The 132,984-nt window shown below is 42.7% G+C and overlaps 1 protein-coding gene across 2 annotated transcripts; it reads right to left on the reverse strand.

The window, feature by feature from the left end:
* Positions 1-1,930: 1,930 nt before the first annotated feature.
* On the reverse strand, positions 1,931-119,431 carry zzz3 (zinc finger, ZZ-type containing 3). Of its 2 annotated transcripts, XM_072574757.1 has the most exons (13): positions 119,222-119,431; positions 116,628-116,700; positions 81,878-83,426; positions 48,125-48,263; positions 46,454-46,601; positions 45,383-45,510; positions 37,658-37,729; positions 32,029-32,130; positions 29,695-29,790; positions 15,967-16,122; positions 8,276-8,410; positions 5,763-5,863; positions 1,931-3,478 (listed from the first exon to the last, which is right to left on the reverse strand). In XM_072574757.1, exons 3-13 carry the CDS (start codon positions 83,362-83,364, stop codon positions 3,334-3,336), a joined length of 2,709 nt encoding a protein of 902 aa, XP_072430858.1. In that variant the 5' UTR covers positions 83,365-83,426; positions 116,628-116,700; positions 119,222-119,431; the 3' UTR covers positions 1,931-3,333. The 2 variants fall into 2 exon arrangements, with proteins under 2 accessions (XP_072430858.1, XP_072430857.1); XM_072574756.1 differs by lacking the exon at positions 116,628-116,700.
* Positions 119,432-132,984: the final 13,553 nt, after the last annotated feature.

Below are 132,984 nucleotides of genomic sequence, written 5' to 3' on the forward strand. Positions count from 1 at the left end.
ATTAGGGCCAATCAAGGATAGTAGTGGGAAGTTGCGTGTGGAGTCCAAGGAGAAAGGGGAGGTGCCATATGAATTTTTTCGTCAGTATTCACAATGGAAAAACATAATGTTGTCGAGAAGACGCTGAGCCTTTGATTTTTATGTTGTCATTGTCTACAGGAATAGTGCCAAAAGACTGGAGGATAGCAAATGTTGTTACCTCGTTCAAGAAGGGTAGTAGCAACAACCCTAGTAATTATTGACCAGTGAGCCTTACTTTGGTTGTGGGAAAAAGTTATAAGAGGTAGGATTTATAATAATCTGGAGAGGAATAAGTTGATTAGGGTTAGTCAACACAATTTTGTAAAGGGTAGGTCATCCCTCACAAACCTTAAGAGTTCTTGGAGATGGTGACCAAACAGATGTAGGAGGGCAAAGTGGTTGATGTGGTGTATATGGATTTCAGTAAGGCATTTGATAAGGTTCCCCATTGTAGGCTATTTCATAAAATACAGAGGCATGGGATTGAGGGTGATATAGCGGTTTGGATCAGAAATTGGCTAGCTGAAAGATGACAGACGGTGGTGGTTGATGGGAAATGTTCATCCTGGATTTCAGTTACTCGTGGGGTACCGCAAGGATCTGTTTCGGGTCCACTGTTGTTTGTCATTTCTATGAATGACCTGGATGAGGGTGTAGAAGGATAGGTAGTCAATTTGCAGATGACATTAAGTTATTGCAGGTAACAGAAGGACATAAATAAGCTGCAGAGCTGGGCTGAGAGATGGCAAATGGAGTTTAATGCAAAACAGTGTGAGGTGATTCACTTTAGAAGGAACAACACGAATAAAGAGCACTGGGCTAAAGGTAAGATTCTTGGTACTGTAGATGAGCAGAGAGATCTCAGTGTTCATGTACCAAGATCCCTGAAAGTTGCCACCCACGCTGACAGGGTTGTTAAGAAGGCATTTGTTGTGTTAGCTTTTATTGGTAGAGGGATTGCGTTTCGGAGCCATGAGGTCATGCTGCAGTTGTACAAAACTCAGTGCGGCAGCACATGGAGTCTTGTGTACAGTTCTGGTCACCACGTTATAGGAAGGGTATGGAAGCTTCGGGAAAGGTGCAGAGGAGATTTACTAGGATGTTGCCTGGTATGGAGGGAAGGTCAGATGAGGAAAAGCTGAGGGACTTGAGGTTGTTTTTGTTAAGACAGAAGGTGGTTGAGAAGTGACTTAACTGAGACATACAAGATAATCAGAGGGTTAAATAGGATGGACAGCAAGAGCCTTTTTCCTCTGATGATGATGGCTAGCACGAGGGGACATAGCTTTAAATTGAGGGGTGATAGATATAGGACAGTTATCAGAGGTAGTTTCTTTACTCAAAGTAATAGGGGCAGGAATGCACTGCCTGCAACAGTAGTAGACTCGTCATCTTTAAGGGCATTTAAATGGTCATTGGATAAACAAATGGACGAGAATGGAATAGTGTAGGGCAGATAGGCTTCAGATTGGTTCCACAGGTCGATCAACTTCGAGGGCCGAAGGGCATGTACTGCACTGCAATGTTCTATTTTCTAGTGCAAATTCCATGAACAAATGAAACAACACTGGAGTGGGATCTGAATTGTCAGCCTTCAGACTCGGGCTACAGTGCTGCTTGCTGGCTCAAGTGGCTGCTCCAGTTACATTCAGAGCCACAGTATTCAAATTTCAAAGTATTGCTTCGTACGGGAGTGCGCTGGAGTGTGACAGGCCACTCGTATAAAAGCATTTTCTCCTCACGGTTAAAGCAAATTGAAGCTAATTTTTCCATTCAATTCAGAGCATGAAAACCATGAGTGAATTTTATTGCAGTGGACACCCAGCCAATATAAATCTGCTTCACAATAGGTTATCTAATTAGGTGTTAAGTCCGTGAGCTGAAGAGAGGGACTGTAATACAAAAGGAGACTAGTTTCACATGTTTTTTTTTATTTCTCACAGCTCTCCTGACAGTTGTACAGATCTGTATAAGAACATATTGTATACACACAGATATGAGGCCAGAAACTGAAACCGTACAAAAATGTTCTAATCAATGCACAACTACTAGTATAAAAGTTTGCAGCTGAACCCAGTGCTCACCGCTGACTAGTATCAATCAATCATTTAAATACATCGTAAAAATACAATCTTTCAGCAATTGGAGCTTTTGTGCAGACTACAAAAAAGGGAATTTATTATAATACTTGATTATCTTTAACAGGCAGTTTTATTAATGAGTTGTGGGGACAATTCCCATTTTAAAGGGGTAGTGAGAGGGAGGGGTCTATTTGATTCTGAAGTTGGTGGAGGTGTGTTTATATAAAGTGATGTACACTGTTGCTACCACTGTACTTTTTTCACCATATTTTAGTACACATTACATAGTCGTTTTATATCACATTACATCTAAAAACACTTTCACTGACGACTCACTTGTATTCAAACTTCTTCCGTGCAGTTTTGTTTTGTTGGGCAGGAGAGAAGGCGGAGGCTGGTTGGAAGAGACGTGACATTGGGTGTGAAGGGACAACACATCCACATTTCTTCATTATTGCCCTGGCATTCTTTGCCTCACGTAGTGCTTCGCGGTTGCTCGGGGGAAGGGCTGAGAAGGCATGAGGCCTTTCGGGAGTAAGCAGCTGATTGTGTTAGGCAAGTTCAATGCTCAGGATCTTAACCTGCATCGCTACAGTCAATTTTACTAGTTTGTTAAATTCAACTTTCTCTTGTGTAAAACCTAGAACTTTCATTCCAACAACAAAAGGTAGCTCCCTTTCGTGGCACTAGGACTACACACTACACAACATAATAGGAAACTTTAACGTATCGTGGTTCCATAAATACTCGCCTACACAGACATTTATCTACATCATATTATGGTTAAGAGTACAGTCTTTGTCATAGAAACTGATCTTGCCTTTGGAATTAAATAATTGGGCCTGCGCAGTTTGCAACTGCTTTGCCTTCCCTTCCTCCTCCATTTCCATCAACAGATGTGAACAGAACTTTGAGCAAGAGAGAGCATGAGACAGACAGAGGAGAGTGCGTGGAAGGCAACTCAAGGAAACCCACTGTACGTTAGGAATGTTCACCTGCTGTTGAATGACTTGTAAAGGGCCACGGGCAGCTCAGGGTCATAGTCAATGAGGGGACCCACTGAAGCTCACCTGCGGACACTGACTTTATTTTTTTGGAACAGCAGCAGGACGCTTTCGATCTGTGCAAGGAATCAACGAATGAAGCCTGACTTTGCAATGCACTGAAGAACAGAGAGTCAACTCCCTCCGGGAGTCTGTTTCTTTCTTCCTCCCCAACTTTGCCCTTTGTGTCATCTGTTTGCTGGGAAGTAGTTTGGATCAAGGTAGTTGTAACTGGTGTCCTGAGACATGCAGTAATCTCTGTCCAGAAATGTCTCAGCCTTATAGACAGGGTCCAGTTGGTGGTCAGCTTTGTGAGTCTCCGTTTCATACAGGCTAAAGAAATAGAGGAACAAACAAAATAAAGACAATGAAACAACTTGGTGAGATTTGAAATTGCCTTTTAGACACGTTAACCCCAACTGCTTGTAAAGTACATACGATAACTACAAAGGTGAGGACATGCTTCAGGGGAGGTGCCCAGAATCGAACACACTACTCCAGCATGTAGCCTAACGAGAGCTTTTCACAATCCCTGGAGATAAATATTTACATCTGCTCGCTAGTTTTCATTCATTTCTGCACACAGCTTTCGAAATCTCACTGCTATTCCACAGTTCCTTCCTCTGTAACACATGGTACTCTAGCCTATCAAAAGATCACACTCAATTTTGGAAGTGCTAACTGACCACAAGCATCAGTATCCTTTTGAGCAATGACGATTTAAAATGTCCAATTCCCTTTTGTGGAAGTAGTTCCAAGTGATCCTTCCTCTGCATCAATCCTATTGAATCTTTAACATTTTAAACAGCTTGATCACATTGCCTTCAATCTTCTTATTCAAGTGAATAGGATTTGAATTTATGGAACCAATCCTTGGCCTAATCTCTCAAAAGGGCCCAAATGGAATCTGGGATTGGAGACAACGATAGCTGCCAGTGACTGACCATGTCTTTCGTTCAGTCTAATGTGGCTTCAGAGACTAGCAGTTGCTTCCCTGACTACTCAGTGCCCCCTGTGAAGAGTTAGTGTGATTCAAGAGATCAACCCCTCTTCTGGAAGTTACCGGCAAAACGTTGCACCCATCTTTAGAAGACAGGATGTAAAATTATTGATCCATTATGCTATACTTGTGAATCCTGGAATCGTTTTGTCCAAATTCACTCAACATTACCACTAGAATTGCAAGCTTTGAAGGTGTATCTTGGAGTGTTCACTGAAGTATGCAATGCAAATAACTGAAAGCCATTTCAAACAGGTAACTCAATAAGTATAGATAACAGAAAATAAGTATGTAAATGCTGGGAACAAGAGAAAAATAAGTGGTAAAAGCAGGAGGCAGCTCTGCCTGGAGAGGAGACAGATTGATATTTCACAGACATTTTATCAAAAATCTCTTACAAAAGATCATCTACCCAAAACCTGTTATTAAGTTCACAGACATTCATGGAAAAGGGCAAAGTAATCGCAGAAAGTGACATTCAAAATTCTAGCAACACTTCAACCAGGTAGTAAAGAAATACATTTGGTAGCTCAGTCCTCATCCTCTTTGTCAGATAGTGGATCTCTACGCACATTACTCTCTCACAGTGTAATGCCCAACAGTCCGCTCAACATTCAATGAGTCCACCTTTATCAAACTCCTGGGGGCTACAATGGACTAGGAACTGAATCGGATGTGCCACATAAATACAGCGATTGAAAGAGCTGCTCAGAAGCTGAAATTTCCTAAGCAAATCCCCCAAACCTGTCTACCATAGAGTCCTACAATCTCTACAGTGTGGAAACAGGCCCTTTCTACCCAACCAGTCCACACCGACCCGCCGAAGACTAACCCACCCAGACCCATTCCCTTATCCTATTACTCTACATTTACCCCGACTATTGCACCTAACCTATGCATCTCTGAGCACTATGGGCAACTAACCTGCACACCTTTGGATTCTGGGAGGAAATTGGAGCACCCGAAGAAACCAACAAAGACACAGGGACATTGAACAAACTCCACACAGACAGTCGCCCAAGACTGGAATTGAACCCAGGTCCCTGGTGCTGTGAGGCAGCAGTGCTAACCACTGAGCTACTGTGCCACCCTAGAGGTCTTCAACACAAGCAATTTTGATCCAATTTTCCAGCACTTGGCCCATAGCCTTTAATAAGTATGGACTGTAAGAGAGATTCACCACAATCCTGGATGAGTGCAGCTCCAAATAAAAACTCAGCAATGTCAACACCACCTCAGACAAAACAGCCCCCTTGACTGGCACTCCATCCACCACCTTGAACATTCATGTCCTGCACCACATATACCACCTTCAAAATGCACTGCAACCAAAGCTCCTTTAACAGCACCTTGCTGATCCATCACCATGATCATCCACTCCTAGCCATACACAATCTTGACTTGAGAGACATACCACTGTTTCTTCACTGTCACTTGGTCAAATTCCTGCAGCACCCTTCCAAACAGCACCGTCGGTGGACCTAGGCTTCATCACCACCCTCCCAAGGCCAAATAGGACTCAGCTTGTTGTCTTATCCATAAATTTTTTTTACAACAAATTATGTAACTAGGAGCATTCACATAGAACACCAATGTCTTGCAATCACAGTAACTTACCAGTCTGAACAACTGTCGCAGAAATCAACCGAACTCTCTGGTGGGCAGTCCTGACAATGCCAACGTAATCCAAGAATTGGTTCTGTGCCACAGTTGTCACACTATCAATTAAAAAGACGGGAGTAGAGGTCAATAGAACTGCCTTCTTTCTCAATTATTTTAACAAACAACTTAAATGTTTGCTTCTGACCTGTATCTGAAATTCACCAACACTTTCCACTCTGCAAAAATATTTTAAACTAAATTAAATCAGCTAAGGTAATACTATTGCATAGTATTGAATTTACATAGAAAAAGTCATTCTGACAAGACCAGAAAGCATCATGTGATCAATCTGTTGCTGCTAGAGTTAAGACGATAAGATGTTAGAGCAGAAAATAGACCATTCGTTCCATTGAGTCTGCCCTGTCGTTCAATGAGATCATGGCCGATAACCCTCAACCCCACTTTCCTGACTTTTCTCTACATTCGCCGACTCCCTTACTGATTAAAAATGTGTGTGTTGTAAATTCTTGTACATTCACTTACAATATATAATAGTGAATTGGATGAGGTAAGTAACGTAGTAAGTAAGTGGCCTGTGGCCACTGATCCCCATGGCACTCCATTAGTTACAGGTTACCATCTTGAAAATGCTATCCTTATTCAAATCTTCTAATAATTACCAATCTTCTATCCTTGCCAATATATTACCCAGAAAACCCTGGGTTTTTATATTTTTAAGTAGCCTTATCAAACATCTTCTGGAAATCCAAATACATTACAACTCCACGGTCCCCTTCATCTGACCTGCTTGTTACCTCCTCAAAGAATTTGAATAAATTTGTCAGGAATGATGACTCTGCTTGATTAAGTATTTCAAAATGCACCAATATTACATCCTTTCATAGACTCTCCAATATTTTCCCAATCTCAGGTGTTAAGCTAACTGGCATATGGTTACTTTTTTTTGTCTCCTTCCCTTTTTTAATAACAGTGTTATTTTCAATGTTTTCCTAATCATCTAGGATTTTTTTTTCTCCCAGAGTCTAACGACACTTGGAAAATTATCACCAATGCCTCCACTATCTCTTTATATCTATTTGCTTTAATATCCCAGGATGCAACCCATCACACCTTTTAGCCCCATGAGTTCCTATTAATTTTTTTCTGCTAATAGTTATAGAAAATAGAAGCAGGAGGAGGCCATTCAACCTATCAAGCCTGCTGCACCATTTGATATGACCATGGCTGGACCCTGCTCCTGCTTTCTGCCTGTACCCTTTATTCTCATTCGCCCTTTACTTCCTTCCCACTTTTTGCTTCTGTGCTTGGCATTTTCAGAATCCTATTAATCTATTGTGAAGACTTATGTGAAATACTCAGCTCCTCTACAATTTCCTGGCTCCCCAGCCTCACTTTCTAAGGAACCTCTGATCACATTGGCCCTTTCCCCCCCTCCTTTCTCATATACTTAAAGAAACAGTTATACCACAGAGTTTTATAATACTTGCTGGCTTACTCTCAAGTTTAAAAGGGACCACTTCTTCACGCAGAGGGTGGTGCATGTATGGGACGTGCTGCCAGAGGAAGTAATGGAGGTGGATATAATTATGGCATTTGAAAGGCATCTGGATGTGAAAGGGATATGGGCCAAATTCTGGCATATGGGATTAGATTACGATATCTGTTTAGCACGGACAAATGGATCAACAGGTCTGTTTCTGTGTTGTATATTGCGATGACTCCAAGTTATTTGCTACTTTTTTGTAGTCATCTTTTGTTGGCTCTTGAAACTTTTACTATGCCTCTGGTTGTCAACTAATCTTTTGCCACACTGTACCTTTCCTTTCAATTTAATTATACAAGAGTCCTAATGTTCACTGAACAACACAATACAGCAAACAGTTCCACTACTATTTGACTTACACGTACAGCTGCTATAACGCGCTTCTCTTCAATGCGAATTGGGTATAATGAGATTGAAGAATTTAAACATAGAAAATAGAAAAGTACAGCACACAACAGGCCCTTTGGCCCACGATTTTGTGCCGAGGTTTAATCCGAATGTAAAATAAGCACCCTTCAACTCACTGCTCTCCATGTGCATGTCCAGCAGTTGCTTAAATGTCCCCAATGACTCTGCTTCCACCACCACAGCTGGCAACACATCCCATGCATTCACAACTCTCTGCGTAAAGAACCTACCTCTGACGACTCCTTTATACCTTCCTCCTAATATCTTCAAACTATGACTCCACGTACCAGTCAATCCTGCCCTGGGGAAAAGTCTCTGACTATTGACTCTGTCTATTCCTCTCATTATCTTGTATACTGATATCTATAGAATGTGAACTTTCCTGACATATACTGAAACGTACATGATCCTAGTCCCATTGGTTTAAATGGCGATGCTACTACACCATTTTCTTATAATGTGGGAATGGAACAATCGCGTAATCTCAGAATAGACTGAAGGCTGAAAGGGCTTCAAATCCAGACGTGATCCCAACATCCCTGGGATTGTTACCCACCTTGAACCCGATGTGCTGTACAAAACTGCTCTCTGCCTGCATCATCTCCAGTTTCTGCTTTTTCAGTTTCTTCAAGCTCATCATTTCTTTGTATTCGGCCGTGTGGCGAAACGAAGGTGGAATGCTTTCATCATCCTGCAAAAGAGAAAGCAGTTTGCACTTGACGTTAGAAAAGATTTACCAGGATTTCTAATAACTACTTCCTTACAAGGGGCCAGCATGGGCAGAAGGGCTTGTGCCGAATTCTTGAGGTTTGTCTACAGGGATCACTAAATTGCTTAAACAAGCTATATATGACCTGAGAATAATAGATACTGATACGTACAATTGGGAATGCACCACACTGCTTACGTTAGTACTAAAACACACTTTGAATTCAATACATGCTTGAGGACAGATTTAAGCAAGAATACCTATTCTCTCCATATAGAAATCTCAAAGATTTCATGCAATGGAACACTCATCTAAATAGGTGCATCTTCAGTTAAATTGAGAGTGGGAAATGTAAAGTTATTTTCAGCAAGCAAAAAGAATAGGACTTGTCCCCCACTCCCACCGAACACCGTTCTACGCCCTCAAACTGAAAGGTGCGGGAATGGGTCTGCTGTGATGCTTCAGCAGTTCAACAGCCTAGCAATAAACACTGGTTGAGTCAGGCTGAAAGAATGGCCATTTCCTGGACATAACTGACAGTTGCTGAAACAAATGGAACCATGTTTCATATTACAGAGAAGACAATCGAAATAATTCGGACAACGATTGGGGGGTGGAGGTGTTAGAGTCTGATCATTTGAAGCTCAACAGGATCTAAAGTGACAGGGGGCTGGAACATATGGAACTGATCACTCACTTCCATTCTTTCAAGGATATAACTCGCTGCATCTGGATATTACAGTGCTTGAGCACAACCGCTTTGCAATAAAAAAAACTAATAATATTTACCATTTGAAAACATGTTATAAAAGACTAAAGGAAAACTGAAGGTCACAGTAGCTTATTTTCAATCCTGATGCGCAGCAGGTAATATACTCTCAATTGCCAAACAAACTGGACCAAAGCAAATGATATCAAACAGTTACCTACTTAGTTCTGACAACTGACTCTCAGGAAATTCAATGAAACAGAAGCAGCTCTGAAATCAAAGTGATCACAGTACGTAACTGCTGTGGATGATGTTCTGGAACATTCTTCATAGAAACAGAAACAAAATATTCACAAACTGAGGTGCAGTTGCAGTTAGATAAGTGAAGCCTCCCACCCTCACTTTATTAGTTTTAGACAGAAAGAACTTGGCAGAAAAATAGCCAGGGCTCTATAAATAGAAGCAGAGTAAAAACAAAGGAGGAATGATAAACTGGTCAGTGGGATTACAATCACACAGAGAGAGAGAGAGCGCGGGGGAGGGGGGGACAGAGAGAGAGAGAGCGAGAGAGGGAGGGGGAGACAGAGAGAGAGAGCGAGAGAGGGAGGGGGAGACAGAGAGGGAGCGAGGGGGAGGGGGAGACAGAGAGAGAGCGCGGGGGAGGGGGAGACAGAGAGAGAGCGCGGGGGAGGGGGGGACAGAGAGAGAGCGCGGGGGAGGGGGGGACAGAGAGAGAGCGCGGGGGAGGGAGGGACAGAGAGAGAGCGCGGGGGAGGGGGGGACAGAGAGAGAGCGCGGGGGAGGGGGAGACAGAGAGAGAGCGTGGGGGAGGGGGGGGGACAGAGAGAGAGCGCGGGGGCGGGGGGGGGACAGAGAGAGAGAGCGCGGGGGCGGGGGGGGGGACAGAGCGCAGGGGCGGGGGGGGGGACAGAGCGCAGGGGCGGTGGGGGGACAGAGCGCAGGGGCGGTGGGGGGACAGAGCGCAGGGGCGGTGGGGGGACAGAGCGCAGGGGCGGTGGGGGGACAGAGCGCAGGGGCGGTGGGGGGACAGAGCGCAGGGGCGGTGGGGGGACAGAGCGCAGGGGCGGTGGGGGGACAGAGCGCAGGGGCGGTGGGGGGACAGAGCGCAGGGGCGGTGGGGGGACAGAGCGCAGGGGCGGTGGGGGGACAGAGCGCAGGGGCGGTGGGGGGACAGAGCGCAGGGGCGGTGGGGGGACAGAGCGCAGGGGCGGTGGGGGGACAGAGCGCAGGGGCGGTGGGGGGACAGAGCGCAGGGGCGGTGGGGGGACAGAGCGCAGGGGCGGTGGGGGGACAGAGCGCAGGGGCGGTGGGGGGACAGAGCGCAGGGGCGGTGGGGGGACAGAGCGCAGGGGCGGTGGGGGGACAGAGCGCAGGGGCGGTGGGGGGACAGAGCGCAGGGGCGGTGGGGGGACAGACAGAGAGAGAGAGAGAGAGAGAGAGAGAAAGAAAGAGAGAGAGAGAGAGAGAAAGAGAGAGAGAGAGCAGGCGAGAGAGAGGGGCGAGAGAGAGAGGGGGGTGAGAGAGAGAGAGAGAGGGGGGGGGCGAGCGAGAGAGAGGGGGTGAGAGAGAGAGAGACACACAGACAAAGAGAGACAGACGGGGGTGGGGAGAGTCAGAGAGGGACAGAGAGAAAAGGAACAGAGAGAGAGAGACAGGGACAGAGAGAGAGGGACAGAGAGAGAGATGGACCGGGGGGGGGAGAAGAGAGGGACAGAGAGAGGGCGGGGGGGGAGAGACAGAGAGGGAGAGAGAGAGAAAGAGAGAGAGAGAGAGAGAGAGAGAGAGAGAGAGAGAGATGTGCATCCCAAATTATAGAAAAGACATTAAAGCAATGGAAACCAGACAGTGTTGATATACTAAGGGTGGTGACCAAGTTGGGAAAAGGTGGTGAAGGGCAGACGTTTATAGGGTTAATTCTAGAGAAACAAAGAAGCTAAACAGAGTATTTACAGCTTTTCAAAACATAAACTGCAAGGTTATGAAGAAGTGAATCATATAAGAGTAATTCATTCATTTGGGGAATCAGCAAACAACAAGTTGAAATGACCATCAAAAGGGTGAGAAAAATGGTTCGGAATCTTTGATGCCTAAAATACTTTATCAAAGAGGACACGTGAGAAGTTCAAGTCGCCTTTGTCCTATCAGACCATAGTCTCGCTCTCTTGTTAGACCCAAGCACTGCAACTGAACCCAGTGTTGCCATCACACTGCACTGTAAATCAAATGAGCTTACTTAAGAACATATACATTATATGCATATTACACACATGTCTATATAACTAATACACACACAACATATGAATGATCATGCAGTATGCATCCATTCAACACATTATGCCTGTGCTGGCTTCATGAAAGAGCAATACAATTACACAAGGAAAAATAATATATATCTAAAGCTAAAAATCTTTCATTGCTCAAAGGGCAGGTCAGCACGGTGGCTCAGTGGTTAGCACTGCTGCCTCTCAGCGCCAGGGACCAGAGTTCAATTCCAGTCTCAGGCAACTGTCTGTGTGGAGTTTGTACATTCACCCAGTGTCTGTGTGAGTTTGCTCCAGTGCTCCAGTTTCCTCCCATGATCCAAAAATGTGCAGTTTAGGTGAATTGCCACGCTAAATTGCCCAGAGTGTCCAGGGATGTGTAGGTTAGGTGCATTAGTTAGGGGTCAAGTGTAGAGGGTTAGAGTAGGGGAATGGGTCTGGGTAGGTTACTGTTCGGAGGGACAGTGTGGACTTGTTGGGCCAAATGGCCTGTTTCCACACTGTAGGGATTCTAGGATTAAACTTTTCTCATGCATTCCTTGTTCGAAACACAAATCTCAGGGGAGCAGGATGACATAAAAAGGTTATAGGCTGAAAGGTATTCAGCCTATATAATATGGGGAATAGCAAATAGAGCAGCTTTATTTTCAAAATAAGGGTGAGAAATCAGAAGATGTTGACATTCAAAAGAATGAGAGGGCCCAATGCATTCATCACAGTTAACTTGCAGGTATAGCAAGCAATTATATTAAGGTAATTATATTAACCTTTCTTGCATATGAAGAATAAGGCAGATTTGTTGTAATTACTATCTTGGGAGTTGATACAAAAATCTTTGGTTGCATTCAGGGATGAGGGGGCCGTCTTATGAGGAGTGGTCAAGCTGAATGGGCCTATAATCTCTGGTATTTAGGGAACAGCAGCCAATTTCATTGCAATGTCTGAAATCCATCAAGGTCCTGATGGAGGACCTTGCTGAGACACTGTTTCCCTTTTCCCCATTGAGGCTCGGTCTAGTAGTCTAAGCTCAAAATGAGGGTCACCCAGCATGGACTGAAGAGGAGCTCAAGAAGGTTGTCAATCATTGAAATTCTCTGTCCCAGTGAGCTGAGGTACTTCAGTCAAGACAGAATTAATACGGCACCAAGGGAATCAAAACAGCAGGGAAATGGAGTTGATATAAACGTTCAGTGATGATCTTAGTAAAGGGCACAACTGTGACTATAAAGCCAACTCTTGCTTTTATTTCTGTCCTTATACAGATTATACACACACTTCTTCCTCCCCTCACCTTCACGGTATTGAAATTGAGATTCATTCTACCTCACTGCCATCAGTTGCAACAATAGGCCAGTTAGCTTCAAGTAATTGGAAAAATGTTTAGAGTCTATTACAAAGAATGCAACAGAAGAGGATTTCAAAATCCATAATCTGATCAAGCAGAGTCAGCATGAGCTCACAATGACTGATAAATGTATTAGAATTCTTTGAGGAGGTAACATTCAGAAGGGATAAAGGAGAAGCAGGGAGGCAAGATGTTTGCAGTTTCGGAAGGTGCTTGATAAGGGGTCACGCTCATTTAAGATAGAGATGAGGAGGAATTTCTTCTCTCAGGATCGGGAAAATGAGGAATCCTTTACCACAGAGGGCTGCTGAAGCTCGTTAAGTACACTCAAGGCTGAGACAAACAAACTTTTAACAGTAAGGGAATCAAGGTTTATGGGCAAAGGCAGGAAAGGGGAGTTGATCTGATCAGCCATGATCTCATCAAATGTTAGGTACTTAATAAGACAACAGTCCATGCTATTGTAGGTAGTACAGTAGTATGGATAGAGGATTGGCTAACTAACAGAAGATAGACAGTTGGGAAAAAGGGAGCACTTTCAGGATGGCATCCTGTAACGAGCGAGGTGTGACAGGGATCAAAACTGGGACACAATCATTTACAATACGCATCCAAGTTATTAACGTATAAAGTGAATGCACTGCAGCCAAGAGAGCAGATGATCAAAAAAAAACAGATGGAGAAAGGGAGTGGTGGATAGGATACAAGTAGCCTGGAGAGGGACATAGACAGATTAGGTGTCTGGGCAGAAACTTGGCAGATGGAATGCGACGTGGGAAAACATGAGTTCATGCACTTTGACAGGAAGAATAAATGAACTAAACGCTATTTAAATGGATAAAGGCTGTAAGGAAGCTACAGAACAGAGGGATATGGGAGTCCTATTGCATAATTCACAAGCAAGCAAGCATCTAGGTTCAGCAGGTAAAAGGGAAGGCAAATGGAATATTGACCTTTCTTTCAAACAGAATGGATTTATAAAGATAGAGAGATTTTGCTAAAAATATACAAGGTATTAGGTCAGACCATACCTAGATTACGGTGAATAATTTTGGCTGTTTTGCCTTAGTTAAAGGACCCTTATAAAAGGTTGATTCCAGGTATGAAGGGACTGTCTAACGAGTACAGTTTGAGAAGGCTGGGCCTGTACTCATTGGAGTTTAGAAGAATGAAATGTATGAGATTTTTAGGAGACTGACAGGATGGATGTGAAGAGGTTGTTTCCCCTTCTGAGAGATTAGACGATTTGAGGTCCTAATCTTAGGGTAAGGGGTCACGCTCATTTAAGACAGAGATGAGGAGGAATTTCTTCTCTCAGGATCGGGAAAATGAGGAATCCTTTACCACAGAGGGCTGCTGAAGCTCGTTAAGTACACTCAAGGCTGAGACAAACAAACTTTTAACAGTAAGGGAATCAAGGTTTATGGGCAAAGGCAGGAAAGGGGAGTTGATCTGATCAGCCATGATCTCATCAAATGGCAGTGTGCACTTGATGGGCTGAATGGCCTACTGTTTCTATGTCTTATATTTCATGAGACCTCAAAACTGTGTGATAATGAGCAAATAATACATTTAATTAAATTTATGACAGGAGGAAGTGCCAGCCTTTAACAGGAGCTTCAAAACCCAGGACTCTTTCCATTTAAAAGAATAAGGGTAGCAGATCCAAGACAACATTACCAAGGTTCTCCTCCAAGCCACATCCTGACTTGGAACAATGTCACAGGGTTAAAATCGTCAAACTTCCTAACAGCACTGTGGTGAATCCTCTCAGATAAATTACAGTTCAAGTAAGTGCCCCTACCATCTCAAAAATAATGAATGCTTATCTAGCCAGCAATACCCATATCCTGCAAATGAATAAATTTTTAAAAAAATAGCTTTATATTTCTCACAGAACAACCGTTCATGAGACATTTAAAACTAATTCATAATGGAGTATCAGAAACACCTTGAAAGGTCAAATTGATCAGGAAATTGCCTTTATGTTAATTTTATCCCATTGACAGTTTAAATATAGATAATTATGTAGATTTGAAAAGTAACATAACCAAAGGACACAATATCTGATGCAGCTTGAGTAAATTGAGATGAATCATTGATGAACAAAGCCTAAGGAATAGAAACTTCCGTTAGTAAAGGCAACAGGTTTTAGAGTCTTTTACTTAAATGAGACATGTGCTGGGCATAAACCAAGGAAACCTCATTCATGCAGCACACTCCCTCCTCCTTGACCCTTTTACCAGTCGCCTGTGAAGTGGTAAACCTACATGTGAATATGTACATCATCCAGGAACTTTCAGTTTGGAACAGATAATCTATGAACCATGCTGCTTGACACAGTCATTAAGCCCAGTGACAAATGTTGCACTGTTGCTAGGAAAAAGTGAGGACTGCAGATGCTGGAGATCAGAGTCAAAAAGTGTGGTGCTGGAAAAATACAGCTGATCAGGCACTATCCGAGGAGCAGGAGAATCAATGTTTCAGGCAAAAGCCCTTCATCAAGGAAGAATCATGAAGACAGGCTTATGCCCGAAACGTCAATCCTCCTGTTCCCCGGATGCTGCCTGACTGACTGTGCTTTTCCAGCACCACACGTTTTGACTTTGGTCTTGAGCTTGTTGTTTTTACCACATGATGCTGCATTCAGATGATTTTTATGCAACAATTCACGCCACATTTGTACAAAATCTTTTGTTTTATGCTCTTTAGTCTTTAGCTCTTTTCATTATTGTATCATGAATTTTTTAACATAACCTCCCTTGGCCTAACCCCATCACAGACCTTTCTCCTTTATGCCCCCACACGTGTTCCATTGGCTTAAACACTCATCTCTCTCTTCCTCTCCAGTTCTGATGGAAGGTCATTCACCAAAACATCAACTCTGCACAGATGCTGCCTGATCTCCTGAGTTTCTCTCTTATTTGGTTGCTCTTATTTCAGATATGCATCAGCCACAGAATTTTGCTTTGTATAATTTACCCACCTTCTGTTCCTGTTTCTTTCTCTATCTTTAAATCACACTGGTTAAGGAGATACACCACTGGCTCATCTTTCATCCAGATCTCAGGCACTCCCGTTCTCACCACTTAGCAGCACAACAGTTTTCTGAGATAAAGGGGAAAAGTCTAAAGAACAAGGCCCAATGCAAGATGGCCCACACCAACAAATACCGGGCCACCTGGCCTCAAGGGGAACTTACCGAGATCTCTTCGTCAGCGGCTGCATCAAGCTGACTGCTGTAGAAGCTGCTCCTGTCATCTTCGTCATCCATATAGACAGGAGGTTCGTGCGATGTCATGAATGTGGACGGTCGGAAGAGATGCTTGTTGAGAGGGTGCTGGCGTCTATTTGAAGACTGAGGGGGAGAAAAATCCCACAAGTTTAGAATCCTTTATGCAGCCTCGACATCAGGCTACACAATATTCAATCAGGTCACACAGTTCCTGTGGAAAGACCAACCTGTTTTTCAGGTCTCGACCCTTATTCTAGCTCTAACCCACTAGAAACATTAACTTGTCTCCACAGATATCAACTGACCCAAGCACTTCCAATTCTGAATTCTTTAACAGCATATTACACCATGTCAGAAGATTAGTCTGAATTAAAAACTTAAATTTATATTGTACTTTACAACATACACAGAATATCCAAAAGCACTTCTCAGTCAATTAATTACTTTTAACGTGCAGTCACTTTTGTTATGTTACATACTTTTGACAGCAAATGAATGCCCTGATAATCTATTATCGATAGCACTGGTTAAGAATTCATCAGGATAATTCCACTCCTTAAATTGTGTAAAACATTTCACAACCGACTCAAAGCAGAATGTACTATCTGAAAAAAGCCTCTAATATTCCAGGACTTCTTGAGATCCACCCTTGAGTACTAGATTGACACAAGAGTAGTATAAGTAAAATAAGGTGTTCCTGGGAATAACAAGACTAAAAGGGAAGTATTGCACATAACTGTTGTTATTATGCATTGCATTTCAATCAGGAACAGTCTAAACACGACATAATCATGAAGTGTAGGACATCCACTGTCTAAATAATTCGAGAAATTTCCTCTGTCAATGATGTTTACCGAAGCAACATGCACTTCCCTTACATCCATATGAGCATATGTAGCCAAAATAACCGTCCTCTAAATTTAAATCAGCTACATTATTTCGCTTGTAAAAATAACATTAACAAGAAATAGAATAACAACATGAAAACAATAAGGCTCTCAGGACTAGGGACAGTGCACTTAAAAATTAACTGACTATGTACTGAGAACTGAAGAAAAGCAAACAATCTAAAATCATAAATAGAACTAAAATGCAAAGGAGGAATGAGAAAGTTTCAAATAGGCAATGAAGAGATTAAAATATAGTTTTGACAGCCAAGATTTAACTTAAATATAATAGCAGAGAGAAACTGCAGAGAGCTCCACAACACAAAGAGGCCTGGATGTCCCCTCAGATGAATCAGAAAAGTTAGTATACATTACAGAAAGTGATTAGGAAGGAAAACTGAACATTGGCATCTTTCACAAACATAGTTGAGTCTAAAAATAGGGACGTGTTGCTAAAGTATCTGGGATCACGTGTATAGCTTTGATCTCCTTACTTAAGAAAGTATATAACTGTATTGTGATGTAGTGGTAGTGTCCTTACCTCTGGGCAAGGTGATCTCGGTTCAAGTCTCACCTGTTCAAAATATGTCTGAATTGGTTGATCAAAATATCTATAATTGCATTATAAACAATTTAAAGAAGTTTCAATCAATTGACTTCTGAGATGAAGAAAGATATGATATATTCGGCCTTTATCGACTGAAGTTCAGGAGAATGACGGGTGATCTTACTGAAACATACATATTCCTGAGGGAACTTGACAGGGTGGATACTGACAGCATAGGGAACACAATTTAAAAATCAGGATCTCCCATTTAAGAAAGAGGTGAGGAGAAACATTTTCTCTTCAAGTACCGTGAAAGTTTATTCTACTGTAGATGCAGTGGTCATTGAAAATATTCAAGGCAGAACGACAGATATTTGATCAACCGGGAGTCCAGAACTTTGGGGACAACTAAGTACTTGGAGCGAAGTCCACAATCCGATCCCATAACCTTACTGAATGGCAGAGAAGACTCGAGACTGAGAATAGCCTACTACTTCTCCTAATACTGGATTAGTGGTGCTGGAAGAGATAAGCTAGAGGTTATCTCTCCACGCTTCAGGCTCACTGCCTTTATTCCTGATGAAGGGCTTTTGCCCGAAACGTCGATTTCGCTGCTCGTTGGATGCTGCCTGAACTGCTGTGCTCTTCCAGCACCACTAATCCAGTATTTGGGTTTCAGCATCTGCAGTCATTGTTTTTACCTTACTACTTCTCCTGACTTGTATGACAATATATTCCATCAAATGAAATACCAGCCAACTCTCAGGCTATTTCGATACCCTACCAGGTAATGCATGGGTAGGGAACCTCAACCAAAACCAGTGTTCAATATACAGCAATTAAGGAAGGCATCAGGACTAAGATACTTAGTGGAACTGTAAACTCTTTTCTGAATAGAATTGTTGTGATCTTCAGTAGCAACCATGTAAGTTCAAATTTTCTCTAATCTATAAAACTGACACTTTACATACTCTATTAGAAGATAATGGAGATTGCATCACATATGATATCTTTCTCTGAAATACTTGTTACATTTCTCAGAAATATTATCATAATTCAGACTAGGTAGTGTCACTCCATCAGTGCACCAAATTAGTTCCCATTTGAATTCTTTTTCATGCATTAAGCATTGAAGTCAGTCAACATTGCTGTAGAACGTCCTAAAGTTTTGATATAAAGACTACCCTCTCAGAAAGTTTACACAGAACTGTCTTGCACCAATTTTACTCATGCACAATAATATCCTCTGTTTCATTCCTTCTCTGAAAACACCTTAGCTCATTAACATTGCACCATTCTCAAAACACCACACTCTGACCTGTTCAAAATGACTATAAATTGCACGCAAAATCTTAGGCACAAGCAGAATCTGAACTTGCCACATGGTGCATTTTATAACTATTTTTAAACTTTACTTCTCCTTATTACAACCTGAGTTGAAGTAAACTCTCCAGAGTGAGAGGAGGGTGGGAGGGGATAAATGGTGAAGACCGAGAGGCCTACTTGGCAGTGATACCAGGAACAGACTGACATCATGAACCAAGCGTGACAGGAGTACAGGGAAAGCAGCTGACTGGCAAGTGGGGTTCATGAATATTTCTAATCTTCAAAGTAAAAGTAAGGGCCTTCAATTTGCATTTAGGTCTTTAGTCTTTTTTTTAAAGCTAAAGTACAAGATTGATGTTGCTGCATTTTTCAATTTCAAAAAAAAGTTCCATTAATGGCACTCCACTGTTACAGATTAGTTGCAGGTTACCATTCTGAAAATGCCCCCAATCCTACCTCCGTTTTCCATTAGTTGTCTAATCCTCTATGCTAATAGACTACCCCAACACCATGGTCACATTAAATACCTTAACAAATGATACCTTACTAAACTTCTGTAAGTTCAAATACATTACATTTACTGCTTCCCTTTTATCTATCCTGCTTGATATCTCCTCAAAGAATTGTAATAAATTTGTCAGGTATGATTTCCCTTTCATGAAACCAGGCCGACTGTGCTCAATTATATTCTGCATTTCTCATTTCTATTCCATTGCATATAATAGATTCTAACATTTCCCAACAACGTTAGATGCTAACCCCATCTAGAATATTGTCATCTGTTTTTGTCTTCTTCCCTTTTTGAATAAGAGTGTGACATTGGCAGTTTCCCAATCGTTCAAGACTTTTCCAGAATCTAGGAATTCGTCAAGGAGGATTACTATCAATGCATCAATTGATACTGATGTAGCTTCTTCCTTTAATGTTCATAGATACATCCCATCGGATCTTAGGTACTTATCGTTTATAGCCCCATTAGTTTCCTCAGCGCTTTGTCTCTATGATACTGATTGCATTTATTTCCTCAATGTTTTTCTCCAATGATTATTTTGCTTCCCATTGTGGGAGAGTCTAGGATCACAGGGTATCAACTCAGGGTAAGGGTCATAGAGTCAAAAGATATACAGCGTGGAAACAGACCCTACGGTCCAACTCATCCATGCTGACCACATATCCTAAATTAATTTGTCCCATTTCCCAGCATTCAGCTCATATCGAATTTTGACAAGATTTGTAGCTCAGGATGAGGTTCTGGATGTTGGTTTGCTTGCTGAGCTGGAAGGTTCATTTTCAGACGTTTAGTCTCCCTACTAGGTAACATCTTCAGTGAGCCTCTGGACGAAGCTTCATCCGAAGTCCCACTGAAGATGTTACCTAGTATGGTGACAAAACGTCTGAAAATGAACCTTCCAGCTCAGCGGGGAAACTTATATCCAGATTCAGCCCATATTCCTCTAAACCTTCCTATTCCTGTATCTATCCACATGCCCTTTAAATTTTGTAATTTACCAGCCTCCATCACTTCCTCTGGCAGGTCATTCCATACATGCACCACCCTCTGTGTGAAAATGTTGCCCCATAGGTCCCTTTTAAATCTTTGTCCTCTCACCTTAAACATATGCCCCTAGTTTTGGGCTCCGCTACCCTGAGGAAAAGACCTTGGCGAATCATCCTATCCATGCCTCTCATGATTTTATAAATGTCTATAAGCTTATCCCTCCGGATCACATGGTTCCTCTGTCTTATGAACTTATTATAATGGATACGATAACTAGATTTTTAGACAAGAATGATAAAGCTGGCTTATGAAATGGAAACCATGTTTGACCAAATTATTGGTACCTTTTTTTTTGACGGTATTAGTTGCAGTTAATAAAGGGGAACCGGTGATGCGATGTATTTTGATTTTTCAAAGCATTTTGAGATAGTTACGCATTAGAGTTCATGAGATTGAGAGAAATATGCTAGTATGGATTGAGAATTGGTTAACAGAGAGTAGGAGTAATTGTATCATTCTCAGGGTTGAACGTTGTTACTGGTGAGGTTGACACCTAGGCCAAGGACCTAAAGGGTGCACTGCTAGAGCTGGCCATGGCTTCAGAGAATTGATAGCTGAGCCAGTAATTTACACAGTAAGAATTGTAGCCTTCATACACATGGCAACCAAATAAGATCATGAGGTGCTTCACAGAAATTTTAGTGGGAAAGAGAAAACACGTTATTTAGTGAAGTGCAGAAGGGAAAGTCTGATCCCACCATAATCAAATGCTTCTTAAGTGTGTGCTGTTACATATAATTCCAGTATACCTGCATGTATGAGTACAACTTACAAACATTAACAAACTTAGCAGAATTCCTTTAGACAAATGGCTGTAGATAATAGAATGAAGTCCCATCCTATCAGAAGGTGGGACTGAATGATGAACGGTATAAAGGATAGAATGACATATAACGAATGGCATAAACAGATAACCTTGCGAAAGGATAGCATGATAACCTCATGAAAATAAGCAATCACAGCTTCACAAGGTAACAAAGAGCACCTGCTCAGTATAATGGGAAATGTCTGGCGAGAGGCATAAATGTCAGAGGGGAGGCAGCAAGCGCTGATGTTAATGTTGCATGCAATAACTGTCATGCAGAATGTACAAAGATCCTGCAGTTTACTGCAAGGGGGGCAGTGCCTTGGAGTCTGTCTCCAGAGACCTCACCAGGCTGCATTAGTAAGGAGCTTCGAATAGAGATCAATTCATGCTGCTCAACATAGGACTCAGAACGCTCTTCAAAATCTCTCTCCAACATCCAACTAGGATCAATATTAGATCCACAGATATTCATAACCTGTAGAAATGATTTGGACGTCGGTTCCAATTGCAACTTTCTGAATTTGCTGACGACATCAAACTGGTGACATCACACGGTCTGTGAAGAGGTTACAAGGAAGCTTCAGGACAATATGGTTAAGCAGAGTGAATGGAGGAGGACACGGCAGATGAAATATAAAGTGAATTAATGTGAAGCTAAGTGTTTGGCAGGGAGAAGTAAAGGAAGAATATTTGTTAAATGGTGATATATTGGGTACAGTGGATGCCCATGCCACAAGTTCATATACAGGTATAACAAGCAATTAGAAAGATATAGGAAGAGCGTGAGGAAATATCATCAGATTATCCCCAAGACTGTTCTAGAAAGAGAAATTGAGGAGACTTCATCTGTATCCCCTACAGCTTCAAAAAATAAAGGGGTGACCTGACTGAAGTTTAAAAAATTGAGGGTGGATATAAATATGATGTTTCCTCTTGCCAGGGAGTCTAAATCCAGGAAACAGAACCTCAGGATGAGGATTAAAACCAAGAAAAAGAGGAATTTCTTCACTCATTAGAGGATGGTGCATCTTTGGAATTCTCTATTCCTGAAAGTTGTAGAAGCTCAAATCTTCAAGCATGTTCAAGACAGAAATCAGTAAATATTTGGAGACCAATGACATGCAGAGATGTAGAGAAAGTGTGGCACTGAGGTAGATGATCATCCAGGAACTAAGTGAACAGTAGTGCAGGTTTGAGGGGTTCAATGGTCTACTCCCGTTCTTGTGTTCCTACGTTACCTATATTATTAAAAACAGAAACACTACCACTATAGAATCCTTAGACAAGTCATATGGAATGTATGAAAATGATAGTTTGATGGCTTCAAACTTTAATTGTCAAAACAGCAGTAACATAATGAGGGACTTAGAGGAAGTTAAGTGCCTGACTTTCCTTGGGCCTGACCGGTGTTTGTTTTATTTCACATTTCAGCATGTACTGAAGCAATTTTCAGAAAACGCAGCATCAGGCAATTCAGATTCTGCACCTAATGAAAGAGCTATTCAATTAAACCCGTTCCACATGAGAAACCTGTAGTGGAAACTGGGGTCCCTTTAAGCGTCATGACTTTAGAATTCCATATTTAAATACTGAGTAATTACTGTGTAGCCTGAGACCTCACCTGCATCTCTATACCAGCTAGCCTTCTACTATCATAAAACAAAATTCTAGGACATGAAAACACAGGAGGAAAGGTCACTGAGCTGACATCAAAGATTTACCAATTCAGTATTTAGAAGAATAAGATACTTTGGTCTTCAAAGGAACGGCAGCTGACCTTCAAATGGAGGTGCACAAGGGAAAAATGGTTATCCTGATATCATAAGTATTAGCCCTTCGATTGCGGGTCAAGATATTCAGACAATTGATTGAGGAGGGGGTCACATGACGGCTCAGTGGTTAGCACTGTTGCCTCACAGCACCAGAGACCCGGGTTCGATTACAGCCTCGTATGACTATCTGTGTGCAGTTTGCACATGGTCTGCGTGGGCTTCCTCTGGGCGCTCCGGTTTCATCTCACAGTCCAAAGTTGTGCAGATTAGGTGAACTGGCCATGCTAAATTGCCCATCATGTTCAGGGATGTGTAGGTTGGGTATATTAGTCAGGGGAAATGTAGAATAATACAGTAGGGGATTGGGTCTGGGTGGGATACTCTTCGGAGGGTCGGTGTGGACTTGTTGGGCCTAATGGCCTATTTCTACACCAGAGGGATTCTATGGTCCAAGAGCATAAATTACCAGGCCACACAATAGGCTATATCAGGGTAAGAGGGCAGTCCTTGACTCAGAGTCTTTGCCGGTGGTGATCCTCATCAGGAAATGGTCTTCTCCGGATGGAAGATGGAACAGGAGGAGGAGGAGGAGGACCCAGGGAAGAGTTCCTGAACACTACAGCTAGAGATCAAGATGTGGCCTTCACAACTTTAAGCCTACTGATACATTCCATGCCAGTAGCCAGTTTATGCTCTATATAAATGAAACATCCTCAACTGACACGATTGCATACTTGTTTATTTGCCTAATTTATGTATACTAACTAAACTGCTGCCAGCAGACACCCTGAAAATTGCTCACGAATATTTAACTGTCCAGATTTGGCAACTGTGACCAATAATTCCCAAAATCCAACAATTGCAAATTCTTGGCTTTGAAGTACATATCTAACCCCCTTCTAAAGTTGCTACCTAATCTGCTTCCATCAACCTTTTAAATAGTGCATTCCAGATCATTACAATCTAATGCATGAAGATAAATTTCATCTCAGTTCTGGTTCTCTTAATTTTGTTTCAATTATTTTAATTTGTATCACCCTAAACAGTAGTAAGATTTGCAGCTTCCTGGGGCCGTTTAAAACATCTTGTTTATTTTGGGCTGCTTTATTGGCAGAAGCTAAGAAGCAAATGCACGTCCTCAATCCTCATTGAGACGGCATAGTTTAAAAGGTGGTGAATTTGCCACTGACAAGTTTGGTGATTTTTAATGCAGCTCTGTTATTTAGTTTTGTGTCCATAGGGACTTCAGCTCACCCTCAGTTATGATTCAACACGATCATTAGTGCAAACAGGCTATAAATTTCAAACGAGGCTTTCGTGGAGAATTATCGGATTATTGATGTGGTCAGAATCAGAAAATTAAATCCTTCATCATCTACAATAGAATTCATATAAACATAAAACAAACCAGAATTATATCTGAGCACCCACATGAATCAGTTTGTATAATTCACTTCGGCTCAGACGACTGTGTTTGGTTCATTTGTTACAACGACAAGACAAGCATCTGTTTTATGGTGTGTGTCAGGAGTAAGGAAAATCATTGCTTTTCTTCCACTCAATAATTTTCACCAACAAATATTTTGGAAGATTAATGCAAAAGGATTAATTTCACATAACAATGCATTTTTACACCACCAAGCAAAAAAAAATAAACAGCCTGCAGTCTCAAACGTGACAGGGTAGTTAATATTGTTAAGTGGCTGTGACACCACACTCCTCCCATTAGACAGTCTTTCGTAGCTGATCTACAGCAAGGAGTTGCAAATAGTTTACTTCAGACGTTCAACCTACAGGGTTATAAAAATTCCATTAGCATCATAGCATAAGTATTTTCAATTTCAGCACTCCCCTCTCATACAGCATAAATGTTGGTTTTCTTTTTAAACTGATATTCTTAGGAATTGTTTTGTTGAATACAGATAAAAATTTTAGATAAAATGTGTCATTTGCCAACAATACTATTTTTATTGTGTCAATATTAGATTAGATTAGATTCCCTCCAGTGTGGAAACAGGCCCTTCAGCCCAACAAGTCCACACCGACCCTCCGAACAGTAAGCCACCCCCCCTCTGACTAATGCACCTAACACTATGGACAATTTAGCGTGGCCAATTCACCTGACCTGCACATCTTTGGAATGTGGGAGGAAACCGGAGCACCTGGAAAAAACCCACACAGACACAGGGAGAATGTGCAAACTCCACACAGACAGTTGCCCGAGGCTGGAATTGAACCTGGGACCCTGGTGCTGTGAGGCAGCAGTGCTAACCACTGAGCCACTGTATCGCCCCACGGTGGCTTAGTTATACAATCAAGCTGGTATTTATTATTCTTGTTTTACTTAATGGCAGTCTGGCTGCTAGTACTGTGTGGATCCCAACACAGTAAAAATAATCTTCATTCCATCCTTCTGAATAAATCTATCCTCAGAACTATCTATCTCCCCCTCTCTTTCACAAGCCTTCATCTTACATCAATCTACACAATTCACTTCAATCGCTCGATGATAACAAGCTCCAAAGTCCCTGCATACTCTGGGTAAAGAAATTTCTTCAGATTTGGATTTCTTGGGGACCTCCAGTGTGGTCTTTCCAACAAGGAAACTCATTCTCTCTACAGACACTCCATCAAGTGCTTTATAATTTTAAATATCTGTCACCCAACAGCTTTCTTTTCTCTGAAAGGTACAGGCTCATTCTGTCGATAATTTCCTGATAATGCGTCATCCTGTACATCCTCTCTCCAGAGCCTATACGTTTTAGAAGATGGTGACTAGAATTGCACATAGCTCATTAAATCAATATCTGATACAGATTTAGTACAGTTTTCTTACCTTCAATCTTCTCTCTTTGGAAAAAAAACCAGTGTTTGGCTTCAATTTTACAGCCTTGCAAACCACTGGTGCAATTTTAAATCAGTATTTACACTTTCTTTGTTCCCCTAGACTTGCACTATCCAAGTAATAAGCGATTTCTCTAATCCTCTCACCAATTCATACTAGCTCACATTCATCTGTGTTGAAATACTTGATCATCTTAAACTGCATATTTTGGTCACTATTTTCGACTTTGCCTCTTTTACCTGTTCTGGTTTACTCTTATTTATTTCATTCATGGGATGCAGGCATCGCTGTCTGGTTGCCCTTGCGAAGGTTTTTTTTTAAGATTAGATTCCCTAGTGTGGAAACAGGCCCTTCAGCCCTCCAAAGAGCAGACCCATTCCCCTACATTCTGCCCTAACTAATGCACTTAACACTATGGACAATTTAGCATGGCCAATTCAACTGACCTGCACATCTTTGGACTGAGGGAGGAAACCAGACCAAACCCGCGCAGACACGGGGAGAATGTGCAAACTCCACAGAGACAGTTGCCCAAGGCAGGAATTGAACTCGGGTCCCTGGCGCTGTGATGCAGCAATGTTAACCACTGAGCCACCCGTGCCGAAGGTGGTGTTGAACTGTCTTCTTAAATCACTGTGGTGAATTTGGTGTAAATATCCCCACAATGATGTACAGGAGAGCATTCCAAGATCTTGACCCAGTGACAGTGAAGGAATGGCGATATATTTTCAAGTCAGAATGGGGAGTAACTTTGGGAGGCACTTGCAGGGGGTGGCGTTCCCATGTATCAGCTGATCTTGTCCTTCTAGATGGAAGTGGCCTTGGGTGGAAGGTGCTAAGGAGCTCTGGTGATTTTCCGCAGGGCAACTTGTGGATGGTATACCTTGCTGCTACGGGCAATCAGTGGTGGAGGGAGGGGATGTTTGTTGATGTGGTGCCAACCAAGTGCCCTGCTTTGTCTAGGATTGTTTCAAACTTCTTGAGTGTTGTTGGAGCTGCACTTATCCAGGCAAGAGGGGTGCATTCCATCATATCCCTGACTTGTTCCTTGTAGATGGTAGCCAGGCTTTGGGGAGTCAGAAGGGGAACTACTCGCTGCAGTATTCCTAACTTCTTACCTATTCTTATAACCATTACATTTATACGGCTCGTCTGGTTCAGCTTCTAGTCAATGATAGGATGTTGATAGTGGGATCATTAAGTGATGGTAACACCACTTAATATCAAGGAACAACAGTTTCATCAGTTTTCACAGCAATATTCCAGTTTTTCAAGGCAATCAAAGGATAGAGGTGAATGGAGTGGCCATCACTAAGGACAAAGTGCTAGGGAAGCTGAAAGGTCTGAAGGTGGATTAATTATGCAGACCAGATGGACTTCACTCCAGAGTCCTGAAGGAGATAGCTGAGGAGATTGTAGAGGCAATGGTGATGATCTTTCAGGAAGTACTGGAGTCAGGGAAGGTCCCAGAGGAGTGGAAAATGGCTAATGTAACACCCCTGTTTAAGAAGGAAGGGAGGGAGGCAGAAGACGGGAAACTATTGGTCAATTAGCAAGACCTCAATGGTTGGCGGGAATCCAAAGAGGCTTACAAGATTTATCCTAGGGATGAAGGGCTTGTCATACGAGGAGCGCTTGAGGACTCTTGATCTGTACACAATGGAGTTTTGAAGGATGAAAGATGATTGGATTAAAACTTACAGAATACTGCGAGACTTGGAAGAAGTGGATGTGGAGATGTTTCCACTAGAAAAGACTAGGACCCCAGGGAACAGCCTCAGACAGCAGGGATGATCCTTTGGAACTGAGGTGAAGAGAAATTTCTTCTGCTAGATAATGGTTAATTGATGGAACTCATTGCCTCAGAGGGCTGTGGAGGTCAAGTCACTTAGATATTGAAGACAGATAGGTTCTTGAGTGATAAGGGGATCAAAGGATACAGGGAGAATGCAGGAGAATAGGGATCATTCATGATCGAATGACAGAACAGACATGATGGGCCGAATGACCTAATTCTGCTTCAGTATCTTATGGGCTAGAGACTCTTGTTGGAGATGGTCATTAACTGGTATACGTGTGATTTGATGTCACTTGCCAGTTTTCAACCCAAGCCTGGATATTGTCCAGATCTTGCTGCTTCAGTGTCTAAGCAGTTGTGACTGTGCAATGTTCAGCATCAATCAGTGAACATCCCCACTTCTGACAGTATGATGGAGGGAAGGACATTGATGAAGCAGCTGGACCTATTACACTATCCTAATAAACCAGAAGGCTCTTTTGGCGCTCTGGTCGCACCCCTACCTCTGGTGCAAATCCCATCTGCTCCAGAGGTGTGTCATAACATGCCTAAAGAGATTAATTAAAAGAACTGACCCTGAGCAACTTGTGCAGACATGTCCTAAGCTAACCTGAAACAGTTCGACCATTTCCCTAAAGTGATTCCAACCAGCAGAGAATTTTCTCCAATTCCCATTGATTCCAGTTTCTCCAGGACTTCTTGATGCCATATCTTGGCGAGGGGTATGGCAAGTCTGGACCATATCTTCATTGTACCAGTTCTGTTTCCTTCTATGGTACATACAGCAACTCCACCTCACATTTAACACTATCCTTTCCAAACTGCAATGTTTAATTCCCAGTCATGATTGTTCTGTAGATATGCCTCATTGATCCCAAATCATCCAAATACAATAACCTCCCCTGCTTTATTGTAAGCATTGTGTACATCACTATACAGACACTATTAACTCATTTTTAAGAAGAGCTTCTCTCACTATTGGCAGCAATGCCCTCCCTTACTTTATTACTTCCATTGCTCTCCTGCCCAATTTTGGTTAATAATTAGGCTGCTCACATTGTAGTAGACGTCCTCTGCACTTCCAAATCTTAACTAGTTTAAAGACTTTTCCATCTTTACAATTATCAATTCTGCCAGGAGATGGACTCCATCCCAGTTCAGTGTGGCCGATTCCATCAGTAAAACTCCTGCCGTTTGTCTCCCTCTCAAGGAGGAGGCAATTGCATTGGATGCAATTCAGAGGAGAGTTATCGGATCGATATCTGGTAAGTGGGCTGTCTTGAGGGAAGCAGACAGACCGGACCTGACTACACTGATGATTAGAGGAGAAAGTGAGGACTGCAGATGCTGGAGGTCAGAGCTGAAAATGTGTTGCTGGAAAAGCGCAGCAGGTCAGGCAGCATCCAAGGAGCAGGAGAATCGACGTTTCGGGAATAAGGAATCCTTGCGCTTTTCCAGCAACACATTTTTCAGATCTGGCAGCATCCATGGGGAGAAAATAGAGTTAACGTTTCAGGTTCAGTGACTCTTCTTCGGGACTCAAAGTTCAGCCAAGCTTATCGCCAACCTTTAGGAATGGACATGGGGCACCAAAAGAGAAAATGCTAGAAAATCTCAGCAGGTCTGGCAGCATCTGTCAGGAGAGAAAAGAGCTGACGCTCGAGTCGAACTGACCCTTTGTCAAAGCTTTGCCAGATCTGCTGAGATTTTCCAGCATTTTCTCTTTGGCTTTCAGGTTCCAGCATCCGCAGTAATTTGCTTTTATGGACTTGGGGCAAGTGCTCTTTTGCTTGTCCCTAGGTAAGAAATGCAAATGATGTCAGGAATACCAGAGCAGTACCTTTAATTCCACAATGGGAACATTAAAAGTATTTTATCCTTGTAAAGTATTCAACCTCGCAAGTTTAGAATCACAGGGCTTAGAACATCTGATTGAGAGAATCAAAGACAGCCCAGAGAGCAGTACAAGTTTACCACCTAGTGGATCAATTGAGGAATTGCAGTAATGGCATTTATCAAGTTCACATTGCCTTAACAACCACAGGAGGGTGGAAGCTCACAGAAACTAGGGAAGGATAGTTTGCGTAAAAAGAAAACGTTAATGAGAGTTGAGGAAATGGCTACACATTACCCGCTATGTTTTGTGCACAATACCTTTTTTGAATGCAAGTACAAGTTCGGTGTTCTGCCCGGAATAGGGATTCCAGCTTTAGCTAATTTAATGAAATACTTCTGCACTCTGCTGGCAACCTGGAGGAAAAGACATGCACAAAATAACCAGATGAAAATAAATATCAGTACTGTTGTTGGGGGGGTGGGGGGAAGAGAGAGAGAGAGAGAGAGAGAGAGAGAGAGGGAGAGAGGGAGGGAGGGAGGGAGGGGAAAAAAAGGCTAAAGTTTCAGGCATGGCAGCACATCAAACTCAAGAGCTCATATTTTTCTAATTTGCCTTTCTGTTGTACCAGGGAAGTTCATATTCATTACAGTGTGTGCAAAAATTTGATCATTCAAGACTAGTTAAGGCTTCTATTTAATGTGGCAGTCAACCTCAGGAAATACCAAACACTTTAGAAAATTAATCACTGCTGTATTATATGAAACGGCAAGTTCCTACCAGCACAAATTAAATAATAATGCATTTAATGAGGCTAGTTTGAGATGAATATTATCCAAAACTCTGGGGAGAACTCCTGTGCTCTTCCTGAATATTCCTGTCTACCTAAAAAGAAAGCAGAGGCTTAGATATATAATTCCAGGAGGAAAATGCTTATTTAATAAAGCAATTGTGAACAAGGAACTAAAAGCCATTGAGTTGCTGAACAAAGAGCTCACAGCTCCTTGAAAGTAGAATCACAGGTAGGTAGAATAATGAAGGCAGCGTTTGGTATGTTTTCCTTTATTGGTCAGAGTATTGAGTACAGGAGTTGGGAGGTCACATTGCACTGTACAGGACATTGGTTAGGCCACTGTTGGAATATTGCATGCAATTCTGGTCTCCTTCCTATTGGAAGGATGTTGTGAAACTTGAAAGGATTCAGAAGAGATTTACAAGGATGTTGCCAGGGTTGGAGGATTTTAGCTACAGGCAGAGGTTGAATAGACTAGGGCTGTTTTCCCTGGAGTGTCAGAGGCTGAGGGGTGACCTTATAGAGATTTATAAAATCATGAGGGGCATGGATAGGGTGAATAGACAAAGTCTTTTCCCTGGGGTTGGGGAGTCCAGAATTAGAGGGTATAGGTTTAGGGGGAGAGGGGAAACATATAAGAGAGACCTAAGGGGCATCCTTTTCACGCAGAGGGTGGTACGTGTATGGAATGAGCTGCCAGAGGAAGTGGCAGAGGCTGGTATAATTGCAACATTTAAAAGGTATCTGAATAGGTATATGAATAGGAAGGGTTTGGAGGGATACGGGCCGGGTGCTGGCAGGTGGGACTAGATTAGGTTAGGATATCTGGTCAGCATGGACAGGTTGGACCGAAGGGTCTGTTTCCATGCTGTACATCTCTATGACTTTGAGAGAGGAGTGTTTTAATAGGCTACTCCACAAAAGCATTAAGAGTAGCAAGTGAGTGAAGTCACAAGGTCAGACGCAGTGAGGTGATACAGCCCCTGTGCCCTGCAGGACTGTGATCTGCTTTAAGGTTTCAACAACAATCTAGCTGTATGCATCATCGTTTTTCACAGATTCATAGATTTGTTATAGCACAGAAGGTGGCTATTCGGCCCATTGTGCCTGTACTGGCTCTGGAAATAAGCATCATCACCTATTTCTAGTCTCCTGCTGCATGCCCATCTTCTTTTGCATGCCCATATCCCTGTGCACTATTTCTATCCGAAAGATCCTCCAGTGCCCCTCCTGAATGCCTCAACTGAAGCTGTCTCTACCAATGTTTCAGGCAGTGCATTTCATAACCTAAATTCAATCTACAAAAAAATTCCCTCCCCACCATATTATCCTTGCTTATTTAAATCTACGATCTCTCGCTCTTGTTCCTATTACGAGCAGGAACAGCTTGCCCCTATCTATCCAACCTGCTCATCAACTTGAAAATTTCCTCTTAGGCTCCTTCTCTCCAATGAGAAAGTTCTAACTTCTTTTGTCTGAAGCCAAACGAGAAGCATATCATATTTACTGAATTCAACTTCATGGTAGGACCTGGATTGAAGAATCCCAAATTATTAATTTAGTACAGTTAACAATTACACTTCTGCATCCATCTTGAACTACCAAACCTAAACATGACAACATTACATCAGCAACTTCCCAGGTGAATTAAATGAAAATATGAATGGATCTCCAGACACCGATCCGAGGGGCTACAGGGTATGCAGCTATGCACGAAAACACTTGCACATACGATGATAAATTGGACTTCTGTTCCAATGCATATTTACAGAAATGCACCGAATACCATTAAATATGATAAGATGCTGATTAAAAATAACAACCCTATACTCAAGACTGCAACACTGCTGCTGATCATTACCTGTTTAGCAGTCCGGTTGCCCAATTTATCCGCTATCTTCTGCCAACGTCGTGTTTCCACTTCTTCAGGGGGATATTTAAGGAGCAGTTCCTCCAATCGTTTCTTTGAAAACAAACCAAAAAGGTACAGGGCAGGTCAATATTCAGACAACATGCAGCTACTGCATTGGCTTAGATATGGTTGGTGATTTAAGTTAAGAATTTTCTGAACTGCTTACACAGTCCATGTTTTCATAGGAGCAAGTGTGTGGAAGTGGCCACAGATTTAATCCTGAGAGACAGGGGTCAAAATGGGAAGACTGCAGGCTGTTCACATTGCATTACTAACAGAACCCGCAAAATGAAAACTGAGGAACCCAGAGGAAAAACAATCGAAGACTTCAGATTGATTAATTAGATTCCCCACAGAGTGGAAACAGGCCCTTAGGCACAAGTCCACACTGACCCTCTGAAGAGTAGCCCACCCAGACCCATTTCCCTCTGACTAGTGCACCTAACACTATGGGCAATTTAGCATGGCCAACTCACCTAACCTGCACACCTTTGGACTGAGGGAGGAGGAAACTGGGGGAAACCCACGCAGACACGGGGAGAATGTGCAAACTCCACACAGACAGTCACCCAAGGATGGAATCGAACCTGGGTCCCTGGTGCTGTGAGGCAGTAGTGCTAACCACTGAGCCACCATGCCGCCACTGAGCACCCTTGAACAAACTTCTGGGCAGTTAAGATTTTCTTTCTATTCAAAAATTGAAAGAGATTTTACGACAATACACTGAAACATTAAGCATAGAAAATAGGAGTAGGAGGCAGCCATCTGGCCCTTCAAACCTGCTCCACCATTCATCACGATTATAGCTGATCATCCAACTCAATAGCCTAATCCTGCTTTCTCCCCAAGTGTTATCTAGCCATCTCTTTAACACAGTTAAAGTTTTGGCCTCAACTCCTTCCTGTGGTAATGACTTCCATAGGCTCACCAGTCTGTGGGTGAAGAAATGTCTCCCCATCTCCATCCTAAATCCTCAGACTGTGATCCCTGGTTCAGGACACATCTACCAATGGGAATGTCCTCCCTTATATCCATACATACACACACACACACACACACACACACACACACACACACACACATATATAAAAGCAAACGCAGATTTCTTTGGTGGCCAACACCTTCAATGACATAGGACAATCTCAACCAAGATTAGTGGGATGATGAAATAAGAACAGGCAGAAACTCAGCAGGTCTTGCGGGGGAAAGAAAACAGAGTTAACGTGGAGTCCAGTAAAACTCTAGGGTACAAACTGCCCTTAAAAGATTGTTCTTACAAACAGTAAGAATAGTCTTATCCAATTTGAAATTTCACCTGTAATTTCTCTCCACAGATGCTGCCAGACCTGCTGGTTTTCCCAGGAATTTCTATTTTTGTCTCTGATTTCCAGCATCCATTGCATTTTTTAGTTTTATGACTGCCAGAACTGTTGAGTTTCTCCAGCACCCAATCTATTTGACAACGGAGGACTGGGAGGCTTTTAAAGAACAACAGAGGATTACTAAGAAGGAAATACACAGAGAAAAAATGAGGTACGAAGGTAATCTGGCCAATAATATAAAGGAGGATAGTAAAAGTTTTTTTAGGTATGTGAAAGGCAAAAAAATGGTTAAGACTAAAATTGGGCCCTTGAAGACAGAAGCAGTGGAATATATTACGGGGAACAAAGAAACGGCAAAAGAATTGAATTGGTACTTCAGATCTGTGTTCACTGGGGAAGACACAAGCAATCTCCCTGAGGTAACAGTGGCCGAATGACCCGAACTGAAGAGAATTTATATTTGCTAGGAATTGGTGTTGGAGACACAGTTAGGTCTGAAGGTTGATAAGTCCCCGGGGCCTGATGGTCTACATCCCAGGGTACTGAAGGAGGTGGCTCGGGAAATCGTGGATGCGTTGGTGATTATTTTCCAGAGTTCGATAGATTCGAGATCAGTTCCTGCGGATTGGAGGGTGGCTAATGTTGTACCATTTTTTAAGAAAGGTGGGAGAGAGAAAGCAGGAGAATATAGACCAGTTAGTCTGACCTCAGTGGTGGGAAAGATGCTGGATCTATTATAAAAGATGAAAGTACGACACATCTGGATAGCAGTAACAGGATAGGTCAGAATCAGCATGGATTTATGAAGGGGAAATCATGCTTGACTAATCTTCTGGAATTTTTTGAGGATGTAACTCTGAAGATGGACGAGGGAGATCCAGAAGATGTAGTGTACCTGGACTTTCAGAAAGCTTTTGATAAAGTCCCACATAGGAGGTTAGTGAGAAAAATTAGGGCGCATGGTATTGAGGGCAAAGTACTAACTTGGATTGAAAGTTGGTTGGCTGACAGGAAATAAAGAGTAGTGATAAATGGCTCCATTTCAGAATGGCAGGCAGTGACCAGTGGGGTATTGCAGGGACCAGTACTGGGACCGCAACTTTTTACAATATATGTTAATGATATAGAAGATGGTATTAGTAATAACATTAGCAAATTTGCTGATGATACTAAGCTGGGTGGCAGGGTGAAATGTGATGAGGATATTAGGAGATTACAGGGTGACCTGGACAAGTTAGGTGAGTAGTCAGACGCATGGCAGATGCAGTTTAATGTGGATAAATGTAGGGTTATCCACTTTGGTGGCAAGAACAGGAAGGCAGATTACTACCTAAATGGAATCAATTTAGGTAAAGGGGCAGTACAGACAGATCTGGGTGTTCTTGTACACCAGTCACTGAAGGTAAGCATGCAGGTACAGAAGGTAGTGAAGAAGGCTAATAGCATGCTGGCCTTCATAACAAGAGGGATTGAGTATAGAAGCAAAGAGGTGCTTCTGCAGCTGTACAGGGCCCTGGTGAGACCGCACCTGGAGTATTGTGTGCACTTCTGGTCTCCAAATTTGAGGAAAGACATTCTGGCTATTGAGGGAGTGCAGCGTAGGTTCACAAGGTCAATTCCTGGAATGGCGGGATTACCTTACGCTGAAAGACTGGAGCGACAAGGCTTGTATACTCTTGAGTTTAGAAGACTGAGGGGGGATATGATTGAGACATAAGATTATTAAAGGATTGGACACTCTGAAGGCAGGAAACATATTTCCGCTGGTGGTTGTGTGCCGAACCAGAGGACACAGCTTAAAAATACAGGGTAGACCATTTAAGACAGAGATGAGGAGAAACTTCTTCACCCAGAGAGTGGTGGCTGTGTGGAATGCTCTGCCCCAGAGGGCAGTGGAGGCCCAGTCTCTGGATTCATAAGAGTTGGATAGACCTCTCAAGGATAGTGGAATCAAGGGTTATGGAGATAAGGCAGGAACAGGATACTGATTAAGGATGATCATGTTGAATGGCGGTGCAGGCTCGAATGGCAGAATGGCCTACTCCTGCACCTATTGTTTATTTTAACTTCAGGTGCAACACTGGTTCTAAACTACAGCTGATCGGAGAGTCCACATACGTGGTGTGGCCACAAGTCTCAGAGGTCCACACTAATTAAAAAAGAAATTAGTGGGAACTCTGTTTTGATACTGACTATCTGCAGCATTTTGCTTTTATCTGGAGGAATTGTACTTTGAGCCAGGGGCATGTCATAAACCAGGGCGGCATGGTGGCTCAGTGGTTAGCACAGCTGCCTCATAGCCCCAGGGACCCAGTTCAATTCCAGTCTCAGGCAGCTGCCTGTGTGGAGGTTGCACATTCTCCCAGTGTCTGCGTGGGTTTCTTCTGGGTGCTCCAGTTTCCACCCACAATGGCCCAATGACATCATAAAATCAGACATGCTTGAACTAACCTTTAACTGCAAACTCCAGGGAAGAATGCGACTTAATTACATCAGATTTTCTCAGCTTTCATCTAGATTTCACGTTTTCTCACCTATTTGTTTCACCTCAGTTATATTTTGAGACGCAGCATGTTATTACTTGGTAAGAGGCGACACTCAGAGCCAGGGAAGATTGAGAGGCTCGATTAAGGCAGCAAGAAACTGAAAGAGCAGCAGAATGGAAGAACTTACAACTGCTGCAAGTGAGAGTCCAAGCATTTTTGGGGACACTTTCAGTGCTGATCCTCACAGTTAAAAATCACACAACACCAGGTTATAGTCCAACAGGTTTATTTGGAAGTACAAGGTAGCTAGCTGATGAAGGAACAGCACTCCAAAAGCTTGTACTTCCAAACAAATCTGTTGGATAACAACCTGGTGTTGTGAGATTTTTAATCTTGTCCACCCCAGACCAACACCGGCACCTCCATGTCATGATCCTCATTATGATTAGGAGTCAAGACTAGAATATGATATTGGCAGTAGATCAGCAGTATTCAATTACTTTGGTACAGATAATTGGTGAAAAGAGTCATCTTAAATGTGTTGTGTGTGTAGTTAAGTATTACTGCCGCCCTTACAGGAGCCCCTGAATATTCTCATGGGGACACAACATATCAACAGCATACATGCACATCCCAGTATTTCCTGAAAAACATCGAAAAATATAACAGAGACTGTTCATCAAGAATTCTCACCATTTTGCTTCAAGGATGAAGAAAATTTTAATGCAGTCTTATGAAATATTTAGTATTTCAACAAACACTTAAAATAAAGAGAGCGCTATTACAGATGTTGCCTTTCGAACGGACGATGAAATTTTCAGAGTATTAACAAACACTGAGAAAAGAGGTGTAGAAGCAGACGTTATCCTGAGAATTTTGAAAATGACACCAAGGGTTCAGAGAGAGAGAGAAAATAAATTCTTTGTGAAAAGATATACTGAATTTAAATTTTTTTGGAATTTTCATGTGTTTCATATTTTCTGGGATGAAAAATAGTTATCAAAAACAATTGTGTGGAATCGTGCAATTAGGTGAATTGTGGATTAAAATCTATTGAATACTCACCAACTGCCTGTAGTTTGAATATGCTGTTTCATTAAAACATTTTAATTTTTAAATCTTATTTTTAACTTTCATCTTGGTTTCAATCCAAACTGCACTCCACCTTCAAAAAGGGGCACCTTATTCTGTATTATATAAACTCTCACTGACAGCTACAAAATATGTGCTTCAAAAACAAATTGTTTATTCTCCTTACTAAATGCAGAGTAACAAGCTGCAAGTTTCAAGCAGAGAAAATCACCTCAGATCCTAAAACAACTGATGGAACAAGAATCGGAGGGTCGGTGTGGACTTGTTGGGCCGAAGGGCCTGTTTCCACACTGTGGGGAATCTAATCTAATAGTGGGCGGCACGGGTGGCACAGTGGCTAACACTGCTGCCTCACAGCGCCAGAGACCCAGGTTCAATTCCCACCTCAGGCGCATTCTCCCCGTGTCTGCGTGGGTTTCCTCCCACAGTCCAAAAATGTGCAGGTTAGGTGAATTGGCCATTCTAAATTGCCCATAGTGTTAGATGTAGGGGAATGGGTCTGGGTGGGTCCCTCTTCGGAGGGTCGGTGTGGACTTGTTGGGCCGAAGGGCCTGTTTCCACAATGTAAGTAATTTAATCTAATCAAAAACCATGGAAGACCTTTTCCCACACTTGAAGCTTTATGCTCTTTCTACTTTGAATTCAATGCCATGTTATGGTGAGAATTAGAATATTTACCTGTTCTTCTACACTCCAAAGCTGGTTAAATGTCTCTGACTTGGAGTCGTCACAGATTCTCCCTCTTATTACCTGAAAGAATGCAAAAAAAACATGTAATTTTTCTCCCCCTCAGAATGTTATGGACCAGACAGGACCCCCTCAAAACATTTTAAGAAGATAGCCTAGACCCTAACTTTTTCTTATTTCAAAGGCAGATGTGAAGTGGATAATCCAGGTGGGATGCAGCTGGTCAGACCACTCAGCTTCAAGCAAAACAGAATTTATTTAAAGACAAACAAAAGAAAACGGAATTTAGAACAACTACTTTTGGAAATCTTAAAACAATCTGATACAGTATCAATTTCTGATTAACTGTTCCAAAACAGTAACATCCCATAAACACACCCCTTGGCAAAAAGGTAAATTCAAACATGGATTCTTACAGGCAGGAGGGAACAACATCCAAAGAGATTTCAGGAGCTCTTTACTGGAGCCTGCAACTCCCCTGGACTCTTGCATCTTGTGACTGTTACAGCTAAAAGAAAACTAGAAAACACCTGAATTGGGCAGAACTGGCCATTCCCCCTCCATTACTGAACTGTTAAACCTACACCCACCCCCATCTCTCCAGACTCTTCGGCACCTCTGCATTTATGACCTCTCTCCAAAAGGATTATGGTAAACTAACCTTGTTAAAGTGACAGCATCAACACAAGAATAGAGTACTGTAAAATGTAAATCAGTTACATTTTTGAAGTTGGATGAGTGAATTTATAATATTCAATCTGAGGTGTAGTAAATTATTCCCTGAAATTATCCAATTCCCGCCCTGACCATCTAATTTCAGCCAACTTCCAAGCGAAATGTCCAGAACATACATTTTTTTGGAAGTAATACAAACCCCATCTGCTTTGACCGTAGGAAAAATCTGAGAAAGGTCCTAATCAGGAACCATTCATATTATTTCCTTAACATGGATTAAGGTGCCTTACAGAAGTGTAAATAAGCTGAAAAATGTGTTGCTGGAAAAACACAGCAGGTCAGGCAGCATCCAAGGAGCAGGAGAATCGACGTTTCGGGCATAAAACCTTCAGGATTCCTGAAGAAGGGCTTATGCCCAAAACGTTGATTCTCCTGCTCCTTGGATGCTGCCTGAACTGCTGCGCTTTTCCAGCAACACATTTTTCAGCTCTGATCTCCAGCGTCTGCAGTCCTCACTTTCTCCTAGAAGTGCAAATAAACTGAGATACTTTAGTGAGCTACCTGAAAGTTTAAAGAAAAAAGGTAGGCTTGAAGGAACCTCTTAAAAAGGAGTGAGTTAAGATGGGAGAGTTGATAGCAAGACCATTGTATAGTAACAAATACTGGGGATGCACAAGAGACTAGATTTAGAACAATTAAAATGAATGAACTTGACAAAACTGAACAAGGCTTTTATTTTTTACTGACCACCCCCAAAATCTGTTAACACATTCCCAGAATCTACTATCTTACAAGGTCAGTGAATAGCATCATCCAGTAATTCTCAATTTCAGACACACTTAACACATGATTATAGTTTCTGCTAAACAGTACAGAACTCCACTGACAGAATTTCCTGTCTTTGCTAAGGGAATTTTCACTTAAGTTATACTCCAGAAAATGCAAAGAGGTGGATATGAAAATGACTTGCTGTACAAGGAAGGTCTGATAAGATCTGGAAATAACTACTCGAGGGACATACCCAACCTCCACATGGGCCAAGCGACTAACAGCCAGCAATGCACACAACCCACCAGTATTTTGGATTGGATGTTACTTTTTGAAGATAAGGAAACCCTGCAAATACTTCATACTTGGTTAGGTTTACACTCCCCTGTGCATCAGAGTTTGAGCGTTCAAGCATCATTTGCAAAACTTGAGCACATCCCCTGGGCTGGCATTCCAAGAGTGTTCCAATGTTGGCAGTGCCACCTTTCAGAGAAAGAGCAGTACAAAAGCTCTCCGAGACCTGCCAACCATTTATCCTTGAATCACAATTACCACAACAAATTATCTGGTCATTGTCAGACTACAGCTTGTGGCACTCTGCTGTGTCCCCCAGCTGTCACATTTCCAACATTACAACACAGATACATTTCAATTATTGACCCAAAGCTCTAAAATGCAACATGGCATCCCATGAACTTGAGAATTCAGGGGAGTTAGTCTCTCTCCATAAAGCGTGAACAGCAAAGACCATTTTTTTACTTTTTTTTAAAACCTTTCAAACAAAAGTGAGTGCCCCCACAACCCCTTTTCGAACCATTAAATACAGGAAATAAAGGAAAACAAAAATGCATCTTTTCACAGAATGAATTTTTTTTTTAATCTTTCCATTATATCTGGTAGTGGCCTCAGGGATTTTGATGGTGCTGATTCAATAGTGGTAGATATGAAAATGATTTGCTGTACAAGTCTCCTCCTCCCCCCCGCTGGGGACGGGGTCTCTCTCCCTCCTCCCCCCGCTGGGGATGGGGGTCTCTCTCCCTCCTCCCCCCGCTGGGGATAGTTGATTCCTGGCGCTTGGTGCTGTGTGCGCGTTTCTTGCCACTTGTCGACTCAAGCCAGAGACAAAACCTTGTCCAGGTTTTTGTGGCTTATAAAGTCAGAGTGCTTCAGTGTCTGAGCAATCACGGGTGGTGAAGTACACTGCACAGTCATCCACGGATAACTCCACTTCCCACCTTATGGAGGAGGGAGGGTCATTGAAGCGGTTGGGGATGTTTGTACCTGGGTCACTGCCCTTAGGGGCTCCTGCAAGTTTGTATTGAGTTTGATATGATTCTACTCTAGTAATTACGGCCATCGTCTGGGGTGTGGTTCCACCCAGCGGGAAGATTGCCTCTGGTTCCCTTCAATTCCATATTTGCTGCCAGTTCTTGAAGCCATAATCTGTAAAGGGATGCCTTCATGTCGGGGGCAGCCACTCTCACCACCTCTGGAATTCAGCTCATTTTTTTTTACACTTTTGGAATGAGATTGCAGTGAGGTTAGGAGCTGGGTGACCCTGGAGACAATCACAGCCTCAGAGAGCATCCATCCATGCCTTTATCACTTTGTTGGTGATTTAGAGTGGGGCGGTGATTGGCTGGTTTGGATTTATCCTGCTGTTTGTGGGCAGACCACGTTGAGGCAGTTTTCCACATTGCCAAGTGGATCTCAGTTTCATGGCTGTGCTGGAACAGTTTGGGTACGGCCGAGTCTGGAGCACAAGTCTTCAAAGCTGTTGCTGGATTGGTGTCAGGGTCCCTCACCTTTACAGTGTCCACTCCCTTCTGCTGTTTCTTGGTACAACGTGGTGTGAATCAAAGTGGCTGAAGACTGGTGTTTGCGATGCTGTAGACCTTGAGAGTAGGCAGAGATGGATCGTTCACTCAGTATGTCTGGTTGAGGTTAATGCAGGTGCTACAGCCTTGTCATTTGCACTAGCACCCTGGAGTATCCTACCATCAATGAGGGGATATTTGTGGAACCTCCACCTCCTGTTCATTCTTTGGTTGCCCACCACTAGTCATGATTGGGTGCGTCAGGTCCACTGAGCTTTCATCTGATCCACACTGCAGAGTTGCTTCTCCCTGGTCTGTCACATGCGGCTTGCACAGCTTGACAGTGAGGGTAGTCCTGCGTTGTGGCTTCACTAGTGTGGTACCTCAGTTTTGGATGTGCCCGGTGGTGCTTCTGGCTTCTGCCCTCCTTCAATCTTCATTAAACTATGCATCTGCACAGGACATTGGTGAGGCGACTTTTACAAGAGCATGTACAATTCTGGTGACCCTTCTATAGGAAGGATGTTGTTAAACTTGAGAGGCTGCAGAAAACATTTACAAGGACATTGCCAGGACAGGAGGATTTGGGCTATAAAGACAGACTGAGTAGGCCGGAGGAGGGGGCAGAGGCTGAGGGTTAACCTTATAGAGGTTTATAAAATCATGAGGGACATGGATAGGATGACTAGCCTACGGTGGGCGAGCTCAAAACTAGACAGCATAAGAAAGGAAAAAGATTTGAAGAGGACCTGAGGGGCAACCTTTTCATGCAGAGGGTGATATGTGTATGGAACAAGCTGCCAGAGGGAGTGGAGGAGGCTGATACAATTACAACATTTCAAAGGCCTCCAGATGGGTAAATGAATAGGAAGGGTTTAGAATGCTAGCAAATGGGACTAGATTTATTTAGGATATCTGGTCAGCAAGGACTGGTTTGACAAAAGGATCTGTTTCATGACTAAGGGTTATACCCGAAACATCGACTTCTCCACCCCCTGATGCTGCCTGGCCTGCTGTGTTCTTCCAGCCTCCTACCTGTCTACCTTGGATTCCAGCATCTCCAGTTTTTTTTTTGTCTTTATCTAAAAGCCTACAGGAATTTCAGCCTCTGAAATATACACACTCCAAGCCAAAACTGGCCTATTTAATATTGCAAATTTCTTGGGACATAATGCCACTACAGAAGCCTACCTCCATGAATGGAGCTTGGGATTCAGATGGAGGTGCATCCTTGCTGACCCTAGAGATGACCTTCTTCTGGCCTCAACATACTAAATAGCAGAAGATGGAGCCCTTATGTCACAGTACAAAACAGGGCTTAGTCCAGTTTTGAGGTGAATCTTCAGTTACTGTTGCACTGGATGACCTGCCAATATTGGAGCTAACATGGAAATGAAGGTTACAATCAATCAGAACACTGCACTGATGCAAGACAGTGCTACGTCACTGACTGTTCAGTAACAGCTCGACTTTTCTACCTAACCCAGCATAATTCCAGCATTAATTGCAGTATATGGAGAGGGAGAATTCAAACTGTATGGTGAATAATAATTTACTGCAGTGATTGTACAAGCTGTAAGCAAACAGCAAATTACAGATGGGGATGATGAATATTATTGATGAATACTAACATCCTTTCATTACCAAGCAATTGCATTTTGCAGCAATTTCCAATTCTGAAGTGGACAATCATGATCACTTCCCATATCCACAACTCTGTACAAATAATTTACTGAGACTGGCACACAGTATCCAACACGGCTGCCAATTCAAGCCTGATCTTGTTTAGTCCTGAAGGATTTGCTCATGTGGAGCAGAAGCACTGTCAAGTGGCCCGCTTCTGTGCTGTAAATTCTATCTAATAGAAATTTATTTGAAAAACACAAATACAGAAAACAAACATTTACAATCGAGCAAACATTGCACGTACTATTTAATGTGCACCATTACTTCAGTGGATTTAGTGTTTCTTGTTTGATTTTAGTCTTAATAAAAAAGGTAACAATTCTCATTTCAGGCACTCAATCACAAGCCAGCACAACTGATTAGGCAGCAATGCTTCTTCCATGTTGTTCCAACAATGGGGCAAGAATAGGTTACGGGTAATAGGAGAAATTGTCAACCCTTTCTTTGTAACCTGCATACAGTTTTGCAGCATTGAACACGCAGAGAAAATCTTAGCTCAATCTACTTCCACTCGTCTGGACTACGTCGGCCCAAATGGGTTTCTATGTAAAAACGGAAAAGACTGCAGATACAGTAACTCAGAAACAAAAACAGAAATTGCTGGGAAAGCTCAGCCGGTCTGAGGAAGAGTCATTCAACCTGAAATGTTAACTCTGCTTTCTCTCCACAGATGCTGCCAGAACGGCTGAGCTTCTCCAGCAATTTCTGCTTTTGTTTCTGAGTTACTGTATCTGCAGTCTTTTCCGTCTGAGGAAGAGTCATTCAACCTGAAATGTTAACTCTGCTTTCTCTCCACAGATGCTGCCAGAACGGCTGAGCTTCTCCAGCAATTTCTGCTTTTGTTTCTGAGTTACTGTATCTGCAGTCTTTTCCGTATCCATATGTGGATTCATCACATAGAAACAAAAACAGAAATTGCTGGGAAAGCTCAGCCGGTCTGAGGAAGAGTCATTCAACCTGAAATGTTAACTCTGCTTTCTCTCCACAGATGCTGCCAGAACGCCTGAGCTTCTCCAGCAATTTCTGCTTTTGTTTCTATGTGATGAATCCACATATGGATTTGCTTTTAACACATTTAACTCTAATTTTAAGATAGCCTGGCATTGTTCAGAGCAGGAAGTCATTCCTATTGACCCTGTCACTGCTTCAGTCCGACTTCAAAATCAACAACAGATGCTGAGCTGGTAAGTACATGAGGGGACATGACCCCACACAGCAGCTTTCCAAAAATCCGAGTGAAGGAAACTCAAGACTTATGTAGATTGGAGATTTTTCTCCCCAAAATTCTTTAAAAAAAATTCATTCATGGAATGCAGGTATCACTGGCTGGGCCAGTATTTGCTGTCTATCTCCAACTATTTTCAAGTTGGTGGTGGTGAGCTACTATATTGAATTGCTGCAGTCTTTCGGGTGTATGTACATCCACAGTGCTGTAAGAGAGGGAACTATAGGATTTTAACCTTGTGACAGTAAACGAGCAGTGATTCAGTTTCAAAAGAGGAATGGTGTGTATCTTGAAGGAAAACTTACAGGTGGCGGTGGTGGTCTCATGCATCTCGGTGTCAGAGGTCCCAGCTTCAGAAGGTGTTGCTGCAGGTAACCGGGTAGGTTGCTGCAGTGCACCTTGTACATGGCACACACACACTGCTAACATTGTACTTCAGTGCAGAATGCAGGGAACAATGGTGATGGATTGAGAGCCAATCAAACAGGCTGCTTTGTCGTGAATGGTGTCAACCCTCTTCAATGTTGTAGGAGCTGGAACCATTGAGGCAAGTGGTGAGTATTGCATCACACTACTGACTTGTGCCTTGCAAATGGTGGACAGACTGTGGGGAGTCAGACAGTGAGTTACTCTTTGCAGAATTCCTTGCCTCTGACCTGATCTTGTTTATATGGCTGGTCCAGTTCAGATTCTGAGCAATGGTGCTCCCGGGTTGTTGCTATTAGGGGATTCAATAGTAATAATGCTGCTGAAAGGCATGTGTGCGCATGTGCACGTGTGTGGGGTAGAGCTAGGTTCTCGTTTGTTGCAGATGGTCACTGCCTGCCTCTTGTGTGATGGAAACGTTACTTGTCTCCTATCAGCCCAGGTTTAGATGTTGTCCAGGTTTTACTACATATGGAAACAGGCTCCTTCAGTTTCTGTGTCACAGACAATGGTGCTAAACACGGTGCAATCATCAGCGAACATCCCTGCACTTGACCTTACATAGAGCAAAGTTCATTGATGAAGCAGTTGAAGATGGCTGGACCTAGGAAGCTACGCTGAGGAACTGATGCAGTGACATCCTGGGACTGAGAAAACTAACCTCAATCAGCTAAAATCATCTTGCTTTGTTAGATACAAGATGAACACGCAAAGAATTACCGTCGACGCCAATTCGCACTAATTCCAGTCCTGGACGCCACACTTGGACAAATGCTACCTTGATGTCATAATGATGTGGATTATATTGCAAGGAGGAGGGTTATGTACAATATTGTAAACCTGTAGCAACAACACTGTCACTGCAAAGCAATTCTGCTTCTTAATGGCTCAATAGAGGAAACATGCGTGAATCCAGAAATAAAGTTCAGCACAACACTACACCAAATTAAGACTCCCAGTCAGTTTGAGCATTAACTGAATTTACAGTTAGTGCAAGTCCGAAAGCATTTTACAATGACTTTCAATTTGCATTTCTTTATGTCTTTGAAATCAATATTTCATTGTGATGAAAAATTAAAACATTGCATCAAATTAATTAATTTGCATAATTTTCCTCACCTGTGCACGGCTGTTGATCATTACTTCCGGGGCATCACTTGAGGGTAACGTTGAAGAGTAAAAAGAGGATGACGCCGACTCTGCATCCTTCTTGGAATCCATGGGACTTTTTGGTCTCACAGGCAAACCTAACCCCATTGAGAAAATCCAAATTAGACAACATATAAGTTCTGTAAAACAACTGGACTTGTATTTTTGTGAAGAAAATGTTACCTTCAACATTACCAAACATTCCAAAATGCTTCAAAGGGACACAATAAAACAAGATATTACCACCCAAAACATTAGAACAGAGGACCAAAAGCTTGGTTAAAGAAGCAGGTTTAAGGAGTGTCTTAAGTTACAAAAAAGGTAGAGAAGCAAAAAGGTTTAGGGTGGGAATTGCAAAGTTTAAGAGCCAAAGAGCTGAAGGCATGGCCGCTACTAGCACAGCGATTAAAATCAGGAATAGTCAAGAATTACTTTGGAGGGTAGGGGCAGATATGGAAAGGATTGTTGAGCTGGAGAAGATTACAGGGGTGGGGAGGGGCTATGCCAATGAAGGATCTGAAATCAAGGTGAAGTGTTTTAAAATCAAGGTGCTAACTGGAATCTACTGTTCGTGAGCAAATACTAGAGTGAACGGTGCAAGAAAGAAGATGAGCAGCAGAGTTTTGGATAAGCTCAAGTTCAGAGGGTAGAACACAAAGTTAGACAGGAGTGCATTTAGAAAGTTAAGTCGAGACATACCAAAAGCACTGATGAAGATTTCAGTAGCAGGTGAGCTGAGACAGATTTGGAGTCAGGCAATGCTACAGAGGGTGAAACAGACAGCATTACCGACTGTGTGGAAGGGATCGAAAAGGGACACCAGGGTTGAAAACAGTCAGATTCAGCCAAAGACAGTTGCCAGTGTGGGATGGATTTGGTAACTAGGGAGCAGAATTTGCAGCAGGGACCAAAAACAACACATATGTTTTTCCCAAAATTTACTTGGAAAGAAATTTCTCAATATATTTTCTTCATCCACATTAAGATCTGAGGAGGTCACATAGCAAACCAAATGAAGAACACAATCGTACAAATATGTACCTTTGTCAAAGACGAGTTTTAACCTCCGTGTGTTGTGTTTCTTATTTCTGTATTCTTTCTCAAAATTTCCTAGCCCGGACGTGTAATGGTCCCATGGGATCTGAGGCAGCTGGACCACTCTTTGTGGACATGGAAAACCCATGTCAACCTACATTACAGGCAAGGTTAAAGCATTAAAATCCATCCACATTCAGTGTATCAGATTTTATTTTTACTAGCTTCTAGTGAAACAAGCGCTCAGAAAACAAAAGTGAAAAGTTTGAGGGGTTTTAACTAAGTGGGTAGAGAGAGAAACTGTCCCCAGTGGAAGAGGGGTCAGATTTAAGATAAATGACAACAGCAGCAGAGGGAATATGAGAATTATTTTATTTACACAGCAAGTTGTCATCATCTAGAATGCACTGCCAGAAAGGATAGTGCAAGCAGATTAGACAGCAGCTTCCAAAAGGAATTGGATACATACCCAAAATAGGAAAGTGCTGGACAATAAGGAGCATATAAGAAGCAGGATTACTTGGATAAGACTGTCAGCAAAAGCATGATTGTGGCAAATACCATTCTCAATCAAATTTTATGCTTTCTAACATTATTCATTGAAATTTTCCATTTCAGATCGCTGTTACAGAATTTACATGAGTTTATTAAAAGCTTGAATCCACAAACTGTCTAGCTATTTCTGCCTGGGAATGATTCTCCAGCTCTAGGTACTTATTTGACTTTCAGTACAGCTCAAATTCATTCAGCTGGGACAAAGTGGGCTGCAGGAGGTTAGCAGCAATGGATAATAATGAACTATTCCGAGGGCATGAAATCAAATCATCTCAATACACTGTAAAGCTGAATTCAATAAATCAGCATCTGAAGATTGCCTTTAAAAGTGTCAGACTACCTTAAAAACTCACTAAAGAAAATACCCAAACAAGTGCAGATGCTGGAAATCAGAAACAAAATCAGAAATTGCTCAAGTAACTCAAAGGTCTGGCAACATCTGCAGAGAGAAATCAGAGATAACATTTCAGGTCCAGTGACCCTTCTGCAGAATGGCAATTTTTGTTTTTATTAAAAGCCCAGTAACTTACTGAAGCCCTTCAAAAAAAATCAGAACCTACCACCATTGCCTGCTCTGTCTGCAGTTCCACATCACGTGGCTGACTCTTCATACTATTTACGGATTGGTTCTAAACATGTCCCATGATCCCAGAGCTCAGGTGAAAGGAGGTCTTCTGCCCATTTGATCTTATCTGCAAGCAACCTTCAAGTCCCCATCACAGCTTTGCAATCTGATCAATAACATATTTGCATCTCTGACAATGGAGTAACGGCTCCGCATCACAGCAGAGTGACAGAGTCGTTTCTGCATTCAGGGTAGTATGGTGGGGTCAAGGCCCAGAGCCCTCTGACCACATTCTGCAAGAAGTCACCAAATTTTCGAATGCAATAATGTACCTGTAAGGCTGTCTTTGTTTCCTTCTATAATAATAACTTGTAAAATAACCTGACAGCCAATGGGAGAAACCAACACAAAGGATAGTCTTCACTCCCTAGATATGTAATTGTCTAGCTCAGTTGGGAATCTTAGTGAAAATACAAATAGAAAAAAAAGGAAAGAGGTCCTTACTACTACGACTCCAAAAAACAGAAAACACACTTAAGGACCTGACTATGACTTACCTGCTGTTGGAGATTTTCCACAAAAGTAATGGGTTCCTTCAACCCTTCCTTCTGATGTCTGCTTAAACATTCCAAGTCTTGAATAGCTTGGGCTCGCTGTGCCTCCAGTACAGCGATGGTCTGTAGCAGCCTCTGGTAACTGAACAAAAAAAATCAAATTATTCTGAAGAAAGCAAGAGCGACACTTGCACAAGTTTAAAACATGTAACGTGACCAAGAGGTAGAATGAGGTTCCCCTCCTTGCTTTCTTCAAGTACACCATCTATAGCTTAGAAATATTACAAAAATTCCTCTATCTGCTAACTTTGTATATATTAGCAAGTACCGTGTACAGACATCGAATTGAAATGGCTTTGAATTCAACACAAACTGACGGCAGATAAATTACTTTGTTACTTACTTATTCAACTGTTAGGCTGTTCTTAGATAGTTCCAAGTAAAGAAGCCCACCGAATCTCAATCTTAATGCCAGTAATCAGACCTTCAACACAGATCTTCAATCAGATATTCAGCTAAACTATTTTCACACAAAGGATACAAGAAGGGCCACTTAGGGAATGGCAGCACAACAGCATTTAGTAAGGTATCAATAAGTGTTATAATGACTTGAAGTTGCTCGTGTAGATGAGAGGTCCATCCACACAAGGAAGAATACCTGAATCCTGGTGCTAGAAATGGGGATATGTTTTTAACGTCAGGTGTAATAAGCACTCAATACTAAACAGAATTTGGCAAGTCCAAGGAATTAAAGTAAAGGGCAATACTCTTAAGAGTATAGTCATGGCCTTTTCATAATTATAGAATAATACAGCACAGAAGGACCATTTACCACATTGCACTTGTGTTGACTCATGCTGAATTATCCAATTAGTCCCTGTTCTTTTGCCTTAGCCATGAAATACTGTGCAAATATTTTTTCTTCAAGTATTTAACAACTCCCTTTCCAACTTTATTACTGAATTTGATTCCTCCATCTTTTCAGACAGTACATTTCACACAATGAGCTCTAGTGAGGCTAACAGAGGTTTCCTCACAAACCCATGGTGTGTTTGACAATCAAAGAACAACCTCAGAGTTGGAAACCCTTCTGACAAAGTAAATGCTTCGGAACTGTTTCCTGTATCAAAATCATTCACTAATTTGAACACCTCCATTAACCTTCTCTGCTCCAGGAGGAGTAATCTTGTGTTCTCTCACCATGAGACAGATCTGAAGTCCCACATCCCAGCACTACTTTACTAAGTCCCTTTTGCATTTTTACTGAAGCCTTGTCAAACTTCCAAAAGTGTGATACCTAGAATGCAAGACAATACATCAGCGACAGCCTAATCAGTGTTGTTTAAAGGTTTAACACAACTTCTTTGCTTTTGCACTCGAGGCTTCTATGTATAAGTCAAGGATCTCTTTCTCATTCATTCATTTATGGGACATGAGCATCACTGGCTAGGCAAGCATTTTTTGCCTGCCCCTGTCGTCCCCAAGAGGGTGGCAAGCTATCTTGAATCACTATGGTCCTTTGAATGTAGGGTGACCACAATGTTGTTTAGGAAGGGAGTTTCAGGATTTTGACTCAAGGGCAGTGAAGGAACAGCAGTACAGTTCCAAATCAGGATGCTCTTTGCCGAAGAGAGGAACTTCCAAGGTGGTGGTGTTCCCGTGTATCTACTGGTTTTGTGCTTCTAGCCAGTAGAGGTCATGGTTGTGAAATGTGCTGCCGGACAGCTATCACAGTACATCTTGTAGCTGGTACACACTGCTGTTCCTGTGCCTCAGTGGTGAGGGGAAATGAACGTTGAAGGTAGTAGATGGGATGTCAAGAAGTAAATACTTTGCCCTGGATGATGTCAGCTTTTTGAGTGCCACTGGAGCTGAACTCATCCAGGCAAGTGGTAAATAGTTCATCACACTTCTGTCTTGTACATTGGGAAGTTGGACAAGTTACTTGCTACAGTATTTCTAGACTTTGAACTGCTCTTGCAGCCCACAGTATTTATATGGCTGGTCCATTTCAGTTTCTGGTCAATGGTAACCCTGAGATGTAAATACCACGTGTCATTTAAAGACCTTCTCAACATGTCCTGCCGCTTTCAAAGACTTAGGCAAACATAACTCCAGATCCAAGGAACAAGAAATCTTTATTTTGAGAAAAAAAAACAGTTGCATTGCTTAATTTTACTGAGGACTGTCATTTGATTTTTAGGGCCCTTTTTTTCATTTTCACTAATTCAATCCTTACCAAAGCAGTTAACACACAGTTCAGAATACCATTCGCCCTGAACATTTTCTTTCCAATTTGAATTCTAAACACCAATCTCGATTTACAGCTGAGCATATCCTGAGGTACCATCCACCTCAGTCAGCTCCCCTCCACCAAACATCACTATGCCTGCCTGATCCTCGGAATTTATCAATTCACCATTGCATCTTCAGCTTGCGAATTTTCCTCCAGAATTTCTTGTATTTTTTCACCCAAACTTGAATATGTCTGCACTGTAAAGCCCATGAAACTTCTCGCAATTACACATTATAGACTTATCAACAAAACAGTTCTGGAGTTGCCAGCTATTGCTTGTGCCAATTTTTTTTCAAGTTCAGGTTTTACTAGCTTTCAAGCTTGGTTTGCCTGTGTTTAGTAACTGATACAAGACTTTTGGTGCTTATACTTTAACTGTTTACATTTCTCACACTTTGATGCCTACTTTCCTCGGTCCTTTCTCTCTCAAGTCTTTTCTTTTTATATAGAATCCCTACAGTGTGTAAACAGGCCGTTTGGCTCAACTCTCCAAACAGCGTCCCACCTACACTAACCCCTCTATCCTATCCCTGTAACCTTGCATGCCCCATGGCTAATCCATCTAACTTACATATTCCTGTACACAATAGGCAATTTAGCATGGCCAATCCATCTAACCTGCACATTTTTGGACTGTGGGAGGAAACCCATGCAGACAAAGGGAGAATGTGCAAACTCCTTACAGATGGTCGCAGAGGCTGGAATTGAACCCAGGTCCTTGGTGCTGTGAGGCAACAGTGCTAAGCAATGAGCCACCGTGCCACCCTCTTCTCATCAGAAACCTCCTGGTTCCAGAGATGTTGATGGATTGAAGTGCACAGTGGGAAGTGTCTTGCAAGACAACAGCAGGACTGTCTGGGAATGACCATTCTTTGAGTTCCAACAGCACTCCTGACACTGCTACTCGTTCAGAGAATCTGAACCTCGAGAAGCAACAAAAGCAGGAGGGAGAGCACCTGCTACCGGAAGATCTATAGCAGCAAGTGTGGGACAGACAGAGTTTGAAACGGGAGGGCCCCCTGACTGATTCTGATTTACCTGCTTGCTGCTCTGCCAAAGCACACATGGGCCACCTTCTTCATAGTACCGCAGTTACTGTGCGTTTGCAAATTTCATTGGTCTGTCTATAGCCTCTTGGCATCCTGAAATATATTACTTTTTTACCCACTGTTTAATACATTTAGTGCCAACTGCAAACTTTGTAATTATGCCATACAAGCCACTAGTATATATTGAAAAGAACATTTTTTTTTGGCAAGGTGTATTGGAACCAACCAATAGAATCTGAAAACAACCATTCTCTACAAACACCCATCACCTTTTATCGTTCCCAAATTTAGCATCCCACTGGCATTGTCTCTATAATCCTATGGGCTATGATGTTACTAAGATGATGATACTTCATTAAACACCTTTGGTAAATTCGTTTTCACATCAACCACACTCATCAAACTCGCCTCTTAATACCTCAGAAAAATATTGTTTAGTTAACAGCTTTAATGTTATTTCTATAATGGGAGCTCCTAAAACCGTACGTAAGATTTCACTGGTCAAATCAAACTTTGTAAAATTTGTGCCTTACTAATTCACTTTGCCCTACATATAAACTCAAGTTTGAAATTATTCACAACAGAAATTAATTGAAAATCTCATCAGGTCTGGCAGGATCAATGTAGAAAAAATAATCAAAGTTAACACTTCAGGTCCCGTGACCCTTTTTCAGAACTGGAATCACCCCACTCAACAATCTTTCACACTATCGTGTTTTCTGACCAGAGATTGGTCTAATTATACAAATACAAGAAACTACAAGAGGTCAGAAACTAGGCAGACTCACCTCCCCACTCCTCTCGGTCTGCCCATCATCTATAATGGTGCAGACTAAGTCATATGATGGGATACTCTCCACTGGCCTGGATGGGTGTAGCTCCAATAACACTTAATAAACACACCATCCAGCTGGACTGACATGTAATCAATGCTCAAATATTTACTCCTCCCACAAGTGGATCACAGTGGGTATAATGTGCACGCCATGCAAGATCTATTTGTTTGGGCTACTTCAACAACACTGCCATTACTTAGAAAGACAGCAGGCATGCAAAAGCACTAAAACCTGCAAGTTCCCTCCAATTCAAAGCCACTCTGGTTTTGAAATATTGCTGTTCCATCAATAGACCACAGCTTCTCTCCCAGACAGTACTGTGGAAGCACTTCTACCAGAAGCCATAGAGTCTGAGATAGACAGCATGGAAACAGACCCCACAGTCCAACTTGTCTAGTCCCATTTGCCAGCACTTGGCCCATATCCCACTACACCCTTCCTATTATTGCAACAGTTCAAGAGAGCAGCCCACCATTATATCAAAGGCACTTAGGAATGAACAACAAATATCAACTTCAGCTGTGCCATCCACATCTTCTGAATGAACAAAACAAACTTGTCTGATTCCAAATATTTTTCTTAACCTCCATTCCCAAATAATCATGAACTACCCTAGACAAGTCATGTGAAAATATGTATACAATGGAAGTCTTCGATGTCTAGCCAACAGCTACTTGCAATAAAGTCTGGACTCGATATGCAGTTCAATCATTTTAGAGCTGAACACTTTCTTCCATGCCTTTCACCCACCCCCTACTCCCAGATCCTGTCATGCCATAATAGGTGACTTCCAGCACAGCCAACCTACTTTCACCCACTCATAGTCCCCAATATCACTAATATAGCTTCTCTTCTTCCCTATCAACAATCCCTTTGACTGCCTAACATTCCCCTCCCCACTCTCTCTCCAGGCTCGATGACGATCTACCCACACATTCCTTTTCCCTACCCAACTCCTGACATCAGCATACATACCACTTTTTCTGTGATAAAAGTTCTGAAGAAAGGTCACTGGGCTCAAAGTATTAACTGCTTACTCTCCACAGATTTGCCAGAGCTGCTGAGTTCTCCAGCAATTTCATTTTGTTTCAGATTTCTAGCAGTTGCAGTTCTTTGTTTTATTTCATTATATAACGCAGTACTTCTACATCAACAATGCAAAAGAACTTCACAGAGTTTGTCAAGTATTCAGATACAAAATAGATGGTGTTGACTCTCCATCAACATCATGGAAATTAGGTAAGGCATCAGCACCGCTTTTGCAAGATGCTTTGTAAGGCGAGAGCACCGGATCTTCCTTCATGCAGTCTTTCAGACAGATACAATGACCACTCTCAGAAAGCTAGCCTGGAACATGCACAAGCACTTACAGAACTGCAAACATCATATTCAGTTTATGTTACAGTGCCTCCACACAACAAATTTCCCACTGAAGCAGAAAGCTTTCAGCTTTGCACGGAAGTAATGCTTAAGGGGAGTAAAGTGGATGCCACTGGATTCAGGCTATACTTATGTTACTAACGCACCTTAAAGGAAACCACTTCATACCAATGGTGTAGCTGCAGTATGAATGCACTTTTAAACACACGTCGTGGTCTAATGTAAACATATCTAATGCAGCTCCACTAAACTCAATACTTTTTTAATGAACCAATTCAGCAAGTTAGTCTTGAAACCCACCCAAGAAAGGCCTGTGCATGATGTTACACTGAGATTGAGGCTACAGCTTCTGGCAGTCAGGCATAAACTCAAAGCAGTTAAAGTGAGGACATCTGAATTCAGAAACAGATGAGTGAATTTTTGTGTGTTATGGAATGTTAAAGGGAGGGAAGTCAATGATGTGTGCAATGAGCAAGCTTGGGTAATGGTTACTTCAGGAGTGGAAGGGAGATGGGATTAAGTAACACAAGACATTTAAGCACCTTGAGCTTTTCTGCGGTTGTTAAACAAGACCATGGAAAAAACTGCTTTCAGCTCTCATCCTTAATGCATTTGTTTGACAAAATTCTAGCAATCTCAGATTTGAAATTAACACCAACTACTACTTGCAGGATAGTGTTCCAAACTTCTGCCATCCTTTGAATGTGAATGAGTTTCTTAACGGTCATTGGCTATGGTCTGGCTGTAATTTTTAACCTTAGCCCAGACTAATCATCAGTGAAATAGGGTAGAGAGAATATCTTGAAAGTTTGCTCAAATCACTCTCGAATCTTCTGAGTTTCAAGGAATGCAGCCCGATATTGCATAATCTCCTCTCAATTTAATCCTTAGAGTTGAGGGCTCATGTTGGTAAATTTATACTGCACTCCCACCAGAATCAACATATCATTCCTACTAAGGCAATGAAGTGAATAGATTAGATTCCCCACAGTGTGGAAACAGACCCTTTGGCTCAATCAGTTCACACCGACCCTCCGAAGAGTAACCCACCCAGTCCCATTTCCCCCTGACTAATGTACCTAACACTATGGGCAATTGAGCATGGCCAATTTACCTGACCTGCACATCTTTGGACTGTGGAGGAAAACCGGAGCATCCGGAGGAAACCTACGCATTCATGGGGAGAATGTGCAAACTCCACACAGACCTTCGCCCAAAGCTGGGATCGAACCTGGGACCCTGGTGCTGTGAGGCAGCAGTGCTAACCACTGAGCTACCAAGCCACCCCAAAGATGGGGTTGATGTAATGAGTCGAAAGAAGCTTGCTCATTCTGAATATAAATTCTCATCTTCCAACCAAAATGCAGCAGCAAATCACAAATTAGGAGCATGTTCTTTTCACAAGAAAGAATTTTGCATCTGCTGGTCACAGCACACAGCCAGCTCAAGAAGTAATGGCTTACCTCAGATTGAAAAGTGGAAGGTGTTTCTCCAGAAGAATACTGACTGCTGCACACGGTCATCTGTTAATGTCAGCAGTTGAGACACAAAGGACCCCACATAGAATTCCATGGCTCACTGTCTCAGCATCACATTACTTTATTGCAGCTGCTAAACATCTCTGCCTTAGTCACACAATGTGCTGCTTGGTCAGTGATCACATAAAAGCCCAGCTGAAATATCAGGCCGAAAGAATAAATTGTCATTGAATAGCAGAGCAGGCTCAATGGGCTGAATGGGCTACTTCTGTTTTCACATCTTCTTGATCTTCCTGAAGTACTCCAACTTACTTGAAATTAAGACAGACCAAACCTATAGTCTGGACGATGGTAATCACATTTCTCAACTAAATAATGCTCCACAAGGTCTGACAGCCAATCCAATTTCCACTTACGCTGTTTTCAAGCTTCAGTGGACTCGTCTAGCTTAACTTGAACATACACTTCAGAATCAAAGTGCGTGCTGTAGCTACAATGCCTTTTAAAAAAAACTGAGAAGCCAGCGAGATGGATCAAGATTTAACAGGATCGGGATAGCACATTTTCAAATGATTAGGAAACATTGCCAGAGTAAGACAATTAATTGGTTAATTCTGGAAGCATGATGGGCTAAACTGACTCCTCCAGCACTGATAGATTAATAATTCCGAGATGGCGCAGACCAGACAATCAGGATTAGCTAATGCGGATAACAAACCTTAAGCTTGTAAACAGAAAATTTAGATTGAGGGGTGAAAGGAATTTCTCAGCTTTAGGAGACAAGAACATTAATGAAATGGGTGTTGGAGTTTTGATTTCAACATATGAAGACGGTCAACATGGGAGGACAATACTTTTGCAATTCGGAAGTAATTGGAAAAGTCAGATTCCCAGTGAATTTTCAAATATAACCAGAATGGCATTGCATTGAATTCCAGCAATGTGAGACAGCAGAGGGTTACCACAGGAAGAGGAGGCTGGTGGATGAGATTTGTGCTCCATGACATATCAACCAGAGCTCCTGAAACGTTAGTTAAGATGAGATAATGATCACCTGCTTTCATTGCCAGCTCAACCATTAACCAAAAATACCATTAACCAACACCTCAAAAACAAAAAAAAAGGTACAGGATACTGCTGAAACTTGTCACTTCTTAGCTGAAAAGACACCTTTATGAGAAGTAGAGGAACTTTGAAACGTTGTTAGAGATGTATACTGCAACTGGCTGCTTGTCTCATTGAAGTCATACTTTCAATTGACAAATGCCCCACTATTTTCAGTAGGGAGGCTTCACAGTGGCTGCGGTTAACGGAGTAGAAATTTCTATTCTAAAGTTCAAGTAGCTCCCACACTGTCAATAGGATTACAATTGTAATGTTCACAAAGGGCTGAAGCACAGCAAGTCTTTTGTCAGAACAGATTTCCCATGTCAGATAACAGACCCATACATGCACACTTAGATATGAAGGAAAGTGAATTAAAGCGAAGAAGATGCCTTCTTGAAAAAAAATTATAATGCTCTCTGGAATTCAACATTTCAAAAAGTAGTGTAAACAACATACCTCGTTCAGCATCCCTCATTCATCATTGAGGGGAACCTCTATTGTTTGTGAGCTACATAAATGACTTGGAAGAAAATGTAGCCGGTCTAATTAGTAAGTTTGCGGACGATACAAAAATTGGTGGAGTCGCAGATAGTGAGAATTGTCAGAGGATACTGCAGGATCTAGATCAATTGGAGGCATGGGCAAAAAAAAAGGTAGATGGAGCTTAATCCCGACAAATGTGAGGTGATGCATTTTGGAAGGTCGAGTGCAGGTGGAAATTATACAATGAATGGCAGAACCTTTAGGAGTATCGATATGCAGTGGGATCTGGGTGTGCAGGTCCACACATCACCGAAGGTGGCAGCGCAGGTAGATAAGATAGTCAAAAAAAAAGGCCTTTCATTGGAAGGGGCATTCAGTACAAGGATAGACTAGCCAGAACTTTAATTAGGCCACACTTAGAATATTTCTTACAGTTCTGGGTCACCCCACCAAGAGAAGGACGTGGATGCTTTGGAAAGGGTACAGAATAGGTTTACCAGGATGCTGCCTAGTATGGGAGATTTTAGTGATGAAGAAAATTAAAAGCACTGGGTTTGCTTTCATTGGAACGCAGGAGGTTGAAGGGCCATCTAATAATTTACAAGGTTGTGAAAACATGGATAGAGTGGAAATTATGAGGATTTTTCCCAGGGTGGAGGGGTCAATTACGAGCAGACACAGGTTCGAGGTTTAAAAGAGGAGATTTAAAAGAGATGTGAGAAGCAAGCTTTTCACACAAAGGGTAGTGAGGGCCTGAAATACGTTGCCAGAGGAGATGGTGGAAGCAGACACAACAGCAGCATTCAAGAAGCACCTGGACAAATTTATGAATAGGAAGAGAATAGAGGGATATGGATCCTGTAAGTGAAGACAGTTTTAGTGTGGAAGGACAAAATGTGTTGGTGCAGGCTTGGATGACCGAAGGGCCTGTTCCTGTGCTGGATTGTTCTTTGTTGTTCCCAAAGCCCCCATCCATTAGCACTTCGCTCCCGAGCATATAAAAAGCACAATTTGTGCAAATGTTTTAATCAATGTCTGAAATACTCTGAATTACTGATATTTTCTTTATTTGGACTGTCGTCAATGACAGTATTCACAGCATCAGCCCATTTCCCAAATGGCATCTATCCACAAAATTCACAAGAAATAAACGTTCAGACATCCAACACAACTGGCACCAATTCAGCAAGTCCATTTGGAGTGACCTGAAGAATACAGTGTGGGAAATTGAAATCTCCGTCTTGGCAAGAGACAAAGCGGTTTTTTTTTAAAAGAGGGGCTGGATTGAGAAATTCAGAGCATTTTGCTATTGGATACAACGCAGGAAATCATTCCAGGCTCCTGCAGTTTTCACTCCTCTCTACAGTATGCAAGCACACCAACATCAATGAATGGCGGAGTGGACTCGATGGGCCGAATGGCCTTACTTCCACTCCTATGTCTTATGGTCTTACGTATAAGATATCTGGGGAAGAGAAAACAGCATCAAATTAACATCTGACAACGTTTATTGCCAAATGTTATTTTCAAAATATAATGACCTTTCCTACATCACTCTTGTATCTTTCAGACTTCTCAAGAACTGACTGAACCTCCAACAGGATGGAAAATCCGAATGTTTGATCATGAACATGATTCATCAACAAGACTCTTAGGCTGTGCTACTGAAATGTAACTCCATTGTGTCTATTAAGTCATCACCGTGAAACAGATGCACACTCGTGCTGGGTTCTTGATATATGGATCTCAAAAGTAATATTTTCTTTGTGGAATAATGTAGCCAAAGAACTGTGAATAATAGGCATTTTAAGTGGCTGTTGCTGTTTAAAGAAAAAGTTGGGGAATTTTCATCAGTACCCTGGCAACATATATCCCTCAGTCAATGGCAGTAACATTTTCTATAACAATAATTTACCTATAAAAGTAATCTTCTTGTTGCAGGGCTCTTTTAAATAGTTCTCAAGGAGCTGTCCTTTTTCCAAAATTAGATGCTTGTAGCTGTGAAAGGCTGGGGCTGCCACACTTTCCTTGTCAATGTTGGTCAATATCCCTTCCTCTCCTGAATGCTTTTCAGTTACATCAACAACACATAGAGTCAGAGATGTACAGCATAGAAACAGACCCTTCAATCCAATTAATCCATGCCAACCAGATAGCCCAACACAATCTAGTCCCACCTGCCAGCACCTGGCCCACATCCCTCCAAACCCTTCCTATTCATATACCCATCCAGATGCCTTTTAAATGTTGCAACTGTACCAAACTCCACTACTTCCTCTGGCAGCTCATTCATCTTCATTAGAATAAAACATCCCAAGATATAATCAGTGAAGCACCACAGGAATCATGTGAAAAGGTCATTAGGACAGAAGACCAAAACCTTGGTTTAGAAGATGGATTTTAAGGAGTGTCTTAACTGAGGATAAAGAGGAAAAGGGAGGTTTGGGGGGAGAAATTCGAGAGCAACTGAATGCTGCAGTGATTACCATTGGCCAGACAGACAGAACACGGAGAAATGTACCAGAGGAAGTTACACAAATAGGGAGGGAGACAGACCATGGAGAGATTTGAAAACAAAGGCTTCAGTTTCCCATCCTGCAAGGTGGACCACTCCGCTCTGAAATCAGAATGCTAGAGATTTTTATAACTTTGTGCATTACTGAGGGGGAGAGAGGAGGTTCAAAATGCAACAAAGAATCGACATGCAGGTACAACAAATGATTCCGAAGGCAAACGGAATAGAACATAGAACATAGAACAATACAGCGCAGTACAGGCCCTTTGAATGTTGATTATTGCAAAGGAAAAGAAATTTTTAAAAACTGGGGAAGCTCTGCGACATTTGCACGGAATGTTGGTGTGACCACATCTATAGTACTGTGTAGAGTTTTGGATACAGTTCCTTTGGAAGCAGCTCAGAGGAGATTTATTCAATTGATTCCTGGACTGGCGAGGTTAGCTTATGAGCACAAGTTGGACAGGTTGTGCCTGTATCCATGGGAGTTTACAAGAACCAGAGATTATTTTAACATAAAAGATCCTCAGCGGGCTGACTGGCCAGACGTTGAGAAGACTTTTCACCTTTTAGAAAGATCAGAACCAGGGCAGAGTTTAAAAATAAAAGGTTGTCCCATTTAAGACAGATGAGGAAAATTTGTGACTCTCGGATGGCTGTTGAATTCTCTTTCAGATAGAGTAATGGAAGACAATGTCATTTAATATTATTAAACCTAACTTAGATTCTAGTAGGCAGGAAAGTAAAGCTGAGGCCAGTCAGATCAGTCATGACTTTACGAAATGGCAGAATACAGACCAGAGCAACTTAGACCCTCTTGGTCTTACAAAAGGAGGGGACTGGCTCAAGAATATTTCCCAGATGCTTCAATGTTCCCATGTGCATTAATCCTACAATATATGGCAATATACTTTATCTCAAAGCTACTAAACTAATTCTATGCACTTTAAGTGCAATATAATATCATGTCATTTCACAGGAACAGTCAAATAAATCTTGATTCTGAGCCACGGAAGAAAATATTAGAGATTTTAGAAAGAAATGCCAGAACAGAATATTGTTGTCAGCTACCTTCCTTAAAACTCTGGGGTGTAGTCCATCTGGTCCAGGTGATTTATCCACTGTCACGCCATTCAGTTTTTCTAGCGCCTTTTCCTTGGTGATAGCCACCACACTCAGCTCTGCCCCCTCACAGTTTTGAATGTTTGGGATATTACTTGTGTGTTCCACCATGAAGTCTGACGCAAAGTAATTATTCAGCTTCTTAGCCATTTCCTTATTACCCACTTATCTCTCCAGGATCATTTTCCAGCAGCCCAATGTCCACTTTTGCTTCTCTTTTGCCCTTTATACATCTAAAAAAGCTCCTACAGTCTTCCTTTATATTACTGGCTATATTTAATCTTTTCCATCAGTTTTGCTTCATTGCCCACGAATGGTCTTGGTTAGCTTTCCAATCCTCTGGTTTCCCACTGCCCTTTGCCCTTTCTCTTTTACACGTTCCTGACTTCCCTAGTCAGCCATGGTTACCTTATCCTCCCTGTACTGTGCTTCTTTCTCCTTGGGATGAATCACTGCTGTGTCTCCTGAATTACTCCCAGAAATCCCTGCCATTGCTGTCCCACAGTCTTTCCTGCTAGGCTCCTCTCCCAGTCAATTCTACCCAGCTCCTCCCTCATACCTCTGTAGTTGCCTTTATTCAGCTGTAACACCGTTATCTCTGATTCTATATTCTCCCTCTCAAACTGCCTCCTCAGGGTTCCTTCACCTTAAGCTCAATTATCAAGTCTGCCTTATTGCACAACACTAAATCCAGTAGATTACTTACTTATAGTGTGGAAACAGGCCCTTGGGCCCAACAAGTTTCCACCGACCCGCCGAAGTGCAACCCACCCAGACCCATTCCCCTACATTTACCCCTTCACCTAACACTATGGGCAATTTAACATGGCCAATTCACCTAACCTGCACATTTTTGGACTGTGGGAGGAAGAAGGGCTTATGCCCGAAACGTCAATTCTCCTGCTCCTTTGATGCTGCCTGACCTGCTGCGCTTTTCCAGCAACACATTTTTCAGCTCTGTGGGAAGAAACCGGAGCACCCGGAGGAAACCCGCGCAGACACGGGGAGAATGTGCAAACTCCACACAGTCAGTCGCCTGAGGTGGGAATTGAATCCGGGTATCTGGCGCTGTGAGGCAGCAGTGCTAACCACTGTGCCACCATGCTACCCAGTACTGCCTGTTCCTTAGTGAACTCCATCAGAAGCTGCTCCAAAAAGCCATCTTGTGGAAATTCCACAAATCTCGTGGACAGAGTGGTGATAGAGAAGTGTTTTCAGACTGGAGGCCTGTGACCAGTGGTGTGCTGAAAGGATCATTGCTGGGTCCACTGCTTTTTAATCATTTTATGTAAATGATTTGGATGTAAATACAGGAGGTATTGTTATTAAGTTTGCAGATAATACCAACATTGGAGGTGTAATGGACAACGAAGGAGGTTACTTCAGAGTACAATGGGACCTTCATCAGATGGGCCAATGGACTGAAGAGTGGCAGTAGGGGTTTAAGTTAGATGTGAGGTGTTGCATTTGGGAAAGCAGGGCACGACTTATACACTTACTGGAAGGACTCTGGGCAGCATTGTCAAACAAACAGATCTTGGGGTGCAGGTGCACAGCTCCTCAAAAATGGAGTCACAGGAAGACAGGGTGGTGAAGGCAACATTCAGCACACTTGCCTTCACTGGCGAGTGCACTGAGTATAGGAGTTGAGGGGTCATGTTGTAGCTGTACAGAACATTGTTTAATTTTGGTCTCCCTGCTTTAGAAAGATGTTGTGAAACTTGAAAGGGTTCAGAAAAGATTTACAAGAATGTTGCTGGCACTGGAAGGTTTCAGCTATACTGAGAGGCTGAGGTTGTTTTCCCTGGAGTGACAGAGGCTGAGGGGTGACCTTAGAGGTTTATAAAATCATGAGGGGCATGGATAGGTTGAATAGGCAAGGTCTTTTTCCCACAGTAGGGGAGTCAAGACTAGAGGGCATAGGTTTAAGACGAGAGAAAAGGATATAAACAGGACCTAAGTAGAAACATTGTCACACAGAGGGTGGCATGTGTATGGAACGAGCTGCCAGAGGAAGTGGTTCAACAACATTTAAAAGGCATCTGGATGGGTATATGAATAGGAAGGGTTTGGAGGGATATGGGCCAAGTGCTGGCAATTGGGACTTGATTAATTTAGGATATCTGGTCGGCATGGACCAGTTGGAGCAAAGGATGCATTTCTGTGCTTTATAACTGAGTCTATAACTACAGACTGAGGCCAATGGTCATTAAAATTCAAGTGCGCAAGAGGCCAAAACTGATAGAAGTTTTACAGGGATTATAAAAACCCGATGTTAAAGACAGTGATTAGGCAGAGGCCACAGAGGGAATGGAAAACATGAACAAATGTTTCAAAGTCTGGAAACTGCTTAACAACCAGGTGCCAAAGTAAGTCAGTAGATCCAAATGAGATAGGTAAGCCCAACTAATGATGATTTCGGGCACAAGCAGCAGAGTTTTGAAGTATCTTGGTCCAAGGCAATTAAAGTCGATTTCAGAGTGTTCCAGCTCACAATGTGCCATTAGTTTGAAGGAGTTGGTCAACAGACATTCTTCTTCACCTCTAGATCCAAAACTTCTCAATGCACATGTATACAGACAAAACAGATGTTAATTTCATGTGCCGGGAAAGAAGGAAAACACTTGCACTTACGTAGCACCTTCTACTGAAACAAAAGAACTGTGTAACTAATTGTTCTTGGAAATACTTTTGCAATGAGGAAGAAACAGCAAGTTCCCACAAACAACAATGCAATAAATTAGAACAGCTGGGAACTTCTTTAAGTTGTCAAGTGATCAAAAATGTTTTGTTCTGGACACCTCTGCTGCTGTTCAGAGTGTCATGGGGTTTTTTTTCCATATCTATTAAGAAGGGGAGATGGGGATTTCTACGATTTTATCTGAAAGATGGCACACCCAACAGTGCAGCATTCCCTCAATACTGCACCAGACCTAATTTGGACTTTCAGTCTGCTATTTATTCAGCCATAGTTAACACATTATTAAACGGGTTCACCTCAGGTAAAATGAAACACACTGGGCAAAGGCATCAGCTTTAACACATGAAGTCTGTAACTAATTCTTATCTGGACTCAGTCAGGCTTGCAATGAAATATTTTCTTTTCCCTTTGATTTTCTTTTTGCTTTTCTTGCTTCAAGGCTTTTAAGCCACCCGCTAAGCACTTTGAAAATAATAACTGCAAAGCAGGAACACCGCTAGCAGCTGAGGAGTCCTGGATTTAATCAGGAATTACTTGTTTTAGTTTACAGTTGCCCTGCTCAGAGATGTTATTACACACCTCTGGAGCAAGTGGGAGAGGAATTCAGGCCTTCCGGGCCAGGGTGTAGGGACACTACCACTGCACCTCTGGGTGGCCTAGGAATTGGTTGCTACTTGTTACTTGGTCCAAGGCAATTAAAGCCAATTTCAGAGCATAACAGCTCACAATGTGCCATTAGTTTGAAGGTGGACACTACAGTCAGTCTGTGGATATTATTCTTTACCTCTAGATCCCAAACCTATCCAGATGCTCACAATAACACAAAGGTTATGCATTCCGGTCCCACTCCAAAAATATAGGAACGTAATCCAGTGCAGGCATTCCTGACAGAAATCATCCAAAGCCCTAAATCACTGAGAGATCATTCTGCACACCTATTGCTTCACCATTTGTGGAGGGTTCCTGTGCACAAACTGCCTATCAATTTGCCTTCATCACAACACCAACTACACCTCAAGCGCACTTCAGTCATTAAAAGTGCATTAGGACATCTTTGGGCGGCACGGTGGCACAGTGGTTAGCACTGCTGCCTCACAGCACCAGAGACCCAGGTTCAATTCCCGCCTGAGGCGACTGACTGTGTGGAGTTTGCACATTCTCCCCGTGTCTGCGTGGGTTTCCTCCGGGTGCTCTGGTTTCCTCCCACAGTCCAAAGATGTGCAGGGTCAGGTGAATTGGCCATGCTAAATTACCCGTAGCGTTAGGTAAGGGGTAGATGTAGGGGTATGGGTGGGTTGCGCTTCGGCGGGGCGGTGTGGACTTGTTGGGCCGAAGGGCCTGTTTCCACACTGTAAGTAATCTAATCTAATCTAATCTAATCCAGAAAAGTGCCTTTCTTTCCAGACCGCTGTATGTAAGCACCCCTTCGCAGTGTATGAAGTTAGTTCAATCAGTCTGCAGTGGGACCTTAGCCTCAGTTCTGAAAAGCCAGATGTTTTGAATACCACACCTTAAAACAGATTCAACGATGGATGGAGCATGTTCTACCTCCTGAGGCTCGTGAAAGCCACAGATTCGCAAAGACAACCCGAGGGCCAGCACTTCTCGGGGAAAGCGGTGAGGTTGAGAAGCAGAGTCCTTCACGATAACCTCAGCTGGTGGAGGCTCTTCTCTGCATCGCAGCAGTCCAACCAAGCGACCGAGCCAGCCCCTTTGGAGGTAATATCATGGTCTGGCAGTTGGCTCGTGATGCAGAGTATTGAAGACGTGGGTTCAATTCCTGCTCGGGCCAAGGTTACCATGAAGGACTCTCCCTCTCCTCCACCTGAGGCAAGGTGACCCTCACTTTAAGCCAGTATCAGTTGTCTCTCTCTCTCTCTCTCCCTCGTTCATAAAAGAGCAGCCCTGGGGTCCTTTGGAATCATAACTTCAGAGGCAACAACAACGTGGATAAGGGGTTTGGTAGAAAAGCTGAGATAGTGCGATGTGCCGACACAGACATAACTAAACTGCTTTGATGATTGATAGTGGGTTTGCAGCTCAAGATAAGGGAAGCCACCAGGCTATCTGCAAGGCCAGACTCAAAACAAATAGCAAGGTAAGCAGGAGTGAGTAACAAGTTGCAGAGGTCAAGACCTTATTTTTAAAAGGCTGCAATTTCAATTAGGAAAGCCATCAATAATTTTGTGCTAAATATTCAATAATAGCATGAAAGTGGTCATGGGGTCAGAGAAACGGAGGATGGTTAATACTAAGGTTAGTAACCTATGTACAAAAACTGATACCAGGTGCTGCCTGTGGTGTTCAAGAGAGGCATTTGGAAGGGACAGTAGAGGAATTGTGTATCTGTAAAATAATTATTCAAAGGCAGCACAGTGGCTCAGTGGTTAATACTGCAGCCTCACAGAGTCAGGAACCAGGGTTCAATTCCAGCCTCGGGCAACCATCTGTGTGGAGTTTGCATACTCTCCCTGTGTCTGCCTGGGTTTCCTCCGGGTGCTCTGGTTTCCTCCCATAATCCAAAGATGTGTGGGTCAGGTGAATTGGCCATGTTCAATTGCCCATAGTGTTAAGTGCATTAGTCAGGGATAAATATAGGGTAGGGGAATGGGTCTGGGTGGGCTACTCTTTGGAAAGTCAGTGTGGACTTCTTGGGCTGAAGGGTCTATTTCCATACTGTAGGGAATCTAATTTAATTTAATATATTAAAAAAATGCAAAGCCTTTCACTGAATATATAATGCAGAATCACAAAACTTACCTTTATATAGTACCTTTAACATTATGGGACATCTTAAGTCACTTCACAAGAGTATGATGAAACAAAATGCAAAGAAACCCCAGTCTGTACTTTAGTAGCTATGTATATGTACTGCATTCAATATGTGGCTTTACTGCCACCTTGTGGTAACAGGACAGCATTATCAAACAGAAGGAGAAACTGCTGCAAAATTCAGCATCAGTGGGGAAATTAGAGGTAAAGTTTCGAGTCTGGTGACTCAAAGCTTGTGTTTTTGTTTCAGATGTCTAGCATCCGCAGCTCTTTGTTTTATGACAGTATTATTACGTTGAACATACAAGGTCTGGAGAAGGGTCACGGGACCTGACGTGTTTTCTCATCACTGACACTATCAGATCTGTTGAGTTTATAGAGCAATTTCTTGTTTTTGTTTCAGATTTCCAGCATCCGCAGTATTGTGCTTTATTATAGCAAGATCAAGTTATCAAATTTCTTTCAAAAGATGTCCTGGCATTCTACAATGCAAACACCATCCTGTTTTCAGTAAACTTAATATCTGCCTTCTAATTTTCTTTATGTGCTTGACAGAAGCACAGACTTCTTTGTGCAGTTTCACAGCTGCTGGCATCTCTTGCACCTCACCCATCCAGCATTATTCATAAAACATTACAGCGCAATACAGGCCCTTCGGCCCTCAATGTTGCACCGCCCTGTCACACGAATCTGAAGCCCATCCCACCTACACAATTCCATGTATGTCCATTTGCGTTAGTCAGGGGGAAATGACGACTTAAATGCACTTAAACTTGGCGAACCTACTACTGATGCAGGCAAAGCATCCCATACCCTTACTACTCTCCGGGTAAAGAAACTACCTCTGGCATCTGTCTTATACCTATCTCCCCTCACTTTAAAGTTGCGTCCCTTCGTGTTTGCTGTCCCCATACTGCATTCTCTGGATGGTAAAAGAGATGGACAATACATAGAAAGATAGGGGTGTAGCACTAGTAACAAAAAATAGAAAATGCTGAAAAACTCAGCAAGCCTGGCAGCATCTGGGGACAGAAAGCAGAGTTAACATTTCAATTTCCGCGACTCCCCTTATTCTTCAAAACCGGTGGACCAATGGTGGGGTGATACTGTCACTGGATGAGCAGTCCAGACAATCAGAGCGGTGCTGGAATCGCACAGCAGATCAGGCAGCATCAAAGGAGCAGGAAAATTGACATTTTGGGCAAAAGCCCTTTTCCTGCTCCTCAGTTGCTACCTGACCTGCTGTGCTTTTCCAGCACCGCTCTGATCTAAACCCTGGTTTCCAGCATCTGCAGTCCTCACTTTTGCCTAGTCCAGACAATCAGATTAGAGCTCGTCGGGCTCAAATCCCACCACAGAAGCTGGCAGAATTTTAAAATCAGTAAATAAATGGAATAGTGTCAGGCATAAATACGGTGGCACAGTGGTTAGCACTGCTGCCTCACAGCACCAGGGTCCCAGGTTTGATTCCAGCCTCAGGCGAATGTCTGTGTGGAGTTTGCACATTCTCCCTATGTCTGCGTGGGTTTCCTCCGGGTGCTCCAGTTTCCTCCCACAGACCAAAGATGTGCAGGTCAGGTGAATTGGCCATGCTAAATTGCCCATAGGTTAGGGCGTTAGTCAGGGGGAAATGGGTCTGGCTGGGTTACTCTTCAGAGGGTCGGTGTTGGGCCAAAGGGTCTGTTTCTACACTGTAGGGAATCAAATCTAATCTAATCTAAAACTCTGATTGCCCTAAGTGCCCATCTTGTTCATTATTGTTCTTAAGGGAAGGAAACCTGCTATTCTTATCTGGGGCCTGGCTTACAAGGGATTCCAGAACCATAGAAATGTTGCTGACTCTGAACAGGCCTCAAATAGCAAACCACTCAGTTCAAGCGTAATGATGATGCATAGGACACACATCTCCAGAACAAAAATTACCATGGAGTGATCATAATTAAGCCTAATCTGATATTTACTGGAATACAGTATATCAACAATTTGAGACATGGCACAAGCTCAGTGCTGTGTGGGCAACAACTAATAAATTTGGACTGCTTGCAGCCTTTCAGCCCATTAGCCTTCAACAGTCAAGATTGCGCCTGATCAACTACCTGAATATTTTCGCATACTAGTCCTATATCCCTGGACATTATTAATATAGAGAAATGGAGGAATTTGTCTTGAAACTACTCAAGAACTGAGTTTTAGAAACCTTTTGGGGTGTGAATTCCAAAGGTTCTCTGTGTGAAGACATTCCTCCTCATTTCAGTACTCAATGGGTTGCCTCTGAGGGAGGGTCACCGGGCCCAAAACGTTAACTCTTGACCTTTCTTCATAGATGCTGCCTGAGCTGCTGAGCTTTTCCAGCAACTTCTGCTTTTGTTTCTGATTTACAACATCTGCAGTTGTTTTGGCTGCCAAGAATTAGTCTGGCAACCTTGGGAGCACTCACCCTATAGAAAATACATTCCCACTTAGGTAAGGAGCCCATGGCTGCACACAATGCTCAAAGTGCAGCCTCACTCAGGTTCTATATAACTGAAGTATTCGTGACTCGTATCCTCTTGTGTGATAAAAGCTAACACACCATTCATCTTCTTAACTGCATGTTTGCTTTCACAGACTTATGAACAATTTTATGAAGCAGGCTAGATCCCCTCAAAAACATTTCAAGAAGGTAGCCTAGACCCTAACTTTGCTGGCTGTTTTAAGCAGGTGTAAGGTAGATACTCCAGGAGTGATGCAGCTGGTCAAACCACTTAGTTTAAAACAAAACAGAATTTATTTACAGACTACCGAAGGAAACACAAGCAAAAGAAAACAGAATTTAAAATAACCCCTATTTGAAAGCACGACCAACACGATATCCCCAACTTAAACTACTCGGATTTCCTGCAACATCCCATAAATGCACTCCTTGGCAAAAAGGTCAATTCAAGCACAGGTTCTTACAGGAGAGAGAGAGAGAGAGATGGCAGAGAAGATCAGCGAGGGATCATTGGCAGAATCATGGAACCTTTTTTCCAACAGCTTCTCAGAGCCCCCAGCTAAAACTAAACCAAACTAGAGAATTCCCTGGACTGGGAGAACTGGCCCTTCCCCTTTCATTGTACAACTGCTTTTTAAAAAATCTAAAAGCCCTTTTATCTCATTGTTGCCCTAGGCAGTATCTGTTAGCCATTATAAAGTGGCCTAAACCCAGACAAATCAGAACCTCTGCCTTTTACAACCCCTTTGAAATAAACCAAGGACAACATCACCTTGTTAAGGGAGCAGCACTGTCACAATGAGAACACCCATGCCCCTTTGAACTTTCCAACCTTTCACCACTGAAGTACTCTGCACTCTGTTCTTCCTGCAATGTGGATATACACATTATATTCTGTCTGCAACGTCCTTGCCCACTCATTTGAAGCTTCTGCAATCAACACACATTCCTATCAATTTTATGTCAACCACAAACTTGGAAAATTTTTAAAATAATTCATTCTTGGGATGTGGGCTTTGCTGGCTGGCTGGCCCAGCATTTATTGCCTGTCCCCTAGGTGCCCTTGAGAAGGTGGAGGAGAGCTGCCTTCCTGAACCTGAACCGCTGCTTTCCACGTGCTGTAGCCTGACCCACAATGTTGTTAGGGAGGAAATTCCAGGATCTTGACCCAGTGACAGTGAAGGTACAGCAATATATTTCCAAGTCAGGACGGCGCGTGGCTTGGAAGATGATCTGCTGCCCTTGTCCTTCGATATGGAAGTGGTCGTGGGTTTGGAAGGTGCTGTTCAAGGATCTCTAATGAATTTCTGTAGTGCACCCTGTAGATAGTACACACTGCTGCAGGTGAGTGTCAGTAGTGGAAAGAGTGAATGTTTGCAGATGTGGTGCCAATCAAAGGGGCTGCTTTATCCTGATTGGTGCCAAGCCTCTCGAGTGTTAATGGAGCTGCACCCATACAGGAAAATGGGAGGTATTCCATCACACTCCTGCTTATTAAATATTAAGTTCCCATTATCTAAATCAGTGATTAAGATAATGAACAGTTGAAGGCTTTCTGGTACCCCAGTAGACAGAGCCAGTCAACCTGAGAATGACCAATTTATTCCTACAGTTTTCTTTCCATTAACCAATCCTCAATCCATGCTAGTATATTACCTAGTACCCCACATGCTTTGTTTACCAATTTCCTGTCTGGGACTACACTGAAGCCTACACCGAAAATCCAAAAGCACCACATTTGTAGGTTCATCATTATTTAATCTGCGAGCAACCTCCACAAAACATCTATTGTGTCAAAAAATGATTTCCCATTCATAAATCCATGTTTACTCTGCTCTATCAGATCATCGTTTTTCAGGTGTCCAGTTATGTTATCCTTTTAACAGAGTTAAGTATTTGACCTATTATCGAGGTCAGGTTACCAGTCTGTAGTTCCCAGTGGGCTCTCATTCCTTTCTTAAACAGTGGATTACATTTGCAACTATCTAATCCTTTGGCACCATTCCAAAATATTTCAAGAATAATTCTGGAAGATTATTAATGCATTCACTCTTTCTATAGTCACTTTTCTTTTAAGAATCTTCCAGAAATCTGATAAACTCCCAGAGACTTGAGAACGGCCAATGAAACACCTTTATTGGAAAAGGGATGGAGGCGATAAAACAGGCCAGTTAACATTTGCAATTGTAGAAAATGTTAAAGGATGTAAACCAGGGCATTTCAAAATATATAATTGGATCAAACAGAATCAGCAAGGCCTCACAAAGGGAAATCATGCCTTGCAAATTTATTGGAATTCTTTGAGGTGATAACAAGCAGGAGAAAGGGGAAGCAGTCACTGTAACATATTTGAATTTTCAGAAGGCACTTGATAAGGTACCACACGTTAGGCTATTTGAGAAGGGAACAGCCTAGGTGTTGGAGGCAGTATGGATAGAGAATTGACTAACCAATAATAGAGTTGGGATAAGGGCATTTTCAGGAAGGCAATCTTAAATTAGTCAAAGGAATCAGTGCTGGGTCCTAACTGTTTACAACATACATTAATAACTTGGATCAAGAGAGTGAATGTACTGTAGCCAAGTTTCCAGTCGGCACAAAATTAGGTTGGAAGGCAAGTGGCAAGAATGATACCAACAGTCTGCAGAGGGATACAGACTAAGCAAATGGGCAAAAACCTCACAGATGGAATATAATGTGGGGAAAAAAATGTGAGGCTATATGCACCTTGGAGGGAAGAACATAGATGCTGAATATTAGTTCAATGGAGCAAGACTGCAGAAATCTACAGGACAATGGCATCTGGAAGTTCTGCTGCATGGTTCATAAAAAGCTAGCAGCCAAATTCAACAGATAAGGGAAGGCAAACATCCTTTATTCCAAAGACAATGATGTATGAAAGCAGGGAGGTTTTACTAAAACTATACAGGGTATTAATCAGCTCACAGCTGGAATACTGTGAATACTGAAATACAGTTTTGGGCCCCTTATCTACAGGAAATGGAAGGAAAGCTAAATCATGATTTTGTGACTATCTTCACTGTCCCTTTGGCCCAACAAATCCACACCAACCCTCCGAACAGTAACCCATCCAGACCCATTTCCCTCTAACTAATGCACATAACACAATGGGCAATTTAGCATGGCTAATCCACCTAACCTGCACATCTTTGGATTGTGGGAGGAAACCGGAGCACTCAAAGAAAACTCACACAGACAGACAGAGGGAGAATGTGCAAACTCTACCAAAGACAGTTGTCAGAGGCTAGAATCGAACCTGGGTTCCTGGCGCTGTGGGGCTAACCACTGAGCCACCGTGCCACCCCAGAAAGGTGTATTAGCACTGGAGGCAATTCAGAAAAGGTTCACAGAGGTGATACTGGGATGGAGGGGCTGTCTTATGGGGGAGGCTGAGCAAGTTGGGCCAGAACTCAAAAATTTAGAACATTAAAGGTGACCTTATTGAGACTAACAAGATTCTTAAGGGGCTTGATAGGTTAGATGCTGAAAGATGTTTTCCCTTGTGGAAGAGTATCGGACCAGACAACATAATCTCAGAATTAGGGGCTGTCTGTTTAATACAGAGATGAAGAGAAATTTCTTCTCCCAGAAGGTAGTGAATCTGTGGGGATTGCCCACCAGACGGCTGTCATCGGGAATGGCTCATTAAACATATTCAAGGTTGAGATAGTTTTTCAAATCAGTAAGGGAATCAACGGTTATGAAGACAAGGCAGGAAAGTGGAGTTGAGGATTATCAGATCAGCCACCATCTTATTAAATGGCAGAGCATATTCAATGAACCAAATGGCTACCGTGTCTTATGGTCAATACTCTCAGATGTAGATCATTAGGTACTGTCAGTCTTCATTCATTTATCTAATACATTTTTCTTAACATCAATTTATTTCAGTTTCTTGTTCTCACTAGTTCAATGGATTGCTATTATTCTGGGGATATTTCTTAAATCTTCCTCAGTGAAGACAGTCACAAAATCATTATTTAGCTTTCCTTCCATTTCCTATTATAAGTCTCTGTCTCTGGCTATAATGGATCCACATTTGCTTTTGCACCAATATTTTCCTTTTCACATTTCAATAGTTACTTTTACAGTCTTTTTTTGGTCTCTTCCTAGGTTAGTCATATTTTATTCTCCTATTATCATTTTCATGAGACTCCTTTGCTGAATTCTAAAATGCTCCAAAGTGCTACTTTTTTGGCAACTTTATGAATCTCGTCCTTTGATGTTATACAATCTTTAGCTTCCTGCTTGACTCACTTTCCTCTGGATTTTTGGTTCTTAAAGAAATGTGTGCTTGTTGTAAGCCATGTATTAATCTGTTACACACTTCTCTACATTCTTGAATGTTTTTTCTCAGTTTGCCGGACTGAACTTTTCCATCAGACCTTGATTGTTCCCTCGGTTACATTGTAAACACGTGTTGAATTACACAGTTTACAAACTTAATGGAAAATTCTAGCACATTATGGTCGCTCCTCTCTAAAGCTTGTTTTACAGCACGGTTATTATTTGGCCTTTTCTCACTGCAGAATACTTGATGCAAAATGGTCTGTTCCCTACTTGGCTCCTCACCACAACTCTAGAAATCCACAGTACTGAGATACTCTTTACACATAATCAGTCGACATGTAGACTGAAATCACCCACGATTACTGCACTATCCTTGTTACATACATCTTGAATTTCCTGATTTATATCTGGCCTTATGTTAGAGTCACAGATGTACAGCACGGGAACAGACTGTTCGGTCCAACTAGTCCATGCCAACCAGATATTCCAAGTTAACCTAATCACATTTGCCACCACTTGGTCCACATCCCTCCAAACCTTTCCTATTCAAGTACCCATCCAGACGCCTTTTACATCTTGTAATTGTACCGGCCTTGACCATTTCCTCTGGCAGCTCATAACACACACACCCCATCTGCGTTCTTCCTAACCATGTCAAGATCGTGTCTCATGAATATATTGATCCCATCCCTTATCAGTGCTACCTGACATCCTTTTGCTGTTTACCTGTCCTTCCCAAATAATGATACGCTAGAAGATTCAGTTTCTAGCCTTGGTTTCTAAAATTAGATCGTACCCATTTACTTCCATCTTTGCCGTCTACTATCCTGTCACCAATGCTGCATGCATTCTGATAGTGCCTTTAGTTCTGAGCTCTGAGCATTACGTTATACTTTGACTCGATTTGATATTAGCATTTGTTTCTGCTGAGTTCCACTTTCTTTTTGAACAACCTTCCTGCCAAAGCTCTCCATTACTGGGGAGTTACTTTGCATCACATCTGAATCTAGGCAAAAGTGAGGACTGCAGATGCTGGAGTCAAGAGTGTAGTGCTGGAACAGCACAGCAGGTCATGCAGCATCCAAGAAGCAGGAAAATCTGAAGGGTTTTTGCCCAGAACGTCAACTTTCCTGCTCCTCGGATGCTGCCTGACCTGCTGTGCTTTTCCAGCACTACAATCTTGACTCATACCTAGATCTGTAGACTAACTGATAGTCACTGATTACAGGTTTAGATTAGATTAGGTTCCCTACAGTGTGGAAACAGGCCCTTTGGCCCAACAAGTCCACATTGACCCTTCAAAGAGTAACCCACCTCCCCTCTGACTAATGCAGCTAACACTATGGACAATTTAATATAGCCAATTCACCCGGCCTGCACATCTTTGGAATGTAAGAGGAAACCGGAGGAAACCCAAGCAGACATTGGGAGAATGTGCAAACTCCACACAGACAGTTGCCAGTGACTGGAATCCAACCCGGATTCAAGGTGATGTGAGGCAACCGTGCTAACCACTGAGCCACTGTGCCGCCCTCAGGTTGTTCTGCTATAGCGCACGTTTCGTTCATGCAAATTGACGAATCGGGGACACTGTTTCTAAAGCGCAAACTTTTAAAGAGTCTTTTGGCTGTAACATGATTTAAGCACTATTTCCAAAACATGGTTTTTCTATAGTGTAGGGTTGTACAAGAACACAACCAGTGCATTATAGAAGAACTACCTGGATTCATATTTACTCAACAACTTACTATTATATCACAGGACCAAGTCCAGGTAGACAGGTCAGTCGTCCTTTCTCATGTAGCAATGCTTGTGTACACAACGTATACACACACACACTTACAGGTCAGCAATCAGATTTACCAAGGTCTCCAACATCCAATTACTCAGTTGAAAGTACCAAGGACAAAACTATGCAATAATCTGCTAATTAAGTACAGCTAATTGAACTAGAGAACTACCCGCATATGGATGGATCAGCTGCTCACCAAACAATCAATAAAGCTTGTGTGGGGAAAATTGGGCAAGGAGAACACTTGGAAGCAAATCAATGATTTTCAGAGATATCTACATCAAATACAAATTACAATAATGGGTACTTCCTAGGTCTGCTCCTTAGTGAGTGGTTTCTTTCACAGCCAATGTATGAATCAATGCCAAAATGCACCATTCTGATATCTAGTTTGTGATATACTGCGAACATAAGTTTGCCAAATCAAGTGTGTTTAACATTAGAAATCTGTTTGAATAACCAAATTTTGAAGTAATGAATGAATTCCAAGTTGGCCAAGGGGCTGAGACCCAAACAGACTTGAGGTCTGCTAGGCTCTAGTGCAGTACCTAATCACACACACTAAGAGGAAGTGTGTTAGCACTTCTTCAATCATTCGAGCATTGCACAGACAGTACACATCCTTCTGTGGAAGCTACCTTGCAAATTCACCTTCCCCCACACCCCCTAAACAGTTTCACTCATTAAAAAAATGAACTGTGGAGACACTCAGCCTCTGCTTGAGGGATAGAAAGAGGTTATAGAGAGGGAGCGATAGGTTAAGTAGGTGGGCAAAAACTTGGCAAATGGAGCATAATGTGATAAAATGTGAAGTTGTCCATTTTGGAAGAGAGAAAAAAAGAACAGTGTATTATTTAAATGGAGAGAAACTGCAGAAAGATGCAACATAGAGCCACCTGAGGGTACTTATGCACAGAAAGACAAAGCTAGCACACAGGTAATCAGGAGGGTTAATGGATTGATGGGCCTTATTTCAAGGGGGTTGGAGTATGAGAGTAGGGAAGTCTTACTGCAACTGTACAAAGTGCTGGTGAGACCATTCTTAACTACTTTGGGCAGTTTTGGTTCCCCTCATTTAAGGAAAGATGTTATTTCATTGGATGGCTGTTCAAAGAAGGTCCACGAGGATGATCCCTGGGATAGAGTGATTATCTCATGAGCAAAGATTGAACAGGTTCAGACTCTACTCACTGGATTTGAGAAGACTGAGAAGTGATCTCATTGAGACATACAGGATTTTTAGGGGCTTGAGAGAGTAAATGCTGAGAGGGTGAGTGAAGCAGGTGCAAGGGGCTGAAAGGCCAACTCCTCTTATTATGGTCTTAATAAGTGCTCAACTGGTCATTCAAGATCTTGGAATCCATTGTGAAGGATCAGATTTCTGAATACTTTCAAGTGTATGCTAAAAATAGGGCAAAGTCAGCATGGCCTCATCAAGGGGAAGTCATGCCTGACAAAGCTGAGACAATTCTTTGAGGTGGGAACGAGCAAGTTAGACCAAGGAGAGGCAATGGATGTTATCTACCTGGACTTTAAGAAAGCCTTTGACTTTAAGAAAGCCCTTGAATGGCAGAGCAGACTCAATGAGGCTACTGAGTAAGGTAACAGCCCATGGTCTTAGAGACAAGGTGCTAGCATGAATAGAAGCTTGGATGCCTGGCAGGAAGCAAAGAGTGGGGATAAAAGGGTCTTTCTGAGGATGGTTGTCAGTGACAAGTGATGTTCCGCAAAGCTCAGTGTTAGGACCATAACTTTTCACTTCTGTGATGCTGCTGCTCCTTTAACGAGATTCTGTTCTCCTTGCTTTTTTCCCCCAGAAGGGTCGTAAACGCACAGTCTGGGAGGTCCAGGTTTCAAGTGTTTGAACGGCATCATTAAGTTGGGATAATCTGTTAGGTTAAGTTATTCTACATTCTGTTCTCTTTGTTTGGTAATCATTCAGTAATCTTGCAAATAAATTCTGTTTTGTTTAAGTTCAAGTTGTGCCAGCTGCATCACTCCTGGAATATCCACTTTACGCCTGCCTAAAATAACTTGCAAGTTAAGCTCCAGGCGACTTTCTTGGAATGTTGTGAGGAGTTTTGGTCCATAATACTTTATACATTAATGATCTAAATAAAGGAACAGAGGGCATTCTGAGTAAGTTTGCAGACAATACAAAGATACATAGAAGAACAGGTAGCATTGAGGAGGCGGGGAGGCTGCAGGAGAATTTGAACAGGTTAGAATTGGCATCAAGTGGTAGGTAGAATATAACATGGGAAAGTGCGAGGTCATGCACTTTGGTAGGAAGAAGAGGGGCATGGAATATTTCCTAAATTGTGAGAAAAATTCAGAAGTTTGAAGTGCAAAGAGACTTAGGAATTCTAGCCCAGGATTCTCTCAAGATAAACTTGCAGGATCAGTCAGTGGTTAGGAAGGGAAATGCAACCATGGCATTTATTTTGAGAGGACTTGAATATAAAAGCAGGGGCGTACTTCTGAGGCTCAATAAGGCTCTGATCAGACCACACACGGAATAGTGCGCACAGTTTTGGGCCCCATATCTCAGGAATGATGTACTAGCCTTGAAGCATGTTCAAAGGTGGTTCATGAGAATGGTCCTAGGAATGAAAAGCTTAATATTTGAGGAACTTTTGAGGACTCTGCATCTATACCCAATGGAGTTTTGAAGGATATGGTGGGGTGGGGAGGGTGGGGGGAAGAAATACATACAGAATACTGAATGGCCTGGACAGAATTGATCTTTCCTTTGGTAAGACTTGGACTTGACAGCACCGCCATAGAGATAAGGAGAAACTTCTTCAGCCAGAGAGTGGTGAATCTATGGAACTCATTGCCACAGAAGGCTGGGGAGGCCAAGTCATTGAGGTATATTTAAAATGGGTTTTTGAGTGTCAAGTGGATCAGGGTTACGGGAAGAAAGTGGGAGAGTGGGGTTGAGAAACCTATCAGTCATGTTTGAATGTCAGAGCAGACTCAATGGGCTGAATGGCCTAATTTCTGCTCCTTTGTCTTATTATCTTACGGTCATCCAAGGTTACAGACCAAACATTGGAAAATGGAATTAGAGTAGCGCAATCTTGATGACACAATGGACCCAATATGCTTTCTGTGCTGTGAAACTCTCTCTATTACAGAGTTACTACTAAGTCTGTACCCACAGCTTTTCAGGCAACGAACTTCAAATCATTCCAACAGATCAACATGTAAACAAACATTCTCATCTGCACCCCAATACATCAGCCACAAACTTGTCTCCAAACCAAGTCTAAGTTGTTTAAGAAAATTTGTAAAAACCCAAAGTAATAACCCTTGGGAACACCTTGCAAACCACCTCGCAGTCAGAAGACCATCCTTTCACTTCTTGTTACTAATTTAATTCCATTGCCCTCCAGCCACGTTCTCCTTAACCTCATGATCTTCCCATGTTCTTTATAGGTCTCCTATGTTAACTTCCAGAGTTTGAATTTAATAAATCCAGGATGGCTCTCCTTTATTATCCCGCACCTTTCCAAAAAAAAAGTTAATTTTACACCTGATAAAGTTCTCCAAACATTTTCAACTGGATATATACTATGAGAATTTCACACTCCTTTATGATGTTTTATCAAAAATGCCAGTGACAGTGCTGCACTGTCCAGCCAAACTTCAGTGTCCAAGCTTGGAAATATTTGCATCCAAACCGACGTGCGTGCCAAATACTGCAGCCAATTCACATGCTTTTGCTAACATTTGGGGCTGTTCCTCTAGCAGTGAACTAATATTTGCAACCATTCGCACATTCTTATATTTGGAACACACTGTGTCTGGGGAAGTGATTGCAGTTACATGACTAACATGGTAGAGTAATTTATTAAGAATTAGCATAAGAGGCAAGCCTTGGTGCAAATGACATTAATGACATAATGTTAAAGAATATTGACTCAAGTGAAATGCTTTTTCTTTAGTGCGTACACAGTACAAGCAAGTAAACAGAGTCAGAGTTTTACAACCAACACCTCAGGGAGATTACTTGGTCACTTACTCCATCTGTTGGAGTTTGCCTGTGTACAGGTTGACTGCCATGTTTCTTACAACAATGGTAACGACAGGTACAGCTTCAAAACCATTTCAAAGCACCAAGCATTTTGTGATTTCCCCAAGGTACAAAAAGCACCATACAAATCTCCCATTTCACTTAACATTAATTTTCAACAACTTTCTGGCAGCCCTTCTCATGCCTCCTTATCGAACTTGTAAAGCCACTTTCTTATCTCACTTTTAGTTTCATACCAACTAATTTGGTGACAAATGTTTAGTCTACACTCATTGGACTTGATAAATGCACTTATGCTGCATGCTCAATATTTTACTTTAAAGCCTTCTAAGCAATAACCCTTTAAGTGTCAAGCAGAAAAACATTTTCTTTTGATCTGGAGTCAATTTATTTTACAAGAATCTAGTGATATATGTATATTTCTGCTAGCAAATGGCAAGCGTACTCAAGGTGGCCTCAGACTGTACGAGGGGCACTTTAACTGAGGGTTAGGTAAATTTCACAGCTAGATATCAGAACCATGCACTTCAGATTTCCTGAAATAAATGTTGTGTGGGAACCAACGGTGCTAGAGTTTGAGGTACTGCAGCACTCTCTATTGGTGCCAATAAAGCTTGTAGTGGGAAGAACAGACAAAAACAATTTCAGTTAATACTGGTGTTTGAATTTCAAAGCTTTTTTTAAAAACTGAAACAGTGGCACACCACTTATACAAAAATGCAGCTGCAATAGGGGAGAGAATGGCAATACACTGCCAGCGGTGCTGAGCTCATACTAAATGTCTGTAATATATTTGTAATGCCAACTTTCAAAACACATCTTACAGGGAATAAACCATCCTTTTGATTGCGTTCTCGGGTGCGATTTCATCAGTACCTAGACATTCATATCAAAATGACAAATTTGTGAACCTCGAAGCCATATATTCATTGCAGCACAGCAGGTGGTCATATGGTCCTCTGACACTCTGCAGTACAATACAATTATCTGATTCGCCTATTTTTTTATCTGTAATCCTGCAAGTTTAGGCTCCCTTAAGTATCCATCCAATTTATTTTGAAATCATTTGTCATCTCTGTTCCAAATGCATTCAATTCCATCTCTTTATCTGCCCCTTTTGTTAACCCATATCCTGTTACAACCAACTAATATCATGCTCACTGTATGCCACATCTCCAAGTTCCACAAAGGAAAATTTTCAGATTTTATACTATATTCCAAAAAGCAATAATCTTAGCTGAACCTTGAGTGAACACCACTAACCATTCTCCCCCAGTCTGAAACATACAATTGCCATGACTCACTATTTTCTGATCTGAAGCAATATTTTTATCATAACTGACAGGCTGTCTGTGCTATGAGCCTGCATTTTGTTAACAGGCCTTTAATCTTGTGCTTTGTCAAATGCTTTTTTAACATCTGTAGAGACAGCATCCTCCGCATTCCCCTCAATATTCCTGATGTCAGGGGTTAAGATTAGATTAGATTCCCTACAGATTGGGAACAGGCCCTTCGGCCCAACAGGTCCTCCAAAGAGTAACCCACCCAGACTCTTGTAATGCACTTAACACTACGGGCAATTTAGCATGGCCAGTTCACCTGACCTGCACATCTTTGGACTGTGGGAGGAAACAGAAGCACCCGGAGGAAACCCACGCAGACATGGAGAATGTGCAAACTCCACACAATCACATGAGGCTGGAATCAAACCTGGGTCCCTGGTTCTGTGAGGCAGCAGTGTTAACCACTGAGCCACCACGCTGCCTTATACTTAACCGTTAACTAACATCACTGATAGAGATGATCTAATCATTATCTCACTGTGCTCATGAGAGCACTAATTAACTGCCATAACTGCTACACAACAATACAGACAATACTTCCAAAAGCCCTTTATAACTTGCACAATGTTTTGGGATATGATTGGGATTATAAACATTCAAGCCCTTCCATTCTGAACAGCATCTATGTCACCATGGGTAGACTATAAGATATAGGACTCTGGATTAGTGGTGCTGGTAGAGCACAGCAGTTCAGGCAGCATCCAAGGAGCTTTGAAATCGACGTTTCGGGCAAAAGCCCTTCATCAGGAATAAAGGCAGTGAGCCTGAAGCGTGGAGAGATAAGCTAGAGGAGCAGCAGAAAGGGGCCAATTAGTCCATTGAGGCTGCACTGCCATTCGATGAGATCATGGCTGATCTGATAAATCCTCAAGCCCAATTTCCTGCCTTTACCCATGACCCTTGATTCTCTTCCCAAGTCAAAATTTGTCTCTCTCAGCTTGGATCACACTTAATGACCCAGCCTCTGTGATAAAGAATTCCATAGATTCATTACCCTCAGAAAAAAATTCTTCCTCAACTCTGCCTTCAACTGGTAACCCCTTATTCTGAGATTATGCCCTCTGGTCATAGACTCTCCCATGAGAGGAAACAAAATTTCCACATCTATGAGGCACTATGTGCATTGCTGGCTCATTCCAAAAAAGTGAAAACTTCTACCTAGGTCCATTGCCTACCAACTGGCTACCAAGGCAAGACCACTCAATATAAGAAAAACTCGCTTCAAGTTACAGACCACTGAGGTGTTGGATTTAGTTTTAAAATATGATCAAAAATGCATTTTCATTATATTTACTCATTGCATCACTTTTCCACCAACAAACATACAAATCTTGTAAACGAATTCTTTATTATGTAGCAGAACTTGGAGAACATAACTTGCCTCAAATACAAATAAAAGGAATAATTCTGGAACACCACTATGCACTTTGATTTCATACTAATTAGTTTGGGGCCTTCGTTATTCCAGCCAAGAATGCACTGGTATAAAACAGTATTTGTCACATTAAAACCAAGAAAAACAGAGCTCACATTGTCTTTCAGTAATCTTCACATCCATAAACATATCCTGATCTTTTCAATAATAACCAATACAATCTCTCCTTTTAGTCACATTCCACAAGATGGACTCAGGGACAAGATACTTGCAGTAAATCATTATCAAAGCACATTCATTGCTTTTCAATGGTTCTGCAGCTTTTGGATTAATATGATGTTGCACGTTATTCTGCCGTCAACAGAGCAATTGCATGCCCCGCTATCTCTAGGAACTCAGCCTGCAGGTTATCCTGCATGCAGTGAGCAAATTGCTTTGGCACTGATATCCTGCCTGCAAACGGTAAGAACAATAAAATCTGTGACAAATGATTGCTAACACCTGTCAAGAATGCTTCAACCAAATTCTGTTCTTCCAAAACTTACTTGGAACCAACACGGTCTAGAAGGACTGCGAAATGACAGGGAGAGGAGGCATGCATTGAGAGAACAGATAAAATGTGACATTTCTTTTTGTTCCTTTTGTGAAACAAACAGATGTTACGGTTACCATGGTTACACATACTCTTTGTTGTGTTTCAGTGCCACATGATCCGATTCAAAGTAGTACACATCAGGCTCTTCCTCCTCCTCCTCTCGAGATTGCTGGCTGCTGCTCTCCCTGCTCACGGACAAGCGTCCTCTGTCTGAGCCACGCTCTTGAGAAGGTGAGTCTGGCACACTGCCACTGAAACCTTCTCCAGGCCCGTCCTGGGGCAGCTCTCCTTTAGCCTGAGAGTTGCCCTCTTCCAATTTCACACAGTGCTCAATGTCTGCAGCCACTCCTGCCCCTCCAGTCTTTTCACATTCATGAAGACTGAGAGATTTGTCTTCTGCCTGCCCACTATCCCTGGGGGGTGAACTTATCTTTTGAGAGCTGCACTTGTTACCTGCAGCCCTTCTGGGTGAAGTTCTCAGTGCATATCTGTGTTCTTGAGGTTCAAGCAAGGGACCAGGTCCACAGTCCAGCACTGCAGAAGGGTCAGGCACCCCTGAGATCTGTTCAACGTCCTGAGCAGCATCAATACTGCAACTGGCATTTTCAAAACACTGTTCCTTTGACTGGAACAAACTATATCCCACAACGTCAACCTCTTCCTCAGATTCCCTGATTTGCAATGGGTTTTCAGTTGCTAGGATTGTGGTAGATTGTTGCGACACAGAGTGGCAGTCACTTATCGTCCTGTCGTCTTCCCACTCCGAATCTGTAGAAGGCACATCAGGCTCTGAGCAGGTGGCCGCCTTACTGCCATTAAGCAGCAGCGAGTGGCCACCCAAATTGCGGTTTTCAGTTTCTGTTGGTAAAATCGACGCACACGTATCAACAACATCAACACATTTTGGTTTACTGTTCAAATCATGAGGTTCACACTCATTGCACTCCACAGCAACAGCAGCATCTTTCTCACCGATCCCATTGGCAGCCTGGTGGGCCGACACCTCCTTCAGCAGCGCTGGGTCGTCACATCCGTCATCCAACTCGTTCGCCTTTTTGATCTCCCTTTTGTCACAATCATCCAGTAAAAGAAAGCGTCGAGCTCGTTTGAGCTGTGACAAGTCCCCATCATTGTTTGCAGCAGGGCCTTTTCGCTCAACTGAAGCCTTTTCATTTTTAACAAACGATGACGTATCATCTAGACCATCCGCGGATTCTGAGCGGGAGCATCGTTTTACCCGCTTGTAGACAGGCAGTATTGGGTCACAAATGTCCAAAACTTTCTTCTCGTGGTTATCCTTCTCAGAGCACGACAGTCCCCTTTTTCTAGGGCTCACCCAGGACTCGCGAGTGTGGTGCTGTTTGCATTCAGTAACCTTACCACCATTTACACCCTTCTGTTGCGGTACAGCATCCTGTTTCTTTTTTGGAGATCGCGACCTCAACTGAGGGAAAGGGGAGGAGTCGTCAGGGTGAACTATACTCCGGTTCCTCAAAGTTCGCCCACAGAAATTTTCATCCAAGCCATTTGAACCAACAGACGATCTTGTAACACGCTGGGATCGAAAAGCAGCCATACTATGGCAGATCCCTACAATATCACCATCATGCTTCCTTCATGAGCATCAGTGAAGACAACCTTGAGAATACAAGAGAGAAAAAATTAGGCCAGGTACAAAAAAAAACAAACAAATTAAGTGCAAATACCATCCAACCGCAAAATGACTTTCATCAAATAAGGTATAGTTTAAACTGGAGTGTGGTGCTGGAAAAGCACAGCAGGTCAGACAGCACCCAAGGAGAAGAATCGACGTTTCGAGCATAAGAATTCCTGGTGATGGGCTTAAGCCTGAAACATCGATTCTCCTGCTCCATAGATGCTTCCTGATCGGCTCTGCTTTTCCAGCACCACACTCTAGACTCTGATCTCCAGCATCTGCAGTCCTCACTCTCAGTTTAAACTGATTTTGGTTTCAGCTACTCATTATTTTCTCAGCTAATCATAGCTATTGGGAAGGAGATGTTGTTGCATAACCTGCTTTGTCTTCGTTACAGGAAGTAATCATGACAGTAACTATTAAATTTTTCAAATAAAAGATAAACATTTAAAGCCGAGGAGGAGCACAAGGGAATACAGCACAAAAATGTCATCAGCGCTGGTGTGATCTGGAGAAGAGTCACAACATAGTCACAACATGACAGGGTAAAAACCTATGGTACCGGCACAAAGTGATTTCTGAACGGTCAAATCAAGTTACAGCCAAAAACAATAAATGATTTGGCATTATAAATGACCAATAGTACAGATGGACAAATTGTCTAAATGTGAACAATGGGCCTTGAACAATGGTGAAAGAACAAGGAGCTCTAATTTTAGCAAGGCTTTCTTCCTGTCCAACTACCAGGTGCCTTTTAAACGGCACAAACTGCAAAATAAAAAGACTACTTCTGATTCATGGATACATGATTGGGGCCTTTATTTTGGCGCAAGGAGAACATTTCTGAGATGGATACTGATAACATAACAAAGAAGAAATAATTGGATGGTGGGGAATGACTGTTGACATTTGAAAGATTGACAAGATCACAGAAAGACTGGAAACCATGGAGAATGACAACTAACACCTTCAAGTTGGCCAGTTAAAGGAAGTGGAATAACGTGATTCCCACTTGCCCTTCCCAAACCTTCCCATTAACCCACAAAGTTAAAATACACACAACACCAGGTTATAGTCCAACAAGTTTAATTAGAAGCACTAGCTTTCAGAGTGCTACTCCTTCATCAGATGAAGGAACAGTGCTCCGAAAGCTAATGTGCTTCCAATTAAACCTGTTGGACTATAATCTGGTGTTGTGAGATTTTTAACTTTGTACACCCCAGTCCAACACTGGCATCTCCAAATCATTAACCAACAACACTTTCAGACCAGGCTGCATCCAGGGGAATGATTTCCTCGTCAGTGCCAAATGAAGCATTTGGCATGAAGCAATAAAGGAACTGTTGTAGACAATTCAGGCCATTGAGTTTGCTCTGATATTCATTCACATCATGCTCATCTTTATCTCCTTACCTGCCTTCAATGCAAATCCATTTATATCTCAACCTAATGGCCATATCTATTTCAATCTTACAAGTTCAAATTGTCCCAGAAACCACAGGCTGCTGTGAGAGGGGTTAGCCAGCAGTTCCTCTCCCATTGGTCTCCTTCCAAAGGAGGTGACTTTTAAGAAAAGCACAACCATAGTCAGCACCGCACTACACAGGGACCACCTCATATCATTCTTTTCACCTCTCCCTGCAATTCTCACGACCACTGTAGGCACTGACATCTTTCTGCACAAGGATTGCCGACCTCATGAGGGTAGCCTTTATTCAAGTGAGGAGCTTGAGAATTTTCAGATTCATTGACCATGAGTTGTTCCATCTGAACCCACTTATAATCAACATTCTAATCCATGGAAATTCTATACAGTAGGCTTCAAAAGACTGCACTTGGCTTTCTTTTTAAAGATGCACTTTCATATCAGAAGATTGTGCATTCAAATCCTAATCCATTGACACAAGCACAGAGGAATCGCAGCACAGTCAGAGATGCTCTAATAATCAGAATCAGATGCAGAGACTCCATCTGCTCTCTCAGTTAAAACTTCTGGCCCTATTTTTAGGAAGATTTTGCGGTGTAATACTTCTAAGCCAGGAGGCCTGGGGTGTGTCCAGAGGTGTGTCGTGACATCTTTGAAGAGGCTGATAAGAAAACATCTTGCCTTACTTTTAAAAATGTAGGAATGTCCTTTAGGTATCTTAGTCAAAATATATTCCTCAGTTACTGCTTAAACACATTTGATTTATTTAATTTTTGTTTGTGGGAGATTACTCCATGAACATGACTGCTGCGTTTCATATAAAAAAAACAGTAATGGTACTTCAAAAGGACGTTAGCTGTGAATAGTACAGGCCTAACAAGAAAACTTTAGGGCCCAAGAGTTCTCAATCTAATACGAGGCTTTCTGACAAAAGCACAACAAGGGTATGTTGCTATGTTCTGATGTAGCCCTGTGTGGCATTGTTATTTATTGGTTGCCAGTCAATACGGACAAGAACAGATCATAACAAACGGCCACAGTATTGAAATAAAATCTGTAAAAGGAATGAAAATAACACCAGTGCAGGAGCCACAAAGACCAAGCTCCTCAGTATTTTATCAATGATGTAAAAACACAGACAATCTGATGAACACCAAACTCCATGTATCAAACAGTAACCAATCAAAATCTTTGATCAAAGGCATGTTATTTGCACATCCAACACAAATATAGCAGCAATGAAAACATCCTTCTGATTATACAAAGGGAAACAGAATTCTTTCTGCTTTATTTATTGATTTAATTGCTGTAGCTAAACATTCTTTACACAGCAAGTAATTCAATTTGCTTCAGTTTACAGATACAAATAGTAGTTATGGTTATCTAGCACTTTATTGACATGAGGCTTAAACAGCTCATTACTCAGCAGATGTAGTGCAACAGTAAACTTACTCATGTCCAGAAATAAACAATCCTGGGTTTATGAATGTTTCATGTACTAATTACATATTGCTGATACAATTTGCACATAAACATTGCGCAGTGTAGGATGCACATCAATATAAACAGGAGCTCAGAGCCAAGGTTGTATCTCAAGCCAGAGTACCCTCAAAGGTGAAGACCACATCAAGTAAATGGTTAGATTTGCACATCAGATGGGAGTATAACTCCAGTTCATTGACAAACAGGGATTGAACGTTCACAGCCAGATGTTTTTCACACTTGGGGAAACTTGAAAAAGCAAAAGAAAATACTGGAAAATCAATCATTAACAGGTCTATCAATTGATAAAGAACGTTTGAACTTTTTGATCTCTGACCAGTTTACGGTACTTTTACCATAACAAAATGTCCCAAGTTGTTGAGTAATCATTACAGCAGGTGAGCATAAGCTTAACTAAAGACATGCAAATGTAAAAGGGCACAGAATTGGAAGTCAAGATCAATCAGGCATAATAATCTCATCAAATTGTAAAGGAGGCTCAGGGGCTGAATGGCCCACTCAGAGAGTTTGAGCAAGTTCTTAAATTAAGAGACAGGCAGAGAATGTTATGGAATTAATTCCAAAATTTAAAGTTCCACACATCAAAAAACTGCCAATAACAGGCCGAGCAAAATTGGAAATGTGCAGTTGGCCAGAACTGGGTAACACAAAGATCTTAGAAAGTTGTTGGATGGAAGGAGGTAGCAGAGATAATAAGAAACATGACCATGAAAGTGAGCTGGAACACAAGACGGAGAAACTTAAAAAGCTTTAATGGCAGAACAGTTGCCAACATTTCCTGTCTTTATTTCATAGATGTCTTATCAAAATAAGTATATAAAGTACTGCGTGATTGGTGAATGGTGTGTTGCATCTTTGTTAACACAATACACAGCCAGCAGTAGCGTTCTGATATATCAATTGTGCCTCATTTACCTGAACATAACAACACACTATAAGTAGTAGTGTGGCACATGCTATAAAATACTAAGAGTCATTTACAGATGCTTACACTATTATATGACTTGCTGATTTTTTTAAAACAGCAATCATTCATTTCAATAAACACAGTTTAAGGCTACTGCTTACTCTTTTCCTTGCAAAGTCACAACTGAATGTAGCAATAAAAATTAATAATGTAATAAAATCCATAAACTACAACTCTGTAAATGCAGTGCATATCTATTTAAAAATAATCTGACAAATTACGTATTATTGCAAAAACTGGAACTATGACTGATATTGTCTTAAATGTGCTTAGTGCAGCAATAATATAAAGGCTACAATGTACCAGTGGGACCATCCGCGGAGTTTTTGATGGGAATTATCCAAGAAGGATACATTTTCTCAGGGGCCTTTACCTCGAGAGTATCCAAGTCATTCATGCCAAGTAAAAGCAAATTACTGCGGATGCTGGAATCTGAAACCAAAAGAGAAAATGCTGGAAAATCTCAGCAAGTCTGGCAGCATCTGTAAGGAGAGAAAAGAGCTGACGTTTCAAGTCTAACTGACTCGAAAGCTGCTTTGACAAAGGGTCAGTTAGACTCAAAACATCAGCTCTTTTCTCTCCTTACAGATGCTGCCAGACCTGCTGAGATTTTCCAGCATTTTCTCTTTTGGTTTCATTCATGCCAAGAATGTTCCAAGTTTAGTCAATGGCATACATTAAATTAGCTGATTCCTGCTGGGGTCAAGCAGGGATCAAGTCATTTCGGACAGTTCAGGATGTCTTAGAGTATGAAAAATAGTAGGTGTACAGGAGTCAAGTATTAATCAGCTATTTACATTCAATTAGTAAAAGAAAACTTCTAAAGCCAAGCAACAGCCCTCTCATCTGCTAAATACAAGATGATCAGTTTGTTTAGTCTGGAGAGGAGTAATTCCTCAGTAATGTGCAATATTGTTTATGTCGAGTGTTTTCCCCAGCTTCACTTTGAAAAACTGCCGAATACACAGTCAGCCATGCTCACCGAATAGTCAGATGATGATGGGTTAAACACACCACTCCAGAAATGTCAGTATATAATACAGGGCAAAAGTGAGGACTGCAGATGCTGGAAACCTGAAGGATTTTTGCCCGAAACGTCAATTTTCCTGCTCTTCCAATGCTGCCTGACCTGTTGTGCTTTTCCAGCACTACTCTGATCTAAACCCCAGTAAATAATACAGGTTGACACTTTATTGCACTGTGGGATTTGCCATCTTCTGAATTAGATAAATACGAACACATACCATACATCCTAAAACATCCCTCAACCTATGTTAAAAAACACTTATGGAAACAAAGGATTCATAGGTGACATGGTAGGGCAGGTACGGAAAGGTCATAGTCCCTAGTGCAAGTGTCTAGGACCAGAAGGCATAATCACAAAATAAGGGTTTGCACATTCAGCCCTGATCTCATTAAATGGCAGTGCAGCTGTTTTTATTACCTGATGATTATGGGATCCTGCTTATCTCTTCTCTTGTTGCAATGGATTACACTTTAAAAAGTATTTGGCTGGTTGTGAAGTGCTTTGGAAGTTCAAAAACCTGAAAAGCATTATAGAACGCTCTTTCAAAACACATGATTAAATTAGATTCCCTACAATATAGAAACAGGCCATTCAGCCCAACAAGTCCACACCAACCCTCTGAAGAGTAACCCACCTAGATCCACACCCCTGACACAATAGGCCTAACACAATAGGCAATTTAGCATGGCCAAATCACCTGACCAACAAACTGTGGGAGGAAACCTGAGCACCTGAAGGAAACCCACACAGACACGGGCAGAATGTACAAACGCCACATGGACAGTCACCAGAGGCTGGAATTGAACCTGGGTCCCTGGCACTGCGAGGCAGCAGTGCTAACCAGTGAGCCACAGTGCCACCCCATGGTCAATGAAAACTTCCAGCAACAACTGTTTGAAAAAAAATGCCAAGTGAACTGAACAACTAGCACAAATCTTTATCAAACAGTGAATTGCAGAAGATGTAAAATTTTCTTGCAAACAATGATCCATCATCAACAGAAGTCTTATTTTGGTTCTCTACTCTGCCATTCAATAGAATGCAGTCTCCTGTTCTCTATCAGATGAGCCCTCCTCGTCGGTCTCTGCCTATGTTCTCGTAGTCATGATTCGGAGATGCTGGTGTTGGACTGGGGTGTACAAAGTTAAAAATCACACAACACCAGGTTATAGTCCAACAGGCTTAATTGGAAGCACTAGCTTTCGGAGCACCGCTGTTGGACTATAACCTGGTGTTGTGTGATTTTTAACTGTTATAGTAGCCATTCCCTGATGCAACGTTTCCATGGGAAAACACTGAAAAACCAATGGTTTACTACTCCTCATTTACATATGGAAAACAAACTTGAAAACAACAGGGCAGAGTAGTTTGCGCACCTGGAACAATGCTGCCATTGTGCAAAAGTGCATTTTATAATTACATTCACTGGGAAATTTAAAAAAATATTTATGGCTTGCTGCTGTTACATCACAAGTGACTGTGAACATGATTTGGAGAGGATCATTTAGCTCTTTCTAAAGGAATTAACACCACTTTGTTTAACATTTGACTGCAATTGATTATGAACAAAGCAACATGGCAAGTGTGAATCAAGGCGCAGCACCACAATACACTGTACCAATCTTTAACTGCAAACATATGTGCAGCGAGCTTCATGTCGGTTCTTGAAGAATGCGCTGGAAATGGAGTAGAAGGAAGGGTGAAGAAGCTCAAACATCAAAGGGATTTCACCAGGAATTTTAAAAGCAGGTCACAGCGCTGAAAAGGAATTCCAGAATGAAGGCAAAATCACAGCGAGACTGATGGAAAAAAATGCCAGTGTCGAAGAATACAGGCAGATGTATGGTTTGAGGTGAATAGAAATACGAACTGATCTAACAGAGAAAAAAGTCTTTCATCTCAGCGGGTGTTCATTTAAAAAATTAGCAGTTACCTCATTTATACCGAAGACATCCAGTTCTACCTCAACATTATTACTCTCTTTGGAATATTTTGCAATATTCAAGGCCTACAATAAAGTTAATTTAACGGTAGTTTATCTGTCAAACAACGTTTGAGTTTGTGCTTTAACACTGTGCAATAGTCTATTCGGAAACTGCTCACCAGTGACAAGTCTAAAGCATCAGGTAGTTTCACTCAGAGTGTTTTAGATTAGATTACCTACAGTGTGGAAACAGGCCCTTCGACCCAACAAGTCCACACCGACCCGCCGAAGCGTATACCACCCAGACCCATACTCCTTCACCTAACACTACAGGCAATTTAGCATGTCCAATTCACCTAACCTGCACATTTTTGGATTGTGGGAGGAAACCAGAGCACCCGGAGGAAACCCACGCAGACACGGGGAGAATGTGCAAACTCCACACAGAGAGTCGCCTGAGACGGGAATTGAACCCGGGTCTCTGGCGCTGTGAGGCCGCAGTGCTAACCACTGTGCCACCGTGCCGCTATTTGAACATTTGGTGAGACAAACAAAGTCTGGACAGAAAATCTATAATTGTACAAGTTAGAGGTTTTCAACTCAGGTAGACAAGTACAAAAACATTAGTTTATTACACTTCACTGAAATACAAATTACCTTGACAGCTCCCTCTTTTTGCTGTCTGCAACAGCAGCTTAGATTCAAGAGTAGTCTCAATAGCATGTTTTCCAATTTTTGTCTGCCAAGTTTCTACTGACAATCCGCAGAACTCTCCATCAGTAATAGGTACACTCTAGAACACGTCAAATGCCGATTAGGAGATTCTCCTGTAATTTTTGACAAACCACTAATGTCATTCCTTCTGAAAGGGTATTATTGGCTGCCAAATTAAAACAGCTCTTCCACAGATTTTATTATACATGAACAGAAATAATTAACCTGTTCATAGATTTTATTAAATACCTCTGGAGCAGGTGCGACTTGAACCCAAGCCTCCTGGTGCAGGGGTTGTGACACTACCACTGCACCACAAGAGGGCCCGACAATAAGCAGCTTCTAAGAAGAAAGCAAATTACTGACAGCTGACCAAGAGGAGGGTCTGAAGAAAACAGAGGCAAGCGAATCATGCATCTCCCCAGCCCATTGTCTTTCTCTGTAGCAAAGATTGCCAATGCAGAGTGAGGCTCCAGAACTACACCACGCAGACTTCAACACACTTAACAACTATCATTGCTATGAAAGTATCATTTCTAAAAGATGGAAGGCTCCCATAAAAACAGGACAGGGTCAGTCATTCTTGTTTTGGACGAACAATTTTGTTAGATTTTAATCTCCACTCCCAAATGTACAACATTTCTCATTTTCATTGAGCGTCTTCTCCTTCCGGTCTTCAAATAATTGATTACATTCGCTTGATTTTTTTAAAAAAATCCACAAGTACAAAGCACATCACATGAAAACAGGCCCATAAATACCACCCACAGAACTTCAGTAATCCAGCTCAAGTTATCAATTCACATTCTGTAATGCCTGAGGTGAAATGAAACGTAAATGCTTTCTCTGAACACAAGTTCTGGCAGAGCCAAATCTATAATTATACAGCTGGATAGTTTCATTTCATGTGAACGAGCAAAAACAACCTTAATTCATTCATTATACTTCACCCCAGGATCTCAATGTCTCCGTACCACCTCCAAAAGTTGAAATGTCTGATCTTTAGGAAGTAAAACAAATTGTCAATGAAGTGTTTTAAAAATCTCAAACATTTCACCTAACCCTCTAGTCAAGGCTTTCAAACTACTGCTAACAAAGCCAAAAGAATTTAAAGTCTCAAATGGTGGACTGACACAAAACTGTTCACACTTTGGACACATGACCTTCTGAAGCTGATTTGCAAATTGACCTTCCTAACAGAGTTATAGCCGCACATAATCTGTATATAATATACTGCTATTCGCAGCCAGACTGAAGATGACTGGGTAATTCCATTGGTCATGACTAGAGACTGGATTGATGTTACTTACATTTCAACTAGAACCATTCATTGTATTTAAGATACACAATTAATTTGCCTCATGCAACCATCCTGCACATGCTGCATTCCATCGGAGAAGCAAATCTTACTTTTATCAGGAGAACTTGCTGAACTCTGTTCGCTGTAATTCGTAAAGGCTTTATAGACTTTGAAAACGGACTGCTGGCTTTGCTGCTTATGTAAAATAGACTGTTTGAAAGTCTTGCCAGAAGTTCCACTGTACCTTCCACTCACCAACTAATACTGCCAATATTCTGAACAACTTCCAAATCAGATTTAAGGTAATGGTCCAGAAGTCTTTAAGAAAAACTATCACTGATGTACAACAGCAAGTAGAGCTCTATCCATAAATCCATAATTTCCCAAAACTGGAAATGTGACTTGGAGACAGGCATAATTAGGACCGAGTCCAATCTGAGCATAAGCAGCTCTGGTACAAATGTAGATGAGAAAAGGGAACGACCTATACCCTGCAAGCCCTGATAATCCAGGTCACTTAACTGGATACAGGCCTGTAGGTGAATTCAAGACCAAAACACTGAGCTTTTTTATGACAGAGTTTGTTGACCTGTTCACAATTCTCTTCATACTCCTCAATCCCAGCTCGCCCTGTTTTACGCTATTTTTGGACATCACTAAAATAAATTAAGTAATTAATACTCATCATCTGTTTGCCCTTTAACCTCAAGACCTTGACTTTAATACCTATCACCTGTTTTCTAAATGATTTTTTGAGGTTCACAGTCCTCACAGCTCAAAGTGTATTTAAATTCCTTATTTGTTCCTTTGTTCTGTCTGGATTGTCAGGGTCAGATGGTTTGTAAGATGCTGCTCTCTCATTGGTGAATATATCCTGAATGAGTAAGTCTAGACCGGTCAGTATCAGCTTGTTAAAATATATGCAAATATTAATTCATAAAGACAGGAGTAGGTCATTCAGCCCCACATCCCTCGCCATTCAATTGGGCTGTGACTAATTTGTATTGCAACTGCAGTTCTGTATTCTTTCCCTAAAGAACATCTATTAATCTCAGTTCTGAACTTCCTGCTGTCTGCTTCTCTTTTTTTTATACCTATAATAGCATTAAAGGGTGAAAATGGCTTGCCCGAGACTCCTGTTAACATCATTCCATACTGAGGAAATGCGGTTCAATCTTTGCCTAAGTGTTACACATTTTAGTTTCCCTTAGGCAAGTGAAGTTTGTTTTTTTGAGACCTCATGCTTTTATGACATAAAGATCAATTTTGGCAAGTTTAGCATCAGAATCTTGAAGTCGAAATAGTTGGCATCAGGTTTTAACATTTGAATTTTACCTGCTGTAGTTAAGACATAAACTTACCTCCCAGTTTTAACCCAAACCAGAGAATGAGTAATTATTTTACACGAGTCATCCTGCCTGATCAGACCTCTCTATATCAGTCTTGTGTGCAAACTTGCCATCACTTTTCCTTACATTATAACAATAATTAACTTACAAATTGAAAACTGACTGCTGGCTTTGCTGCTTATCTAAAATAGACTGTTTGGAAGTCTTGCCAGAAGTCCCACTGTACCTTCCACCTATCTACCTGCGACTCCACTTTCAAGGAGCTGGAAGGTGCAGAAGATGTTGCAAAAAAGGTGTGTGCTGCAGACGAGGCAGTTAGTGGGCGGCACGGTGGCACAGTGGCTAGCACTGCTGCCTCATAGCGCCAGAGACCAGGGTTCAATTCCCGCCTCAGGCGACTGACTGTGTGGAGTTTGCACGTTCTCCCCGTGTCTGCGTGGGTTTCCTCCGGGTGCTCCGGTTTCCTCCCACACTACAAAGATGTGCAGGTCAGGTGAATTGGCCATGCTAAATTGCCCGTAGTGTTAGGTAAGGGGTAGATGTAGGGGTATGGGTGGGTTGCGCTTCGGCGGGGCAGTGTGGACTTGTTGGGCCGAAGGGCCTGTTTTCACATTGTAAGTAATCTAATTAACACAGCAATGATACAAAATGGTGGTGCAGGCTCGGAGGGCAGAATGGCCTACTCCTGCACCTATTGTCTATTGTCTAAAAAGCACCCATCCTCAGGTCATGAGAGATAGCAAATAAATGTAAATTCTCTCTTTTCTACACAAGAGTTGTACAGTAGTTCACTCATTATGCAAGTATTTAGAGGGATAGGGTGCAACAAAGAAACTTCAAAAATGAGTGATGGTATTGACTTACTGCTTTAAGACACAGCAGTAGCAGGTACCTCACTCACTGTTGTGCAGATTAGTCAACATTGTTTCTTTTAAATTAAGAGATTTCAAAGTACATCCGCGTGATTAAATCAAAGCTTTTGTATATTAGACAATGCTGAACTCCAGAGTAGAAAAAGTGTGCCAGAGAGGTGTGGGGGCAGAGAGGTAGAGACAAACACGCTCTATAAAGAGGAAAGAAGACTTGCATTCACATGCATTTTCAGCCAGCTGCAAGCAAAGAAACACTACAATCTCGTAACAAAAGGCTCTAAGAATCTCTCCAAAGCTATCGAAGCTTACAATCAAATATACTTAGTGAAAGATTCAACAGAGAAACAGGCTCAGTGCCAGACAAATCAAAGTGGTCTAATTGGCCATGAGTCTAGTCCGATACACAACAGTGTGATCTGGGATAAACTGCATAATTTCTCTTCTTTGCCATCTTCCAGTGAAATCTCAGTTAGCCTTTAGCAGAATATTAGAAAAGGAGGTCACAAATAACGTTTTGCTGAGGAAGGAATTATCAGCAAAAGTAAAACTGGTTTGGAAACTGAAAATTGATTCCTGTATGAAAAACAATTATGCAAAAACAAAATGGATCTTTAAATGATTCATGAATCCAGGCACATGAAAGCGTATCAGTGCCATCAAAGAATGTTTCACTATGCATTCCCGGGGCAGAAATGGACACCGGAATTTCAGTCATCTCCTATATAGGGCAGCATAAACACATCTCTCAGCCAAGTGAAACAGTATAACCCCAAGTAGCTATGTTGTGAATGGTGGGAATTATCCATTAAATCCATTCATAATACCCTCGAGACTGAAATGCAGAAGAGCCAGTCACAAGTTGAAAGACACTGCCCGCCAATTGAAGCAAAGGCGCAGCAGACAAGGCACTGTTTGTCCACTGATATCTCAAAGTGCAAGCTGCAGCTTCTACAAAATGGAAGCACTTCTATTAAATTTTTAAAAACCCAGATGTGTCATCCACCAGCTGACTAGATTGGGTTGGAATATCAGGTCGGCATGGATGGGTTGGACTGAAGGGTCTGTTTCCATGCTGTACACCTCTATGACTCTATGACTGCACTTTTCAAGCTTTACAATAAACTATCCCTCAAGCTCCCGAAAGGTTATACCAACCATTCTACACAAACAATTGCCTGGCCATTATAGGTGTCCCTTTTTTCACTCAATGGGTCCTAATTTATTTCAAACACCATTTCCTGTATTTTAAAGCGGCACGGTGGCACAATGGTTAGCACTGTTGCCTCACAGCACCAGGGTCCGAGGTTCGATTCCAGCCTCAGGCAACCGTATTGTGTAAAGTTTGCACATTCTCCCTGTGTCTGTGTGGGTTCCCTCCGGTTTCCTCCCACAGTCCAAAGATGTGCAGGTTAGGTGAATTGGCCATGCGAAATTGCCCATAGTGTTAGGTGCATTAGTCACAGGGAAACGGGTCTGGGTGGGTTACTCTTTGGCGGGTCGGTGGACTGGTTGGGCCGAAAGGCCTGTTTCCACACTGTAGGGAATCTAATCTAATCTTACATTTTCATTCTCTCTTTTGCCCTTCAGATTCAGTAAAGTTTAACTCTGCCTTAAGTACCATTCTTCCTGCTCAGATGATGTTGGTTTTAACATGTTGCCATTGTGATCTTGCATTTAACTCAGCTCCTTCGCTCTTTCCTGGACCCCGCAAGTCACCCAGATCTTGTGCTGTCATTTCCTCAAGACAGAAGTGAGACTGCTCCCATTTTGCACTATTTTACATCATTCGCCTGTAGCTAAACAATTCTTCTGTCGCCAATTTAATACACGACGTGACATCGAACAATTCTTCCGTCGCCTCCGAGCTTACTTTCACAATCAGGACTCCCGCCCACCTTCCAAGGACACTTTCGCCCACCTCCAACACACTGCATCCACCTGGACACCCCGCGCTGGCCTATTACCTGCCCTCGACCTCTTCATTTCCAACTGCCGCTGGGACATTAACCGCCTCAACCTGTCGTCCCCCCTCCCCCACTCCAACCTCTCACCCTCACAACGCGCAGCCCTCCAATCCCTCTGCTCCAATCCCAACCTCACCATCAAGCCAGCAGATAAAGGGGGCACAGTGGTAGTCTGGCGCACTGACCTCTACACCGCTGAAGCCAAACGCCAACTCGAGGACACCTCTTCCTACTGCTCCCTCGACCATGACCCTACCCCCCATCACCAAACCATCATCTCCCAGACCATACAGAACCTCATCACCTCAGGAGATCTCCCACCCACAGCTTCCAACCTCATAGTCCGGGAACACCGCACTGCCCGGTTCTACCTCCTTCCCAAGATCCACAAGCCTGACCACCCTGGCCGACCCATTGTCTCAGCATGCTCCTGCCCCACTGAACTCATCTCTACCTACCTTGACACTGTCCTATCCCCCGTAGTCCAGGAACTCCCCACATACGTTCGAGACACCACCCACGCCCTCCACCTCCTCCAAGACTTCCGTTTCCCCGGCCCCCAACGCCTTATCTTCACCATGGATATCCAATCCCTCTACACCTCCATTCGCCATGACCAGGGCCTCCAAGCCCTCCGTTTTTTCCTCTCCAGACGTCCCCAACAGTACCCTTCCACTGACACTCTCATTCGTTTGGCCGAACTGGTCCTCACCCTTAACAATTTCTCCTTTGAATCCTCCCACTTCCTCCAGACCAAAGGCGTAGCCATGGGCACACGTATGGGCCCCAGCTATGCCTGTCTCTTTGTTGGCTATGTAGAACAGTTGATCTTCCGTAATTACACCGGCACCACTCCCCACCTCTTCCTCCACTACATTGATGACTGCATTGGCGCCACCTCGTGCTCCCGCGAGGAGGTTGAGCAATTCATCAACTTCACCAACACATTCCACCCTGACCTTAAATTTACCTGGACTATCTCTGACACCTCGCTCCCCTTCCTGGACCTCTCCATCTCCATTAGTGACGACCGACTCGACACTGACATTTTTTACAAACCCACTGACTCCCATAGCTACCTGGATTACACCTCTTCCCACTCTATCTCTTGCAAAAATGCCATCCCGTATTCCCAATTTCTCCGCCTCCGCCGTATCTGCTCCCAGGAGGACCAGTTCCGCCATAGGACACACCAGATGGCCTCCTTCTTTAGAGACCGCAATTTCCCTTCCCATGTGGTTAAAGATGCCCTCCAACGCATCTCGTCCACATCCCGCACCTCCGCCCTCAGACCCCACCCCTCCAACCGTAACAAGGACAGAACGCCCCTGGTGCTCACCTTCCACCCTACAAACCTTCGCATCAACCAAATCATCCACAGACATTTCCGCCATCTCCAAAAAGACCCCACCACCAGGGATATATTTCCCTCCCCACCCCTTTCCGCCTTCCGCAAAGACCGTTCCCTCCGTGACTACCTGGTCAGGTCCACACCCCCCTACAACCCACCCTCCCATTCTGGCACTTTCCCCTGCCACCGCAGGAACTGTAAAACCTGTGCCCACACCTCCTCCCTCACCTCTATCCAAGGCCCTAAAGGAGCCTTCCACATCCAAAGTTTCACCTGCACATCCACCAATATCATTTATTGTATCCGTTGCTCCCAATGTGGTCTCCTCTACATTGGGGAGACTGGGCGCCTCCTAGCAGAGCGCTTTAGGGAACATCTCCGAGACACCCGCACCTATCAACCAAACCGCCCCGTGGCCCAACATTTCAACTCCCCCTCCCACTCTGCCGAGGACATGGAGGTCCTGGGCCTCCTCCACCGCCGCTCCCTCACCACCAGACGCCTGGAGGAAGAACGCCTCATCTTCCGCCTCAGAACACTTCAACCCCAGGGCATCAAGTGGACTTCAACAGTTTCCTCATTTCCCCTTCCCCCACCTCATCCTAGTTTCAAACTTCCAGCTCAGTAACTGTCTCCTTGACTTGTCCTACCTGCCTATCTCCTTTTCCACCTATCCACTCCACCCTCTCCTCCTTGACCTATCACCTTCATCTCCTCCCCCACTCACCCATTGTACTCTATGCTACTCTCTCCCCACCCCCACCCTCCTCTAGCTTATCTCTCCACGCTTCAGGCTCACTGCCTTTATTCCTGATGAAGGGCTTTTGCCCGAAACGTCGATTTCGCTGCTCGTTGGATGCTGCCTGAACTGATGTGCTCTTCCAGCACCACTAATCCGTTAAATGAGTAGTATAGTTATCTCCAAGTCAAAAGATATGGGTTCAAGGTCCAGTCCAGAGATGAGCAAAGAATCTAGTCTGCTATTTCTGTCAAGAACATGAACAAACAGAACACCACACTGTTATCATCACAGATTGTAGCATCATCCTATTGGCACAGAAAGACACCATTTGACCCAGGGTACCTCTCTGTACAATAATCCAACCACTCATTCCTCTTTCTTCACATGTTTATTTCCCTTAAGCTGCTATCCAATTTCCTTTTGCAATCATCCACTGTCTCCCTTTCCAAAACCCTCAGATTGTGGAGTGCCGGGTCATTGCCACTTTCTGCTTAACAATCATTCTTCCTCTTGTTCCCCTTCATATCTTGCAACACCTGAAATCAGTGCCCTTGATCCAGCACCTAGTGTAAGAACAGCCTTTTTTCTGTCTAATTTAGCAAACGTTGCTGTGTTCTTATGTGTCTTTATCAAATCTGCCTATAACTTTCTTTACTGAATGGGGAACAAGCCTAGCTTCTATTTCGAAGTTACAGGTTGCCATGGAGGTTGCATAAAATTAATAAAAGTAAAATACCTTTGATGCTGAGAATCTGAAATATAAACAGAGAGCTGGATGTATAGTAACCATCCAGGCAGGTAGCATATGTGCAGAAAAAGACTCAGTAGGTGTTTCACACCTGAGAATTTCTGCTATATAGAAGACGTTCTGTTGTTTCTCTCATGCTGCCCAAAGTACTGAGTTACCATTAGTTTTTTCTGTTGCAATGCTGTTACATTCATAGGAATTCAATGATGGAGCAAACCTGAATGTATCCATCTCCCAGAAAATGGGATGGCACGGTGTCACAGTGGTTAGCACTGCTGCCTCACAGCGCCAGAGACTCGGGTTCAATTCCCGCCTCAGGCGACTGACTGTGTAGAGTTGGCACGTTCTCCCAGTGACTGCGTGGGTTTCCTCCGGGTGCTCCGGTTTCCTCCCACAGTCCAAAGATGTGCAGGTCAGGTGAATTGACCGTGCTAAATTGCCCGTAGTGTTAGGTAAGGGGTAAATGTAGGGGTATGGGTGGGTTGCACTTCGGCGGGTCGGTGTGGACTTGTTGGGCCGAAGGGCCTGTTTCCACACTGTAATGTAACCTAATCTAAAAAAAACATGCACCAGGGACGTGGGATCAATTCCAACCTCTGGCAACTCTTTCTGTGGAGTTTGCACATTCTCCATGTGTCTGTGTGGGTTTCTTCCGGGTACGCCGGTTCCCTCTCACAGCTCAGATATTCGAGTTAGGTGGATTGACCATACTAAACTGCCCACAGTGTCCAGGGATGTGCAGGCTGGGTGGGTTAGCCATGGGAAATGACGGGTGTTAGGGATGACTTGTAATGGGGGGGGGGGGGGGGGGGGGGAGTCCTCTTCAGAGGTTCAGTGTAGAGTCAATGGGCCAAATGGCCTCTCCCTGCACTTTAGGGATTCTATGATTCTATCAAGAATCCTGCTCTGCCCAACTCCTCTTCCATCTCTCTTGTTGAACCATTCGTTTACTCTTGTTGTGCATTGGGACTGCTGACTTTACTGCAACCATTTTTAAAATGGAATTACCCCTTTAAAAAAGTCCCAAAACAATTCAAGTTCTGAATCTATTGTGGCTAAACAGTGCTTGCAAGACAACCACATTGATGTATCTGACCTCCTGGCAAAGATGATCTTACATAGAGTGCAACATGGATCAAGGGGTAGAGACAGCTTGGGACTTGGGAATGTTGGACCTAGGGACAGGAGAAAACTAGGGAGAAGGCCCTCTGCACACAAATTATTAATACATCATTGCACTGCATGAATTGATTTCCTATCTGACCACTTTCTCTCCAATTCTCAGCATCACACATTCAAATTGATGATTTGCTCAGAAATCTTTAGCCACATGATTTTTGTGGACAAGTCTGCACTTCAACAGAGCTAGCAGAATACGGAGTGATCCAATTCTGGGCTCCGAAAGTTTGCCATCCACTCCCCTCACTACCTGCATCAGGCCTGATGCACAAGATTAACAATGTTATATTTGCTACATGAAATCAATGCACGGTCAGGTAGCACACAAAATTACAATGACCCAAAAAAGACAAAAAGAGTCAGTCTCACTTTCCATTCATCTCTTGCAGCACAACTCTCATTGCAAAAGTTTCAGAAATCACAGGTATCGACATCAAAAACAATGTTCAGTTGAGTAAACAATCTGTAATGTTGTTGTCATACTTCAAAGCTGCTTCTTAGTCACAGCCCTAAACTTGCATTTTCTAAGCACTGGGAAACAGCCAATATTTACACCTTCAGGAGACAATAATGCTGTACAACAGGCCATGTGACACAGAAGCAAGACATGACATCAACAGCAAGTACAAGTAAATAAAGGTAGCAGGACAGTATGTTGCAGACAGTTGTGATGCTCTGATAGCCTGAAGACACATTGCCTCGATTCAAACCATTAAGACACTGGAGGGCGCCAGTGGAAATCAATCCCAGCAAAGAACAAAAACATTTGGAAGGAGACAGGAGAGAGGAAAACAAAAGGAAAGGCAAAGGAAAGCCTTTTCTTAAAAAAAAATCCCTGTAGCTTCACAAGCAGTTTAATTTGTTATTAAAGAAAGTGACTCACCTAACAACTCCAAGGTATACCAGTAGAAACATAGATGTGTCTGGATCCAAGATCCCAGGTTAATGGAAACACTTGTAAAATTCTACTTTCCTATCTCACACAGCAAATAGGTCGGTCAACCTTAAAGGCAGTTTTGCCAACAAACATCAGCCCCTGTTCCTCCCTTCACCAGCCCTTTGTACCTAACTTCACAGATACTTAGTCATATAGGATACTCAGGTTTGGAGTACTGCTGCGGATTGCGGTTATTCTTGAAATGTAAAGATGCTCAATTCCATTGATTCACTTTCCAAGGAAAATGTACAGAATTGTAGAAAGCTATTCCAGGTGTTGACTTATGTCAGCAACTTCAGGTCTCAGCCACTGCTCCCATTTCCTCTTGGACACCAGCTGCTGTTACTGACACAAGGCTATACCAGAGGAAATACTGGATTAGTGGTGCTGGAAGAGCACAGCAGTTCAGGCAGCATCCAACGAGCAGCGAAATCGACGTTTCGGGCAAAAGCCCTTCATCAGGAATAAAGGCAGTGAGCCTGAAGCGTGGAGAGATAAGCTAGAGGAGGGTGGGGGTGGGGAGAGAGTAGCATAGAGTATAATGGGTGAGTGGGGGAGGAGATGAAGGTGATAGGTCAAGGAGGAGAGGGTGGAGTGGATAGGTGGAAAAGAAGATAGGCAGGTCGGACAAGTCAAGGAGACAGTGAATCCCACAGCAGAAGCTCGTGGAATTTAAACTCAATCTGGAATATAAAAGCTAGGGTAGCAATGATGACCCATGATAACAACTAGCACCAACTGTTGCAAAAACCTACCTGGCTGACTAATGGCCCCTTAGGGAGGGAAATGTAAAGACATCCATTACCGGGTCTGGCTTACACGTGACTCCAGACCCACAGAGAAGTGGTTACTTCTAACTACCACCTACAATAACCTAGAAAGCTCTCAGCTCAAGGGCAATTAGGGACTGAGCAATACTTAATGGCCATGAAATGAAAAATGCAAAAAAAAGTGAACACTCCTTGCGATTATCTACTTTTCACCCACAGAAGAACTTCCTACTGGTTTCTCTCCTTCAGTGTAAACATTTACACCTTCGCTGGACCATTCCTTTCCTCCATACATATCCCCGAACCACATGCTCTTAGCTTGCATCCTTATTTTTATAATTCATCAGTCTGATTATCCACCTCACCACAAACCCTCCCTATTGTCCTTTCTCCCACCAACTTTCTGAGGGAGGCCCATCACATTCCAACATTAACCCACAGATATGGTGCTTTGTCTGATTTCACTCCAGATTCTGTCCAATTCAGTCATGATACACCAGCTGCTAAGCAAGTAAACTCCACCATGCGGCAGATCTTTGAAGTTTACTGACTCGAGTGACATTTCTGAAATGCCAAACAACAGGACGAAGGTTGTGGACAAAAAAGTTGAGGGGCAAGAACACTTTTACTTGCTGAAAATGATCATGTTCATAGACAGTGAAATGTTTCACTGAAAACAAGTTAATCTGTGGCTTAGTCCTCATTGTGTACTAGTTACAGCCTCAGTTTTTAAATACTGTAACATGTATTTGGAAACAACGTTGCTATGAATTCAAAACCCTGTTCGTTGAAGTGTAACAATGTACTCAAGTGTTTTTCTCCAAGCTTTGTCGATTTAAGTTTCCATGATGGTTTAGGTGGCAGAGGGATAGGAGGTGATCATAGGGTGTGGGAGGAGAATGAGGCCATTCAGCCCATTGAGTCAGTTCCGCCATTCCATCATGGCTGATGTGTTTCTCAACCCCATTCTCCTGCCTTCTCCCTTAACCTTTGATCCCTTTACTAATCGAGAGCGCTGGCGGGGAGAGATCCGACATAGGTGTGGGGCATAGTTCATTTAAAATTGAATCCAAGCTGCACACATTAAACCGGTGACAAGCTGCAGAGCTTTCTTTCAGTTATTTGTTCATGTCCAGTTGTCACGCTATAAAAACGTTAGAAATGCTGTTGCAAATGTAGAGCAGGCGCTTTAATTCTCAAAACAGTAGCAATAGCAGAAAGATGAAATCCAAAACCCAATGCCAGTGATGAGAAAATATTGTTCTGAACCAGATACAAATCCATGATGTTAACTCTTCTATGGTAGCATTTAACTGCATTGGGAGCCATCCGCCGTCTTTGGTTCTATTGTCTTGTGACTGTTCTGAGTTTTCGTCATCCATGAGGAAAGATTTCCACTGATGCCTATTCTAAATTTAAGTTCACAATATACTATAGCTTCACTTTCCTGGCCTACTTTCAACTGCCACTTTATCTACAGCATGATTATCCATGAGTGGAGTGGGATGATCCAGTTCAAACCGTTTCAGATAAGACATCAAAATGAGATCACAATTTCAAAGAAAAGGAAACTCATCCCAGCATCATAATACTCACTCCTTAACTAACTTCACAAAAAGCAGATTACAGAAGAAACAGGAACAGTGCTAGGTCAAGCCCCTGCTCCTCAGGGACACTCCTACATTCAACACGATCATGGCTGACCTTCTGTATTGACTTACGTTCCCATCCAATTTGTATATCCCTCGAATCCCCTAGTTTCCACCAACATCTGTCTTGGATACATTTTTTAAAAATGAGCAGCCTCGGCCCTCACTGGTAGAGAATTCTCAAAATTTAGAACCTCCTGAATGATGTTTCCTCATTTCAGTTCTAAATATCTCAACCCTTCCTTGAGACTCTGAGCCCAAAGTGTAAACTCAACAGGCAAGAAAAACAGGACGAAAGCGAGTCCTGCAGATGCTGGAGATCAGAGTCAAGATCAGAGTGGGGCTGGAGAGGCACAGCAGGTCAGGCAGCATCCGAGGAGCAGGAAAATCAACTTTTTGGGCAAAGCCCTTCGTCAGGAATGAGGCTGGGAGCAGAGAGATAAATGGAAGGGGGGTGGGGTTGGAGGAAAGTAGTTGAGAGTGCAATAGGTAGATGGAGGTGGGGGTAAAGGTGATAGGTTGGAGAGGAGGGTGGAGTGGATAAATGGGAAGGAAGATTGACAGATGGGACAGGTCGTGAGGATGGTGCTCAGCTGGAAGGTTGGAACTGGGGTAAGGTGGCGGGAGGGGAAATGATGAAGCTGGTGAAGTCCACATTGATGCCGTGGAGTTGAAGGGTTCCAAGGCAGAAGATGAGGCGTTCTCCCTCCAGGCATTGGGTGGTAAGGGAGTGGCGACGCAGAAGGCCCAGGACCTGCACGTCCTTGGTGGAGTGGGAGGAGGAATTGAAATGTTCAGCCACGGGGCGGCGGGGTTGATTGGTGCGGATGTCCCGGAGATGTTCTCTGAAGTGCTCTACAAGTAGGCGTCCATTCTCCCCAGTGTAGAGGAGCAACGGATCCAGTAAATGGCACGTGAGAAAGTGCAGGTGAAACTTTGATGGACATAGAAGGTTCCGAGCAATAAAAACAGTCTAGTTATTATCTAATTGTTGCTTGTGGGGTTTCATTGTGCAGAGATTGGCTGCAAGATTCCTGATGTTACAACAATCACTATGTATCAATAATATTCTATTCATTGGTGACAGGGTTTGGAGCATCTGAGGTTGAGATTGGCAAAGCAAAATAAGTGCAAGTTATTTCTTCATGCCCAGAAAGTACACTCTAACTTGAAAGGAATGATTGGAGAAATGGGTATCTGTTCAGTTATCTCACGCTCTCGATACCTCAGATATACCTAAATATAATCCTGCACAAGTAATGATGTGGAGGTGTCAGTATTGGGAGAAAGTGAGGACTGCTCATTCCTGAAGAAGGGCTTATGCCCGAAACGTCGATTCTCCTGCTCCTCGGATGCTGCCTGGCCTGCTGCGCTTTTCCAGCACCACACTTTTCAACTCAGGTGTCAGTATTGGACTGGGATGGACAGGGTCAGAGGTTACACGACACCAGGTTATATAGTCCAACAGGTTTATGTGGAATCACCTGAAGGAGCAGCATTCTCAATGCTTGTGATTTGAAATAAACCTGTTGAACCATAAGCTGATGTTGTGTGACTTCTGATCTTGCCCAAGTAAGAGATTTGGTTTGTTTGTTGGACAGTGTCAAACTCCAATGTTTGTTTACTTGATATGCTACTGTACAGAACCAAACTGCCTTAGTGACAATGTGTGTTTTATTTATACACACACACACATTTTATGAATAAAGTATATTTTTGAAATTAAAAAATTACTTCAAGGATCCCAATAGCAGATGAGAGGCTTCCCAAATAAAGTGTCACTCTATTATAGAATTCCATGATAACCATTCAACTTCAATTCTGACAAAGAGAACAGTAAACTCCCCCTGACACCTAGATTTCAGATTGATCCTAACACATGACAAAACAGTTTGTAAATTACAATGTCAGAATACAAATTAATGGCCAGATCAGAGTGGTAATACAATGAATGGGACAAAGGTACTGAATTTAGAAACTGGACATATAAGCCACTTTTGGATGCTCAGTCTCTTCTGATTACAACCTTGCTAAAAGCAAGTTGTCTTTTGAGGCTAGAATGTAGATTGAAGAGTTTTTGTTAACCACAAGGTCTCGACACTCTCACTTGACACTGACCAGAATGTCTCATGTGCCTTATTTAAGAACAGAATCTTTGATGAACTAATGCCATTTTCATTAACCATCCACAGAAGTTTTTTTAAAAATATAAAGAAACACAGCTAGCCATCTCACAACATAGAATCTCTAGAGTGTGGAAGTAGGACATTTGGCCCATCAAGTCCACACCAAAGAACATCCCACCGCCTTAGACTATTCCTGTAAACCTGCATTTCCCATGGCCAATCAACCAAACGTGCAGGGCTTTGGACTGTGGGAGGAAACCCACGCAGACACGGGGTAAAACGTGCAAACTCCAGACAGACAGTTGCCCAAGGCTGGAATTGAACCTGGGTCCCTGGCACTGTGAGGCAGCAGTGCTAACCACTGAGTCTATAGTTGGTTTTCTTCCAAAGTTTCAAATTACTTTCTATTAATGAAAGCTATGTGGTCAACCCACCCAAGCATAAAAGTCATTCTTAAAATCTGAATTCACTCAGATTTGAAATGCCCCTTTTCCATGTTCAATAGGTTTCAACAATAAACAGAAGCAGTTACTAACAATTGTAAACCATATTGTGATATAAAATCACTGTTAGAGCTGAAGTTTAACAATATTTCCACATTACATCAACCTAGTTATTACATTATGAACAAAAACAAGTTGGAATATCACCACTTGCACACTCCAGGATACTGAAATGTACCATTCAATTTGGGACTGTGGCTTTCTATCTTCAAACGAGTTATAATCGAGAATCTTTCTCTGAAAGCCCAAAAGCTCCTTTAATCATAACTAACATCAGCTAAACCAGCAATTCGGATATAGGACTCAAATCCCCACCACACCCAAACTGCTCCCAGAGACTGGTGAAAGAAAACAGATTAGGCAGAGTTCCCAATTATGATTGCAATGTGGTAACACTTGCTGGGAATCTCTGGATGGAAGTAGGGTGAAACCCTTCACTGATGCCTTACGTTGCCAAGAGAGTGTTTTTTTCATCATAAACTAGCTTAAAGGCCTCTTATGGTGCAGTGGTAGTGTCCCCATCTCTGAGCCAGGAACTCCAGGTTCAAGTCCCACCTGCTCCAGAGGTCTGTAACAACATCTTTAAATAGATTGATGAGGAAATATCTACTCAAGCTTCAGGCATGAAGAATGCCCCCTTTAGCAAGGTGCTGGAAATGTGAAACAAACACACAGAATGCTGGAAAAACTCAGCCTGACTGGATTTGCCGAAACAAAAATCAGAGATAATGTTTTGAATCCAGTATGACTCTTCCTGAGATCTACAGAAATTGGCGAGCCCATAGAGTACTGTGTACAATTCTGATCACCCTTCTGTCGGAAGGATGTTTTTAAACGTGACAGGGTGCAAAAAAGATGTTGCGGGGATTAGAGGATTGAAGCTATAGGGAGAGGCTGGGGCTTTCTCCCCCTGGAGAATCATTGGCCGAGGAATGACCTTACAGAGGTTTACAAAATTATGAGGGGCACGGATAAGATGAATAGCTAAGGTATTTTCCCCAGGGTAGGAGAGTCTAAAACTGGAAGGCATAGATATTAGGTGAGGCGCAAAAAATTTAAAAGGGACCTACGGGGCAACTTTATCACACAGAGGGTGCTGCCTGCATGGAATGAGCTGCCAGAGGAAGTGGTGGAGGCTGGTACAATGCAACATTTAAAAGGCATCGGGATAGACATATGAATAGAAAGGGTTTAGAAGAATATGGGCCAAATGTTGGCAGGTGGGACTAAGTCAGATTGGGATGGGTCAGTGTGGACGATTTGGATCGAAGGGTCTGTTTCCCTGTTGTATGACTCTATGACTCTAAATGTAACCAACATCACAGCCTTCAAGTGGTGGAAATCAGCACAAAGATGATTTTGAGTACTGTAGGATTGCTGACCCAACTCATATTTTCACCACTTGCACAAGTACAAGTTAATATAATATCAAGGTATTTCAGACAGACATTGATCTAAGATCTAATCAAAGAGATTTTAGAGTAGTTGACCAAAGGACTACTCAAAGCATTAGATTTTAAGGAGCATCATAAAAGAAAGATTAAAAAAAAGAAGGGGTTTAGTAAGGGAAATCTAGAGCTATGAGTCAAGGCAGCCAAAAACATGGTGAGGGACAGGAAGTGTAGATTTCTCAAAAATCTGTAGGAAGGTAGAGATAGAGAGTGAGGAACACTGTCATGTAAACATCCGATCAACAGGATCCAAATTTTACATTTGAGATGTTGTTAGCTCAGGAACTAGGGTACATCAGCAAGTGCGGGAATGAGAGTGATCAAGGCTTATTGCAAGTTGGGATGTGAGCAGTGGAGTTGTGGATGAATATTTCTGAAACTTAGAAGGTGAAAGTTAGTCATTCGAGTAGTTAAGCCTGGAGGTTACAGTGGTGCATTGCGCTGGCTGCACAGGCTTCCCCAAAGCAGAATTGCAGCATTGTCATCACAGGTCCCCAGGTTTCTGAACCTCATTCAGCTGCATAGCATTCAAGGCAAAAAACATTCTGAACAACAGCTGACTGCTCTAAAATTCTTCATTACAGATTTGAAATCAAGTGACCTGCCTTTCTTTTAAAACATTACCATCTGCAAGAATTCCAGGCTCAATTTGAGATCGACACCAAATTACCTCAGTGTTGGCTGAAAATTGAAAAGCACAATAAACTGGACACACGGGTGAGCCAGCATGTTCTCAGAAGGAGAAATAAAATAGAGAGCTCCTATCCCTGCGAGAAAGAGTACGCATATAGTAAAGATATATCAATTGTTCAGGTGGAAATCTTTCAATTACTTAACACCTACCCAAGTTACAGTCTATATTCATATCATACTGTAGGAAATCTAATCTAATCAAGAATGACCATTTCTGGAAAGAATCAGATGGCATGTGCAGGAATGTACCCCAACATAATGCAGATTCTTGGAACGTGGAGATGCCTACAGCTGAACAGCCTTCAAATCAATAGCCTTGTGGTATTATCACTAAGCTATTAACCTAGAGACCCAGGGTTTGAATCCCAGAATTGCAGAATATCTTGAATAAAATAAAAATCAGGAATTGAGTCCAATAATGACCATGAAACCACTTGATTGTCAGAAAAACCCATCTGGTACACTGACACACTTCAGAGAAGCAAACTGCTGTCCTTACGTGGTCTGGCCTACATGTAACTCCAGACCACATAAAAACATGGTTGAATTTCAACTGCCCTCTGAGTAACAAATGCAGGTCTAGCCAGCAATGCCCACATTTTATGAAGGAATTAAAAATAAATTCATCCTCAACGTGCTTTCCCCAATGCAGATGTCTTCAGAAGCATCAGCAGACAGAAACAAGCAAATCCAGACAGGTGGATCAAATACAGACAGTAGCTACACATCAACCACAATCTGCGATTCTAATAAAGGGGTTGAATGGCCCAATCCCACATTCATAACACTATGTGGACATCACTATAACTTTCAGTGCCAACATCATTACATCCAAATGTTTCAAGCAAAGGCATATTATTAAGCAAATTTTCTTCAAATGCTCCTTCCTGTGCGCACAATCAGGCAAGAGTACAACAAAAACTGCAGAACTACCACTTAATCAAAACACCCAGCAAATAAATTCTTTGCAGAGAATTGAAATCCCAAACTGCATACAGGTGCATGCATTTTCTCAAAATAGAACAATAAATATTTTCAGCACAGGATGTATGCGCAACAATCAAACATTAATTTCGCTTCCTGCTTTCTTCCCACAGTCTTGTTTCAAATACTGATATATTATTCTCTTGAAACATCCATTCATCACTAGGAAGAGTTAGGATAGGTGCATTTTAATGATTGAGAGAAAATTGCACTCAAAGCAAATACTGGAATTCAATATGCATGGTGCTTGAAATTAAATTCATGTGTTCAATTCTCCCACCACACACACACAAGTACCTCCAGAGCTCAGATATTAGGAGAGAGTTGACAGATATCAACCAGGGAACAGTCACTCGAGTCAGGAGGCTCTGGGTTCATGGCCCAAGACGGACATGTGCACAAAGCTCAAGGCAGCGCAGTGCTGCACTGTCAGAGGTGTTGTCTTACAGAGGAGACATTAAACTGAGGGCTTGTGCGCCTCTCAGCTAGGCAAGACCCCATGGCACTAAATTAAAGAGGAACGAGGGATTTTCTTCCTGGTATCCTAATTAATACTTAACCTTCAAACATCACAAAACAGATCATCTGGTTATTATCACACTGACATCTGAATTAGAATTAGGTTTCATTGTCACATGTATTCAAGTACAGGGATGCAGTGAAAAATTTACAATGTCGCCATTCATTGTGCCATCTTCACAGGTAAAATAGTTACAAAATCTTAAGTAAACAAATAAGTTCAACATTTCAGCTCTTGTCAGTGTAAAGTAGTCAATAAATAAAGTTTAAAAACTCCAACTTGTGGGAACTTGCTATGTGAAAATTGGCTGCCAACATTTCCTACATCACAACAGTGTTGCCGTTTCAAGTATTGCTTTGGAACATCCAGTGGACATGACAGATGCAGTATAACTAATATCGTGTTTTATCAATAACTGAGTCACTACAATCAGAACATTCTTGCCCTACAATTTAACAACAACTTCATGTCAGCAAAATCACATCATTTGCAAAATCCTTCAGGATGTTCCAAGATCAATAAAACTCTACACAAATGCAAGTTCCTTCTTAAAGCTTTGCCTACCCCCTTACAAAAATGCACTATATTACCTAATCTCAGTCAGGTCCAGTGGCAGACTTGTTATAATCAGCCACAGTGCTTCTGGATTTGGTTGGGATAAAGGATTTTAAAAACTGCAGAAACTGCACAAATGATCACCAACCAACAGTCCTTGCTGGAAGTGAATATAAACAGATAGTGCTGGAGAGGGAGTTTGGAATCAGTGGCTTTGCCTCTCTCCAAACACACACCCTCACTTAAGGTATTGACATTGTAAGGGGATGTTTCAGATTACACTAGCAACATAGAATCATAATCAGCCCAAGCCCACTACAAATCAGAAAAACACACAACTCAGTACATATGAGCACCTGCAGAAGCCCCAGGTGCACCCAAAGATTTATGCCATGTGACAGGTGAAGTATAATGTGGATAAATGTGTGGTTATCCATTTTGGTAGCAAAAACAGGAAGGCTTACTATCTGAATGACAGTAGACTGTGAAAGCAGGAGTAGCAATGAAACCTGGGCATTCAAGTACACCAGTTGTTAAAAGCATGCAGATGCAACAAGCTATGAAGGTGGCAAATTGTATGCTGCCCTTCACAGCGATAGAATTCGAGTACAGGAACAGGGATATCCTCCTGCAATTGAACAGAGTCTTTGAGAGACCACACCTGGAGTACTGTGCATAGTTTTGATCTCATCTGAGGGAAAATGTTCTGGGTATGGAGGGAATGTAAAAAAAAAAGGTTTATCAGCCTCAATCTAAAATTGGCAACACTGACAGATGAGGAGATACTGGATTGGTTAGGACTAAATTCACTGGAATTCAGAAGGATGAGGGATGATCTCTCAACCTATAAAAATTCTAGGATTAAGCAATGTAAATGCAGGAAGGATGTTCCCGATGATTGGAGAATTCAGAACCGGGGTCAGTCAAAGGGTAGGAAGTAGGCAATTTAGGACTGACACGAGGAGAAATATTTCACCCAGAGAGAGGTGAGCCTGTGACATTTTCTGCTATAGAAAACAGCCAAAACATTGAATGTTTTCAAGAACAAGACAGATATAGTTCATAAAACCATAGTATCCCCAGTGTTGAAATAGGCGATTCAGCCCAACACATCCACACTGACCCTCCAAAGAACATCCCACCCAGACCAATCCTACTTACCCTACATCCCTGTAACCCTGCATTTTTCTGTGGCTCATGCACCCAACCGATACATCCCTGAACACTATGGGGCAATTTACCATGGCCAATCCACCTAATCTATGGGCGGCACAGTGGCTAGCACTGCTGCCTCACAGTACCAGGGTCCAAGGTTCAATTCCAGCCTCGGTGGACTGTCTGTGTGGAGTTTGCACATTCTCCCCGTGTCTGCATGGGATCCCTCCGGGTGCTCCGGTTTCCTCCCACAGTCCAAAGACCAGGTGAATTGGCCATGCTAAATTGCCCATAGTGTTAGGTGCATTAGTCAGAGGGAAATGGGTCTGGGTGGGTTACTCTTCGGAGGATCAGAGTTGACTTGTTGGGCCAAAGGGCCTGTTTCCACATTATAGGAAATCTTTAATCTCTAAAAACCTGCATGTTTGAACTGTGAGGGGAAACCTGGAGCACCCAGAAGAAACCCACGCAGACACTGGTAGAATGTGCAAACTCCAAGCAGACAGTTGCCTGAGGTTGGAATCAAGCCCAGGTCCCTCGTGCTGTGAAGTAGCAGTGCTGACCACTGAGCCACCATGCCACCCCAGCTCTTAGGGCTGAAGGGATCAAAGGATATGAGGAGAAAGCAAGAACAGATTACTGAGTTGGATGGTCAGCCATGATGGTACTGAGTGGCACAATAGACTTGAAGAGTCAAATAGCCTGCTCCTATCCCTATGTTCTATATTTCTAGAGATGCCTCTTAGGAAAAGTGCCAGGGAGCAACTAGTGAAGTTCGAACCCAACAAGGGATTCAGGAGAGAATGGGAGAGAAGACTGGCAGGAAAAGGCAAACAGCTTGTGTGGAAACAATGAAGCTTCTGATGATCCATTTTCATCTTCCTGATAATCATTATAAAAATGTGAATACTTGCTCCAGATGGCACAATAATAGCCTACCCTCAAGCCCTAGCATTCCAAATAATAAAATATAGGCAGCAAAAGTAAATTTCACTAGCTTGGAAAATTTAAGTCATAGAGTCATAGAGATGTACAGCATGGAAACAGACCCTTCAGTCCAACCCGTCCATGCCGACCAGATATCCCAACCCAATCTCGTCCCACCTGCCAACACCCAGCCCAAATCCCTGCAAACCCTTCCTATTCATATACCCATCCAAATGCCTCTTGAATGTTGCAATTGTACCAGTCTCCACCACTTCCTCTGGCAGCTCATTCCAAACTCGTACCACCCTGTGTGCGAAAAAGTTGCCCCTTAGGTCTCTTTGATATCTTTCCCCTCTCACCCTAAAGCTATGCCCTCTAGTTCTGGACTCCCCCACACTTGGAAAAGACTTTGCCTAGTTACCTTATCCATGCACCTCATGATTTTGTAAACCTCTATAAGGTCTCCCCTCAGCCTCCGATGCTCCAGGGAAAACAGCCCCAGCCTGGTCAGCCTTTCTCTATAGCTCAAATCCTCCAAGCCTGGCAACATCCTTGTAAATCTTTTCTGAAACCTTTCAAGTTTCACAATATCTTTCCGATAGAAAGGAGACCAGAACCGCACACAATATTCCAACAGTGGTCTAACCAATATCCTGTATAGCTGCAACATGACCTCCCAACTCCTGTACTCAATACTCTGACCAATAACAGGAAAGCATACTAAACACCTTCTTCACTATCCTATCTTCCTGCAACTCCACTTTCAAGGAGCTATAAACCTGTACTCCAAGGTCTCTTTGTTCAGCAACACTCCCTAGGACATTACCATTAAGTGTATAAGTCCTGCCAAGATTTGTTTTCCCAAAATGCAGCAATTCGCATTTATCTGAATTAAACTCCATCTGCCATTTCTCAGCCCATTGGCCCATCTGATCAAGATCCTGTTGTAATCTGAGGTAACCTTCTTCGCTGTCCACTACACCTCCAATTTTGGTGTCATCTGCAAACTTACTAACTGTACCTCTTATGCTCGCATCCAAATCATTTATGTAAATGACAAAAAGTAGAGGGCCCAGCACCGATCCCTATGGCATTCCACTGGTTACAGGCCTCCAGTCTGAAAAACAACCCTCCAACACCACCCTGTCTTCTACCTTTGAGCCAGTTTTGTATCTTGCAGAATCTAAGAATCAAACCAAACAACAATCACACTCAATCGTTTCAGAGATCTTGTCCAGCCCAACCTGATTTCAGTACTTCATGATAAAATTACTGATAACCCAGTAGATAGAGGGGAGAAATTAGAATTACACAAAATAATCAGTTGCATTATATAAAATGTAAATAATTGGTTAATAATAAAGGAAACCAAAAGAAAATGTTATTTTTCCAAGCATCAGCTTGTCATCGATATCCTATTCTAGTAAAGACGGATGAGTTTTTTTTGTGCAATAAAACCTTCATTGTGTCATGAACTATTTCGGGAAAGTACAAGATGGGTGGAGAAAAGCTAATAGTGAGTTATGGAAAGCATACAGCAGGACAATTATACACTTGCTCTTCCAAGACCTGGGCTGAAAAGAGAACATTGACCTTTTTTTCATTCTTCTGTGGGGTATGGCTGTCACTGGCTAGATCTGCACCGATCCCAAATCAACCTCAAGGGCTTCTGAACCACTCTTTTTGAACTGTCATAAACTATCTGCTGTTATCTTGATTTGGAGATGCCGACGTTGGACTGGGGTGCACAAAGTTAAAAATTACACAACACCAGGTTATAGTCCAACAGGTTTATTTGGAAGCACTAGCTTTTGGAGCGCTGCTCCTTGATCAGGTCCTTCATCAACCACCTATGAAGGAGCAGTGCTCCGAAAGCTAGTGCTACCAAATACACCTGTTGGACTATAACCTGGTGTTGTGAGATTTTTAACTTTATCTGTTGTAGGTACAGCTCCAGTGCTGTTTGGAAGGCAGCTCCAGTATTTTGACTCAATGATTGTGAATGAACAGCGATAGGATTCCAAGTGAGGACTGAATGACTTGGTTCCGAGCCTAGGTCAATGCTGGGTAGTCTCGTGAGGTTTAATTCCTTTTTGACTTTTATACAGTGGCTTGGTACAATTGAGAAGCTTGCTCAGCCATTTCAGAGGGCAGTTCAAGATGCGATGATATTGCTGAAAGTCTAGACTTACATGTCAGCTAAACCTGTAAAGGATGGAAGATTCCCTTTCCCAAAGGACATTTACACACCAGATTGGTTTTGATGACAATCAATGCTAGTTTCATGGTCAACTACAGTGGCAGCTTTTAATTCCCAATGTATTCACTGAAGTTAATTTCACCATCTACGAATTCCACAGTATGTCCCCACAGGGTTAGGTGAGGTCTCTGGAATTACTGATCCAATGACATTACTACCTCGTCACTGCTATCCCCCTCCTTATGCAAAATGGTGATTTGCAGCTCTGTCAGTGGCACTGGGGATCAACTTGAGATCAGCAACAACGAGTGCTACACATCAATAAAAGAAGGGTCACTGGACTTAAAACGTCAACTCTGCTTTCTCTCCACTGATGCTGCCAGAGCTGCTGAAATTCTCCAACAATTTCTGTTTCTATATCAAATAGCCTGGTTTAGTCTCACGTTCTCTCCCCATCCTCCCCTCCACAATTCAAGAAAGGCATCATCTTCTTTCTGCCCATGTCACCTTCTCCAATTCCATAAAGAGATCTGTGCACTCCTCCAATGCTGATGTCATGATTTTATTTCACTCCACCATTAGAATTCATGTCTTCCACCGCCTACATGCAAAGCTGTGGACTTTCCTCTTTAAACCAGTCTAACTCTCACCTTCTTTAAGAAGCTGTTTAAAAACCATCCTTTCAACCAAACTTTCGGTCGCCTGTCTGAAGTTGGATTGGTGTTAAATTTTGTTCAAGAACTGCACAAGATTACAAATTGTTGCTAAATACAGAATTAATAGTTTCAAAGTGCACTTATGTAAATATGTTAAGGTTTAAATACCACCAACGTAAATAAAAGCACACTGCTCTCGAAGTTCACAGCATTGGAAATGAGAAGGTGAAAACTGAAAAGGAATTCATGTGTGAAATATGAATTTGCCTTTTTCAATTTTAGAGAATTACAAAGCAGCTTTTATTTTGCTTTTGCTATATGTTCCTCTTATAATAAGCTTAACTACGTTTGAACTTTAAAAAAAACACATTCAAATTTAGTTACCATAACAACAACTTCACCACAAAGTTCTTTATGAGTTTTCTTGAAAATAAGAACAAACCTCAAAATCCTTGGTTGGAAATACACAATTAATACCTAGCCCAAAGATGTGCCTCTTAGCCTGTACAAAAAAAAGTACTGAGAAACCCACCTTGAATCCACAATCCTATAAATTACTGTCTATGGATTACAAGATCTTGCTTCTAACAGATCCAGAACTTCTCGTTTAAAAAAATATTGGCTGACAAGGAAATAGTGTTAATAGTACTTTGCTCAAACTTCCAGTCACACAGAACGCCAAAACAACAGCCTCAATCAACTGACTGAGAGTTAGGCCAAGGCTTTAGTTTGGATACTGAGACATTTATAATAGGAACAGAAGAACATTAAGCGAAGCAGCGGGAACAACAAAAAAGATCAGTTACTCAGCTGGTTATCTGCGGCATTAATGTGGATACATAGTGTATCAGCACAAAAAAAAAGTGGTGAACAAGAGACAGTGTAGCTGTAGTACTGAAGGTGAAATTACAGTCAGAATTAAATCTATCCCAACCCTCACTCTCATAATACGAACAACAACAAAAAAAAATCGTGATTTAATTGTCCTACTCGGCATTTTTTAAGACGTTAGTGAACACATGGCCCAGTCGAATGCCTCGTCCACACACGTGGAAACTTCCACCTGCCGCAGGAGACAAAAAAAACGACTGTTTCAGAGACGTTTCCGATTCCAAACTGACCTCAAAATGACCAACCTCCCAAACATGTGCGAAAGAGGAGTGAGCCGAAGCCGTGTTCAGGGACAATCCAACCCCGCTCCACACACAGAAAGAGAAACAACAACAACAAAAAAAACATACAAAGTGACAGAGTTTTCTTTTTTTAAAAAAAAATAAATTCAAACACAGACATAACCTTCGAGGGGAGTAGGAGCTGTATCTGCTGAACCTGCACTAAAGCACGCGTGTTCCGCATATTTATGACCAAATAAAAACGGGTTACTTCACCATAAAGTGCACACAAAGCAGAGCAGCGAGACACACTGGTCACTCCATCTACTGCAAGGAAAATTAATGCAGCAGCTGGGTACTCCGAGGAAAAGGGAAGTTCCACACACATTTTACACATACTTCATTTACGTACACAAATCAGACACGATGCAAGTGTATTTATCTATAATCTGACAGTATATCGTGTTATAATATACATCTCACAGATTACAGTATGAATACATTTGTATTTATAATCTGTCAGTATACTGTCTCGTGTCTCATTACATGAATGCATATATTTATAATCTAACTGCATCGTGTTATCATATAGACATCACAGATTACAGCATAAGTGTAGTTATAATCTGTCAATATACTGTCTCATTACAATACGAATACATATATTTATAATCTAATTGTGTTCTGTTATCATATACACATCACAGATTATAAATACACTTATTTGTGCTATAATGTCATTATACTGTCTCATGTCTTATTACAGGATGAATGCATATATTTATAATCTAATTGCATCGTGTTATCATATACGCATCACAGATTACAGCATGTTTAAGTGTATTTATAATCTGTCAGTATGCTGTCTCATTATAACATGTATGCGTATATATTTATAATCAAAGTATGGGTTGGGACATCTGGTCGGCATGGATGAGTTGGACAGAAGGGTCTGTTTCCGCGCTGTACATCACTATGACTCTATTTTATAATATATATCGCAGATTACAGCATGACTGCGTGTGTTTATAATCTGTCAGTACACTGTCTGGTTTATGCCCGAAACGTCAATTCTCCTGCTCCTTGGATGCTGCCTGGCCTGCTGTTTTTTTCCAGCACCACACTTTTCAACCCACAGTACACTGTCTGTGTCTCATAACATGAATGCATGCATACATTTATAATTTAAGTATATTATGTTATAATACATATCACATTACAGCATGAATATGTGTATTTATAATGTCAGTATACTGTCTGTTGTATATCTCATTACAATGCATATATACCTATAAATTGTCAGTATATTGTGTTATAATATGCACAGATTCAACATGAATGCCAGTCTATTCATCTGACAATCAGTATATTGTCAGTTGTAATATAAATCATACACAGACTATAAACACATCCACTCAGACACATGCACATCTGTGCATGGAAACACATACATGTGAAATCAGTTGAAAGAGGGCTGGTACCTGAGACAAATGAGAACTGACATGCCACAGAGGGGAGATTTTAAATGTGCAAAAGCAAGTCTCAGCAAATAACAAAGGAACACGTTTCAGTATCTGGGGAACCTTTGTTTTAAACCCTAAAGGATGAAGGGGTGGGGGGAAAGAGAGAGAGAAAAGGGAAACCTGTTGAGGAAATGATTTTAAAAATGATCCCAGGACAAAGAAACAAAAAAAAGCCCACTTGGTCAGGGAGGAAAAAAAAAGTTCAGTGTAAGGGTTCAGTCTTGAGGAGGGGGGGAGATGGGAAATTGAAGATTGTTGGTCCCTTGTTCAAGTCAACACCATCTACACCTTGGACAAAAAAGGGAGGTGGGGTAGGCCTCACGGAGCCTGGAGGTGATCCCCGAGCTCGCCTAAGAACAATAGCCCACCTCAGGCTTCACTCAGCCGGCCTCAGGAGGGGGTTTGGTGGGGGTGGCCAGGAATGAAAATCACACACAATTGAGGGGAAAAACAGTCGATATCAGAAAAAAATATATAAAAATGAAGGGGGGGGGGGGGAGATTGTAGATTAATTAGCAACAATTCCAATTAATAACCATAAACATCAATCACTTTCGGCTCAGCTCGGAGCCAGCACCACGTTTCGACAGGGATGGGAGAGACAAACGCGAATATAAATTACTGTTTTAAAACGGGTGATCGAGTATTTATAATTTGTTTAATATTTCCATCCCCGTCCCAAAGCGGGCGGCGGCGGTTAAACATAATTGACGGGGCTGTTTTGTTTTTCGTTTCTTGACCGACCGTGTGGCTTTCCCACGCGGGCGGCGGCGAAACAAAATTCACGTGGTTTTTTTTCATCCCTGCTTTGTTGTGTTTCCTGACCGATCGAGCGGCTTTTCCCGGCGCGGGCGGGCGGTGAAATAAAATAAAGTTGGAGGTGCCCTCCCGCGCACAACGCGGGCCGCTGTTGCTCCCCCCCCCCCCAATCACGAAAGGCGAGACTCACTCTCTTCCCCGCTACCGCCGCCTCGGGCTCTGTGGTTGCCGCCGCGGATTCCGCCACCATTTCCTCGGCTGGTTCGTCCACTCTCTCCTGCTTTGGATCCCATTTTTCGGTCTCACATGATCCCGCAGCCACTTCTTCGTCCCTTTCTCTCGGCTCTCTGCTGGTGGTGGTGGCGGCGGCCATGGAACGGGGGGGGGGGGGTGGGGGAGGGTGAGGCCTTCCCAACCCCCATCTTCCACCCCCCCCCCCCCCCTTCTCCCATGTCCCTCCCCCACACTCTCACTTACCTCACTTCCGCAAGGACGCGCAGCGCCCTCGGACGCCATCTTTGTCCTGGCCACCGCCGGCCCTCCCAGAATCCACTGGGAGAACGTGGATGAGGCGGCCAAGGGCCCAGCCCAAACATCACCCCACCCCCCTGCGGTGCAATGCACACATTTGACACTTGTGGCGCTTTGACAGCGTCCCTGCTTCTGATCTAAGAGATCTTAGGTTCGAATCTAGTCTGAGCGGAATGGTTAAAGTTAAAAATCACACTACACCAGGTTATAGCCCAGGGTAAAAACAATGACTGAGGTTAAAACAATGACTGCAGATGCTGGAAACCAGGTTCTGGATTAGTGGTGCTGGAAGAGCACAGCAGTTCAGGCAGCATCCCCACCAGGTTTATTTGGAAGTACAAATTTTTGGAGCGTTGCTCCTTCGTCAGGGAGCTAGTGGGGCAGGATCATAGGACATATAATTGATAGTACAACTGATATGATGTATTGAACTTACCTAGATTGCTGTTGTCTTTAATCATTTAGAATGTGTTGCAGGTAACATCTCAACTGAGACAATGCATTAAAGGTGTGAGGTTACAGACAACCTGTTCCATTCCTGATGAAGGGCTTTTGCCCGAAATGTCGATTCTCCTGCTCCTTGGATGCTGCCTGACCTGCTGTGCTTTTCCAGCAACACATTTTCAGCTCTGATCTCCAGCGTCTGCAGTCCTCACTTTCTCCTTGAGTCAGACAGGTTCCAAAGTAGGGATTTATAAAATGTAACATGGATTGACGAGTGGTGTGCCACAAGAACATAGAGAGGAAAGATGTGGAGTTGTCGGTGTTGGACTGGGGTGGTCAAAGTTAAAAATCAAGATTAGAGTGGTGCTGGAAAAGCACAGCAGGTCAGGCAGCATCCGGAGAGCAGGAAAATCGACGTTTCGGGCAAAAGCCCTTCATCAGGAAGTTTAAAAATCACACAACACCAGGTTACACTCCAGCTGAGCTTTTGGAGCTGCAAGCTCTGATTCTGATTTTATCGCTGACAGAGGAATAAAAAACCCTCAGAACTCTAGATGCACGAAATCAGACTTTCAAAAATTGAAATTGCTGGAAAAAGCCAATTCCGATGAAAGGTTGCTAGACTCAAATGATTAACTCTGCTTTCTCACCATAGATGCTGTGAGACCTGCTGAGAAATCTCTTTTTTTTTCTAGTAAACTTTAAAGTTTAAGTCTCACAGTATCAATGGAGAGAAAGAAGAATTAATCATTTCAGTCTAGCAACCTTTCATCAGAACTGGCTTTTTCCAGCAATCTCCTTTTTTCCTAGTAAACTTCAAATTGAGAAATTGCTGGAAAAACTCAGCAGGTCTGGCAGCATTTGTGGAGACAAGGCAGAGTTAACATTTCAGGTCCAGATATGGGAGAAGGGTCCTTACCCCAAGCCACTCACTCTAGGTCTTGTCACTACATGGGCTGTTACCACAAACAACTCATTGATTTAATTTGATTTGTTGTTATCACATGTACAATGGAAAGTTTTGTTTTGTGAGCCGTATAGGCAGATCATAGCATACAACCACTGCTGCCTCACAGTACCAGGGACCCAGGTTTAATTCCTTCCTTGGGTGACTGTGTGGAGTTTGCACATTCTCCCTGTGTCTGCATGGTTTCCTCTGGGTGCTCTGGTTTCCTCCCACAGATGTACAGATTAGGTAGATTGGCCATGCTAAATTGCCCATAGTATTCATGGATATGTAGTTAGGTGCATTAATCAGGGAAAATGTAAAGTCATAGGGTAGGGGGATGGATCTGGGTGGGATACTGTTTGGAGGATTGGTGCAGACTTGGGCCAAACAGCCTGTATCCAGATTGTAGGGATTCTATGATTCTTGACAAAGTGAGGCATACAAGTTTATGGCTGCACAGGAGTTGCACAAAGCAAGATCAACATTAGTTTTGAAATTACAGATGTCCATTCAGCAGTCTAATAACAGCAGAGAAGAAGCTGTTGCTGTACCTGTTGGTACATGTGTTTAAGCTTCTGCATCTTGTGCCTGATGGAAGAGGTTGGAAGAGATTAAAACCAGGGTGGGAGGGGTCTTTGATGATGTTGGCTGCCTTTCCGAGGCAACAAGAAGTATAGATGGAGTCAATGGATGGAAGGTTGGCTTTCATAACGGTCTGGGCTATGGATACAACTTTCTATGGTTTCTTACCTAGACCATTTAGGACAGAGATGAGGAGAAACTACTTCACCCAGAGAGTGGTGGCTGTGTGGAATGCTCTGCCCCAGAGGGCAGTGGAGGCCCAGTCTCTGGATTCATTTAAGAAAGAATTGGATAGAGCTCTTAAAGATAGTGGAGTCAAGGGGTATGGAGATAAGGCTGGAACAGGATACTGATTAGGAATGATCAGCCATGATCATATTGAATGGCGGTGCAGGCTCGAAGGGCAGAATGGCCTACTCCTGCATCTATTGTCTATTGTCTATTGTCTTACGGTCCTGGGCAGAGCAGTGGCCATACCAGATCATTATGCACCCAGATAGAATCTGTAAAAGATGGTGAAGGTCCTTGTAAACTTGTCAAATTTCCTGAGCCACCTCAGGAAGGAGAGGTGTTGTTGTGCCTTCTTGACTGTCACATTTACATGGGAAGCCCAGGGCAGATTGTTGGTGATTGTCACTCCCAGGAACTTGATGCTCTCAACCCTCTACATCAGCTCTGTTGATGTAGATGGAGGCGTGTCCTCCTCCTTTCTTCCTGAAAGTAATGATCAGGTTTTTTTTTTGTTTCGCTGACATCGACAGAGAGATTGTTACCAATGCACCATCCCTGCCGTATTTTGACTCATCATTGTTTGATATCCGGCAAATGTGTAGATGGTGATGGTATGAAATTTGGCCACACTGTCGTGAGTGTACAGGGAATACAGTAGGGGACAGAGTACACATCCTTCCAGCACACCGGTGCTGAGGACTTTTGTGGTGGAGGTTTGTTGCCTATCTTCACTGTGTGTCAGGAAGCTAAGGATCCAGGTGCAGAGGGTGGAGCCCAGGCTGAGATTAGTTTGGTTGGGATTAGAATGTTGAAGGGGGAGTTGTAGTCCCAATTGATCACTATTGATTCTCTCAGGCTGACCTTTGTCTATTCCTTTCTCTGCCCAACTATTTCCCTCTCTATCTGGGCTCCATAACCACCTGTTATTCACCTTTTCTCCCCTCACCCAATCTTCCGCATGTATAAACCTTCTTCCTAGCTCCTATCAGGGCCACTGGACTCGCAACATTCCTCAGGTAAGGGAACCAAAATTGTATGCAGTACTGTCGGTGTGGTTTCAATAATGCCTTGTTCAGTTGCAGCATTATTCCCCCCTTTTATCCTCTATACCTTGAGCAAAAATGCCAAAATTCCATTCACTTCCTTATTATCTGCTGTATCCACATACTAGTTTTCTGTAATTCATGTAGGATGACACCCAGATTTCTTACATCCAAGTCATTGATGTAGATTGTAAATAGTCATGGCCCAAGGACTGAACCCCCTGTGACCACCCCATTAGTGACATCTTTTGTATGTTTCAATGGGGCTGTACTCACTGGGGTTTACATTGAAAATTGGAGCACAAATAGGCCATTTGGTGCTTTGAGACTGTTGTGCCATTCAACATGATCATAGCTGATCCTCTATCACAATGCCAGTTTCCCCTTTTTATCCCAAAACTTAGATTACTTACAGTGTGGAAACAGGCCCTTCAGCCCAACAAGCCAACACTGACCCACCAAAGCGTAGCCCACCCAGACCCATTCCCCTAACACTACAAGCAACTTAGCATGGCCAATTCACCTAACCTTCTTATAACCCTGCACATCTTTGGACTGTGGGAGGAAGCCAGAACACCCAGAAGAAACCCAAGGAGAATGTACAAACTCCACACAGACAGTTGCCTGAGGTGGGAATTGAACCCAGGTCTCTGGTGCTGTGAGGCAGTGGTGCTGACCACTGTGCTACCCCCTCCAGATGTTTTTAAAATCTCAAAAATCTATCTATCTTGAATATGTTCAGTAACTTGACCTTCAGGACATTCTGTCATACAGAATTTCACTGTTTCCCCAGTCTTTGAGAGAAGAAATCTTTATGTCCATCAGTAGGTCAGTGGTTGGCACTGCTGCCTCACAGTGCTAGGGACCCAGGTTCGATTCCAGCCTTGATGACTGTCTGTGTGGAACCTGCACGTTCTCCTCGTGTCTGCACGGGTTTCCTCCCACACTCCAAAGATGTTCAGGTTAGGTGAATTGGCCATGCTAAATTACCCATAGTGTTAGGTGTATTAGTCAGAGGGAAAGGGGCCTGGGTGGTTTACACTTAGGAGGGTCGGTGTGGACTTGTTGGGCTGAATAGCCTATTTCCACACGATAGAGAATCTAATCTAATCATAAAAGGTCTGTACCATTTCCTGAGACAGTGGAGCCTGGTTCTCAACTCCCCCAGCCCTCGCATTCTTCCAAACTCCGGTGAATACAGGCGTAATTCAGACCAGACAACATCATCTGAGAGTTCGGAGGCAATGGCCTAGTGGAATTATTTTGTGGACTGTTAAGCCAGAGAGGAGAAAGTGAGAACTGGAGATCAGAGTCATTGATTCTCCTGCTCCTCAAATGCTGCCTGACTGGCTGTGCTTTTCCAGCACCACACCCTTTGACTGTAAATCCAGAGACTCAGGTGATATTCTGGGGACCTAGGTTCAAATCCTGCCATGGCAGATGGTGGAAAGTGAACCTAATAATTTTTAAAGTCTGGAGTTAAGAGTCTAAAGACTCTGATTCACAACCTGCCAACCTTACTGGTCTGGCCTACATGTGACTCTAGACCCACAGCAATGTGGTTGACTCTTAATTGCCCTCTGAGCAATTAGGGATGGGCACTAAATGCTGGCCTAGTGACACTCTCATCCCGTGTCTGAATTTAAAAAAGTCAAACCAGAATAGTCTTTTTATCCCAAGTATCAGCCTAGTGAATCAAGAATAATAATAATTAGAAGAATGGGAGGCAACCTTGTTGAATCCAGTCAGATTCTGAGGGGGTTTGACAGGATAGAGGTCGTTTCCCCTCGTGACGGAGTCTCAAACCTGGGGACATCATCTCAGATTAAGAACACAGAGCTGAAAACTTTCCTCTCTCAGTGGCTAATAAATCTGTAGGATTCTTTCCACAGAGGGTCACAGAGGCTGGGTTGTTAAGTATCTTCAAGACAAAGTTTAATCAGCAAGAGATTCAAGAGTTAAGGCACTGTAGTAGATTTGAGGGTTATCAGATCAGCCGTGAATTCATTGAACGTTGCATTGAATCCGAGTTATGTGATAGTCTCTTGCCAGCCCTGAGGATAAACTTAATAGTCAGTATTCATGGCTGTTTAGCTACATAGAGCTGTTGACTGGTACTTAAAAACTGAATAGCTTCTCCCAGGATATGCCCGTTATACCCTAATGGGTGGAGCTTATTAGACAATTACAGTTAACCCTTTCTAGTACTGACTGCTTGATACAAGTTATATTTTCCATGATCGTTTAACCAGAAATGTCTGATGTGCCATCATTATACACCATCCCAGACAGTTGCTTAACAGCGTTATCACAGGAAGATAAAATTAGCCAGGTCGGTATGGCAGTGGAGTACTGAGGGAGTACTGTCATGTCAGAGGTGCAGTCTGTCATGTGGACCATCACCTGGTCTCTCCAGCAGAGATCAGAGACTTCACGGAAGCTATTCATAGAACAGCGGGGAAATTTGCCCACTGTCCTGGACAATGTTAATCAACGTTCTGACCGTTATTTAATTGATGTCTGTGGGATCTTGCTGTGTAGGAGTTTGCTAGCGCCTTTTCTAGATCATGGATAATGCACGCATCGGGCCAGCCTGTTGTTATTGAGAGAACGCTGGCACTGAACAACCAATGTTTTCATACTCAACATGCTCACTTTACCTCATACCGAATCCACAGTGGGAAATATCAGTTATTCTGACACAATGAGGTGTTATATAAATGCAAGAATTGTTGCACTGTAGTAGTTGATCATTGCGTGGCTCAGGATCTGCTACTTGATAATATAAATTATGCCAGATGAGAGGACGTAAATCTAATGAATAAGTACACACCAAATGCCAAATATTTTAAGAATGGACGTGCTGGATCGAAGGGTCTGTTTCCATGTTGTACATCTCTATGACTCTATGACTCTAATTGTTATCATATCTTGGAAGAATGAGACAACCAAACTGGGTATTTTAGCACATTCTGTGCCCATCTCAGAAGATGCCCCATTGTGTGCCACTCAGTGATTGGCTGAGGGCAGTAAATGGGCAGAGAGAAGCTTGAGAATGTGTCACCTCCTTATCATGTTGACCGGGTCGAAGCGTGAGCTCTGGCATTGAAATGCGAGTGATCTGCATTTAGATAGCACTGCTCAGCTAGTAACCACAGAATGGCTCGAAATATTTTCACAACAAGCAAAGTATTTCTGCAACATAGTCATTGTCATTGGGACTTGCGCACTTACATGTTTTACAGATTGCAATGAAGTGTGTGAAAAAAGGAGGTATGCTTAGTAAGTTTGCAGATGACACCAAGATTAACGGTGTAGTATACAGTGAAGAAGGTTACCTCAAATTACAATTGGATCTTGATCAGATGGGCCAATGAGCAAAGGAGTGGCAGATAGAGTTTAATTTAGCCAAATGTGAGGTGCTGCATTTTGGAAAGGTAAACCAGGCAGGGCTTATACAGTTAATGGTGAGGTCCTGAAATGTGTTGCTGAACAAACAGACCTTGGAGTGCAGGTTCATAGTTCCATGAAAGTGGAGTTGCAGGTAGGTAGGATAGTGAAGAAGGCATTTCTTCACTATGCTTCCCTTTATTGGTTAGTGGATTGAGGATAGGATTTGGGAGGTCATGTTGTGGCTGTTCAGGACATTGATTAGGCTACTATTGAAATACTGCATTCAATTCTAGTCTCCCTGCTATAGGAAGGATGTTGTGAAACTTGAAAGGGTTCAGAAAAGATTTACAAGGATGTTGCCAGGGTTGGAGGATTGAGCTATAGGGAGAGCCTGAATAGGCTGGGGCTGTTTTCCCTGGAGCGTCGGAGGCTGAGGGGTGACCTTATAGAGGTTTATAAAATCATGAGGGGCATGGATAGGGTGAATAGACAAAGTATTTTCCCCGGGTTAGGGGGAGTCTAAAACTAGAGGGCATAGGTTTAGGATGAGAGGGGAAAGATATAAAAAGGACATAAGGGGCATCTTTTTCACGCAGAGGGTGGTGTGTGTATGGAATGAGCTGCCAGAGGAAGTGGCAGAGGCTGGTACAATTACAACATTTAAAAGGCAGATGGATGGGTATATGAATAGGAAGGGTTTAGAAGGATATGGGCCAAATGCTGATAAATGGGACTACAGCAGTTTAGGATAGCTGGTCAGTATGGACAAATTGGACGGAAAGGTCTGTTTCCATGCTATACGACTTTGAAAAATCCAATGGGGCTAATATTGAACGCACAGTGTGTTTCCATTCCTTGAATAAAACCAAGGGATCATGACCACCATCGGAATGTATGGAGCAGTCTTCCTCCTTCTGTCCATTCCTGGGGTAAAATATTGCAGCTGGTTAATTGATATTGTGTGACTCCCCTGAGTTCTAGTCACCAAGGCACAGGCAGGGAACCAGGCCCTGGTAACAGTTCAGTAAAAGAGCCATGGAACTTGTCCCTTGCTTCAGAGAATTGAATTCTGAGCAAGACTTGCAAAACCTCAGTTGCTTTCAGCTTCAAAATGAGGTGGGAACATTACAGAGTTCGATTCAAAACTTTGCTTCAACCTAAATTATGCCAGTATGTCAAGGTCAGAGGTCACGCAACACCAGGTTATAGTCCAACAGGTTTATTTGAAATCACAAGCTTTTGGAGCGTGCACCGTGATTTCACATAAACCTGTTGGACTATAACCTGGTGTCGTGTGACTTCTGACTTTGTCCACCCCAGTCCAACACCGGAACTCCACAATATGTCAAGGATCATGGGATCAAATCACAGATTTATTTTTGAACTGATGCCAGGAAGTTCCAGACTCAAAGTTTGACAAAAAATATAGTTGAACGCACCTTTAACTAGGTGCTTCATAGGGATGTTAGCAGATAAAATTTTACACTAAATCACATGAGTTAATACTCAGTCAATTAATTAAAGGTTTGGTCAAAGACACCAATTTTAAAGAATATATTTAACAAAGTTAAAAATCACACAACACCAGGTTATATTGGAAGCACACTAGCTTTCGGAGCGACGCTCCTTCATCAGGTGATAGTGGAGGGCAGGGTGAGGTCACTTAAGGGATTGTAACACTGTGAAAGTTTTCAAATTGAAGTACTGTTATACTTGGACACAGCAGCACAGCTGACTGAACCTTGGGGTGAGTTACAACATCAGCAGGAAAAGTTCAGATAAAGCCAAATCTTTAGCCGATGCAAAACAATATTCCTTCTAGTTCTTTTTATGTGTGAATGTGTGTATTTCAACACATGGCACCTTTACCTTATTGTGCAGTTAGATTCAAAAAGTTTTTAACTGCTCTGAAAATGACTTTCAGCCCTTTGTTCTCACTGATTACCGAGCATCTGTCTATTTTAATTCCATTTCTCAACACTTCACCGTTAGCCTTTTATGTTGTGGCATTTCAAGTTCTCATCTAAACACTTAACTCTCTCGAGGGTTCTCACCTCCCCCACCAGTTTCTGACACTCTCCACCTTCTGGGTGAAGGAAAATTTCCTTAAAGCTCCTCCAAACCTCCTACTCCTGACCTTAAACTGTGCCCCTGGTCTTCACCCCCTCTACAAAGGCAATCATTTCTCCCTATCTATACCCCTCAATTTTATACACCTTCATCAGGACCTGCCTGAGCCCTCTCAGCACAGAGGATGAGGGTCTCTTGCCTCTCCCTGGTCTTGGTAGAGAAGGTAAGACCATAAGATATCGGGGCAGAGGTAGGCCATTCAGCCCTTTGAGTCTGCTCTACCAATCAATGAAGGCAAATCCCAGAGTTGCGGGGAAGTGGTCCCTAAGCGGACACCAGGATGGGAAGCAGTCCTGGAGAAAACTTACCTTGGAGCAACTGAGAGTTGGTGCAGAATGGACTGGAGGCTTGGAGCAGAGCTGTTGGACTGGGGGCTGGCGCAGGCTGTCAGACCACGTATGGAAGCCCCTGTTGCCCAGCTACTGCAATATAACGTGTATGTGTAATTTGTTTACCTGACTGTAACGTCAATCCTTTCAACTATGTCTTACTTCTGTCAGGTAATGCAATTACTTTTCTTTTTTATTCCTCTTTTTGTATCTAAGATGTGTACCTCGGGACTTGTACCTCAGATAGCGCCATAAGACACGACATTGTAAATTTGTTCATGGTGCCTCTGTACTCCAGGACGTGACAATAAAGGATACAGTCAGTTTATAACACAACGATTGCATTCGTGTGCAACTCTGCATTATAGAAAAATCACACTTCAGAAACAGTGCTTAGTGTTGGAGATGTAATCACATTACAGCTAACATGTTTTAAAAGTTCGGGCTTTAGAAACAGCATCCTCAATTCATCAATTGTGTTACAGCAAATTTGCATTAACGAAACGCCGTTATGGCAGAACAATCTGTATTCTCATTACCTTAGATTTTTAATCAGTAAAGGAATCGATCAAACTCAGCTTGGAATATACTTAACAACCCAGCCTCGCCAGCCCTCTGTGATAAAGAATTCCACAGATTCCCTACCCTCAGAAAGAGGAAATTCCTCCCCATCTCAGTTATAAACGTGAGATCCATTATTCTGAGGGATTAAGCCTTTTGGTCCTAGACTGTCCCACAAGGGGAAACAACCTTTCCACATCTTTCTGGGCTGTCGAGCCTCAAAAGAATCTTGTTAATGTCAGTATTGTCTCCTCCCATTCTAAATGCCAGGACCAACCTACTCAACCTGTCCACATAAGACAGCCCCTCCTCACCTGGGATCAGCCTAATGAACCATCTCTGAAAGACATTCTGGTGTTGGAGGCAGTCCAGAGCATCTGTCTCCTGCACTGCAAGTGTTGGGGTGAGGATGGGTTTTTGGTTTGAGCTGGGCTGGCTCTGGCCACTGACCTCAGTGAATTCCCTGAGGCCTCTTAAAGGGGACAGCTTGCAAGGATCATGGTGATGGTACCTTCTGGATTTGCTCTGCTTACGCACCTGACTCCATCCTATAGGGAACACTGCTGTATGTTAGGAGACAGGATTCAAGTGACTGAGCTGGCAGAAAATAAAGTTATCGGTGAGCAATTTCAGCAGCAGATGAGCCGAGGCTGAGGTGGCAATGTTACGGAAATGGACTTGGGCACTTCTGCCGATGAGCTGATTATGGGGTCAGAAGTTCATACTGGGTCAAATAGGGCGCCAGTTGCAAGCCTTGTGATTCAGCATAAGGCAACAATGATAAGAGTTAGTGGCACTCCGGCTACATAATATAGTTTGTGATGGGAATAGATGGCATTGGCTTTAGTTCTCTCAATGTTAAGTTGTTGGAAATTTCTGCTCATTCCAAATCTGAATGTCAGATTGTCAGTGGTGTGACAAATCAGAGGGAGTGGTGAGGATGGAGGGAGATGTTAATGGTGCTGTAGAGGCGGCTATTGCCAGCACACGGAAGCAGATATTGAGCTTTTTGTTGTCACAGAAGAGATAGAAAAGCTCGAAGACAAGGGCAAGAGTAGGTCATGTACATGTGGAATGGACTAAGGGTTGTGACTGTAGAACATAGAAAAGTACAGCACAGAACAGGACCTTTGGCCCACGATGTTGTGCCGAGACTTAATCCTAATGTAAAATATAATAACTTAACCTACACACCCCTCAACTCACTGCTATCCATGTGCATGTCCAGCAGTCACTTAAATGTCCCCAATGACTCTGCTTCCACCACCACAGCTGGCAACATATTCCATGCATTCGCAACTCTCTGCGTAAAGTACCTACCTCTGACATCTCCTTTATACCTTATTCCTAATATCTTCAAACTCTGACTTCTAGTACCAGTCAATCCTGCCCTGGGGAAAAGTCTCTGGCTGTTGACTCTATCCATTCCTCTCATTATTTTGTACACCTCGATCAGGTCTCTTCTCTTCCTCCTTCTCTCCAGAGAGAAAAGTCCAAGCTTATTCAACCTTTCTTCATAAGGCAAGCCCTCCAGTCCAGGCAGCATCCTGGTAAACACCTTCTTTGCACCCTCTCCAAAGCCTCTGTATCTTTCCTATAGTAGGGCAACCAGAACTGGACACAATATTCCAAGTGTGGTCTCACCAGCGACTTGTAGAACTGCAGCAAAACCTCACGGCTCTTAAACGCTATCCCCCTGTTGATGAAAGCCAAAACACCATATGCTTTCTTAACAACCCTATCCAACTGAGCCAACATTTGGTAAAATACCATCTAAAGATCATCACATGATGTAAGGTTTAATGGGATCTGGAATAATATGAGTTAGGCATTGGCTAATTGACAGAAAATAAAGGATCAAATGAGCAGGTAATTTTTCCAATGCCGGAAATAAGTGAAGTGCTGGAAGGATCAGTGTAGGGGAGATTCAGTTCTTTACAGTCTCTCTCTCAATGACTTAGATGAGGGGATCAAGTACAGTGTACACATCTGGTGACTGTCTGGGCTGGCACGGCTACCTCACAGCACCAGGGATGGGGATGACTATCTGTGTGGGCTTTACATGTTGTCCCAGTGTCTGTGAGGGTCCCCTCCGGGTGCTTCGGTGTCCTCCCACAATCCAAAGATGTGCAGGTGAGGTGGATTGGCCACGCTAAATTGCCTGTAGTGTGCAGGCTCAGTGGGTTAGCTATGGGAAATGCAATGTTTCAGGGATAGGGTGGGTCTGGGTGGGATGCTCTTCAGATGCTTGGTGTGGACTTGATGGCAGGAATGACCTGCTTCCACATTGCAGGGAATCTGTGATTAAAGCTAGATTGGCAAAATAAGCTGTGAGGGGTATGCAAGGAGTTTGGAAATTGATATAGCCTGGTTAAGTGATGAGGCAGGAAGTTGGCAGATGGACTATAATATGGCGAAACGTGATCTCTTCCACTTTGATGGAAAAGCAGAGATTTTAAAACTTAATGCTAGCTTACATTGGTTCCTTCAGTTAAGCAATACCCTTGTTCATCCTGGTTTTCGAATCCTTCCACAGTCTCACCCTTAGTTGTGCGAATCTCCTCAGCCTGATGATCTGATGGGATATCTATATTCCAGGGATTCTAGCCTTGAGCATCCCCAATTTTTGTAACTCCACCATCAGTGGCCATGGCCTTTTGCTTCCTCTCTAAATGTTCCTGCGACCTTGCACACTTCACACTTAAACCCCATTTGACCAAATTGGTCATCTGTCCTAGTATCACCTTACATGGTTCAATGTTAGTTTGCTTTATAACATTCCTGAGAAGGGCCCTAGGATATTTTGCTTGCTAAAATCTGTAATGTAAATGCAAGTAGTCACTGCAATCAACTTCAATGATAATTCAATGGTCTCAGTGAAGCATATCCTGAGGGATGGAGTGGAGGAACCAGAGACTATATGGTATCATGCGGAACTTTGGTCTCTCAAAACTGACTCTAGATAAAACCTCCATTGAACTTCCGCCACCTCCAAACGGACCCCACCACCAGGGATATATTTCCCTCCCCACCCCTTTCTGCCTTCCGCAAAGACCGTTCCCTCCGTGACTACCTGGTCAGGTCCATGCCCCCCAACAACCCACCCTCCCACATCCTGGCACCTTCCCCTGCCACCGCAGGAATTGCAAAACCTCCGCCCACACCTCCTCCCTCACCTCTATCCAAGGCCCCAAAGGAGCCTTCCACATCCATCAAAGTTTCACCTGCACATCCACCACTATCATTTATTATATCTGTTGCTCCCGATGTGGTCTCCTCTACATTGCTAGAAGACGTCCAGTCTCCCCAAAGCGCTTCAGGGAACATCTCTGGGACACCCACACCAATCAACCACACCGCCCTGCGGCCCAACATTTCAACTCCCCCTCCCACGCTGCTGAGGACATGGAGGTCCTGGGCCTCCTTCACCACCGCTCCCTCACCACCAGACGCCTGGAGGAAGAATGCCTCATCTTCTGCCTCGGAAAACGTCAACCCCAGGGCATCAACGTGGACTTTACCAGTTTCCTTATTTCCCCTTCCCCCACCTCACCCCAATTCCAAACTTCCAGCTCAGCACTGTCTCCATGACTTGTCCGACCTGCCTATCTTCCTTTCCACCTATCCACTCCACCCTCCTCCCTGACCTATCACCTCCATCCCCACCCCATTCACCTATTGTACTCTCTGCTACTTTCTCCCCACCCCCACCCTCCTCTCATTTATCTCTCCACTCTGCAGGCACTCTGCCTTTATTCCT

Source organism: Chiloscyllium punctatum, chromosome 7 (genome assembly GCF_047496795.1).
Source record: "Chiloscyllium punctatum isolate Juve2018m chromosome 7, sChiPun1.3, whole genome shotgun sequence".
NCBI classification, from domain to species: domain Eukaryota; kingdom Metazoa; phylum Chordata; class Chondrichthyes; order Orectolobiformes; family Hemiscylliidae; genus Chiloscyllium; species Chiloscyllium punctatum.

Excerpts from the sequence above, each read along its gene's own strand:
- zzz3 (XM_072574756.1), bottom strand. The coding sequence starts at position 83,364 with ATGGCTGCTTTTCGATCCCAGCGTGTTACAAGATCGTCTGTTGGTTCA. Across the intron at positions 37,730-45,382 it reads TGATCAACAGCCGTGCACAG|GTAATAAGAGGGAGAATCTG; the intron begins GTGAGGAAAATT and ends GCATTCTTTCAG. Across the intron at positions 32,131-37,657 it reads TTTGGAGTGTAGAAGAACAG|AAACGATTGGAGGAACTGCT; the intron begins GTAAATATTCTA and ends TTGTTTTCAAAG.